The 144,179-nt window shown below is 39.7% G+C and overlaps 3 protein-coding genes across 8 annotated transcripts; 2 read left to right on the plus strand and 1 right to left on the minus strand.

Annotated features, from left to right (window-relative positions):
• Positions 1-1,427: 1,427 nt before the first annotated feature.
• Positions 1,428-59,150, minus strand: IBTK (inhibitor of Bruton tyrosine kinase). Of its 3 annotated transcripts, none has more exons than XM_032104908.1 (29): positions 58,929-59,150; positions 50,779-51,446; positions 47,396-47,492; positions 46,936-47,060; positions 45,970-46,080; positions 44,561-44,731; positions 43,300-43,417; positions 41,381-41,561; positions 40,043-40,166; positions 35,919-36,096; positions 35,047-35,221; positions 33,632-34,225; positions 31,539-31,625; positions 30,547-30,629; positions 30,407-30,444; positions 28,545-28,638; positions 28,056-28,157; positions 27,197-27,314; positions 25,441-25,501; positions 24,613-24,740; positions 23,054-23,166; positions 22,291-22,439; positions 21,928-22,091; positions 20,691-20,783; positions 19,415-19,570; positions 14,282-14,434; positions 6,650-6,718; positions 6,420-6,552; positions 1,428-4,028 (listed from the first exon to the last, which is right to left on the minus strand). In XM_032104908.1, exons 2-29 carry the CDS (start codon positions 51,100-51,102, stop codon positions 3,903-3,905), a joined length of 4,065 nt encoding a protein of 1,354 aa, XP_031960799.1. In that variant the 5' UTR covers positions 51,103-51,446; positions 58,929-59,150; the 3' UTR covers positions 1,428-3,902. The 3 variants fall into 3 exon arrangements, with proteins under 3 accessions (XP_031960799.1, XP_031960797.1, XP_031960798.1); XM_032104906.1 differs by having other exon boundaries at positions 19,415-19,573; XM_032104907.1 differs by lacking the exon at positions 58,929-59,150 and adding an exon at positions 52,534-52,552 and having other exon boundaries at positions 19,415-19,573.
• LOC116441681 (chorion class high-cysteine HCB protein 12-like) lies at positions 58,939-59,391 on the plus strand. Its single transcript, XM_032103871.1, has one exon. It carries the CDS (start codon positions 58,939-58,941, stop codon positions 59,389-59,391), a length of 453 nt encoding a protein of 150 aa, XP_031959762.1.
• Positions 59,392-85,061: 25,670 nt separating this feature from the next.
• On the plus strand, positions 85,062-120,803 carry TPBG (trophoblast glycoprotein). Of its 4 annotated transcripts, XR_004239436.1 has the most exons (4): positions 85,062-85,137; positions 85,337-85,696; positions 91,588-91,648; positions 120,259-120,803. XR_004239436.1 is itself a non-coding variant. In XM_032104909.1 (2 exons), the coding sequence occupies exons 1-2, from the start codon at positions 85,656-85,658 to the stop codon at positions 87,675-87,677; spliced, it is 1,317 nt and encodes a 438-aa protein (XP_031960800.1). In that variant the 5' UTR covers positions 85,407-85,655; the 3' UTR covers positions 87,678-90,740. The 4 variants fall into 4 exon arrangements, 2 of the variants coding, with proteins under 2 accessions (XP_031960800.1, XP_031960801.1); XM_032104909.1 differs by lacking the exons at positions 85,062-85,137; positions 91,588-91,648; positions 120,259-120,803 and adding an exon at positions 86,402-90,740 and having other exon boundaries at positions 85,407-85,696; XR_004239437.1 differs by lacking the exons at positions 85,062-85,137; positions 85,337-85,696; positions 120,259-120,803 and adding an exon at positions 85,703-85,994 and having other exon boundaries at positions 91,588-92,086.
• The last annotated feature ends 23,376 nt before the right edge of the window (positions 120,804-144,179 follow it).

Raw genomic sequence — 144,179 nt, forward strand, 5'->3', positions numbered from 1 at the left:
ATAGGGAAATAGAGAAATGGAGAAAAACAAAAACAGAAGAAGAGAAAAACTGAAGAAAAGAAAAAGAGGAAAAAATAGGAAAACAGAAGAGAACAGAAAGCAGAATTGTTACTAGAACAAAGACAGCTGACCTGAAGAGTATCTTCATCTCCAGCAGATTCTTCAAATCCAACTCTGTTCCTCCAGGCAAAGCCTTAAAGGGCTCCTAGTGCTGAAGGACCAGTGTAATAAGAGTCCATGCAGCTATCTGAAAGCTGCTATAAAAATGGTATTTTTTTTGGTGCCATGATGCACACCATAGTTCAGGAAGAATTTTCTTGGAAAGTCAGAACTTTTTAGGTAGAGTTTGTGTCAGATGCCACTCTCTTGTACAAGAAAAATTTCACACAAGCCGTTTGAAGGACTCCCTGGACTCAGAACTCTTCTGCTGCATCACTGTACAGCATTAAAATCCTTTCATTTCAAACATATATTGTGTGTGTGTGAAGTTGTTGGCCTTCTACAATTAATAAAGTTTTTTCTCAAGGTTAGACACCTGAAACACTACAAAAATAGTCCCTTCCCTCTTGGCATTTCTAAGGTCTGCCACCGCTAGAGCCTTGACAGGATTCACCTTTTGGATGCCTCAGCATTTCACTTGACCAGTGTCCAGCACATCAGGCAATAGAGAGAGAAAACTGTTCCCTTCAGTTTAAGTAGCAGGCTCTTCAGTGGAGTTTGTAAAACTTCTCTCAGAGTAAAATGGATGGAATCCATTCCGAGATTATTCAATATCTTAACTGACCAGTTCCTGTTACTACAAAGTAAAAGAGTCTCTGATGACATCCTGCAAATCAAGGATTAAGGGCTTAAGTTACTTTATTCCAGCGTAAATCTTTTACCTTTATATTTAGAATATGATCTAACAATTCAGTGCTCTGTTCTTTGTCTTTACATTAAAGCTAGCAATTCTTTGGCTAAGGAAGAGAGTCCAGGCTGCCAAGGGGCTGCAGAACATTCCAACTGCAGAACAATCAATGAAAACAATCAAGATGAACACTATCAAAAGAGCTCAGAGTCTCTTTCTGTATCACTGAAAAAAAAAAAAAAGGGGAGGGGCAGCCACGGGGACAAAAATGGGCACATTTAAAGTTCAAAAGTGTTCATTTTAGAATATGCAGCTAAAATATTCTATTGCCACCTATAAATGATGCTAACCACAGGGTAGAGGATGGGGAATTCAGTTAAAAAATATATGGTAGGAAGGTATCATCAAGATTTATAACACAAGTTAAATTACAAAATTTAGAATTTCTTTTTGTCAATGGTGTTCTGTGAAAGGTTGTACAATCAGTCCTTATATGGAAATTCCATTCAACAATACTGTCAGATTAGTCACTAAAAACAACCTCCAACCTTGAGGAACAAAAGTAGCAAAGGTTCTATAATTGACTGAAGTCTCCCACTTTACTTGCATTTTCATTTCAATATACAATGCAAAAAACGTTATACATTCCTCAAATGCCTTGACACAATGACAGCAAGTCCTGAAGGTAGTGCAGTATTATTACAATTTTAAATGTTTCTCTATTTGAATCTGAAAACATACCCAAGTTTTACTTATCCCTCTACTTTTTAAGAAGTTACTGAAGTTGGGGATAATGAATGATGAAGGAGAAAAGACAAAATGTAAAAAGACAAAATGTTCAAGGAAACTGTTTTGGAGGATGGTTCATTTGTCTTTGAGATATAACAAATATTTCACTAGAACCCTTTTGTTAAAGTTGTATTTCTTACACTAAATAGCTACAATACATCTCCTTGAACTTATATCTATATGCTAAATATTGTTTTTTACTGAAAACTCTGATGTGTTACATTATGTTCACTAGAACCTGGGAATTCAAGTCTGTTTTCGTGCAAGTTAAAGGAGTTAACAAGCCCAGAAATGACAAAATGTTATTAGAGCTGAGTGAACAAAGATGGAATTCATGTTTGGCATTAGAAAAAAAAGCCACAAAGTCGGGCATCTGCGCTAGAAAATGCCAGCTTTCTGTGACACATTTCAGCCTTAACAAAGCTGTTCTAACACAGTTCAGTGTTCTCAACTCCAGAAGAGTGGTACTCTGATCATTCCTCATGTTTGTTTACGAATATTACATATAACCAGTGATGATGCCTAAACAAATCGACAATAAAACCACAACTTGAAAGCAGTCAAGGTCCTTGGCATGGTGGAAACATCGATCCTCTTAAAATTTCAGGAGAATGAGATTTTCAACAGCATTATTTTGAAAAAAAAGCAAATTAGCAAATTTACAATAATTTTACATTTGATAACAAATTAGGTTCACACCTGGAAAGGCCTACTGCTTCTATAGCTATTTCTCACATTACATAAGCTTTCTTTTAAACCAGAAGGATTGTTTCAGCAGGCCCTAGGGCCCTTTAGTCCATCAAGTAAAGCCCTTAATGCAAGTATTATCATTGGTTTAGTGAATGAATTATCAGTAGAATTTAAAACAGAATTAAAACCTACCTCCTTCCTTGCCTGTGTAGCTTCAAAATGTCTACAGTTCTTGTTTCAGACACAAAAGGAACACTTACAGGTAACTCTAGTTACCTAAATCACTGATTTTATATATAGACAGCACATAAAAGTATACTAACTTTGTATAAATCAAGATTTTATGGTTTATTGCGGTTTTTTACAGTTTTTGTGGGGGATTTTTTTGGTGTAGCTTGACCTGAAATCATTAAGACATATCTACATCATTTTTTTCAAGATTCTTTTATCACACAGTGATCAATTCTCTATATTCATTTTATGCAGATCTCTCCATTCCAGTTTTCCAGAGTTCGTAAGTACTGACACTACTGAAGAAGTACAAGTTCAAACACACCTATACAAACAAGACAAACTAGACAGAATATTGCAAATAAGGCTACCTTTTTTTTTTCTTTTTTTATATATAAATTTGTTTCAACCAGGCACAGAGAACTTTGGAACACAATATTGAAAGCCATCTATGATAATCTTTGCATCTTAGGTGTTTGCAAATTTCCCAGTCAAGCAGTCACCCCTATAGCTTTAACAACGTATGCAGAGATCTTTTTTCCTCAGCACTTCAAGTGAATCGTCCCTCAAACACAGCGGTTCTAAAACCGTACCATATTTACCAGAGTAAGACTATATATGGGCTAATTAAGTGGCCCCATGTTCTCTTGGGCTGTGTGCTTTACTTCAAGATAGAGCTGGCTGCTCCAAGGCTGGGCTCACTCACAGCAGTGACAAACATGCACAGCTGAGCCGAGCGCAGGTGACGGCCGGGAATGGAGGCACAGCCTGGGGCACAAGAGGGAAACGCGCTGGCCACAGCAACCAGAGAGCGAGGACTTGCACGCATAACTTAAGAACAACTGCATTGTTAAACTGTACTTTTACAGGAAGTTCAAGCACAAACTTTTCCCCAATATTCCCAATTTTCAAGAAAGCCCTGAAGGACACACCACCCCCCAAACTTTAGAGGTGTTTAATTGTGCACATTCAATTCCACATTAAATCACAAAATAAACACTCGCTTTTCACCTGTAAATTTAACAAAAAACCCTTACAATTTAAGATTAGCAAGTACATTCCCAATCTACAGCCTCATGTAACATTACTAGTAATATGTGTCATTAAAGAAACTCTCTCAAAACATACATAACAATAGATACTGTGGGTAAAGGACACAGTGAGCACATTATTTCATTCTCTCTAACATATACCTAGTGATTATGGGCAGTGTTTTAACGCTGATGTTAAAAATTACATGATTCTTATTATTCCAGTCCTATTTTACTTGTAAGAAGAATTACAATTTCAAAAGTGCACATACAACTGTGAAAACTGTGGAAGGGAGGACTGTGAAGAGTAAGAATTAGTGCTTGTTCCACATAGGTGCTGCTATAGGTCCCTGTGGAGCCCTTTCAACGGTCACAAATTCATCAGGGTTGTCAAAAGCTTCATAGTGGACTAGTAAATCTTGAATAGCACACTCCTCAATCTGGAAGGAAAAAAACAGCATGTGTGTCAGTCAGTGCCAGGTCTACATTTACATCATGGGCATGGTTATGAACTGGCTTCACTGGTCCTGAATGCATCAGAACTCCTAATCAGGAAGGAGTAGAACAGATGCATTCTTCAGACAACTTGAAGAAACCTCATGTTTTCAGGTCTTGCTCCTCATGGGAAACTTGAGCCACCCTGGTATCTGCTGGAAAGGCAAGACAGCAGGACACAAGCACTCTAGGAGGTCTCTCCATTGGTGACAAATTCTTAACACAGATGATCAAGGAGCTGATCAAAGGAGACATTCTGATGGATCGCAAACTTACAAAAAAAAAGACTAGTCAAGGATGTGAAGACTGAGGGCAGCCTTGGCTGCAATGACAATGAGATGCTGGAATTCAGGATCCTGAAAGCTGGGAACAAGGGAAATAGCAAACAACTTGGGACTTCAGAAGAGAAGACTATGAAGGAGTCTGCTTGGAAAAACTCCTGAGATTTGGCCCCAGAAAGAAGAAAGGTCCAGGACAGCTGGTTGATTTCAAAGATCACCTTGGCCAAGCTCAAGAACAGACCATGCCAATGAGCTCCTTAGCCAAGTAAGAATGGCAGGACTGCACAGACAAAAAAAAGAGCTCCTGACAAAACTCAAACAAAAAGGAAGCATACAAGATGTGGAATCAGAGAAAAGTGATGAAGGAAAATAGAGACATTGTGTGACCACACAGGAACAGAATTAAGAAAGTCAAAGCCCATCTGCGGTAGAATCTGGCAAAGAATAGGAAGGGCAACAAAACAGGCTTCTACAACAGCAAAAAAAGACAACATGGATCCACTACTGAATGAAAAAGACATGGAAAAGGCTGGGAACCTTAATCTTGGTCTTAAGCATTAAGATCAGTCTCCAGCAATGCCAGGCCCTGGAGACCAGAGCTGGTCAAAATGACTGCAAGACCACTCTCAAAAAAACCCTTGAAAAATTGTTGCAATACGGGTTGATTCCTGAGGACTGGAAGGAATCAAATGTCATTCCTACCTTCAAGAAGGGCAAGAGGATCTGAGCAACTACTAGGTGATCCCCAGGGAAGTGGTACAGCTTAAGTATTGACTAAAAGTTTAAGTGGACAAGCTTAAGAATAGACCTCATAAATGCAATGTGAGACAGACTGAAAACTGGCTGAACTAGTGATCTCAAAGGGTTGTGACCAGTGGCACAAAGTCCATCTAGAGGCCAGTCACTAGCTCCAACACTGAGATTGAGACTAGGGCTAGTACTGTTTAACATCTTTATCAATTACCCACAGGAAGAGACACAGTTCACCCTTAGCAAGGTTACGAACAGTAGAGAACTGGAAGGAGTGGCTGATATACCAGATGCTTGTGCTGCCACTCAGAGAGACCCAGACAACACTAGAAAAATGGGCTGCAAGGAATGTCATGAAGTTCAAGAAAGAGCAGCACAAAGTCCAGCTCCTGAGAAGAATAACCCCAGACACCAGTACATACTGGGAACTGACAAGCTGAAAAGCAGCCTAGCATAAAAGGAGTGGGGGTCCTGGTGGACAATTTAGGCTTTTAGCCAGCAATGTGCTCATATGGCAAAGAAGGGTGGCAGCCTCCTGTGCTCTGTGAGGGACAGCACTGCCAGCAAAATGAGATAGATGACCCTTCCCTTCTACTCAGCACTGGTGAGACACACTTGAAGTTCCAGATCTACTTCTTGACCTCTCAGTACAAGAGAAACATGAATATAATAACGAACAGTCCAGTGACATAGCATAAAAATTATTAAGAGCCAGCGCATCTGACACTGAGGAGATGCTGAGCTCACTGCACTTGTTTAGTGTGGAGAAAAAAAGGCTTATGGAGATCTTATCAAAAAATACTTGATAGGACAGAATAAAGAAAACTGACCACGGTCTTCTCAGTAGTACCCAAAGACAGGAGAAGAGGCAATGGGCACAGATTGAAAAACAGAAAATTGCATTTAAAAATCTTTTTTGGTGTGAGAGGGGTCCCCAGAACAGGTTTTCTAGAGATGCCATTAGTCTTCATCCTTGCAGATAATCAAACACTGCCTGGACATGTCTTTGAGAAACCTGCTCTAAACTGACCCTGCTCTGAGCAGGGGTTTAGACAATTGCCAGAGGTTCCTTCCAAACTCAATCATTCTCTGATGCTCCAAATACATTTATCATGGACTCAGACATTTTGACTTTAATAGAGGCCACCTTATAAAACAGCAGTGTGGAGTTATATTTAAATGATTTTTAATATCATTATGTAAATGAGAAGTATGAATACATAATTAATACCAAAAACTGATCTCTGAAAGAGCCATTGGAAACTCCTTGTGATACTTTAGAGCAGCAGTAACTTAGCACTTTACCTGGATCAACGCCAAAGGTTTTTCTCTGCTTCTAATAAGAGCAGCTTCTTGCTGGAGCTCTTCCTCTACAATAGCTGAAAACATGACAGGTGCTATCACAGGAGAGCTGGTTGGTGATGCTGCTGACCAAGGACTGCAAAAAAAAACCCAAACGACATTAAGAGGCAACATCAAGATCAGCACAACACCCAGTGAAGAAGTTCCAGAATCTAAGCCACTGCCGAACTTACTTATGACTCTCCAGCTGTGAAGAATCCAGAACATGGTCTTCCAGACCTGAGTTACTTCTTGTGGTGCACCTGGAGAGAGGCAGGAAAGGAAAGTAAAAGTCACTGGCAGAGCATTCTTCTAAATCGTATCATGAAATACAAACTTACAGTAGGCACTTACAGCAAATATGTAGGGTTTGTCCAGAGGAAAAGCAAAAGGACGTAATGTTGAATTTGTTTTTAAATGTGATACTGTGACTGAAAAAGACACTGATTCTCATTTCTGACTACCAGACCCTAACAGAATTCCATTTTGGGAATTAATTCTGGCATTTCCTAACATTTGAGGATTTGAAAAAAAGTTTCACTTTTGGTTGTTTATTTTAAAAAAACAGGCTTTTTTGCTTTCTAACATGTAAATTAGCCAACTGAGTTATGCACTAACAGCACTACCTATAAAAGTTTGCAATTAATGTGAAAGAACAAAAAATTCAAGATAACATATCCAACTGTCCTGTATTCAAATTACGTGCTTCATGCGAAAGAGCCAGTGCTACAATAGCACTAAGTAAATTCTTTGAGTGTAAGCCCAGAAATTATGGACTTTCAGCACATAACCTGTAACCACCTCCCACATTCACAAGAATAGCATAAAACTAGAATTAACAGGATAGGAAAAAAAATCTTGAAATATTTATAGAGTTCCCGACGGGAAGACACTTCATTCAGTTGCAAAATGTTAACCTCTCAACAAAAAGAAGTCACATTTGTTATACTGTATTCCTTAAGAGACAAGTATATTTGTCAGAAAAATCCTACACCAGTAGGAAGAGAGGGCCCTATTCTCATGATTTAATACCTATCTTTGACAGGATAGTTTTTCAATTTCCAGAACCCTAAAAAAGTGTTACATCATACTGTGACAAGCTGGGAAAAATTTTTTGAATTATTCTATGGCACTGCAAACAACTCTAAGAGTGTTGCTGTTTCATAAATCACTCTCAATTTTCTTTAAGGTTTTGGTAATCCTTTTTAAGTGACCATAAGTTCTTGGATAAAAAAGAAAAAAGTCTATAGAAAGTTAAGAGAATTCCAGTAACTACCAAGTTCTCTGTTTGAAATATTTTCCCCAGAACACAATTCCAAGGATAACAAAAAACATGATTCCTACCACAAAGTGGTAAGGGCAAGATCTCAAAAAACCTGAAATCCAACATCCATCATCAAAAACTGATTTAAATTAATCATGTTGAGCTTTTTGTCATAAAACATATTTTTTTCCCCACAAAACAAACAATACACATTGCCAGGTCACGTATCCTTGTACTCAGTCTGAAAAATATGGATGGAGTAAATGGACTATGAGATGGGTGGAAAATGGTCTGGAAATGGATTAGGTGTACAAAGTCCAACTGGAAACCAAGTCCTAGTGGGGGTCCTCAGGGACTGATACTGGAACCAATCCTGTTAGCATCTTTGGTAGAACAGAACAGAACAGACCCTCAGCAGGCCACAGCTGGATGTGGAGAGATTGGGAATGGTGCACATTCTGAATGCCAGGCTGCCTTTTAGAAGCCCTCAAGAGGCTGGAGAAATGGGCAGCTGAGAACCAATGAATTTCAAAAGCAAGTGCAAATTTCTGTACTTGGAAGAGAACAGCCCCACAAAGCAGTACAGGCCGGGGCTGACTGGCTAGAAAGCTCTGCAGAGAGAAAGAAGAACCTGAAGAGTCCTGGCTGACAACAAGTGGAAGATGTTACCAGCCAGTGCCTCTGCAGCAGAGACAGCCAACTGCATGCTGGGCTGTGCTAGCAATACTGTAGCAAGGCAGGCAGAGGAAGTAATTCTTCCCATTTATGTTGTATTTCTTCATCTACGCACAGAGTATTATTCTCAATTTTGGGCTCCTCAGTACAAGAAGAATGCTGTCAGGTTGGAACAAGTCCAGGATTAGGACGAATGTGTGTTATTAATCCTAAAGGGAGATCTCATTGCTGTCTTCAACTACCTAACTGCAGGATAGAGAAAAGATGAAGCAAGAATCTTAGAGGTGCATAATGACAGAATAGAGGCAACATAGACAAGAGGCAAAATAGTAAATCCCAGACAGATAAAAGGAAAAATAAAAATCCCATATGGAGATGATTATCCACTGAAACATGTTGCCCAAAACATTTGTGGTATCTTCACACTTGGAAGCAGTCACAACTCAACTAGACCAGGTCCTGAATAACATGATCTAGTTTGACTTACTTTTAGTGGGAGGATAAACTACAGAATCAAAATTATTCTGTGATTTCAAAGCAGGGCACTACTTTTTAGCTGCATCCAGCTCTGGGGTCCTCAGCACAAAAAAAGACATGGACCTTAGAGCAAGTCCAGAGTAGGCCACCAAGCTCATTAGAGGTATGAAACACCACTCCACCCAGGGAAAAGCTGAGAGAATTGGGTTTGGTCAACCTTGAAAAGAGAAGGCTTCAGAGTGACTTAATGGTTGCCTTCCAATACATGAAGGGAACCTGCAAGAAAGATGGAGGGGGACTTTTTACAAGCACATGTAATGACAGGACAAGGTTACAAACGGAAAAAGAGCAGGTTTAGATTAGATATTAGGAGGAACTTCTTCACTGTGAAGGTGGTGAGGCACAGGAACGGGTTGCTCAGGGAAGCTATGGATGCCCCATCCCTGCAAGTGTTCAAGGCTAGGCTGGATGGAGCTCTGAGGGAGGGGTCCCTGCCCCGGCAGGAGGATTGGAACAAGATGATCTTTAAGGTCCCTTCCAACCCAAACCATTCTATGATAAACTAGCTTCCAGCTTTTACTGCACTTATAGATAACAACATTAAAAAGCAGAAAAGAACCAAAGAAAAGGAAGAAGAGGAGATGAAGGCAGACCTCTGTGCTTTTATACTGATATTATCGCTCAATTTTCTCTCTTTTTCCACCTGCTTTAATAATACTCACCTTGTAGTCCATTTGACAATAACTGATTTGACAGCTACACTCTTCTTTCCACTCGCAATCCAAAGAACTTACAGCACTACTATAAATGAACTGAACTGGATTGTTACACTTAACAAGCCCGATGCATTCTATACAAACAAGTCAAGAAGCCCAAACAACAACCAAAAAAATCACCTCAACAGTAATTTCCCAAAACTGGAATTAATAGCTCCAGCATCACACATACTCTAGCGATCAATTAAAAGATAAGTAAATACCTGCATCATCTCCCTCATTTAAAGCCAATGGGGCTTTAAAATGTAGGAAGCAGTCCAGGTATTTTGAAGCTGTTTGTACATATGTACATCTGTGTTTCTTGCTAACAAGACACTCATTCCAGATATTAAATCAACTGCAGATATTTCAACATGCTAAATTAATTCCTCAGCTGGCATCAAAATGACTAGGAGAAATGGAATACACAGGAAATGTGAAGCTAGCATATACAGAAAAATGGGAAAAAAGCCTCAAAAATATAGAACTTGGAAACTTGGAAGTCTTGGAAATTAAGACTGATGGAGAGACATAAATGGTTCTGCATGGAAATAAACCAGCCAAGTATCATCAGTACTGAACCAACCTGATTAACTCAGCTGGCTGAACTTGCCATGACTCTTGTGCAGCCACCAAAATGTCCCAGCCCTCAGCTCACTAGTGTTTCTTGAGTATTTGTTCATGAGAAGTCAGGTCAGGTTTGGTGCCTCCCTGATCTAATAACTGCTCTCAGAAAAAGAACACAAAGCCTGGTCTCCTGCAGAACCTCCTGGGTTTTGCTATACCATTTGAGTCATATGCTAATTATTAGCTCATTATTAGCCATGACAGAACTAGGCCATTCCCACACGAAGCCACAAATATTTGTTTCCACTAAGACTCTTCACTGCTCCCTGGAGTAACACAGTGAAGACAACTCAGGCTGCCACAACTAAGTTAAGTCATGTCAGGCCTATGTTTTTAGCTTGGACTATGAGCTACACATGCATAGTATAACTCCCAAGGCTGAGGTGCCCCTGGAAACAACACAGCCACATCCATGTACCCCAGCTCTTGGGATGATCTGCCTTTGGATTAAATGCAGTTCAAATCACCACAATTCATGACGTGGTTTACCTAAAAAAATATTCTGTACTACAAAAGAAGGTGACAGTACATAGAAGAATGCTTACATCACCATCCAAAATACCCTCATCCAGAGACCTAAGAAAATTGTCAGTTTAATTAGTGCACAGTTTATACAAAGGAGAAAGACAAAGCAGGAACATTAAGCCATGCAACTATCTTCAGTGTCCCATCACCAAGTCTGACATCAACAGGTGAGGATTGCTTATGCTCAAAGCTTGTGTAATTTCCTTCCCTTAAAAGGGAAGGGGTAAGGGTGTGGATAATCAATCTTCACAGAAATAGCCCTTGAATGCCACAGGTAAAAATCAGAGCCCACTGTGACAGAACTGTACAGTCACAAAATTAAATTACATCAAACTAGAAACTCAACTCCTAAGTTTCAGATGGAGGAACTAGTCACCTAGGCTCTTTACACCTAATAGACAGAAATAAGCATCTTCAGACACAATTCAAAAACAACCTGAAATAGCTTTGGAGGGGCCTTCTTTTCAAAGTCATGGTAGTCAATTTAGCCACCCACTAGGCTTCCACTAGCTTAATGTATCATCTTCAGACAGTTAATGTATTAGACTTGGATTCAGCTCAAATAATCCACTTTGAGAGCGTGCAGACTGGCCAGATTGCGCAGACGAGACAGAGCAATGCAAAAGGAAAAGAAATTACTTTATGAAGATTACAGACAAAGCTAAGAATAGCATCCAGTGCAAATTCTCTTATCACCAGCCCTTGGCATCTCCCATATGATGCAAAGTTTTATTATTGTGCTAGCAACAAAATGAACAATACCTGTTCCTCTGCAGATTTGTGTTTCATGTCCCCACACCTCCACTCACTACAGTAACTTCAGCTCTGTCACTCTGGTCCTGAAGAATGCCTCCCCATCACATACACTCCAAATGCCTCCTACCTCTCTCCTCAGACACTATCCCACACATAATGTTCCTACATTTCTACCGTCATTTTGTTTTTTATCTAGCAGCAAAACATGTACTACTTCTGTCCTAGGGAAACACCAGTTTTTATACAAGCTGAACAACCAAAAGCAAGGCCCAGCAGAACCTCCTTCTCCCCACAGAGGAGTCAGTTATTGGAGGAGAAGGGAACAGGAGTTCATAAGAAAAACAGCCAGATAAGGACACAGCTCCCTGTGCACCAACAGCTCTGCAAACTTCTCCCTCAGCACAGCTGTGTAAACTTGAGTCAGGCTGCTCTAAAGTTGAGTTGTAAGAAGAGTAGTGTGAAGGATTACAGAAGCTCCCCCTCTTTACTCAAGAGCTACATTTAAGCTCAGTCTGTCAGGCCTTTCTTGAGCTATGCTGCAGCTATAGCCAAGCCCAGCTTTGCTGTTCCTGAGCCTGACTTGACTTGCAGGTTTGATGTCAACCTTGCCTGATCCCAATGCACCTGTCTGTGCTCAGACTGTGGCTCATCCTGGTTTCTGTCACAGAGCCTGTCCTGCTCACCTCCCTCTGGCACACCCAGCCAGTCCTGCTGTCACACTTGGCTTCCCTAAAACTGTGGGTCAGCTGGCCTGCAGTGCTTCCAGATAGTAGGTGGGAAACTCTGTAAGATTTTCAGGCTCTCTGTTTTGTAAATATATTTGAAATGGCTAATGTTCAAAGTTACTGATGATAGGGGGAAGAGATGCAGGTGGGTGGGCAGCTCAGACATACAGACCTTCAGGAATAAGGCTGAGATTTCTTTCCTCACCTTAGCCAGTTATTTTAACCCAAAACAGCGATTTTATTGGAGGTAGCAAGAGGATGCTAAAACGTTTTGACCAAAGAGTGATATTGTCTAATAACTAGAGATATAATTCACACATGCCTTATTTTTGTCCTTAGAACTGCAGTCCCACAGTAATTATAATACACAGAGATAACCAGCACATCAATGTTTCTATAACCCCTCTTAATCCATTAAAAACTGCACCTAAACAATTAAAGTCATCTTATAAGAAAACTTAGATGAGGAAATGCCAGAACTGTGTTTGAATAAACTGATTTTAATCTACTCTGTGGTTACAAACAAATACTCCTTAGCAAAATGTTTCATGAATGCCATATCTGAATGCTCATGAATACCTAATTTCTACAGAGGTTAGAAAATACCGTTTTATCATTTTATATATACATACATATGCAAACATACAGACATATTTTGTTTGGAGCCTGAAGTTTTATACATATATATATATATACACACACACGCACACATCCATCTATATGGATACAAACGCTTTGAACCTGAAACACAGTCTTTAAGCTCCCTATTCATGTACTGGTTTGGCATAGCCTGGTTTTGGGTAGCAGGGAGCCATTGAGATGGCTCCTGTGAGGAAGCTGCTGGAAGCTTCCCACCATGCCCGGCAGGGTCAGTGGCTGATGGCTCTGAAGATGGACATGCTGCTGGCCAAAACTGGGCCAATGAGAGAGGTTGGTAACGCCTCTGTGATGACATATTTAAGAAGAAAATCAAAACAAAGTCACAAGATTTTGAGTTCTAGCCAGAGAAGAGGAGGAGGTGAGAACATGTGAGGGAAAACAACATGGAGACACCGAGGTCAGTGAAGAAGGAGGGGGAGGAGGTGCTCCAGGTGCCAGAGCTGAGGTTCCTCTGCAGGCCGTGGTGCCGACCATGGTGAAGCCGCTGTGCCCCTGCAGCCCGTGGGGATCCACGGGGGATGCAGAGATCCACCCGCAGCCCGTGGGGGAGGTGCCCGTGCCGGAGCGGGTGGATGCCTGGAGGAGGCTGTGATCCCGTGGGAGACCCGGTGCAGAGAGAGGGCCCTGCTTCCAGGCTGGAGCAGCCTGGCCTTGGAGGGCTGCGCCCCGTGGGAAGAGAGAGCCCCGGCGCAGCAGTTTGGGAGGGCTGCGGGCCCGTGGGAGGGGCTCACGCTGCAGCAGGGGCGGTGGGGCTGCTGCTCCTGAGAGCGGGCCCACGCCGGGGAAGTTCAGGAGAACTGTCTCCCGTGGGAGGGACCCACGGCCTCACAGGGGAAGACTCCTCTCCCGGAGGAGCAGCGGGAGGAAATCTCGGGGATGGACTGACCAAACCCCCAGGCCGTGTCTCCCTGCGCTGTCGGTGGGAAGGAGGGAGGGGCTGGGGGGGGGGAAGGTGTTCTAAGGGCTTATTTTACTTCTCATTATGCTCCTCTGATTCTGTTAGCAATAAATTCACTTTGTAACTTAAGTTGAACCTGTTTCACCCTTGTTGTCTTCCCGGTTCTTGTCTCACTCATGAAACGTTCATGAATTATTTTTTCTTTTTCCCTCCTCTGCCCAGCTGTGGCAGGGGAGGGTCAGTGAGTGGCTCTGGTGGGTACCTGGTGCTGGGCCAGCTTCAAACCACAACACTATTCTTAGAAGTATTTCATTCATAAAATGTTATTAAGAGAATCATCAGAAGAATGCTTACAGGAATCTTTTTTAAATGACAATTTTATTCTTTCTTATTTCAGCAGAATTTAGCAGGTCATTGCACTTCTTGTATAATGGCTGACCAACTAGAAAAAAATGTATTCTTACCTTGTGGTGTTTCGGACTGATGACTCCTCAGATCCTTTATATCCACATCTTTTAATGCCAGTACCAGGTGAATTATTCACACTCATACATTTTTCTTCTTCCATTACAAGATCACGGAATGACTTTGGCAAGGCAGAATGTAATGAAGATGACCTTTTTAAAAACAAAAATGAAACAAAACCAATGCACTTTATACTTGCACTTTTCAAGACTCCGTATTATTCCATGATTCAGATAGCAAAGAGGCCTTTCTACTTACTAAAAATACATCATTGCTTAGGTTTTGTATACCACCATTATCCTGCTAGACCCTATTTGCTAAAATAAGTCATTCTGGGTCATATAGGTAAAGAACAGAAAAAAAATATCTATGAGAACAGAGGAAGCCAGTAGTTTTGAAATTTCATTAGAACTGAAAAAAATCAAACCCAAAACCCCATCCTTCCACCTATTCCCCCCACCTCATCCTCTTAAAAAGAAATTTTTTTCATAGATGTCTTGTCTTAGACAAGCTGTACCTTTTCTAATAGTATTAGTCCTTGAAAAGTATTTTCATAAATCACACAATGCTCCAGGTACTGTCGATCTAATACTGGCAGTTTACCATAATGAAAGTCAAGTATAGCTGATCTTTTCTTCGCAAGATACTGAATGAGTTATTCATACCTGCTGGAGGCTCTAAAATCCCTTAATCCACACTGAAGTTCAATAAAACTGATATCCTTCATTTTCTTTTACTTGTCCAAGCATAAGTTACTGAATTAGAGCCTGCATATTATCTTTCAAAAATAAACCATTATGAAAACATAGCAATTTAGCATCTTAGGTATTATGAACACTTTCCAAACTCAAAGCCTTTTTATTTTCAGAATTCAAGGCAGTTACCACTAGTCCTCCTTTTACCCATCAAGGCTTTGGATTTAATTCTTCATATATTTGCTTACATTTAACCTTACTAAGCATAGCAGACCCATTTATTGCAAAATGCACAAAATACATTCTGAAAGAACAGCTCTGCTTATTATCTACCCAAGGAAACAAGAGACCATCAATAAACACTACTGAAGTAAAACAAGCTCATTATACAATGCCAATTGTGCAGCTGCCATAAGAAGAGCAGGATCTGAAGTCAAAGACTTTCAAACTACATCTAGGTGGGACACAATTTAAGATAACAAATATGAAGGAATTTTTAAAGTGCAACATTGTATCTGAAATGTTACAACAAAAGCATCTGAAACCTATGTATGATGTCTGATGTTAGACCACCCTGGCTTCAGTTTGGATCTTTTTTTTTTATTTAAGTATTGGATAAGCAGCACAGAAGACATAGAAAGTAGAATGAAAACCTCCAGATACAGGGGCTCAGAGTCATTTTGCATATCTTCTATTTCAACCATCAGCTGGCACACAGAAGTTCAGGCAAGTGTTTGACCAGACCTTCCCCAAACCTATTACACCAAGTAGGCAAACAGTCCATGGGATCTGCTGTCACAGAAACTTCTCCTGCTAGTAACATTTTAAGTAGCCTACCCATTTCCATGAAAATTCTGTACTGCAATCAGATCCACTTGCAAGAGAGAATCAAAAATAAACCAAAATCCAACCCACAAACTCCAAAACAACATCGGCAAAAAAATCTGCTTTGTCATTCCCAGTTTGTGAACCTATCCAAATCAATTATTTGTGGCTTAAAATGGTTTGTCTGAAAACTGGTACAAAATCTTCCTAACATGTAACAGCTCTAAATTTCAGCTTGTCCTGTCTGATACACTGTCATTTTTATCTAATTTGCACAATTAGAAAAACTAATTTAAACTTTTTTTCTAAAGTGGAATATAACTAAATTTCTCTAAGCTACAACTGCAAACCATCAAAGCATGAAGTTCCAAAACACCTCCTGATGTTAAATATAAGCTGGAATACCATCAAACTGACAGCCTAGACATTAAGATACACAGTTGTTAATTCTCAACAGACACTTCAAATTTCTTCATGCCTCTGGTCTTGAAAAGCCATAGACTGTCTCCTGAGCGTAAAAAGGGCCCAAAACAGCAACACTCCAACTCCCTTGATCAAAGTAGGTTTGAAGAACTAATGAAGTCAACATGCAGTTAACTTTTGGCATTTTTTCAAAGTATTACCAATGTGATATTTTATTTTTCCCTTCTAATTTTCACTTTTGCTCAAAGGAGGAAACATAGGTTCAGTTTCCCCAAAAACTATGAAACTGGAGGTTTCTCTTGGTGGAAAAGGTAGGGCATTGTGTACGACAGACTCTGTCTTTCAGTCAACCAAAAAAAAGAGCCAGAAGGTCCCACACCCTTCTGGCAAGTGCGCCTACTGCACATCCAAGTTGAATATCTGATTTCACTGGAACACAAGTTCTATGGCTTTGACTATTTTGCATGTGTGGAAAGCTCAATTGACTGCCAAATGCACTTAATAGTCCACTGTGAATTTACAGACTAACTCTGCAAATATAATATTAGAGTAGATGAGTAACACAACTATTCTACCTTACACACAAAAATACTTTGAACAACTAGCAGGGGCAATCAAATAATTGATGGCTTGCCTAAAGCAGCATAAAGTTTATTCAATAAATGCTCTCTTCCAGCAGCTAGGCCTAATTTTAAAAATTCATATAGTTCCCACTGGTTCTTTGCTTGAACTCTTGAGCTACCGGCATTTTCCAGATCGGCAGCCAGAGGAACGCAGGAGAGGAACGTGTGGAATCACGCATGGTGACCACATGAGCATTAGATTGGATTCCATCCTCCTGAAATATACCCTAGCCTTTCCACCTAAGATGGTTTGTGTAACACAGTAGGCCCAGCTCCTTCCAAAAACTGTTTAATCAGAACCTTAAGAGCACAATATATTTTTTGGAGACATTTATCTAGGGATATTCAAAAATCAGTCCTTATTTGCTTTTTAAAAGCAAGGAACAATCCATAGGCAGTCTGTAGTTTAAGTAACACCCAACTGAATTAAAAAGAAAGAATTATCTATCAGATAAAGAATTATCTATCAGAGAGTACATGAATAGTATGAATAAGTCAAACTATTCAGGCAGGACCTGCTTTTCTTAAAGCTACGCTGCCTGGACCTGACCAACTGGTTGTCCTGCACATGCCATGTTACAGCACCAAGGATGATCTGCTCCATGAGCCTCCCTGGAGCTGAGGTGAGGCTGACAGGCCTGTAGTTCCCCACATTCTCCTTCCAGTCCTTTAGATGGGTGTCATATTGGCTCAATTCCACTCACCTGGGCCCTCTCCATTTGACCAGGGCTGCTAGTATGATTTAAAGTGTCTCAGTGATCACCTTCACCAGCTCCCTCAGTACCCTTGGGTCGATCCCATCCAGCTCCATGGACTTGTGTGTGTTTAAGTGGTGTAGCACATCACTGACGATTTCCCCTTGGATGCCCCCCTATGGGGGCTTCATTCCAGCCCATGGGGCTGGGTACCTGGAGAATGACTGATCTTACTGTTAAAGACTGGAGCAAAGAAGCCATCACATGCCTCAGGATTTCCTCCATACTTTGTCACTACACCTGATAAAAGGACGGAGATTCTCCTTCACCCTCATTTTATTTCTGTAACAATTTTGTTTTTATTTTTTAGGATTTTTATATTTCATTGTCTTTATGGACAATTACAACATTAGTAGTAAGATTAAGAACAGTGGGTGGAGTATTATTTTTTTTAATATAATAAAGGATAGAATAACTCAGTGTTTGCTGTGCTCATCAACATGTGATTCAACCATCAGTTTCTCCTAGCAAATTTTAAGCCTCAGAACTGTAGCAGCCCTGTGACACCTCCATTAGCTAAGGCAAATAACTAATGTGCTGCTTGCCCTGCAGAATCGCCTGTGTAAAGCAGGTACCATGTTCTTCAAAGCACTAGAGAGGACCAGTTTTAAGGATACAGATTCATCCACTCACTAGACTTCAGAAGATGAATCTTGCAAACCTTGTTTCTCCCTGTGTCAAGGTCTCAACTATAGTTCAGAGGTCAGGAAGTCTGAATCCTTAAGTGCAAATCAACTCATTGTATTTCCTCTTTAAAATAAAGTTGTGGGCTTTGCCCAATATTACATAAGAATAAATTTAAGGGATTGGGGGAGTAAATGAGACCCTAAATTTTAGTATTAGGTGTATATGAATGAAAATAAATTGAAAAGACAGATTATCTTAAAAGTGACTGTGACAGGTAAAACCTTTGCCCACTGAGGTACAACCAAGTAAGCTACAGAGAGACGAGACTGACAGTTCTTCTAGGGTAACAGTACAAAAGTTATCTGCAATAAAAGTCTAGACCTTCTTGAATAGGGAAAACTGGAGAAATGGCCAACATTTACTTCACACTTAGAGCATGCAAATAGGTATTCATCATGTAATAATTAAACCCATTAAATTTACATAGCTGGAAACTTAACATTTCTGGTTTATGCTTTTATCCAATACCAACAGTAAAAGTGAAGAACAAAGCATGACTTGGGCTAGCATCTTATTACATTTGTTATAAATCTAGTTCACTGAACAGATAATAAACTATTTTTGTATTCAATACCATGATACTAACTCAAACTCTTAAATTGTGTGTAATCAGCATTCAAACTCATTTTAAACCCCTATGCATCCTTCCATCATAAAAATTTTTAGAAGCATACAATGCTTCCTCCATCTCTGAGACACCTAGATAACTTTGTTATCTCTAATTTTGGTCAATTCTGCTCTAGTCCAAACTCATTCCAGACTTTCCCCCAGGAAGGGCTAACATTTTTCTTTATGTTTTTGACAGAGGAAAAAACACTATTCATAATGGTTTCCAATAACTTCTTCCTGACTAAGTTTCAGAGCTTGTTCTCAAGCTGCTTCTTCTATGATTTACGTGGGCCCCATCTGCAAATATGACATTGTACACAGGAAAGCACCAGATGGGATTCAGTCTTCTGACTCAGAGCAAAATTTCAAAGAACTGTTAAACTGCAACCATTGCATTTCCCTACCTGCTTTGAATTTCTAGATTACTTCTAAATGTAGATACAAATAGTTCAGTCTGCCTATTCAATTTAATAACCCTCCAAAGAAAAAGAATTTATATTTGGTTTATAACATACCATGCATTCCCTAGTTTCGCAACTTTTGTAGGTGGAGGTGGTGTCGTTACTAGAGTGGTAGGCTCTGGGCTGCTAGCTACTGATCCATTATCTTTTGCTGCCAGGGCAATCATTTTCCTTTGCTTCTGAGAAAGCTTGATTCCATGAGACACCATTCTGCTGTCAATGGACATTGCAAAAAAAGATGTAAGATCATTGTCCTTTGAGATCATTCATCTTTAATCCTGCAAATTAAACTGAGAAATACTTCTTTCTTAGGCCAAAATACTTTGTTTAGAGTGCCAAAAGGCAAGGAGGGGAGGGCTCAGATGGCTGGGAAGCAAAAAGAAGATCAATTAATATCAAGCGCGACAGAAAGAAAAGCATCATAGAAGTATTCTTCACATTGACATCTGTAAATGAGAACATGCAGAGTAGGAATCAAGTCTCCAAAAGAGGACTACCATCAGAGGAAGACTATTTTCTAACCTTGTGATTTTTTAGACTGTCAAGCTTAGCTCCCTTAAACCCAAAATATTCATACATAAAAAAATGTATACAACAACATACAGCCATTTCTTCTATCTGTAATAATTTTCTTTTCTACACTATTTGGATTCTTCAGTCCTGGCTGTTTTGTTTACAGCTTCTGAATTTATCTAGCAAGCAAGCTTTTACCAGGTTCCATGAGTACTTTCCTAACCATCCTTTTTAAGAATGCCAGACCTCAAAGGTCATGAGAGTCACCTCCAGTTCTCTTCTATATATCGCCACTTAAAAAATACTAGGTTTAATACACTGCCTCATAAGAAAGCATATTTATCTTCCTGAGTCTTTTGGGATGCTTCTACAAGAAGGAACCATCCCTGCTTCTGTCTGAAGAATTGTCAACATCAAGACACAGGTGCTGGGATATGACAGAGAATGTGAGACAAGAAACAAACTTCTCAAATACAGTACTCATTCACAAGTAATTTCCAAAGTCCTAGGAACAAGAATTAATTCTTTCTGGTTGGAAATAGAAAGGCTCAGCAGAGCAGGCCAGTTATTTAAGATACTAGCTCACTTGCTCTTTTGCAGTAGTTGACAAAACAAGGCTAGAGTAAAATAAAGGGATACATTTTGTATGCTCAAAGAAAAACAACATAATGAACTGAAGTAAACAAAGCTGTTCAAAACCAAATAGGACAACTTTTCTCCTGCTTTTTTTAAACTCTGAATGGCCTAAACCACTAAGTAAATTCATAACAACCTAGCCTATCACACTTTTTTTTATAGATTTTGGTTTTTTACCAACCCTGAATTTGCCTTTGGCATGGTTCCACATCTTTGCATATTTTCTTCAATTTCCATGATGGTTCTCAGATCCATAGCAGGAGGGCTGGCAGGGCTAAATGAAAAATAAAAAGTTACCTTGCAAGGCACTGATTTGCACTCGCATTCCACAGTTCCAGCCTTCACTGAAATCCTCTAAATCATACATAAGACTGGTAACTGGTTGTGTAATTTATGTCTGTTCCCTCAATTATGGCAAACCTCAAATAAAATGTTTCTGACAAAACTTTTATAAATATATACATACTTAAGAGCACACTATAAAAATACTTTCAAGACTCATTATACTATGAAACAAAAAGATGTGAACTATGATTACTTTAAAAGAATTAGATACCTAAAACTATGATTACTTCAAAAAAATTAGACAGCTAAATAAGGATACTTATTTAGTAGTCAAATGCTCATGCTAAGTTAAAGAGGCACTCCTCGCAGCTCTCTCCTAAAGGCTGAATTAGATCTCTCTTTGAAGAACAGTATTAAAATTATTTCACATGACAAACAGAACAGTTTTTGCAGTCAGAGCACTACATAGACATCAGTAACATTCTCAAAATGCAGGAATCAGTCTCTTTTCCGTAAATGACCTAATTTTAAACTTCCACAGAAATGAGCATGAATTAAATCTAGACATTCCCAAGCTCTACATAAAACTATAAATTAAACTGTGTGTACTTAAAGGTACCTGTAAACTAAGATGTGTTACAACTTGATTCAAGGACAGGCATTGAAATAAACTATAAGCAGCACTTCTCCATTTCTCCCTACAGATAAAAAATAATACTCCATTTTTTTATTAATGTACTAGTTAAACCTGTGGTGTTGATTTTTACAGCCGTTTAAGTCTAAAGGTCTAAAAAAATCTCAAAGTACAATGGAGCTTCTAATGGCTTCAAGCATGGTCTGATTCTACAAAATCTCTCAAGTATTTTACAAAGTATTAACCAAGCAGGTGTTCTAAAAACAGGTATTAGAACTACAGACTAGTAGCAATAAAAAAAAAAGAATAATATATAAAGCATTGCTTTTCTCAATGAATAATTACAACATGTACCCCTTTTATTAAATTAGCAAAATCTTGAGTTCACACGTCAAGTAATGTACGATCATTTTGAAGAGCAGATGGCTTTTTAGTCTGAATAGAACATTATTAGCTTTCACTACCAAGTGTAGAACAGTGATTTTAAGTATTACTGCACCTGAAACTGGTTGCTACCCAATTGGGAGAGCTTGCAGAGTTGTGTCTGGCACTGGGAATGGACTGTGGAACAGACTGCGTCAATGCTGATGCTCCCTTGTATGACTTCATCTCCTTGTTAGGTTGAGTGGGTTTCATACCCTGACTGCATACTTTGTCCTTCATCTAAAAATCAGGCAGAAAATTGTTGAATAAATGCTACAAACACTAATTTTTATTTCCTTAATCAAATAAACAGTAACTCCCTAAAGTTGTCTACTCCATCGTAAGTACAACAGCTTCACAGAAAGACTCTAAAATACAAACTCTGCTTTTGATGGACTAGATAAACACAAACAAAAAAATTGCTAAGAAGAAATCAAACCTCAGTCCTCTCGGGATGAAATCCTTTTGTGAAGTCAGGGGACTGCAAGTCTCTGGGACTACCCAATCCTGCGTAACTACCTTCAGAGTCAGATGTTAAGAGTTCTGGAAGTGATTCTATTGAGTTAGCTTTATCCAGTTTTACTGAGCCTAGAAATAAGAAAAGAGAGTAGAACTATTAAATCATGAGACCCAGACTAAACAATGCTTAACAAACACAAAAATTATTCATTCCATACGATGAATATAAAACAACCAGAAGTTTACCCAGTCCAGAATATTAGACTGTAATAAGTATAGGCAAATTTTAGACCATCTTAAATCTTTTTTTCAAATAATATTACTCCCAGTTTTCTTCCTGTCTTACAATATACAAATAAAAACACTTTTTCTTTAAAGCCTTCTACCATCTTTTCAATAAAAAGTGGCTAATTTATTCTTTATATTCCAGAAAAAAAAACCAAACCCACAATGCATTAATAGAAATTTTCCACTTACTAAAACCACTCGAGAAAATGTCCATTATCTTTATTTGATAAAATGCATGCTTTCATGTCAACTTTGGGCACAAACTTCCTATGACAAACATCCTTTAAAAAAACTCTTAATCTTAAGAATTCACTATTTACATTCAACTGTAGTGTTCACTAGAAAAGAAATAATCTTTGTAATATTTCCTTCTGGAAATACAGAAATTGCATTGCATTGCATATTACACTTTATGTTCTGATTTTATACCTGAAAGGAATCTCTTTCCCACTGACCTGTAGAGGCTGGACTCTGAATAACATCCGATAGATTATATCCTCCAGAGCTGTCAGACCGTTTTCGTGGCTTCTTTTTTGCCTTAGTTTTTGCTTTTTTGAAAAGGGCTTCCCTAACAGGAAAAAAAAAAAACACAACAAAAAAACCCCCAAATGCATTAAAGCCAAAGAAACTGAGCTTCAGAACTACCCATGTCAATGTCACATTTTTCAGTCAGCAGCAGCAGTTATACTTCAGCAGTAGTAGCTGATCTCACCAGCTGGCACTAGCTGCTTGCTCCTGCTCTGCTTATGCACTGGCACAACCATTTCATAAATGATTTTGGGGGAAAGAAGAATCCAGGAGGAAAAGAAAAAAACTCTTTCCAATCTAGATCTAGTCTCTGGACTATTATATTGCACACAGACTGAGACAGTGGAAGATGCAGCTGCTGCACAGGCTGGCACTGCCACCTAGGTCAGATTAAACCTGCTACACATCCCAGCAACTGACATAAAGCAAATTACAGACAAGTCTCCACTTTTTTTCTCTCTTCACTTCTCCTAAATTACCAAAGTTCAATAAATGCCAGAGTTGGTCTCATTTTTCCCCAACATGAACACTGCCGTTGTGATACTACTAATTTTACAATAAAGCACATATAGGGTGATGTTACCTAAATGTCATGTGATCCTATATATGCTATTAGGAAGAGTAAACTCAGAAAAAAGGCATCTTTCATTTTAACAACACTACTAGAAATTCAGAATTATATGAATTGAAGCTACAGTGTGCTATTTCAAAGCTTTCTAAGCTGCTTTTTGTGAAGTAACTACTATGTAACTACTTAATCATTCCTGCAGCACTACCCTACAGTGCTTGGGGTGGTTATTTTTCAATCCTTGGACTGCCCAATTCCCTAGCAGCTACCACCCAGCCTTGAAAAACACTGAAAAGCTTGTAGTCTAATACAAAATAGCCTCTCAGTTCCCTTGATCTACTAGTTCTTACCTATACCAGTTCACTTAGTCCAACTTTTCCTGACACAAGTGCTCAGAACAATACACAATACTGCAGGTGAAGTTTTTTCTGAATGTTGTATCCCACTATTTGGAAGCCTTTTACCAAGTCATCCTATCATACTTCAAAGCTCTGTATTTCACTTCACAATTCTGTTAATATCAAGAAATGTAGATTATCACAATTTTTTCAAACAGACCTATAGTACATTCAAGTATGTTTTTTCTTTTTTGATTTCTCATAATTCAGTGAAGTTCAGTGAACTCCACAGTTAGTCCCACACATACAAAGATACTCTCATTACATGCACAACTCCCAAATATTGTTGTGAATGCTTATTTTGCAACCTTTCCTCACACGCTACTTATAAATTGAAAGTGCTCTGCTGCAGTTTTTCAACATTTTCAAATATTAAGGAAACTGAGAACAGTCTTTGAAAGCTCCATTTCTTAATATTTCAATTCTGAACTTAAAGGCAGTCAGGCACCAATGCAAATGAGGATTAATACCACACACAGTTCATCTAGTTAAACATATTGATGCAAAAACAGATACTTACTGAGAATTTTGTTCTGTATTCATTTCTTCCCTTAAAAAGACAAAGTTCTCTCCATTTTCAGGCTCAAAACAACTTATGTCAGGTCCATCTGGATATGGAGTAATTACTCTCCTGACCATAGCTGGAATCTGTAGTTGTAAAAGCCATTACATTAAGTTTCTCTTAAGCTGCATGCTAGCAAATTTATGTAAGAGGACCAAAATCAATCATCATTTAAAACACTTTCACAGATCAGGTAATTAATTACTTAACAAGCTTATAAACTTAAGTTGTATCTTTAAGCAAAATAGGAGAAATATTTTAAGTGACAGACTCAAAATGCCTATGTTTCATCCATCTATAACTTATGTCAAAAAATGCTCCAAGATTTTGCAAACATTTATCTTAAAGAATACTGGACTATAATGTATCTTGGCTTTCAGCCTTTAGCATTACAGGTCAATTTTTGCATTATTCTTCTTACTGATTTTAACATCTATACAATCACCCTGAACTTTTCAGCTTTCTTCTCCTTTCTTCTGAGTATGGGATGCTCTTTTCCACAGGTTTTGCTTATGCTGTTCCATGCAACAATTGTTAATTACAGAATATTAATATGTTTAATGTGTATAATTGATTAATTAAAAAGACGCAACACTGTTGCAGCAGTAGCTCGCGAATAACGAAATACGAGCTTCTTGAGAGTGATAATAGCAGCGGCCAACTTCGTCTTTTGAGTCAGATGTTCCACGCTTAGCCTGTCACCTACAGACTCTGCAGGTATGTGTTTATCACTCATCTATTCTCATTTTACACTTAATCAGTTTACACTCAAGTTGTACAACTTACCATTTTCCTGTAATAAACAGAAAGATCCTTCACAACTTCATCACTTAAGACATCCAGAGTCCTAAAAAAAAAAAAATCTTTATTTTTAAAAACCAAATTCATCTTAGCAGCTTATTAAAAAAATTACATTAATGAAAAATTCAAATGAACGTTTTGGATGAATCTCACCTACAGATATTATCACCTATTCATGGTGGTCAGAGTCTAAAGGAAGACACTGAGCACAAAATATGAACTAATCAATGCCTTTGTTGTAAGGCAAGATTAAATACACAAACTTTCCACCTACCTTTACCTAAGGTCACAGCCAATACAGACCTATACAGTTAAGTTACCAGAACTGGTCATTGCTTTACCTATTTCTGCATACTGTCAAGTCTTCCTGACATGTATCTAAATACTCCAAGTCTATATAAATTCTCCATAAAACTCAAACACAACACACAACACAGACATTTATGACAAAAAATAATACTAGAGCAACAAACTTGACTCAACAGAACTCTCTTGTCCACGTGAGCAGTTCTCCTTACACAAAGCTGTCAGGACTAAGTTCTGTCTCAGGTGTCTCAAATTATAAGTCTTTCTACCCAACACTAACAGAAGATAATTCATATTAGCAATTTCTGCTAGATAGACTGTAGATACAGTCTTAATCACAGTAAGAATGTTGCATGTTCTTTCTAGGCTTAAGATGAAACAAATCTAGATTCCAAGTAATATTTAAGGCAATGTTATTAGAATTTTACTCTTCTCTCCAAAATCAAAGGTTATAATGCTTGTATTTTATAAAGATATGAAGAGGGAAATTGCTTGAAATTCACTTGTATCTGTGATGCAAGTGAAGCCACTGAGTGACATAGCAATGAAATTCTGGCATTCTGAACTGTTTCAGATCTCTAAAAACTTCTTTAAGTGAAAAGAAGTCTGACAAAAAGGACAGAGAGGACTAACAATAGAGATTTTTTTTCTTTGGCTGGGTTTTTTGGTGGTTTTTTTTTTTTTTTAAGGTTTTGCTAGAAAAGAACTTCAATCAGTGCTGATAAGGTTTGCTCTGAGAAGGTGACATGTACTTAGGAAGCAACCTGAAGGCCTGTCCAAAAGCATCAAGAGAAGGAAGGCCAGAGCACACCTTCAGCTTCTCAGAACTTTAGAGGAATCACTGTGGAAAGCAAGGATAATAAATGAATTTGTTCAGCTCTCACTGCAGACACTAAAGCAAAAAGACTACCAGATGGCAAGCCCATCCTCTTTAGAAAAGGCAGCAGCTATATAATAAACCTATTTAGAATGAATCAAATATGTATCATAATAATCATGTTTAAAAAACCCCCCACCCAAACAAGCAATCCCAAAACAAACAAAAAACCCACACAATAATCACCATGCCCCCCCAAAAAACCTCCAAATGGAGGTGGGAACCCTTCCCCCCTCCCCAGCAGTTTTATGCATCTTCAAAAACACTTTTAAAACCCTGAAAAAGGCTAGGCCTAATGTTAAAGCCACTGAATTCAAGAGAGGCTCTTCATGCCAGACTGTAACATATGGTTTTGTACTATAGAACTGGTACACTATGTACAGATATTTAACTAGTTTCTCTCGCCCTAACTGGCAAAAATGAGCCTACCTCTAACCTAGCAGCATTCAGTGGCATTTTAACATTAAACTGTCCATATTAGTTCTTCCAATCCTTTTGCTTTTTTGGGATATTTAAGTTTTACAACCAATACATGAACACATTTGCATTCCTGCTTACCTTGCTTCAAGCAAAGCTGCCATATTGAGTCCTATGAACTGCAAGCAGGACAATTTTAGCTGTTCAGCATTATACATTGCTGAGAACTCCAACAGCTCAGCAGCATTCTTTAAGGTAACTGCAGAAACAAAACACAACACACTACATTAGATAATTGGCTGTAGTATCAAGCGGCTGTTTTAAGACATTGTACAGCATGAGCTAGTTATTGAAACATCATATACTAGCCCATTCCTAGAAAAAATGCTAACACAAATGGCCTAAACTATAGGAAACTCCATGTAACTTTGTAGCAGCTTGTATGCAATGGCTGCTTCACAGAACTAAAAAGCTCTATCTACAAACAGATCAGTTTCAAAATATTAAAACCCAGCAGTCCAAAATAAAAGGGAAAAATAAATTTAAAAATAGTGAGTTTCGAGTACAGCATAAACAGTTGTTAAACTTCCAAATGTTCCAGAAAGAAAAAATAAGTGGAGTGAAAGAGGAGAGAGGGAACACTAAATACAAGGACAGAAATAGAAAGAGAATTCATTTAATCCTATTTTAAAGAAAAGAAACTTTAATTCAATGAAATAAAGGTTTCATAGGGGTCTGGGGGTGGTTAGATTTCTTTTTTTTTTTTACTTTTTTTTTATTAAAGAGCATGAGCTGAAGATGATGCATAAGGAATGGAAGATTATACTAACCTAGAATATTGCTCAGACTAAAGAAGTAACTACTAGCAGACATGCAATGAACATCAAAACATAATCAGCTGAAAGGAAGATACACAAATTCTGTGCCACAAAAGGCAAGAACATCTAAAAATACAATTTTTTAATCTCTAACCCTTTAAATTACAAGTGGAAGAACTCACGTTTTTCTGCAATGGCTACTTCACAGATTTCTTTGAGTCTGGATATCAGAAGTTGGTCTGCTACCACAAGAACGTTACATATGAATTCCACATTTTGAGAATCTGGAAAACAAAGCATCATGTAAAACACTGTGGGCAAATCAAAAGCAACTATAACATATACAGCTTCAATGAGCTTTTATCAAAGCGCAATTATAGCGGCTTCACAAATTCGGATGGGGTTTTAACAGCAGAAGGAATAGCTTAGAAGAGCACCAACCGTCAACTTTTTGAAGCAACAGAAGGAAGGAAAAGGAAAACTGCAGTTTGACAAACTAAAGAATAGGTAAAACGAGGCCTGGGGTACTGCTATCACCTCAAACCCTGAAGCAAAAATCAAGAATTTTGATTTTTTACATATAACTTCAACACAAGCATGTTAAGTTTTGAATTTCTATTTTAAAAATACAAAAATTGCAAGAGCTACACTTGAAAATATATTAATGGCACCTTTTATGGCAAGAGCTTCATCTGTATACAGGTAATCCACAATTATCTGTAGTATGTCAGAATGGATGGGCATTTCCAGAGCTGAACAGGTAGCCTAAATAGACAAAGTATATTAAAAAAAAAAGAAAAGAAAAAGAAGAAAGAGTAAAAGAAGCTGACTACTTGGAATAAAATACAAAATTAAGACAGTAATTATATTAAGAAAATGACTCAGATCGAGGGTCATATTTTTGAAGTTAAACAATTACTTAAGCATTTGTACAAAATCTGTCCAAGTTTCTCAATTAAGAATTGATTGCAGCAGAGCAATTAAAATCTGTTCTGAATAAATACCCATGAAACAGTTTCATGTTTGATCACTTTGATCATCTACTCTAACAATCCTCCTTGATTATATTCCTTTACCCACAACTGTCTAAAAGTAGAACTACAGGAACCCTCCATGCAAGTACTGAATTGCTTTCCTTCCAAGGTTGAAAGATCTAAAGAAATCACAAGTTCCCAAATAACAATAATATTGAAGTAGTCCCTATTGTTAATGCCTCTGAAAATAAGGTCCTCATCGAGCCCTCCATTTGAAGAACCACCTTAACCATTAGGGTAAAGCCCTTATAAGAGCAAACATTAGCCATTAAACCACGTAACTGTCACTCACTATTTGTGTTTATGCAATATCACTGCTTAACAACTTTGGTTTACTTCAGGTGGCACTCAAGTAAAGCTTCATACTAAAATATTTATTTTGCTTTAGAACATACTACTGGTATTGACACATTTTACTTCTAAAGTTTAAAAACCTCTTACAGACATTAATATTTTTATATAACATCTATAGCCCTTGCTTCATAAAATATTTACTTATTAGTTTAGGTTGATTTAGATTTACTTACAAATTAATAGGTAACTTAAGAAGTACATACTACTGATACAGAAATCCATTACAGTAATGGACACTCTACACTTAAAAAAACCCCCTTAAATAAATAATTTCTCTCACAGTGTTTCAAATATGTTTTCTCAGGGATGACTTAGGAAAAGGCAGCACAGTTAACCTAGAGGACAGGTAAAGCTCTGTTTTACAGCAGAACAGAACTGCCAGTACTTCACCAGGTTCTTAATGGATTGCCAGAAAGCAAAGAAATTCGAGGAACTCCTGCATACTGCTTTAATTTTCAGTCTCAGAAAAATGCTTCTCCACTTATACCTTCGTCTCTTTCCACAAACACTATCAATAGTACTCAAGTAGTTAAACAGAGTATTTAGTGAAATTACAATGTCCAGGAACAACCAGGACATTGAAACACAGCTAGCAAATAGGAACCAAGACAAATTAAAGATCTACAACTTTTGAAAGAGCAGTTGGTGACTAAATAGAATAGTCCCTGATATCCCGTTTCATTTAACAGCAAAAGTCAGCTGGAATTCTATACATTGACTCTGGATCCTGCTGTCTCTTGCATATGACAAGCTATTCCAAACTGCATACTATTTAAACTGTACGATCTTTTACAGAAAGAAAATGAAAATTCATCCAAAGTAGTTTCCCATAAGAACAGTCCAGTCAGTGTTTTTATAAATCCATTAACTAGTTCAAACTAAACCCCAAAAAGAAAAGCAGTAAGTTCCTCCCATATACAGCATTACATTTATTACTCTTATTTAATATACAATCTCAATAGTACAAATAGAGTAACCAAAAAATGTGGCTTGTGGGTTTTTTTTCTTGCAAACAGAATCCAAGAATCCGGCCCTTCCTTTTCCCTAGTATTTAGGATATGTTATTATAGGAAAAACTGAAAAGCTGTCACTTACTTGATGCAAAAAAAAAACCATACCACCACACATGGTTTTGGCAAACTTACCTCAATCCATGAGCTGCTTAACATGCTGTGAAAATAATCTGTAAAGAAAGGCATTTCAGTTCAAGATGCAATAAAATGACAGTTAAAAAAGACAATATGACTTATGTTATATAAATATATATAAAAATACACACACATACCAAGTCTTGCACAAAGTACACACTTATGACATGGGAATTCCTTTCCATCTAAAGATTTCAGGGTCACATCGCAGAGGTATGAACTAGAAGATATTTAATAGCATCAGAACTGTGACTATTCAGAAGATCTGTAAGTTGTAAACTCTACAAATAAATGTTTCCTTTAGCAAGTTAGGATTTATCCTTTGAAATAAAACACACCTGAACTTTAATAATACCACAGAACATGAACCTAAAAGTACCGGCACAATACTTTCCAGGGAGAATTTTTTTGTCCAAATTTGAGCTTTAAAAATTCCATCTGAAATATTTCCTTCAAAACACAACAAATTACTGTTTCAAAACTGCTAAATAAATTAATTATGGCTAATTTTAGCCAATCTTAAATGGTCTATGTTAAGTTACCTATTTTTTCATTATCAGGAGGTACCATAGGCCTTGATGATGCATTTTAAGAATGAAGCAACCCAAATTCTGTGAAAAAGCTACTTTCATGCAATGTTGCTTTTATTATATAAATAGACTATTCAAGATTTTGGGTATAAGTAACTTGACCACATCAATGGAATTAAAAAAAACCCATCACTTTGCTAAAAGCAGATTAGAAAACACACTATGCATTTGCTTATTTCCAAGCCATAGTCTTATTGTCACAACAAGCAGATTTACAGAAGTGAAATTGCTTTTGACTGGACTACCCATAACATTTCTTCTGGCATTAGCATTCTATTACAGTTAATCCATAGAATACATTAAGGTGCAGTAAAAAGAAACAAAGACATACCACACATAATCTATCTCCAATTACTAATTTACAGATCAAGTCTATAAACATCCATGGAGAACTGCCAAATCTGAGTTACTGTGATAAAGAGAACTGAACACCAAAAGTTAAAATGCAGCTGGATCAACCTTAGTCCACACTTAATAGGCAAAGCGATGACATAAGAGAAAGATGGTGAGGTAGGGGAAACTTGATTAAAAAAAATTACCATTTCTTCTGATTTAACTTTGGTTTATTCCCATTCTTCTTGTTGACAACGTTAATTTTTCCATTTTCTAATCTGACTCCATCCAACCTGCAAATTATTAACATTAGTAATAAGCAATACAATTAGTATACAGTTCAAACCATTAAGAGCAGTTTCACAAAGTAATAGTACTTCAGTGGGCTCATACTGTGAATACAAAAATGCATCATCATACAAAAATAGAAAGGGACAGTTGTTATTTGAAAAGTCTTCAAGGCAGATGCAAAATGTAACTGACATTCTTTCCATATCTTAGATATGTGACACTGAACCATGCCATAAATCAAATCCCTCCTGATGGGAGAGAATTTTCTAAAAGTCCTTGCAAGGAGTTTCAAAGATAAACCAAGACTTTTCCTTGAGTTTCAATGCTGCCGGATAGTTGTTTATTAAGTCTTAACAGAAGAACAGAGCCACTAGCGTGGCCCAGGTACAGCACAGAGCACAGAAAGCAGGAGAGAAGTCTCTAATTATCAAGATTTACACAGCCTTTTAAAGATAATTTAACCAATAGTTACTAAAAAAATACATTATTTTCACTTTCCTACCAATTATTCAGTAACATGGGCAGGACCTGCGGAATTCTCTATCCAATCATTCCAAACTACTTTTACTGCAGAACATGGAGTAGGAGAAGAAGGAGAAGAAGGTTTAGAGAACAACAACAATCCTCCATTTTGATATTTTTTACTCTTATCTATTTACTACAAAGAGAAGCCCAAAACCTCTAAATTTTTCACCCTGTGACAATCTTACACAGTAGTCTATCACCTAATTCACACCACTGTATTTTCTAGTTCTTGTCTGACTGTTGGTAATTTTTTCCAAGGTTGAAAGTTAAAACAGTTTTGTTCAGGGGGGTAAGAACCCTTAAAAACAGGCAGAGAAATATTCTTGGCACTCTGTGTTCCTACAATATGTATTTATTATCTTAGATGAAACCTATACTGTATAGTTAAGGGCAAAGTTCAGTACTACAGGGTCAAAAATCTAGAAGTAAAAATATATAGCGCTACCAGTCAGTAAAGTGAGCAAAGACAGTGGCTGGGAAGAGATGCAAGTTTAAGCACAGGCTTTTTTAGCATCCTAATTCATCAAGAAGGCTTCTGAATGGGATGGTAAAGACACAGGAGTGCTGCTGGTGGATTACAAAGTAATACACCTTTAAAGGCAAAATACTTTACCATGGAAATATTACTTAGGAACTCAGTTTTAGCAGCAGCTTCGCATCTTGGCTGTGCATGCAAGAAGTACAGTGAAGAAAACTGCCCTGAATAAGCTCATTCCCCTCTTTTGAAAGGATAAAAGCACAAAAAAAACCCCCAAACTGATTAATGCAGTTCTACAGAGACATGTGATCTCAATTCCATTTGCTTCACCATGTAATATAAAAATTACATCAGTTGAACAAGAATTTAACTTTGCTGTTTTATACTAAACATGTATGCTGTCTGTGAAAAAACTGCTAGACTACAGACCACAGGACAGAAATTAATCAACCCAAAACTCAGTTTGATCAGCTATCTCCAACTAACAAGTACTGATGTTTTTGACAGCCTTTATGGAAAGTCAGATGATTTGAATCAGATATCAAATCCCACAGACCCTATGCCTTAAAAGATACTGTCATGGTTTAACTCAGCTGACTGAAGACCACTCACTCACTCACTCTCCCCTCACCACCCACCAGTGGGATGGGGGAGAGAATTCAGGAAAAAAATAGTAAAATTTGTGGGTTGAGATAGACAGTTTTAATAGGGCAGAAAAATAATGAAAAATAATAATAATGCTAACAGAATAAGCATACACAAAACAAGTGATGCACAAACAGTGATGGAATAGCTCACCATCCACCAACCTGAAACTCCTATATGCACTGGAATTAAGCCCAGCCAGTTCCCAAGTAGTATGCCCTTACCATCTCCCTCTAGTTTCTATTCTAACATTAGTATCCTAATTTCCATTATTGCCATAACAACTAAAGTTAGATCAGCTTACATAAAAACACTCCATGGAGAGCTTGTCAAAATGTAAGTGGACTTCCCTTCACCTACCTTCCACTTAAACTGCTGAGTCCAAACTTCTTTGCTGCACTTTGCAACATTTTAATGAGGTTAGCTTCTTCACCAGCTTTGCCTTTTTTAGATTTGCTCTTCTGTTTTTCATTTATAACTTGCACTTGATTATTTCTATAAATCTCAAATGCAGACTTTCCATTAACATTTTCATCAAAACTCATTTTTCTCAGATTAGAAATTAAAGTATCTTGACATTCATCTGATTTTTCTTTATATGGGATTTTTGGCTTGTAACCATGAGTCAAAAGATCACAAGTATCAGTGTATATGAACTGCAGAAGGTAGCCAAACAGATCTGGATGGACTTTCTCAATTACATAAAGATCACATCCAACAGCATCTTCATCTTTACGGTAGATGTCTGGAGTGTCTAGCTGGTTGTCACTGGAGACAAAGAGCTTCTTGAAGAAGTCGGAGCGTACAGCCAAGATGTATTTATGCACAGGGTACATTCTTGTGCCAATCTGAAAAGTTACATCATGGACGCTGTCCATTTCATCTGTTTCATCTAAGAGTTTGCCAAAATCCATTCCAAAACTTGATAGTGACACACTTGGAATTTCATACAGACTAGAACAAAATGAAATCCATAATCAAACACCATTTACAAGCTTCATAACATTTTACATAGTATGTTTAATGAAGAGGATGATGCTGTTACAGTTTGGTTTCTTTGTGTTTTTTCTTACATTGCTGCACTGCTCAACATTTCTTGTCCTGTTCTTTACAAAAACAACTAATAATATGATATTAAGGCAACTAAACTACACAAATAAGACCTGTCTAGCTTCAGAATATCAAATATAGTATTTGCCTTTATACTGTACCAGTATTATCAGAACTATCTTATCTTCATCTCATTTTTCCAACATGAAAACACAGAAATGTTTGCTGTATTTCGTGTTACAAACTGAAGCAACAAGGAAAAAAAGCTAGTGTTTAGCTATTTATCACATAAATAGCTGGAAACTATTATGAGAGCATAAGAAACATGGTCCAGTATTCTATTTATTTATTTTACTTTACACATTTCTTTCCAAACAAACAAAAATTCACTTGTCACTTTTATTTAAAAGCTGATTATTGGTGATTACTGAAGAGGTGAATTTCTACAGTATTTAGAACTCAGAGTGTGTTAGGAAATACATGGCAAATGCTTGCCTTAAACACTTCAGATAAAACATCAGTACTGCCTATTATTATGCAAATATATAAGCTGAGGCCTTTGGGTAACTTCAACATAATTACTAAGAAGTGCTATTCTCTAGCAATATGGATAACCATATTTACTGTGACTTCTCTATGAGCCAAAAAACAGTTTAGAAAAGAATGATTCGATCGCAATAACACAGAAAAGGGAAAAATTACAGCTGTTGTTATTTTTAATATACCTGGTTTTAGGATCTGACTGTAATACAGCAAAATTACAGCCGCTAGGATCAGTGGCAATACTGACAGCTCGGTGGACAAATGTCAGCTTCTGAAGTCGAATTCTTTCATACACACTGGTTGTGTCATGTTCACAAGACACATCACATGAAGGATGCTGAAGGCTTGATACAAGTTCTGTAAAAAAAAAAAAAAAGGAAGTGAATACACATCACAGAAAGATCCTGCTAATTAAAATGCAACCAATACACGAAAAAGACAAGACTATGACTTCTGTATGTCCTTTGATGGAGTAATTGAGTAAGACTAAATCATGCTGAAGACTTCAGCTTGCTTATTTACAGAATACATAGGAGGAGAGCTGAGAGTTTCACTTAAAATCTTGTCCTGTATGAGACAGATATGTTCCTTCCAGAAAAACAAACCATCAGGACCTACTTTCAGCAATATGAGCCAAGTTAATAAGGTGGAAGTTGCTTTGGACCCTGTATTGTGCCCAGATAAGGGGAGTGGGAAACAGGTTTCACAGACTTAGCAGTGGAAGCAATTATATGCTCCTACTTTTACTCAATACCAATTCTCTTAGGACTCATCATCTAATATGTGACAAGACCATTGCACTAGACCCTTGTGCTACTATTACTCTTCAGAAGTACTTTTCTTTACAGAAATCTCCACCTAAAGGTTAACTGAAAACTGCAAAGTAAATCTCAGTATTACTGAGGAAGAGTACAGCAGCAGTCAGAGCTAAGAACTGTCAGTCACAGAGGAAAGAACAAACTCACCACATAATACTGATAGAGACTGTAAAGATTCAATTAAACTTTTTTATTGACTTAAAGTATTTAAAAACCACTAAGAAATCACAGCTAACCTTTCTTTTCTGAGCTTTTTTTCCCTTCTTCCAGCCATTTCCCCGTAAAGGCTTCACCATCTTGTGTCACAAACATTATTTCATTCCCATTTAATGCAACATCAGACATGAAGACTTGCCGGCCATACACCCAACGACACTGCTTCATGGAGTTGTTAGATGACTTCCAACAAAACACCTACAACATCAAATTTTTAAAGAAAGAAAAGATCTTCACATCATATAAAAGCAATTACATATTACACACTACTTTTTTAAACACATCTCAAAGTTGCATATAAAAGGAGAAAGACATTCTTCAAAATTTTAGGATAAAGTGTTATGAGCACCTATCAGAGAGAATCTACAAGGAAAAGAGAAAATCTATTGTGATATTAAGATCCATTTGCTCATGAAGGGCATTTGAGAAGCTTCTCCAAACATTCAAATATCTTCACAGCAGTCATCCATAGGACAGGTTTTACTGACATCTCAACAAGGACAGTAAAAGGTGTCAAGTTAAGAAACAAGTTTTATCTAGTTCTTAATTTACAGATTTGTCCAACTGGTTTGCTTATAAATCAGACAAAATTCAAAGCTAGCACACTGGAAATTTAAACCATTTCCTGTTAATTGTTTGACAATAAATCTCAAATTTCTCTGTACCAGTCAAGGTTTGGAAAGGAGATCATGACCAAATGCAAACTTTAAAACCTTCAGGAATATGAAGCACAGCAAGACACCAACAAGGTATACTGTACATGTCTGAAAGACAGCCCCAAGCAAGGTAAAGCCCAAATGTGGCATTAGCAGTGCTAACTAAAGTCAGGCTTTCATTTTCTCTCACTGAAGGACCTGCACAGAGGGAGGCAACAAAAGGAGTTGAGTAACTTATTTCCTTTCTCCTCCCTACAAATCACAGAATGGCTGAAATTGAAAGGGATCTCTGGAGGCTGTCTAGTCCAACTCTCTGCTCAAGCAGGACCACCCAGAGCCAGCTGCCCAGGAGCATGTCCAGACAGCTTTTGAGTATTTCCAAGCACAGTGATTTCACAACCTTAACTGGCAACCTGTGACAGTGCTGGACCACCCTCTGTGCTTCCTGATACTCAGATAGAGCCTCCTTTATTTCAGTTTGTGCCCATTGCCTCTGGTTCTGGTTCTGGCTCTGGGCACCATTGAAAAGAGCCTGGCTCTATCTTCTTTACATCTTCTCTTCGAGTATGTATATACAAGATTCCCCTTGTGACTTTTATTTTCTAGCCTAAACAGTACTCCCTTAAAGAAAATGCAATCAAGCCAGACCAGGAATTACAAGTGTTAAGATCCCATCCTTCTTCTTACTCAATAACTTATAATGCCTGAAAGCACTAAAGATTCCAGTACTTGTCAGTATTCAACATGGAAAGATATGAAATGTACACGGACATAGTTCCTCTGATGCAGGAAGATCAAGTAGTTTTTTACTTCCAAAGCAGTGTCCCAAAGATGTTGAAGGGGCACTACCAATACTACAGATGCTAGAGGCTACATGCCACGTGATCAAATACTGAATTGAAAGCTTATAATCTCTGAGACAACTAACGACATAATGAAAAGATATGATCATCTCAAAATGTAATTCAGCCAAATTCAAGGAAAGAAAAGGAAATAACCACATTTCCCCTTATTTTGATATACAAGCTCAGTTTTTAACATTCTTTAAGAAGGCATTTTAGTAGAAAAAGCTTCTTTGTAAACACCACTAGATGGCAGTGAAGTTGAGATCTCCCAGTGAGCAGATCGAGAAAAAGAATTTTTTAGAGTCCTGTAAACCAGTACTTAAAAAAGAGTAAGGGGAAAAAACCAATAAATTCACCACGGCATTCCAATTCTAAGACAATACAGCATCTACATTTAACAGTAAATACTAAATGATTCACCAGGTTTAGGTGCAACATTTTGACAATAAAAGGGACATTTCATCTACAAACAGCCGTGTTTCAGCAAAGGCTCTAAAACCTCAAGTCCAGAGACTACTTCTGAAAGTTGTAAAGGTGCCTGGGGTAAGTGGGGTGATAGGCGAGATAGGAAGAAAAAAAATATCAACAAAAAGAACCTTAACCACATACACTAATGTGTATGTAAAAACAAAGTTTATACCTTCACTGGAAGGCATTAGAAGTCCATAGATTTAAAAATTAACTACTGCACATTAGTTTTGTAATCTTCCCATGGCCCTAAAAAAAACCAAAATCACCAGCAGCTGTACAGAAAAGAATTGACGGGGGAACAATAAAAAGAACTTTTTCAAATACATGAAGGGCAATAGGCAGTGCAAAAATAACATCAGCCCATCACAGGGCGAGGACAGTCACCCCACAAACAGGGACAGAGACAAGGCACAGGTGTTCAACACATTCTTTGCCTCTGTCCTCAACAAGGGGGTCTCAGTGCCCTGAGCTGGAGGACCATGACTGCGAGAATGATCAACTCCCATTCAACCCTGAGACTGTGAAGGATCTGCTGCTCCAGCTGGATCCCTGCAAATCTATGGGGCCTGATAGGATTCATCCAAAAACCCTCAAAGAGCTGGCTGATGTCATCGCAAAACCACTCTCAATGATTTTTGAGCAGTCTTGGAAATCTGGAGAGGTCCCAGCTACTGATAAATGCTGTTCCAGTTTTCAAGAAGGGCAAGAAGTAGGACCCCACACTCTACAGGCCTGTCAGTCTCACTTCAGTGCCTGGTAAAGTTACGGAGAAGATTATTCTGGAAGGTATTGAAAAACACCTGAAAGACAACGCAGTCACTGGTCACAGCCAGCACGGCTTCATAAGGAGAAAGTCCTGCTTATCAAACCTGATTTCCTTTGATGACAAGGTAACCCACCTAGCTGACCAAGGGAAGCCAGTTGATGTCATCTTTTTGGATTTCAGCACAGCTGTTGATACTGTCTCTCACAGGATCCTTCTGGACAAAATGTCCAGCACACAGCTGGATAAACACAGCATGGGATGAGTGAGCAACTGGCCCATGAGTTGGACACAAAGGGTTATAGTGAATGGAGTGACATCACACTGGTGACCTGTCACTACTGGGGTTCCACAGGGCTCCATCCTCAGTCCTGTGCTCTTCAGCATCTTCATAAATGATTGGAGGCAGGACTGGAAGAGATATTAAGCAAGTTCGCAGATGATATAAAACTGGGAGGAGCTGCTGTCTCCCTCCAGGGTAGGGAGGCCCTGCAGAGAGACCTCCACAAATCAGAGGGCTGGGCAATCACCAACCACATGAAGTTCAACAAGCAAAAGTGCCAGATTCTGCACCTGGGAGGGAGCAACCCTGGATGTACAGACAGAGCAGGGAATGAGATGCTGGAAAGCAGCACCACGTAAAGGAACCTGAGGATCCTGTCAATGGCAAGTTGGATACGAATCTGCAGTGCCCTAGCAGCCAGGAGGGCCAGGTGTGTCCTGGGGGACATCAGGCACAGCATTTCCAGCTGGGCAAGGGAGGGGATTGTCCCGCTCTGCTCTGCACTGGGGTGGCCTCACCTTGAGTGCTGGGGGCAGTTTTGGGTGCCACAATGTTAGAAAGACATTAAACTGTTAGAGAGTGTCCTAAGGGGGGCAGTAAAGATGGTGAAGGGCCTTGAGGGGAAGCTGTGTAAGGAGCAGCTGAGGGCACTCGGCCTGTTCAGCCTGGAGAAGAGGAGACTGAGGGGAGACCTCACTGCAGTTACAACTTCCTCATGAGGGGAAGAGGAGGGATAGGCACTGATCTCTTCTTTGTGGTGACCAGTGACAGGACCTGAGGGAATGGCCTGAAATTGTGCCAGGGGAGGTTTACTGCAAAAAGATTCTTCACCCAGAGGGTGGTTGGGCACTGGAACAGGCCTCAGGAAAATGGTCACAGCACCAAGCCTGAAAGAGTTCAAGAAGAACTTGGACAATGCTCTCAAGCACCTGCTGTGACTCTTGGGGATGGTCCTGTTTAGGGCCAGGAGCTGGACTTCATGATCCTTGTGGGTCCTTCCAACTCAGCATATTCTGTGATTCTGTGAAATTGGTTATTTTCTGTGCATGATTTTGTCCTGTCTTATGTTTAAAGTTTGATTAACCACTATGCTGCCTGCCATATAATTATAATTATGACAACTTACTCTTCCAGCTTCATCCAGTGCCAGAATGCAAGTCTTCTGACCCCCATTTTCTTTAAGATGCTGGGTATCTACTTTATATTCCAAATATCCTCCACTGACAAGAACTTTTTTAAGGTTCAGCTGTCTGAAAGAACACAAAAGGTTAAATTAGTATTTCCCTATTGTGTACTTATGTTAGTTCTATGACAGTTACCTTTTTCATTTAGACAAGCAGTAAAATAATGTAATTGAGACAGTGAAATGGAAAAATTACTTATGTTTAGTTTCACCCTACTGGTACTATTAACATAACTGATAATATTATAGCAGACTATACTTTTTGCTTGTTTTTATCACATTGTATATCTAAGTTCTTCAAAAAATTCCATGAGTGAAAATCGGTAAATGATATATTTGATTTCATCAGTACAAAAATTTAATCAGTTATTTGTATTAAAAGATCTATCCTATCTCAGCAGGTCATTTCTCAGGAGTTTGCTAGGTTTGGTTTTTAACTGATCAAAATTAAACTCATTATCTTTTCTCAGTTGCTTAGTAAAAGAGCACAGGACACTGCATTAAGTTTCTACAAGTGTCAACACTTTCACTTACCACCATGTAGAAATGAAGTATAAAATAATCATTAAGCTATAATATGTCAATAAATACTGTTAGAATTTGAAGTGAAGCTGAAAAACTAGGGAGGAGTTAGCTGGGCAAAATCAAATCTAAAAAAATTTATTCTAATCTGTTATTGCAAACTAAGTAAAAGAGAACAGGATTAAACAATTTCCTAAATTCATGAGTCAAAAATCCAGCTTCTTCAACAGGTTTTATATCCATATATATGGACCAGATGACTTTACAAGGTCCTTCTTGCAACCTAAATTACCCTTTATAACATACTGTATCTACACATTAATTATGAAATTCAGATCCCAAATTACTGATTCAAAATCATAACAACATAAATAAACAAAACAGCAGATCTTCAGTGTCTCTACCAAGATACACTTAAACAAATTAAGGCTAACAGAGGAAGAAAAAATACAAGTTTCAATGTTTTTAAACTTATGGCACAAAATATTTCCTCCTAATGTGTTTTTTTAAATATCTTTGGTAAACAGCAAGTGGCACCTTAGCCTCTTGTAAAAAAAAAAAAAACCAAACAAAATGAAGAAACAAACAAAAGCGATAGCCCTAGTTCATATGAAAGAACTACAAATGAGGAGAACATAGGGCACCACTGCATTTTCTGTAATTTATGCACAAGAATCTTTAAAATATCTTGCAAGTATACAACTACAGTGAAATCTTCACCTATTGTTCTTCATGACAGATTAGAAAAGTAACACATACTTTGAAGCTATCTTTTTGCACTGATAGTCTGCAAGTAAATAAATATCTCCTCTTTCAGAAACACATACTGTAGCGCCATCACTTGCAGAGACCAGGGACACAGAGAGGTCTTTATGGTGTAGAGCAGAGACTTGGCGAGGTGCAGTTACACATTTTTCTCCATTAGGATCCAGCAGATAACCTAGAAAAAACAACATACCACAAAAACATTATTTGCCATTCCATACATTGTGCAATTAAAGGATACTTTGCTACACTACTTTGAAGAACCTCTAAATTCCAAAAGATTTTTGGTAGGATAATTCATCTTCAAAATACTTAAACAGATGAGACCCACCACACATACTCGATAGTTCACTACTAACACCCAAAAACCAAGATCTGATACATAAAAATGAAGTAAGGCATATTTTACAGGGAAGCTATTTAATGTGGTGGCAGTGCTTTGATTCCAAAAAAAGAATATTTATTTCATCATATGACAATTCAAGATAGTAGAAATACTGTAACACTGGCATAAAGTACAGATTATTTCAGACATTGAAAGACAAATATAAGCTTGTCAAAAAAATTACTCTAAGTGCAGGTAAGCATGAAGGCAGCAGTTACATGAAACAGAAAAGGTTGGAGCTGTAATGCAAGATCTCTGAAAACATTTAAAAAATAGAATAAAAACAGGCCATTGCTACTCTGTTGCAACAAGAAACCTGACATCAGGACTCTCACACACAGTATAATCCTGTTTTGTGTGCAGGGCACTTACGCCTGCACCACAAAGCGGAGCAGAACAAGCAGCAGAGCTACCTCTACCTGGAAGCAACCCTGACACAGGACAATGTAGGGTTGTGCTCAAATGTCTTATGTGGGCAAGGTTTAACACCACAGGTCTACCATGGTGCCCAGCTGACACAATATCACTTAGGAGTCAATTACTGTCTCTCTGTGGTACTGCACTGGGCCATGTGCTAGCCAGAATAATCCCAACAACACAAGCAACTACAAAAAAAGCTTATATGATGGGTGCATATAAAAAAAAAAGACAAAAACAAACAACAAGAAGATATTCATTAGTAAGGTATTTCTCTGACAAAGGCAAGTTTTTTCACATACCTTTGACACCTTAAAAAAAAAATACACAAAAAAAGCTGGAACCTGAGGCCAGAGCTGATGCAGATTAAGTACCAAAGGTAGCTAACAGTTTTGTTTGCACATAGACACAAAACTGCAAAAATGCAAATCCAAACCAATATAGCAATACCTGTTTATTAAAAAAGATAAAAGCAATTAAAATGTCCCATTCATACAACAAATCAAGTTCACTATTTGGTAATATTATTAATAAGTTCTTTCTTGACTTCAGAATAATACAGAGTTAATTGAAGAGTCTGGTAATGGTATTGCTGAAAAAAAATCTAGATATAGGCAAGTTATTTCACTTTAAAAAGTTAGTATGGAAAAAGTTATCAGTATCATGTTTGCAGTGCTTGATGAAAGAAGGACATAAGCAGGAGAGCTGAAGGCTAGTTTATAATTTATTAAAGGCAGTGCCAGCCAGATTGCTGGAAGGAGACAAGCATGCCTTGGAGTAACTTCCAACACAAACAGCAACATTATGTTTCCTTAAAGTCTCTAGAAGCAGGACTGTACAAGATACATGGAAGGTAAAAGTTATAAAGAGTTCAAATGAGAGCTAAATCTGACTAGCTCCTATCATCTCAAAATGTGAAAGTAACTGGTAGGAATGAAAAATATTCTTTGAAAGAAGTGTGAAGGGATGATGTCATCAGATTGGTTTAAAAAGAAAAAGACAGGAAAAAAAAGCTTCACCCAGGCTTCTGTTCTAAGAAGCAGATGACAGGTTAAGCATGAACAACATCTTTCAATGGCTGGGTTTTACTTTCGGAACGCTTCTACCTTACCTAGTTGGCCGCCATTCAGCCCCATGGTATACACTGCTTCCTTAGTCCATAGCACTGTATGGAATCTGCCTGCAGCCACTCCAATCACCATTCTACCTTTCAGGTTTTTTGCCTGAACCTAAGCACAAATCCAAAGTACATGTTAATATTAAGTAGCAACAGGTGAATTTCACATGTACAAACTTCTGACAACATTTAACTCCTAATGTCAGTAAGAACAACGCACTAATATCAATCCAAATACAGTCTAATAAATCAGATTATTTCAGAAGTTTGTCAAGTGGGGCACTATTGCAATAATGACAAAAAGAACTAAACTTTTTGTTTCCAATCAGAACTGGAATCAAGTCTCCTTAGGCTGTCTTCATACGTAAGATGCTGAACAAGACTGAACAGGACATGCATAGCACAGCCACAGAAGACTCAGGTGCTGCAAAATGTCAGCTAGAAGTTTAAAAGTTTAAAGTCCTAATGGCCTAAACACAGTGCAGAACACGACACGACTAATCCCACACTTCACATTTAACTTGATTTTTCCAGATTAAGATGATAAAATCAAAGCAAATACTGCGGCTATAGAGCTGTCATTACACTGTTGAAGAACACATGGTACCCCAAAACACTATCCTGTTGCATTTTGGCCAATCATTCTTTTTTACTTTCAAACACTGATAATGCAGTGTTCTTCTACTTCGGATGAAGGTTCCTTTCAACAAAAGGTAATGTAAAACTTCTTTACTTACAAAAAAGATTAAATTTAGAGATTAAGCATAGGAATATAGTTAAGTTGCTGATGCCCATACCCCCTCTTCCCTGTCACTACTCTTCCCAAAGCACTGACTCCAGTGCTTCCAGCAAAGGACATAATGATTAAACCCTGAGAGCCATCATCCACTGATTCAAAAGGAGTTAAGAGCATGAATCTCAAGTGATACATACCTATTAATTCTACATCACTTCAGCTACAGAACAATTTGGGGAAGAGAGAAGAAAAGGGTTTTGGCAATTTTACCTTGTATCATACTTCACACTACAAATTTTGGTATTTTTCAGGTTACAAATGAAGACATTCATCAGAACACAGTTAAGATCTGAGATGTCTGAAAACACAGAATCAAGATTTATCTGAACTCACATTAAACTTTGCTATTCTGAAAAAGTTTAGAAGTTATTTTTATAATCTTCACATTTTACTTTCTGTTAAAAAAAAAACTACAGCAACACCACCAAACCATTAAGCTTTGACTGATGTTTTTTTTACCTGTCTAGGAACACTGCAATTAGAAGGAGGAGGAAGAATACCCAGTTGATGGAAAGTGTTCAAACCAAATGTGTAAACATATCCATCTTCTGTTAAAACAACAGTATGATCCTTAGCTGCAGCTATCTGGGAGCACTGATGACCAGTTAAGCCTTCCACAAGTCTTGGAACCTGAATAAGAAAAAAATAAAATTGATATAAAAGCATACTGGTTTGTTATTAACCAGTGGCCATCTATGAAACTGAAGTTACACCAACAGAAAGTCATGACCAAATATTGAAATAAAGATAAAATGCCTCTGAACACACAACACATTCATTAACATAACAACTACATTCAATGCAGTAAGATGAATTACTTTCATTTGAAATGCTATCAGGGAAATGTCCTTTGCTATCAGGGGAGACGAATTTTAAACTACCTGTTCTGAAATTAGATTGGAAACTACATCTTCAGGACAGCTGAACAAATATTAACTATCACCTCTTGCTTTTCTTTTTAAATACCATGAACACCAAAGCTATCTCCCTCCAACACAGGATAATCTTAATAAAATTTCACGGAATAAGGAAGCAGCTCTGTATCGTTGACTCTTCATGTACTCTAGCGTGAGTTCTCCTTTATTCAACTATGTAACATCACAGTTTCGAAAAGAAATTTGAAAAAAAAATCCTAATTTAACAGAATTATTTTCTTCAAAAAAAAGAAAATTTGAGCTCTAGTCTCCACTAATAGCATTCAGCAACAGAGTATCAAGTTCTGTCAGATACCTGATATTAGAAAATTTTAAAAATTATTGCGCTGAAAGCTAAATGCACACTACCAGCTAGGATAAGATGCTTAAGTCTAAGAATTGTATTGTCATCAAATCTTAGTCTTCTCAAATTTTAGTTTTGTGCATTGCAACAATGTACTATTCAAATGAAAATGATAAGTGAATTTTCACTTAATAGTTGCGTAAGTCTAGTAAAAAGCAACCCTACCATCCTTTTTTCTGCCACCACAGCTTCGCAGTACTGCTGTTTCTCTGTGCTAGCTTTGGCCCTCATCAGAAGGCATCACAAACCTGCTTAAGGAGACAGCCCAGTCAAAAAATATTTGCTTCCACTTATCTAGCATCAGCTGGCCTTTAAATCAGCTCAGCCATAACACAAGTTTGACCACTGCATCTAGCTATCTTAAGTTAAACTATAATTAAATGCACGTTCCTCTACTCTCTGCCACCTCACTATTAGCACTGGAGAAGTTTTTCTATTACTTGGTGAGAAGCAAGGGCTTTGGTTTAAAATCAACAGCAAATTGATTTTGAAAGTACACTGATAGAAACTCTAATTCCCTTTTTAGACTTGCTGTTAGAAAGAAAAGAAACATCATGCTAGACTAAAAGAGATAACATAAAACTGCATACCAGGCATGTTTGTTCATCACCATGACCCAAGCGCCCTCCTTGTCCATGTCCACATGTATACACTTGACCTTTGTGGGAAAGGAACACAGAGTGGAATTTGCAGAGTACCACCTGAAAAAAGAGCAAAAAATGGATTGGGAAGAGGCAACATAGGATAAATTAATTTTCCTGGATAATCTGAAAACACCTAAGTACTTTGTGAAGAAATTCTGCTTTAATAAAGATATGTTCATGAAAATACAAGAAAGATACTGGTATTTAATCATAGGGCACACAAAATACTTGCTCTAAATATATTATGTACTGCCTTAACCTACTTGAAGAGATCAACAGTTTCAGTTTATTACAGTAAGATCAAGCATGGCCCCACAGGCTAACAGAAACTCAAAAGATTGAGTTTTAAGGTCCACAATGCTGCCTCAAAAGTGCCAAAGAAAAACATGTTAAGACTGCAGCACAGATTGCCTGCCCTGAATGTTTGCTCCAGTTGTACTTCAAACTTTCAAGTATTCTCAAACTGAAGTCCCAAGAAGTTATCAGAAACAAAGGTACTGCTACAGGAAATGTGCTTAACAGCACATGCTGCTTTGAACACAAGATGAATTTTAATTCAACATGTACAAAACACATTTATTATTCCACTTCAGTTCAATACCGGAGTTGCACAGGAAGTCAGCAGCTCAAAACAGTTACAGAAGTATCAAGCTTCTGAACATATTTAATGATATAGAAGCCATATATCCAAAGCAAATCATATAAAAACCCCTGTTCTCCCCACTGAAACAGAGAACCACAATTTCATTAAAGGTGATTGGGATTGCAGGGAGGTAAGGAGGTGGGCAGAGAGCAGGCAGCAAAAACTGTTTTTTCCATGCAAATTTTCAACACTTGACAACTTCTTGGATACATTTTCCCCCTCACACACCCCTCACCAAGAAAGGTGCCTGCATAATACTTTAAGAATACCTGTTTGATATACACGCCATTCCGAGGAAAAAGGTCCACCAGTTCAGGATGATGTCTACCCTGTTGACCACCATGACCCAAAGTAAAATTTATATTGTTTCCCCAGGTATAGACTTCTGTGGGATCTGTAATGAAAAAGATCCTCCCTGAAGCTTGTAAATTTACCAGTATTGTGCACATTGACTTCAAAAAACAACAAGATAGTTGTTTCTATCTAAAAACTGAAAAGCTTTTTTTTACCTAAAACTGAACTTTAAAAACATTTAATATTGTAAGATAAGGTGCCATGACAAAATATTCTAATAATATTGTACAGATGATCAACATTAGCATCAGGCATCTCACAATTTATGAAGTCCCAAGTAAAACCAGAAAATATTGCATACACTGGTACATACATTAATACATTGTTGAAAGAGATCTCACTGCAAAATACAAATTAGATTATTTTATTTCTTACCGGTTTTCTTGAACACCACATGGATAGGCCTATCTTTCATCACAAGATCCAGGGCTGATAAGCCTTCTTTATCCTGAACATACAGACTAACGCCATGCTGAAAGAGGAGAGGAGAAGAACTGAAGTTAATTTTAACTGCACGGTTTGAAGTAAACCAGGTAAACCTTTAAGGACCAAAACACATCTTTAACTGAAGTTTAATACTGATAAAAGAAAATCTTCAGATTTAAGTAAACTGTAAGCAAATCTAAAAAAAAAAACCACTGCAAATCTGTTCTGCCATGTATACATCTTGTTGATCTATTAACACGGATTTTATTGTCTCAACACTGACTGTGTAACAAAAATGTAACCAGTGAAACACAAAGGAAACAGATGTGAAGATAAAGCACTGACATCTAGGACTGGCAAGCATTCACCAAAAATGAATTTACCAGCTTCGAAGGACTTATTTTCTTAAACTGGCATTTTACAGAATCACAGCTAGGCAAGTGAGAAAATAAAACTACTATTACTTTGAAAACAACCAAAGAACAGAGTTTCACACTTGCTGAGAAAAGGCAAGAGGACACAAACAGCAAGGAAAGAGAGCACTAGGAAAGATTCAGAGGCACAAAGCATGAATAGGTCATTCTTTTAGAACTTAGAAAGACACAGACAATCTCTGTAAATACCATTTTCTCAATACAAAACAGTGCTGCTACAGCAGCATTGGTTTTAGGGAGGAAGTCAAGCGTCATCAATCATTTCCCTAAAGGGAAGAACTCCAGATGTCCTCAAATAGAACCTAATGGCTAATACAGCTGTACCTGTGTACCTGAGTTCATGGCTAATACAAAGCAAAACCTTACAGAGCCTCACACGTAAGAGGTAAACACATAAAATGCAACAACTTTCTTTGGAAAAACACTCGCCAGAAGAATAACATACATTCCCCAAATTATAAAGACAACCCCAGTGCAACAGGTCTGGGATTAACTCACCACATAACAGAAAAGACTGAGCTATTTTTACGACTTAACAGCTGGATATTCTTCACCTTGGAAGTCATTTAAAATATTCACAAGCAGACAGAGGCTGCAGGGATATTCACGTGGTCTGAATTTGTGAAAACAAACTCCAATTGCTGAGCTGCAAATCTTGTAGTTAGATACAGTCTGAGAATAAGCCAAGACCGCCTCCAGCCCACAGAAGTCCATCATCCATGCTAGTTTAGGACCCCAGGGGCCGATTCTGGGGCTAGTACTGTTTAACATCTTGATTAACAACCTGGATGATAGGCTAGAGTGCTGCTCCCTCAGCAAACGTGATGATACAAGACCAGGAGGAGTGGCTGATAAGTCAGAGGGTTGTGCTGACATTCAAAGGGACTTTGACAGGCTGCAACAACGGGCTGAGAGGAGCCGCATAAAGTTCAACAAAGGGAAATGCAAATCCTGGCCCTGGGGAGGAACAACCTGGTGAACTGGTACAGCTGGAAGCTGAATGACTAGAAAGCACCTTAGTGGAAAAGGACTTAGGGCTTCTTGTAGCCCATCAGATGACCACAAGCCAGCAAGCTCAGAGTTAAGAATGGTGAAAGCATCCAAGGCTGCAGGTGGGAGTGTTGCCAGCAAGCATTACTCAGCACTGGCAAGCCACAGCTGGAGTGCTGGGTTCAGGTCTGGACTCCCAGACAGATATGGACATACAGGAGCAAGTTCAGCAAAAGACCATGAAAATAATGACTGGGGAATCTGACATTCAAAGAGAAGATGAGAGAGCTGGGATGCTTAGCCTAGAGAAGGTTTGGTATGGGGCAGGGGGACAGCATGCCTTATCATGCATAATAAATACCTGACTGGAGGAGGAGAAGCATTGGGATCACAGCGATACCCAGGGACAGAAAACGTGGCAATGGGCACAAACCAACATATAAGAAATTCTGTTTAAATCTAAACCACATTTTTACTGCACTGATAGTAAAACACTGGAACAGAGATGTTTGATGATCTGCTCAAAATCCAACTGGACACAGTCCTGGGCAACCTGCTCTAGCTGACCTTGCCTGAGCATGGGGGCTGGACTAAACAACCTTCAGAGACCTCTTTCCAGCTCAGCTATTTCATAATTATATTCTATAACCAGTTCCTGTTGTTCTTAATACCTTAAGAACATATCCTTTTTAAAACGCAGTACAGCAGACAGACTTCAGTTAAGGAACAGGAAGAGAGAGCACCCTCAATGAGCTGGGTTTTTTCTGCTTCTTGGAAGAGTATCAGCAGAGCTGGCTAGCAAAAACTCTCATTCACTTTATGTAACTGACACTGGGGAAAAGTAAAAGACATCAGGGAAAACCTGTACAGGCCTCCTGTAAGCAAATATCAAAGATACAGACACACACACATGCACTAGAGGACAGAATACTTTTTCATGTATCTTGTACACAGTTTCCAGTTTTCTAGAGAACAGACTCATATGTACAATGCTTATAAAAACATCTACTTTTGTCAAGTTTAATGAAAAAATCCCACTATGTAAGGGCATAGTACATGAAATACATATTTAACAGTTATCAGACCTCCAAGAGTTAAAAAATACTGGATCCACCATCTTTTTGCTTAAAGTCTTGCAGAAAGCAGAGAGTTATGTCTACAACTAGCTAGTCACCGTAATTTTAAAAGACTGGATTCAAAATGGAAAATTCTCTGCCTTAAAAGGTCTGTTTTTAAACAACCCTTAACCACAAATATTTCATTTTCTCACATGGTTAGAGACCCTGAATATCTCAAACAAACATCTCTTCCCTTTGCTGTACTTGAGAAAGGAGGAACAGCAGGAAGATCAATCAAAATTATATACAACTTGCTAAGATGGGAAGAAATAGCAATTTTAAGAAAGGAATAAAGGGAACTGAGAAAAAGCTGTGGTTTAAAATACTAATGAAATGGAAATTCACTTAACAGAATACTCCATATCTTGAATTGCTTATCCCTTAAATGTAAGATTAATTTCTAATTGTAACTCCATTTAATCTTCCTTTATTTTATGTTCTCTAACATCAATTGATATAATCACTGCAGAGTCTATTTTCAGAGTATCTTTAGTCTGATCACTCTCTACTTTTAAGATCCTGAGCCTGATATCATCCACACAAGCAAGTCTTCAAGGAAGCCCACAATTAATCAGGGATCCTTACTCAGTGCTGATCTCTGCATGGGCAAAGGCAGACATCTGTATGAACAGAGACAACCTTCAAGTAAATTAAGGCACTGCAATCTAAACACAGCATTAAGATAACCCTCAAGAGGCTTTCAGTCGAGTTTAAAAACACACTTTTACATAATCAATACAACTCTAAAAATTGTAGATGCCAAGGAAAACTACAGCTGCAAATCACTCACCTTCAGCAATGACAAAACACAATCAATGTATCCATAAAATATACTTCTGTGCAGAGCTGTCCATCCAGACTCTTTGTCTTTCGCCAAGAGATCCACTCCTTTGGTCTCAGCCAACCAGTCTAGCACACCTTTTTTGCCACAAGACGAAGCAAGATGTATAACGTTTCTACCAAAGGCATCTTTGATAGTTGCAGCATTGTAGCAGTAAGAAGAGAGAAAGGCCTTGATCTGGCCTTCACTTCCCCTGGTGACTACAGAAATAACATCCAAAGCATGCTGTAGAGATCGACACTTTGAAGTGCACTCTGGCATGTAAGAACTCATCTTCACTTCTAAAGCTGCTCTTCTCCTTAAGGGGAACAACCCTTAAGTGTATCAAGGCACTCCAATTCAGTACACAGCACAGTGCCTTAGAAAGATTGTAATTCCAAGGATGTAAATCCAAGTTTATTGAGCTGCCATTAGAAATCTTTGTACTGTTATGTTTGGCACTTGATCCAAATAAATACTTATAAATATATATTTTTAGAAGTCTTATTTCACCATCTTATATAACAAATATTCTTGTCCGTAGAAAATTCCAAAAGTGAACTACCTCTAGCGTGCAGAGGGGGATTCCCCCTCCACACCACCTTATTCTTCTAAAACTCCATAATTGCAAGGGAGACCTGAAAGAGAACAAACCAGAACAGATTAGTAAACAAAACCACTTTTCCCCAGCAACTATACCGATTTAACTGCATATCAAACCAGCAAGTACAGGACAAGACAATGTGACAAGGGCTGACTGACCTGCCCATGCCATCTGAGCTTATACTCAGACATTCACTCAGCTTAAAAAAGCTTTACTCTCTTCTCCACCCCAGCCTCCAAAGGCACCTCCTACCTTTCTTTGACATAAATTGCTTAGGCTACAAGGTAACCTAGATCCAAAAAAGTTTCCTTTCCCAAGCTCAGGGTTCTCAGGACCCCAACTGTTTAGTGTCTAGCTGTATCATTACTTTGTGATCAGAAAGCAAGAACTGAACTAAAAGACTGAGCGAGGGGGAAGCCATCCACCAAAAAATGCCCCCAGCTGTTGAGCACACCTTGGCTAACAGAGGCATTGTTAGTAATATCCAGAAGGAAGGAGGGACCACCAGTCTTTACAGCCACTGCAATAGAAGAATTATGTCCTACTTTCTCTTCCCTGGCCCGAATGTCTACCCATGTCCCTACTAATTCTGTTCTGCAGAATCAACAGGAAGGATCCTCTCCACCACTCCCAGAGCTGCTCACAAAGGTGGGAGGGAGGACGGCATCAAAGCAAACAAAAGCAGCTTGTACAAGAGACATGAATTCAGGCTGTTAGCACCCATGCAGGGCTAAGGTCTAAAGCTCCTGAAACAGGCAAAGAGAAATGAAGGTCTAAGTTGAAGAGGTAAAGGAAGAAGAAGGAAAAGGAAGCAAAAAATTAAATTCTTCGTGAAAGTATATTCATAGTCTGGGGTGTACAGCACTTCTGCTTAGCTTGTATACTTATCTTCAGCATATCCTTCTCTGGCATCCCTTTTCTCAGAAGTAAAGGAGGCCTGACAGAAGCACTCACCTAGCCTACGAAATGTGTGCAGTTATAGTCAGAATTGTCACAAGAAGTGCAGACTGCAGTATAAAAATCACACATAAACCCAGAAAACAGAAGAAGTGAACTACATAACTCACTACATACAACACTAATTTAGTGTGAACTGCTAGTAAGTCCCCCAAAAAAATCACACTTCAGTCTCCCAGATGTTTCAAAGTGAGTGAAACAGTATTTAGTTCATGTTTTTGTTCGCTGTGCAAAACGTAAGTTAAAGTTGTTCTACCCATGAGTAAAATACTCCAAGAAAAGCTAAACAATGCCATCCTGAAAGACAAAGAAATAAAACTAAAAATGTTACCAAACCCTCAGAGTGGGAAATGGGGGAGAAGGGGGGGTTAAGACAGGGACACACAACAAAAAAACCCAACAAAACAAAACTCCTCCACCCTACTCAGCTTAGCAGTCATTATAAATGTTCACATCCTACTCCTTGACCCCAGCCTCATGGAAAAAGCCTGTTGAGCTTAGCTTCCATTGCTTTTCAGCCACTGAATGTATAATCATATTTTCTTAATATCTCTATTTGCAAAGACACATCAGAAAAATATGCTTTTATTTGAAAAAAGAAATCCTAGTCCTCCTCCTGTTTCAAGAATTATCATCAAGATTTCCATAAAGCTGCAAGCAATCAGTTTAGAGCAAACATTAGTAATGGAATCTAAACTTTCCAGAAAAAAAAAATTCCAATCCAAGACTATTCATTTAAATATCTCATAACACAGCTTTCAACAATTACTTTTCCACCTCATTCAGAAGGGTTAAAATACTCAGAACGCAAATCTACAGATCAGAAATTGTTCAGTGCATACCTTCAAAGCAACTTTAAAGAGCGGGAAACTGAAGTAGAAAAAAAAAAGCATTTTTATTCACTACAATTTAGTCCCTCATCCCTGACCAGGGCTAACATTCAGAAATCTTTCTGAGACTAGAACTGACCACAACTGTTCAGCCTACATTTGTCACAGCAAGCTTCAGTACACTCCATGGGGCATTTTCCAAACAACATACAAACTTCTGGAGTAAAACAAGAAATTTATCATATATGGGTGTGGACAGGTTTGAAAAAAAGCTCTGATTTCAAGAACAAAGCCTGACTTGTTGCTCCAATACATCAAAGTGTGATAGGTAACTATTAGCGCACTCAGACTGCCAATGCATCAAACACCTTTTTAAAACTAATTTTAAAAAATTTAAATTAAAAATTTTAAAAATCTAATTTTTAAAAAAACCCAAATATTTGGAGATCTACAGGAAAAATTTATCAGATTTCATCAATATGACACTAGGCAATAAAATTATGTTGTGTAAGAAGCAAAAATTGTATGCATGCCTTGTAAAGCACATCTTAAATATAGCACATTGTTTAAACACTACTATTAGTGCTACACGGAAAAAAAAGGTAAAAATAAAAAGAACATTAAGAAAAATCACTCAGGGGAGACATAAAATAAGGTTGACTAATCTGTTAGATAAACTGGTATGAAATGGCACCACCACCCAAGGAAGCAGTCCTGCTGTCCCCTGTGCCATACCTTCCTTTGTGCAGATACACACCTATCTAAGGCACTGAATTGCATCAGAAGATTATCCAGAAGGAAGCAAATCCTGAGACTTGTGTCATTACAGGAAAGGAACAGAGAGGCTAGAGAAAAACTCATTGAAAGCACCTGAGCTCTAGCCCGATCAAACACCAAAACAGCATGATAACAAATCAAACATTAAAAGAATAACAAGTCTGCTACTTGACAGAAATACAAGCCTGCCTGCCTTCCTCACACTAACTCCATCACAGTGACATTTACTGCAGCTATGTGAAACCTGACTCTGCTGAATTATTTCTTTATAAGTCATTCCAACCCAGCCTTTCTTTACTCTAAACATTACAAGACTAGATACTATATTAGTATATTGATATTGAGCTTAAGGCAGAAGGCTGTAGATCAAGTTTTCACCTCTTCACAATTAAGACTGTCAGGCTGGTAACAAACCCTGTCACATTATAACAATATCTGAAGGAGGGCGGTAATCAGATCGGGCTGTTATACAAAGGAAGTCCTCATGAGACACCTTAAAACTTTCAAATTCTGAATTGAAGTTCAGGTCTGTGTGAAAACCTTTCTGCTGCCAAATGCTTACTTCTAGTATATGAAGTCCCAGCTGAAGAGTGAGCACCTAAAACAAGCACAAAACAGGAAGCACCAGCATTTTTTAAACTTTGAATTAAGATGATCTAGAACAGAGTGCCCTTTTGATTATGTGTTTACACTTTTATTTGCAGATATTTCTGTAGCCTTCTCTAGAACAAATCACATTCATGTTATAACATCAGGGTCTTCCTAATGTAATAATTAAGAGACATAAGCTAAATAAGGCTACAATATTTTTAACACTTTTATGATACAGTAGGTATTACCTGGAATCCAATCTATTTTTAAAAATTCATTCCTAATTAACATTTTATTATAGAAAAAAAAAACAAAAAATGAAAGAATTGGAGCAGTGTTCAGAGTATCCCAAAGATATTTTATTTCAGCAGCAAGTGGGTTTCTAACCCTCAGAGACATGAGCTGTCTATTATACATGTTCACAGCCCAGGAAAATTTAAAAGACTGCAACCAATTTGGAAGCAATTCTTTAGTAGCAAGAAAGTGTTTGTGGTATCTTGCCTCCTGCAAATGGGTAGGTAGAGCTGTCTCACTCAGCTCTCCCCCTCAGAGAAGGCAAAGCACCAGAGCTGTCAGACACCCTCCAAGGAGTGTCAGATGTGTCATCTGACCGTAAGGAGGCAGAACTCCTACAGCTGAAAAAGCAGCTCTCTGCCTACTGTGGTTGCCTCAAAAATCTGTTTCTCTTAAGAAGTCACTACAAAAATCAAAGCTGTCACACCTCTCTATGAAGTGAACAAAGATTCTACAAATACTTTGGTGACTAAGGATGATGGTGATAGATTTCATTTCCTGCAAACAGCAGACGGTAGACATGAAATCTCAACATTTGGGAAAAATGAAGCCTCCCACTGTGAAGTTCCAGAAACCTCTCTGTCTATCATATTTGCTACCAATGCATTCCCAATTTCCTCTTTTTCTAGAAAGTATTACCACAGAGATTGTGTGTTCTTGGCTCAGAGGTACAAGGAAACAACAACCAACCCTCACCTCATGGTTGGCAGTGTCAATGTAAGTTTCTGGCATCCAGCCTGATTTGATACTAGAACTCCCATCTGTGGTCCTTCCAATTCTTCCTGATGAACGCCTATACTCGGGTATTAGATCTACCAAAACCTGGCTAACATGGATGTGGATACTGGTACCAAGACAGTGGCTAGCAGCTGCTGTTGTGGCTTTTTTCATTTAATACAGACAATGGTCTTATATGCAAATGAAAGAGAATACAGTAGAGATTCAGCTGCTCAGAATTCAGTGCCACTCAAAGGCAGGTTGCTGGGTTTGCATCTTCAATGTGCACTGCATTAAAGTAACTCAATTGTCAAATTAGTCACATGGCCCTGAAACCCATCCTCAGGCTGCTTTACTAAAAACATAATTCTCAAGACCTTGAAATAGGCATAACTTCATTCCATTCACTGCTTTTCTATTGGGCTTTATTAAATTATTTTTAAGTGTTACTAATTTCCCTAAATACCAGTTGCATCTAAAATGCACATGGTAAAAAATGACCTAGCTCCCCTAATTTGGCTCTCCTAAAACAGAACTAAGTAATGGTTTCTATTTTCCATATCAAAGAAGCCTAGAGCTTTCCTTGTCAATTCTAACAACATTCCTTTTAAAAAAGAATAAGTAAAAACTTTATAGCTTTTCTGAAGGTACTGAATTAATTTCCTTTTCACTTTGATAATAAGTTGCTAAGGGAAGTGAAAGACGACTGGCAACGCCATACATTTCAGGAAGTCCATCCTTATAAGGGTATTGCAATATCTTAAATATTTCCAGTGTGGAATGGAAGGGGGTTGTTTTTTAAACAAGCATGCTGACATTTCTCCACATTGGTCCATTCACATTTGTTTCATAACATCACAAAAGACCTGTAACCATAACAGCACAGAAAATCCTGAAAATATTTGTACCCAAAGCAAACTTCACTACACAGACTACTTGATTAGCAAACTAATAAAAAAAGGCTTACAGAACTAAAGGCATGGGAATTTGCTATCATGTTACCACTTTTCCAAGACTTTCTGCTGACTATAGTCTTACCTAAAAGCAACTTTCACTAATACGTATTAAAGTAACAGTTTAGAATCTGACAAAAGTGACTAGAAAATTGAGGGTAGCAAAAAAACAGGCTTAGCACTGGCATTTAGCAAGATATCCTCAAGGAGACACAGATGAATTCCTAGATAAACAAAGCAAGTACACCGTTCAGGTACAGGTAGCACATTGTCCTAGCCTTTAAAGAACAGTTAGATTACTAATTCCTACTCAAATTACATATCCACAGATAGTTTAACCTGTTCAGAAATTCCTTGTACATTTGTTGAAGAATGGACAAAAATCTAGGTTTTCCAATCCCTTGAACAGCAAATATATTTTATGGGGAGAAAAGTGATTGAATGTACAAGGAAAAACAGGTAAATCTAAGCTATGCAGTAGGTAAGAGTAGTTTAGCAGTCTGAAATTCCCATAGAGAAACCTTTAAAAAAAGCAGCTTCTTGACTATATAACAGGAGCATTGCAACATGAGACACAAAAAACAAGGGTTCTGCTCTTCTCAATGCACAAAACATCAGGTAGAGTCCTGCTTCTAGCTCAGACGGCAAGCTCTAAGAGAAGCAAGTAAGCAAGAGAAAAACTTGGAAAGAGACACTGGGATTCAGAATATTTATGGAACAATCCCTGAATACAAGCAAATTGGATCTCTTTTCTCCTTCAGCTGTGGCTTCAGCAGACCCCCCAGAGCCTTTGAATAAGGCGTCTGTTACAGAAAGAAGAAAAATCAAAATTCCAGCCCATTTTACTCCTGACAGTGGGCAAAGTAGTCATTCGTTCAAATTTCATAAAAGATTCAGATTATAGGTCAGGAAGGATTTTCAAATGACAAATTGAATGCACATGAGGCTCTCAAAACAGGCTAGAGAGCAAGCAAAATGCTCAAGTTATAAATAAATGTCACCTACCCAGAAGCAAAGCTACGAAGGAAAACCAACTTGCTTTGAAAGACACCACATTCCACCATGCCCACTATGTCCCTTGGGCCATGGTAGATCCAAGCTGCTTCATTTACTGGGCTGGGGCCTCCATGCCACCACTTGGCACAGGTACACCCCAGCACAAGTGACCTTTAGAGGCTCTCTCTAGATTTCCTATAACTTCCTCCTCTGCAGTGACAACAGCATAATCCTTATCAGAATGAGACATTCAGCAATTGAACAACTCTAATTCAGCTGCTCCTAGCTGAGCTAAGCAGCACTGCCAATTAAAGGCTGACACGTCTGTCAAAAAAAAGACCAAAGTACCATTGGTAGCTAAATTCAGCTACAAACGTCAGAGCGCATCTATTAGTTGGGAATCATAGTACATAAACAGTAAAGTGCAAAATACTGTGCTCAGCTCATCTAGAAATACTGAGGACTACTTCTGTTTAATAACTTAATACTGTTTAAAAAAATTAAAACATAAAGCAGTATAGACAGAAGTACAGTGAGTGCAGCTACAGTCACTTCCACAACCCATTAGGATCTTGCTATAGGCTTTATTGAAACAGAAAATGCTGAAGGGAAGTCAAACACAACAAACCACAAGTGTGCTCTAGAATTTCACCACACTTCAAATTTTATCCGATAAATCCATCAAGGACTTTTCCATCTTGGGAAAAACTGACATTTTTGAATTAACTGTGAACTTCCGGTACAGTTTTATTATAGACTACCCACACCAGATGTTGGTGGGCGATTACTCTTTTTTGTAAACCACAAGCTGTGATCTGTTTCCACGAAGACAAACAACTACACTGACCACATAACCAAAAAAAGAGTTGTATTTCGCCTAGGAAGACTGCATGGAAGTATCCTTTTAAGATAGCTGCGAGACCTCGGCTCTCCAGTGCTTACGCTGCTGGTCTAATCCAGCAGCACTGTGAGCTGCTACCAAAACCAAGCAAGTATCACCAAGAAGGAGAGAAACACGACAAGCTTTCCCTGAATCCACATCTAAGGAAACCTGTCAAGAGGCTGCGGCCAGTGTCAAGGCGGGGGAAGGTCTGAAGTGCTTCAGGGAGCCAGACAGACGCCAGGGGGAGGCAGAGGGGCAAGGGGCTACTCTGACTCCCACCACACCAGTCCACGTAGCCAGGGAGCGACGAGCGACACAAGAGACTTATTGACACAGGCGGCCGAGACACGAAGCCGCTCCCCTCCCATCCTACGTGGCCGGCTGCCCTTTACCCTCCGTGGCTGTCTTGCCCGGAGCTCTCCCCATTCCTTCAAGCCCCGCCGCCGCCGTCCCGACCCCTCCGACAGGACCCGTCCCCCGAGCGGCTCCCCCGCCGGACGCACCGGCCCGCCCCTCACCAGTCGCTAGATGAATGGGCTCGGGCGGGCAGGGCGGGACGCGCGCTGGGCAGCGCGGGGGCTCATCGTCAGTGACTCCGGGGCAGGGGCTGGGCCAGGCTGCGGCTGCTACGGCTGCGGCTGCTACGGCTGCGGCTGCGGCTGCTACCGCGACGGCTGCTACCGCGACGGCTGCGCCGGCGACAGCGACAGGCGGCAGGCGGGGCCCGCGGCTCTCAGCGGGGCGCACCGACAGCGGCCGCCGCACCCACGAAGAAGCGAGACACCGATTGGCCGGGGCGCCGCGCACCTCGCGCGCCGATTGGCTGCGGCTGGCGCCTCGGCCCCGCCCCCCACGGCTGGGCCCCGATTGACTGACAGGCGGGGTCAGGGGGCGAGGGGGCGGGGCCGGGGCGGGTGTTGGTGGAGGTGCAGGGGTGGAACGAAGGCGGCCGGCGGGGCGCGGGGCTGTGGGCGGGGGTAGGGGTCGTCGTGTCGGGCAAGGGAAGGGGCTGGAGTTAAGGGGAGAGCAGGGAAGCGGGGAGAGCTGAGGGCCTCCTTCTGGCGCTGTGTCTTGCAGCGAAGAATGGGGATGGGTTTCTGGCAAGTTAACGCCTCCCTCCGGGAGGACTCGAAAGCAAGTAGTTAAATAACCGGCCTATAGGTCCGCTCAAAATAATGGAGAGAAAGGATGGAAAAGGCTGTGCCGATTCAGACTCTGTTAAGCCACTGCAGTATCTCTGACAGAGCAAGTGGTCTAATTTACCAGATACAGCTTGGTTTTTTGTGGGGCTTTTGGCACCGTCCCAGGGCAGTCTTGTAAGCAAACCTGCTGTGTGCACAAGGATTTGCACACTTGCTCTTGTAACTACCTGCGGTTCACTTCATGGGGGCTCGGTTCTTCTTGGTGGATGTCTTAGATGATGCAATAGGTGGCACAGATTACAAATTTGGAACAGGATTAGGGTGTACTGTTTTAGGGCAGGAAACTGCAACCAAGACAAGCAGTATCCAACGTAAAATATAGAGTAAAACAAACACACATCACCTTTTTAAAAAAAGAAAAACATTGATATATTTTTTCCAAGAAATATGTAATTGATCTATTAATGTAATGGCTAGAGTTCCTATATGTTTTTTAAAGACACAGTTTTATCCCATGTAGTGTGAGCATTATGACCTCAAAACAGCCTAGCTATTTTTAAAATCATAAAACAGTTGAAAAAACAGTTATGCATGTTCTTCAGCAGCAGTTCCGTTTGGGAAAGATTCGGTATAAATTGTATGTAGGGGAATCTCAAGCATTTTTACCTATGCCATCTGACTGTTAGTGTGAACTATGCAATCTGCTGTCTGATTTTCTCTGTATAAACATTTAGTTTGCCAGCAGTCATTCACCATTGTAACTAAACCTGCAAGCTACTTGAAATTTATTTATGTGTTATTTTCGTAGTGATAGTTTCTTAGTGCTTCAGTCACAAGTCGAGGTTGGAGGTGGCCTTGCTCCAAGTATGCTGCCAGCTGGCCTAAGAACAGAGATGACCATCTGGGGAGATAAGAAGGTCCAAACACAGCTGAAGTCAGTCGTAAGCAATGCTTTGTTGCACAATAACAAATCCAAGTGAATACCCTGGGCAGGCATCCTTTGGAGCAGTAAAGAGCATGGTAGAAAGATGAAGAGGCTTAAAGTAGAATAAGGTCTAAGATCCTATATGAGAAGGATAATTTCTGGAAACTGGACTGCCCCTCAGGTCTTTCATAATAAATACTGCTGTAAAGAATAGAAAACTACAGCAAGGGACACAGAAAAGTGGGAAAATAACAGCGTCATGAATAGGACCCGATAGAGTCCAAGTCAGACAAAACCTTGACAGAATAACCTAACACTTTTAGCAATGGTTCTCTATGCAAGAATTTTGTCCTCTTTGCAAGACTTTTAATATTATATTCACGGAAAAATAAGTTATTAGTTACTTTGGCTATTGTTTAGGTTCCTCTAATTGACCCCCGCTTACAGGTCAGTAATAAAAATTCCTGCTATCTTGTACTGCCTCTGCAAAAGCAGCAGCAAGTTAGTGAACACCATTCACAGAATCAGGATGATACAGCTTGATTTGCAGAGCAATGTTGAGGTGATAAAGTAATACTGTAAAACAAAAGTAGCTCAAACAGGTTAACTTGAGCCTCTGTTTAAACTACTTGTTTTGGTTTGGGTTTTTCTGCTGTGGAAAATTACAACACTGTTGCAGAAAAATGTACTATTTTAAGCCTTTCGGAAGAAATTACAGGATGTGGAGATGAAAAGCCAGCAACAAGTCCCTGAAGAGTATTTTTAATTGGGTAGCCCAACAGCCAGATTTGTAAGTTCCTGACACACGTAGTATGTGTCTGTCAATAAAGAACTGTTTATCTCACTTTTTTCAGTCTGTGATGAAAAGATCTGAATTATCACAAATAAACATGTAATTATAGGAAAAAAAAGTCTCTAACTGCTGTTGTTACTTTTTATAGAAGCTCTAGACTTCAAGCCCAAAATCCATGAAAAAGAAAGAAAGAGCAACACTTAAAAAGGAAAGCCAGTATACTTAGCCATCTTCAGATTTTGAGGAGGAGCATCAATTTTGAGCAACTTAAGTAGCCTACAAGAGTGTATTTTTGTCATAGTATGCTTCTCAGTTCATTGACTATTAAAGAATTATAGATTGATTGTGCTCCAAATGTGTGTACTCATTTAAGGTTAGGGAAGATAAATGTAGGCTGTAGGGAGGACATTACCCCATTAGGCAGCTTTCTGGTGACCTATTAATCTTATCCATCCATCCAGTGTAGTTTGCACCAGACTTAGGCTACTGGAGGAATTAGAGGAGAAGATGTAAGGGACAGTAAGGATAAAACAGAACTTTGTGCTTTATTCTATCTGAAATTGATACTGAATATTGAAAAAAAAAAACGGTGATTATTTTTATAAGTCAGTAATCGAAAAGTTCAGTCTATATATCAAAAATGAAAATAATTAATTTTTTCCTTTTCAGCCATACCAAATGTCAAGTGACAGATTTCTGCCTTCACATATCTATTTATGTGCCTTAGCTGGCCTAATTATTACCAGTGTCCTCTGGAGCCTTGAGTAATAATTGTTATTGGCAGCAGTAATAAGAAAAAATTAATCAGCTCCAGGTTTAACTTCTGCTACTAAAAAGTTCCTCATGATCTTTCTCTTTAATGAACTTGAAAAAAAAAAAAAAGGTTAAAAAATGCTAGAAAACTTGTATTACAGAACTAATAGAGCAAAATTCAACGTAATACCTCTTAGAATGGGAAGCTTGCAAAAAAAGTGTCTCCAAATTTATTAAAGCTATGTGCAACTTGCTTTAACAAAGCTTATCCTCTTACTCAGAGTCATTAAATTCCTAATATATAACAATCTAAGAAAAGTGTGGAGAAGTCCAAGGATCAAACAGCGTGGAAATGAGGATGGTGATGGGTACGAGCTCCCCAAACTGATCAATCTACTTGAGAGTAGGAAATGGAGATGTGGTGAGCATGCAGGAGCTTTCTCTCAGCAAACCGTGGCTCCAGCAGAGCAGGTTCTTCATCTTGCATGACTAGGAACACTTCCATGTAGCTGTGCCATGTTAGAAACTCCAACATCTCCTCTTTAACTCGCAAGATTTCCAGCCTGTCTAATTAGACCTTGGGAGCCTCTCTGATGCCCAAGGTAGACTTTCTGTTATTGTAGTAGTCCAGCTACACAAAAAGGATAGTTTGCTATCAGTGATATGAGGTGTGTGTGGTGAGAATGCACATTTGTTCAGAATTCCCATATTTAAAAATAAAGGTTTGTAAAATCCTGTGGTAAGGGCCTAACATACATGAAACAAAAATTATATTGGCATACCACAGATACTAAAAGAACTCTTGTGGGACCTGGCACAGTTACTAGAATGTAATCTTCAATAAAATCAGAGACTGCAGTACATGTGAAGTTATTGTAGTATTATCTGTTATGATGTGAAATATTCTGCAGAAGAGCATGATTTTAAGCAAAGTGGTTGTTGGACTTTCTTTATTCTGGGGGAAGTTTATTGTATAAGTGCAGCAAAAGAATTCAAAATTCAATTTGTGGCCTGTCTTTCCTGCACGTCTTTCACCCTGATCTTCCTGAATAGAGGGAGCAAGGCTGCAGATTATTTCAGAGCATCAACCTTCTGTGAAGAGGAAAGATGGATGAAAAGACGAGAATCAAGGACATTTTCTTGGGCTTCATATGTACTTTCCAACGCAAATCTCAGACTCTACAGCCATGGCAAATAACACTGCTGGTCTTGTGACAGTCTCACAGAGAGGGGAGAAGCAAAATCATGGTGGTTAGTGATGCCTGAAGAGGCCACCTAAAACAGAGACTAGACAAGAAAAAAGGGAATAAAGGTAGGTATTTAGTTGAAGGGCCTTCAAAGGTACCCCCTGGGGAGCCAGAGGCTACTGCCAAGATGGACCCCCAAGATGAAGGACAGGTCACGAGTTCTTCACACTTTTATAGGTTTGGTTCATTTGCATATCAGGGTTAATTCTCCAATTAAAGCTTCAGTTAATGATGTAGTTTCCCCAAGCTTGCCCCCCCCTTTAGAGGGTTTGGTTAACATTTTGGGCCCAGGACAGTCTGAGTGTCCTTGGAGAGCAGGCCTGGAGAGGCTTTGTTTTGTCTACCTAGCAGGAGAGAGCAGAAGTTAACAGGCTACAAGAAACTTCAGTGTTACACACTAGGCAGTACCGGCTATGAAAAATATGAAAGTTAAAACCTAAGGCATCATTAGGAGAAAAAGAGGATCTGTTTCTAGCTTCTGAACCTGTGGGAACAGAAGGAAACTGCCTTTCTTGCCTTGTTCTGATGACAGGAAAAAAAGAGGTTTTGTTTTTTTAAACACTTTTTGTAAAGACTAGGTAAACATCCTGTTTACGGTGCAGTATTAAAAAAATGCCCTAGGGTATATTTTATATAATTTATAATAATTTATATATTTTATATAATATTACCGTGTCCCGCAGCCGTAGGGAGGAGGAGAGAAGATCCAGCAGGCAGGAATTGTGCAGCAAGATTGATTCATTTAATTATTTTACAAACTCTTTTATAGACTTTTTTCTTCATAGTCTAATTGGACCAAGGATCAGCCACCCCTTGGGGGTGATTGGCTAAAATCCTGAAACATCCATTGTCAAAATATCTTTCTACTGTACCATAAACAAGACTTTTCAAGGTTGCAGGTGTTTCATTGTTTACAGAACTCTGCTACTATCTCTGTGAGAGAGAAAAGTCTCTCACGGACTTAGAAAATAGCAAGGAAATCCTTGCTAGCAGCATTTTTGTATCCACAGTGCAGCTCATTTTTTTTCCTGTCCATTTCATGTGCAGATGCAGCTATGTTGGTGCTATCCTTGATCAAGGCATCTGACACCCTCTCTGGCGCTGAGCCCCAGGTATAGTGGCCATGCTATCAGTATGCTTCTGCTGTGCTCAGTCTGGGGGCAGAGAGAGACTGGAATTGTCTTGCTCCAGCTGCATGACCAAGGATGCCATGAGCAGCTGGAAGCACCACTCCTGTCCATCCCTGTAGCAACTCACTGCTGTTGTGGAAGGTGTTGGTTCCCAGTAGCACTGCATTAAATAGTATGTTGGCAAAGATAGCATGGAATTCCTTTTCCATCACCTCCAGACAGGTCTCCTCTGGCTTTCCCTTACTTCTTTTTGGGTCTTTAGCCTTAAAATGCTCTCTTGATATCAGAGTGTTTGATAGATAAAAAAATCTCAAGAGGATAAAATCTCCACAGCGAGTAGACACACGTTTGCACTTACTTTGCAGTGCCATCTACAGTCGAAAAAGTCTTTCGACACTCGGATGACACCACAGTGTTTTTCAGTTAACAGGCAATTCTGCAGCAAAAACTGTGGCACCGTAGTTTTCTTTGCAAGCTGAGTTTGTGGAGTGCAGGCTCGGGACTCAAGGCATTTCTCCTGACCTAGTTTCAGCTGTGCCAGTGGCTCACTAAATATTGCATCAGGCAGTGGGAAGAATATTCATTCTTCCTCACTCCCACCATGATCTGTCTCCATGTACAATCTAAATAAGCACCTCTACTGGGACTGCTGAAAACAGGAACTAAAATTTTCTGTTTTAAATTGTCCCTTTTATGAGGCTGTTTGTGATCACTGACTCCTCAGAAAAATAGAATTGGAGGGGCCTGGGTTAGAAGGAACCATAAAGGTCATGTCATTCCAACCTCCTGTCATTGGCAGGAATACCTTCCACTACATAGATTGCTCAGAGCTCCATCCAGACTGGCCTTGAGCACTTCCAGGGATAGGACATGCACAGCTTCTCTGGGCAACCTGTTCCAGGGCCTCACCACACTCCAGTAAATAATTTCTTCCTGTTGTCTAATCTACTTCCAGGTTGAAGCCTTATTGTGTCACTACATGCCCTTGCAAAAAGTCTCTCTCCTTCTTTCTTGCAGTAAGAAGTTTCTCCCTTTAAGTACTGGAGGGAGGTAGAAGGTGGGATGCAAATAGGGCTATCTAAAGTGCGTTGGAACCTATGAATGAAAGGCTGTATAAGAAATAGTAACAATTTCAATACCAAAATTTGAGATTCAGTTTTGTTTTAGTGTGTGATGAAAGTGCAAATGAAGATACAAGTAAAACTATGGAAGAGGTGAATAGAGCCTCCTTTTTCTACAATTTTTAAAATGTATAGAATCATAGAATAGTTTGGGTTGGAAGAGATCTTAAACATCATCTCATTACAGCCCCCTGGCATATGCAGGGACACTTCCACCAGACCAGGTGAAGGCCTTATCCAGCCCGGCCTTGGCCAAACACTTCTAGGGATGGGGCATTCACAGTGTCTCTGAGTGACCTGTTCCAGTGCCTCACCACCCTCACAGTGAAGCATTTCTTCCTAATGCCTAATCTAAACCTAGTCTTTTTTAGATTGAAACCATTAGCCTTTGTTCTATCACTCCCTGGTAAAGAATCACTTTCCATCTTTCTTGTAGGCCTCTTTAGGTTCAGAAGGTGCTATAAGGTCTCATTGGAGCCTTCCCTTCTCCAGGCTGAACAGCCCCAACTCTCTCAGCTTGTGTTCATAGGAGAGGTGCCCCAGGCCTCTGATCGTCTTCATGGCCCTCCTCTGGACTCACTCCATTAGGCCCAACGTATGGAAATTATAAGGGAAAAAGAACACAAATCCTTAAAAATAGAAAAGGTTTGTTTTTCTTCTCACAGATAACTCCCACCTACCCAGCTATCATTTAGGCCCACTGTAAATAGATCATGCATACATACAGTTTTTTTTTCCAATTAACACCTTTAAGGAATTTTTTGATTAATAGTTTTCAACATTTCGTCTAGCAACTTTGATATATCTATTTGAGTTTCTGCTAAGGATTCTGATAGCAAAAGTTAAGCAGCAGCATTTCTGTGAATTGCCATTGTAATGAGCATAAATGGAAATAATAATTTCTCTTATTTGTTCCAGTTTCTCAAAGAGGAAGCACAATACTTGATGGATTTCATACACTATGCTGATTTCTAGGTATTAATAAAGTAATCCCAAGTTTGATGTAATTGTTTCAGATTAGTTTTTAATTTTGTTTATTTCCAGGTATGAAATAAGTTTCTGTCTCCTCTTCTAGCACTGATTATGCCGTGTGAACATCCAGTACAACACTGCAGGTACAGAGGAGTGTTCTATGAGCACTGTAGCCCAGAAGATCATAAATGTCTGTGAGACAGCATGGATTGAACCACAATACTACAAAACCACTTAACTCTCTCCTGCTTTCCTTCCCAAGTGGACAGTAAATTCAACTACCTGGCTCCATGCCCTGGGACTAAAACTTACAAAGATGGGAGTCCAAGTAATACAGTTGTAATCTGACTCACTGCACTCAAAATTGTATCTCATTTTTGTAAAAGTTTGCTCTCAAGAATCAAGCCACCTCCTATCCTTACATCCATTCTAAACTCTTCAGTGCTGGGCACCCATGGATTACATATCGATGACATCCCTGTAGATAACCTTGGCAGTCTGTAGGATATGCTCCTCTCTCCTCTTCTGACTGGGAAGATACATCTCATGCTGCCAGATTGTGAATCAAGGTGGTGATCCACATCCTCATGACAGTAGGCTGGATTTTGGCAGTGTAGTGGACATACTCAAGTACAGTAGCACAACCATAAGCAAAGTGAAGCTATTTGGAAACAGGGGGCAAAAAAAGTGATTTTTTTTCCTTCTTTTTTTTTAAACCAGGTGGTTAAATAGTTCCTGTTAGCTCTGCTGAGGCATTCTTCTGCAGTTCCCCAGCACAAAGTCATAGACCTTGTGCTTGTGTAGTTTGACTTGCTGTGTCAGACTAGCTTAAATACTTTCTCAGAAGATACCAATCTCCCTTTATGGTTTCATTACACAGGAAATATTTTCAGATGTGCAAAAGGCCAGTCTTTCTTAGCAACTGAAGGCATGGACCTCTTCCTCTAGAACAACCTTATCTCATGGGGAAACTGCTAGATGTACTCTCTCATCTGTTCTGGGTGGAAGAAGCCTTTAAGTCGCCCGCAGGGAGGCCTCCCAAAGTCCAGCTCTGTGGACCAAACATTGATCAGTGTGAAGAAGAGGTTGCGGCTCTTTCAAGGGCATCGCACGTCTTGCGCCACTAGATGCCACTGTCGAGACACGTTCGTTCTTCGATCCCGCTTACGCAAAAACAAAAGAACGGCAAGATATATTTCTAAGTAGCGTTTTGGATAGCCTTATTCTTAAAACGTGAGGGGGAAATACAGACTGGGAAGCTAAAATTTCTAGCGAATATGGTATAGTTTCCTGAAGCAGAACCAGGGAAATATCTTTTCAGGCTACTGCAAGTAAATGAGTTCATTTTGTATTTAGCTGTTTAAATAGTTATGGTATTATTTAGAGACAGAATGAAATTCTGTCAGATAATTGCAAGCCTACTCAAACATTACAGAATCAAAACTAGGGAGAGAAGTTGGCATGTGAGATTTCAATTTAATTTGGCCAAGGAAAATTGTTAGTTCTTCCCTAGTTTTGCCCGTCCTCTTATCTGGGAATATATATACTTTCCTCACTGAGCTGAGAAACTTCTATTCTCTCTTATATGAAAGACAGCAAATAACCAACAGCCAGGAGAGAAAGAAAGGAACTAATAAGATGGACCATTCTTCCATCGTCTTCTTCCAATAATGAAGAAAATAAGAAGCTTTCCATTACTCTGAAGGTATAGTGTGGAGTATGAGGACTCCATCCAGCTATTTGATTGGGACTAAAGCAAACCTGCCATCCTATTTCTGGATCTTGGAAACAGAAGTTATCCCTTAATCATGTGCAGTTCTCCTGACCCGGAATGTGTTCGCATGGTCCCACATTTATTTGGTTTGGTAGTTATCTGAAAAGCTGTCCTTGTGCTAAATATTGTTCAGCTCCTGCCCAAGGTACCTGCAGGCAGCAGGACCATTTCCAGGCTTGGATAGGCTAGCAGAACAGGGATCTGAAGCATCAACTGAGAAAGAGTAACACTCTGCAGTAGTTCTGATGCTGTTTTGAGCAAACACGGGACTGTTCTAATTTGACATCATTTGGAAGTGAAATAAAAAGGCTTGTGCTCAGAATCTATAAGTGGCAATTCAGTGAATGTTCAGTACTTTGAAAAATGAATTAAAACCTGTAGTATTTGAAATTCAAAGTGATGTTAAGAATGCAAAAACATTCATTCGTTCATTCTTCATTTTTAGAAGTCATTTTTACCATGCATACGTCTTCCCTAGCTGTTGCTGCTTAAGGGTTTGGTCAGCAGTAAATTGCCTGCAGAACATGTGGCTGCTACTTCTTGAAAAACAGCCTTATCAGCTTGCTGCTTGCTGCTTTTAAGTTTATTTTTTTTTAACAGAATAAACTTGTCAGGGCAGATTACATAGAGGATTGGTTTGTACTAAGCCAGTAAGTATCTTCTCAGATCAGTGAAGGTATTGTCGACCCACATCACTAGATCTACACTGAAGTGATGTGGATTTCAAAAGTACTCCTTTTTTTAATCCAAATCAGACCAGATCTTGTTTTCAGCAGAGCCTCACAAACCTGCTGGAGCATGACAGAACAACTGCAGCACAGACAGGGGAATGAATGTGTAGGACAGGATGGAGAGGCAGGAATCTTGTGGGTCAGCTATGCAAAAAGAAAGAAAACATGGAATACATCATAGTCTGTTACACAGCTCATAGCACTATTCTAACATCTTTCTTATCAGCATTAACACTGGAATAATAGCATAATACTGCCTAGACTGCAAATGGACATTTTAGCAGAGGTATGTAACATTTCCAAGATAAGTGGGAAAATACTTCAAAATCACTGTGAATCACTGAGATAACAGGAAGCTCCGGGTTGACTCACCATACTAGTTCTGTTTCAGCCCTTCACATAATGAGAGTGCAAATAGAATAGGGACCGACAAGAGCACAGCCTCCTTGTCCTGCGAAATAGTACAGGAAAATATTATCTTAAAAAAAAATCGCAGATTAAAATGGTTTTTAAAAGGAAGAAGGACTGGAAGAAACTCTCAGCTGTAAGTGCTGGGTATCAGTTCACCCACCAATGACATGGCTAAGAAAACCCCAGGGGCTTGCCCTGCTGGCTGGCTGTGGTGATGGGATCCCTGGCTATGAGACCTTGTGGGGCCCAGGGGGAGACCCTGCCACTCAAGCCCCCAGCCCCACTGTGCCCTGACATTTGCTTTATCTTGAGGAAACTGGTCGTTTCTCTCTGAACATACCCATTTGTTTTTCAGGTATTCTTCCTTGCTCTCTCAGCTTTATTTTTATAGAAAATAATAGAAAGAAAGAAAGAAAGATCATTTTTCATGCCAAAGCTCATTAAGCAAACTTGGTTCAGCTCCCAAGCAAAAAGAAAAGGCGGAAAAGCAATGAGAGAGCCTCTTTTTTCCTGTAATTCCATAGCATCCTTAAAGAGCCAACCTGTGAAAAATTATTTTTGTCTGTCTTTTAGTTGCCTTAGTAAAGAGTTCACAGCAATGTCTCAGCATTGTCTTATGTCTTGGCTCAGCTATATGGCAGCACAACAAAACCTTTATGATGTTCTTACCAACGCAGGCACGTGGCATTACGCTATCCCTTCACCAAAGCACAGAAAAACAATGCTGGGGAAAAGATACTCAGAGGTGGTATTCTGAGGTAAGAGACCCATTAAGAAATTTTTAAGTGACTGGTGTTGCACAACTGTAAAGGGGATGAGAAACAAAACACAATTTCTGTAATAAACAGGTCCAAATAGATGGGATTTAATGATATCATGTAGTCAGTGTGATGATTCACTGGTTACTCTGTAGGACATTGCTGTTAAAAGCCCTCCTCAGGGTCCTTTTCTTTCTGCAGCCTTCTTTTATATGACTTAAGCTTGTATTCAGTCTTTTTCCACCTGACAGATTACAGTCAGATTTTTCTCAACTCAGGCCAACAAATAGCTCTGTATTTCCAGTACAGGCAATACCCTTGCACAGCAGCATTTTTCATGACTCACACATAGTCAAACACCAAAACCAGCACAGCTTTATACAAAGGACAAGCTGAAGGGGAAGAAAATGCAGAAAACTTCTTCTATAAAACCAGCTTCTGAAAACTAAGAAGCTTAATTTGCCTGCTCCAGTCTTTTAAGGAGTATCTCCCTTTAACAGCTAGTAAATCTCTGATCTGGGACTCAGCTGTTCATCGCATAAAAATGGCATATGTCGCTGAACCTTCAGATGCCTCAGCACCTACAGATATTTTAAACTCATAAGCACTCACAAAAAGTTGTGTCCAGATGGCAAAAGACTTAAACATAGTTTCTCTGTCTCCTTGGGACTTGATTATCTCCTGCTTTGCTCTTTGAATTGCTTTCACTGCTTATATCTTCTAATTTATGTCTCCGTAAAGCATTGTCGTTTTGGTAAGGTGAGCTATATAGACACCTGTAAGTGGCTGCATAGGATATAAAGTAGCTGAAGGTTAGGTCTGTGGTTCCAATCTGTCCTGCAGAAGGAAAAAACAATCTAGAGATGAAAGGACAATAGGAATTACCAGCTGCTAGGACAAAAGATAAACAAAACCATTATTCTCCCATCAGTAAAGAAAGGAGAAAAAAAATTCCGCAGTGACCTCATACACTTCATCTAGGATTGCTTCTCTCAGATCCTAAAATGTAGCTAGCTACATAATGAAAGAAAGTCCATTAGAATGTTTTAAGGAGTTTTTCCTGAAAACATATGAACAAATGCCATCCTGTTACCTTCAACAGAGTGCTCAGTCACTCTAGCAAACAGCAGTAATTCATTCTGTAGCACACTTACCTGGCACAGCAAGCACAGCAATGCCTATAACAATAGAGCTGAAGTGCTAGGCATTTGCCTCATGCACCTGAAAAACTGGTAGGGAAGTAATTTCTTCTCTTAGTGCAAGAGAAAATGCTACCAGTGCATGTCTCATGCTGTGAGAGGAGTACTGAAAATGTTAATGCCTCTCAATGAGGAAACCAGGCTATCAACAGCTGCCCGTTGAGCCCCTTGCACAAGGAGAGAGGAAAGCATTCCTTTGCCTCCTGGGGGACATGGCAGCCTACCCATAAAACTGCAGCCGCTGGAAAAAGTTCAGGTTTGTGAGTCTGTAATGTATCTAATTGGTCTTTTTTACTGCATCTGTACTGCTATACCTGCAGCAGTAGGCATTTATAGTGTTTGTGCAGAGTTCAGACTTACATATATGCAGCTTATAAAATAATCATGTATACCAGTGCTAGTCAGACTTTCTACATGCTGCTAAGTGGAGCTGACTCAAAGCACTACAGCTATGACCGCTTTCACAAGCCATTTTACTTCAGAGTACTTTTTTTCCCCATTAGATCTATCACCCCTGCAAAATTATATCAACATTTTAATTCTCTAAAGGAAAATAAACATATAAATCCCAATACTCCTTATGAAGGATTTAGCTAAAAATGAAAGAAGGGGGGAAAAAAAAAGCCTGCACAAGTTTATAACAGTCAACTTGTTCAAAATGTAAGTTTTGAAGCTATCCTGTGAGAAATTATGATACTAAAAAAAACCTGATTCAGCTGAGTTCATAAATCTGATGATTAGTGTGAAACGTTAACACTAAATACATCTGCTACACTGTCTAGAGGCTGCTCTTTATGGTGAGTTAAAGAAAAGCATTGGACGTATCCGAGGTGCTCTACACATTATCACAGAAGCTTTTTAACAGCTGTAGGGCTACTTTGTCCAGAAGGGGAGTATCAGAGAACCATGGAAGTTGTAGATCCATTTCAGATACCAAAGTACTGAAAAGGAACATCATCATTAATAAAATGGTTTGACCTAAGTGATGCAATCTAGTGAATACCTTTAACCAGGATCCCAGAGAAGTCCAGAAATGGAAGTGAGAAACTAGTAAGGAAGACGAATGGGTTAAAAGAGTTCAGCACTAAGTCTGCTTGAATGCAATCAGTGACTTCCAGAGGAAAAACACGATAGTTTCTTTAAAAAAACAGTACCTGTAATCCTTTTTTTTCATTACCTGTTTTCATAAATTAAAATCATCTCAAAGTGTTGAGAAATAAGCACTGCATTATCCCAAGGATCTAGATTTTTGTTACTCTTACACTTAATAACAGGCAAGTTGAAATATTTCAGTTGATACAAATGCTAGTACAGGGCTGATTTTCTTTCTGTCTCTGTATAGACAGTGCCCAGTTTGGAGTGCAGCTCCCTTCCTGGGACTCAGCTAGGAACAGAAATGTAGCATATGGAGCTGTTTGTAGAATCAGCATTGAAATTTAGTCAAGCAACTTCTGTAATTTTAAATCCATTCTGACCCAGCAGAATTATTCCCTTTCTATAATTAAGTTTATCATTGCTGTAATAGGAATCGTATCTGAGGATGGAGAAATGTTACTTTAGCAAAAATGGACGTGAAAAAAACTGCCTCATCAAAAATGGAAAATGGTCAAAGATGTTAATTTTTCAAAAAGAAACTGTAAACAAGTCATCTAAGCTGTTGAAAAATAATGCTTTCACCTGTTTTCACATTATTGTGATTTTACAAAACTATCCTGTAAGCAAAATAGTATATTCTATAATTTACACTTAGCATTGCACCCAAAATAATTTCTGCCCATTGCAACAAAGGCAGACTTTTTACTGCAGCTCCACGTAATGCATCTCTGGGATTCTTAGGCTGCCAGGTGTTTTATATAACATTCTTATGGAAAAAAAAAAAGAAAAAAAAATATACTCCATTCCTATAAAAATAGCAGGTCTCGTCATATTAACACAGTCAAAGCAATCTCGTATGCAAAAGAAATGAAAATAGCTACAGCAGCTCGATAAGGAACAACCAGTATAGGAAACAAAAGAAGCCAACATAAGGGATAAATTTTGAATTCTGAATAAAATGAGAAGTTCTGATTAACTTAAAATTTACAGAGTGTGAATGCCTCACTGATTGCCAGTGCTATCTGACAGCGTGTGCAACAGCCAACATAACTTATGGACAGGAAAAAACATTTCCATATTACACATCACGACCAGTTTCAGGTAGGCAACTGTCACTGCCAGAGAGGGAATGGTTAGTACAAAAAAAAGGAATCTGTGTAATGGCTGAGGTTGCAGCCTAAGAAAGCTATATGCAAAGGCTTTCTCGAATGAATCTCCTCTCTTCCCCACAGCATGGAGTTATATACATGGACCCATGCTCATTTATAGGGAGGCAGCATAGATCCATGAGAAAGTGGTTTTGTACTAATCCAAAAATATAAATGAGCCTGAGTGTATAAATATCAGACAGGTTAGATTTCCAGACCCAGAAATGTTTTATTATAGCAGGTAAACAAGACAACCACCAAGATACAGAAAGTCAGTTGTAGGCTTAACAAACTAAAAACACTCCTATCAAAATTCGCTTGACATCTCAGCTTTAAAAAGTCCCAGCCTTTAGCAAATATAATTTAAATGAAAAAAATATGATTTGTTCAAATCTACTTCAAGATTCGACATAAGGTTATTTTTTAAATTAATTGAATTAAAAACTAGTTCTATTTCCCATCCAACTAAAGACCTCTGTTATATACAATTAACACATGCCTTGACAAATTTAGCTCTCTTTTGTTTTGAAGCTCAACATTTGACCTTTTTCCATGCTCAGTATTGCTTTCTACAAATTAACTTTATTTTTAGATTAAATAATTACAGCACTTCTTTTTCTTTTCTTCCAAAAAGCAGCTGCCATCAAAAAGTAATTATGGGATATTCTCCCCATTCATGTTTCACTATTAAAAGTATTGCTGGAACAATTAATAAACCTTGTTTAAGATTACATTTGGCAAGGTAAGACTTGAGATTTAATAAGCATAACTGAACTTATATGTCATTTTTACCATATAGACTGAGTAGAAAAATTTAGTCAACAAGAAGAAATGCTAATTGTATTTTTTCCCTATTTCCAAGGGAGATATTTTGATATTATATCTAGAACATTCATTTTTGAGTAGTGGCGTTCTACTTATCAAGAGTCTGCAAACAGTATATATTTACCTTGTAGAGACACCGTGAATATTGAGGACAATAATATCTCTGTAACAAGGAAATAGTTAGAAGCCCTACAAAGTGCCCTGACCTGAGAATTTAGTTACTTGCAATGAATGAAATGCCTGGAACCACAACAAGGTTAGCATTTGCTAAAGTGTTGGGTTTTTTCTGAACGAAACAATTCATCTTCGCACAGAATCTGAATTCACATGCTGATGGATTATCCATTAGCCTATTATCAATTAACCTGAAGAAATCAAAGGACTTAAACTGAGGAAGAAATGAATTAAAATTCTTTTGAGGAACCTGGAAAAGATTTGAGATAACAAAATGATTGTTCTAGCTTTCACACTTAGTAGTGCCAGTGTAAATGACAACAATAAAACCTAAGAATTACTTCATCCTATCTGAACTGGGAAATAATTTAATTCTGAGCCTGAAACATAACTAATTCTGTAATCAGGTGAAAACGTTTCTACAGAGCTTCTACTCCCATTAAAAACATGTGCAAAATGTCACATTACCTGTGGCTTTCAAGACCTTACAGCATCATCTGTCTCATGCACATCTTGGTTAAAATGCTGGTCCTAGTGTCTTTTGTGACAGCTTTTCAAATATATTTTCCCTCTCTACTTACACAGGCTCATTTTCTACACTGGCCAACAGATTTTAAAAATAATCGCACCCCATCCAGGGCAAATATATAAATAAGCAATGTCCCATCAGCAGGCACCATGCAGCTGGAGTTTATTTGGGTTTTTCACAGAGGTATAGGAAATCCATAATGAAGTGCTGAGAATTAAGGCACAGCACAAGCTTCAGTGATCCACGGGATTTTGGGGAACTGTTGTTGCCTACCAAGTCAGTAAATTCTTTAGCTCATGAAACTGTGGCCAATAGCCCTGGCACTCATCCTGTGCTCCTGGAAGGCAGTAACATTCTGTCACTGAAAAGAAGCACGATTTTAAGAGCATTCTTGAAAATAACAAACCCTTTATTCTGCCTGAAACGTATTAAAGATACCTCTATGTGAACATAAAATACAGGTCAAGATGTGATCTCAGAAATGTTCATGGGGCAGATGGCACATACACAAGGCAAGGAGTCAGTTGTGGCCATGCAGGTCTCTGTATGTGAAGAAGAAGAAGAAAAAAGTTGAACACCCTGGTACAGAGCTGAGAGGCACTCAGAGCTTTCAGAAGATGGAAGTGATGGTGCCACATCATGGTTGTCAAATTGCCCAAGGAGCTGCATACTTCTCAGGCAATCTGTGAAACCTCAGTTACTAAACAGGACTGACAAAGCATTGCAAGCTCTATTTGATCACTGTCACAAATTCACTAAAGCAGACAAAACTTGTCCAGAAAGGTCCATGATGGCATGGTCAACATTTTTTTCTCTTTGAAGAAGAAAGGTAATTTAGTTCTGTTGATCATGAGTGATGTTAGTAACATTTTAAGTTCTTCATTGATTCCAGAAGACCCAAGTTTGATTGCCTCTGAAGTCTGCCTCTGAAGCCCTTTGTTAACTTCAGGCAGAAGAATGAATTTTTTTTAATGATACTAAGTATCTGCAAAATCATAGAGATACATGCATGAAGAAGAGTCTTAGAACAACATATCCCATGGGAGTGATGGATGTCACATCAACTTTCAAAAATGTTTGCCCTCAAGAAGTAAGGGGCAGAGAGAGGGGACAGATCATTCAAGAATGTTTGTTAATGCAACATGCACATAATAGTCCCAAGTCTCAATACCCTCTGTACAGATCATACATGAACTAAAGGGAATGCTTTTTGGTAGGTTTGCTAGATAGCAGGTGCAGCTTTCAAAAACATCAAAAAGGTTTAGAAACCTTGGGAAACTTGGGCTGCATAATAGCAGTCATTTCTGAAGATAAAAGTTAGAAGAGCTTTTATCTTTACTGCAGATTTCAGTCTGAGGCTAGACATAGAGAGAGAGATACTTGTAGCTCTAGCCACAGCTACAAAGAACAGTATCTGGCAGTGTATGCATTGTAGAGTTAGTTTTCCATTGGGTGGCTCCACTGGATTCAAGGTATGCTAAAATACTATTCTCTGAAGGAAGAGGATTCTGTATTCTAAGAATACAGGATTCTGAAACAGATCTAGCCAGCAGTAGATCTCCTAGCAGCGTTAAATGAAATCTTGTCCAAGGCCAGTCTTTTTTCTCTTGTATTTTTCCAGCAGTTGAGTTTGCCTTTGTTCTTATGCAGCTCTGAACTGTGTCTTGGCAACACGAGATTGACAAAGTGAAGGCATTTTTCAAACTGATACTAAATGATGGACAAAATGCCAACTGACTAGATTTAGCTGTCATGGCATATACAAAATCTACCTCCGCTATATGTAAGCAATAAATTATGATCCTTTTAGTACTTTTTGAGTTTCAGTTGAAAACACAGTGAAGAACAAATGAATTTATCCTGCCCTTTTTTAGCTCCCCTATTATCTTGCCTGGATTGCAGCGGTTCTGTAGAGGTACATGAGTTAGCAGTTTGTCTAAGCATGTCGGAAAGAATGTGTTGACTGAAAGGAATAAATAAAATACTGAATACAAAAAAGAGAGAAAACTTCTTTTCTGTCACTGTAGAATGGTAAATTTAAAAAAATAAAGTTTTACTTGCAGCCTCAAAAATGCCAAGGTATTATGCAGCTCCCATTCATTTGAATAGGAATATATAAATATAACAAGTCATACCCCTGTGTTGGGGTCCCTCCCCCGCCGTGTAGCCCTGGGAGAGGGGCCCTGAGGGCACAGACACGGGGCTTCCCTGCCCCTGCTCAGCCTCGTTCCCATTGGTTGGTTTGTGTTCCCTGCGCGGGCAGAAGGACCCTTGGTCCCGTGACTGGAACAGTTCCTCGGCAGAGCTCCGGCCATGCGGCTGGAGAAATAAACATCTCTGAAACATCTAGCAAGAATCTGTCTGTCCATATATATTTCCTTTCCACGGGACTCCTGGTTTGATATATGCGTGTTGCAGGATCCCCACTGCAACACCCCTGTATTTGTGCAACTACTAAAAACTTTCTTTTCCACATTAAAATTACTATTAAATACTGAGACTGATTTCCATTCAAGAAAGCACTCATGGCTTAGTATCATTTAGTCCAGCTTAAATGCAGCCAAGACCTTCATGCCCAGTGTGATCAGTTGTCAGTTATGGTAAACAACTACTATCAGCAACATCTATATGAGAAACAATAAAGCATATACAGCACTGAAAACGTCAGTACAATTTTTTTTTTCAGTGTGACCTAAAGATGATTTAACTATCTTAACAACTGCTTCCCCGCCATTTTCCCCAGCAGCACATTAATTTTCAAGTTTATTTACTTGGTATTCGCATCCCAAACTTCAGAATATTTTAACCTAGTCATAAAAGAAACAACTCTTTCCAGCCTGGATCTAATTTCATGTCATAAATCTCTTCAAGCAGGAAATCCTCTGGAAGAACACCTTTGATATGTTATCTTGCATCGCCTCCATTGTAGGCTGTGATGCTGCCATCTTTTCCCCACTCTTCTGTGTTTCCAGCGATATATTTCTTCCACTTAGGAGAACCTCTGTATCTCTGTGTCCATAATGCCTTGAGGTTATACACAACTGGAAGCTGTTTTTTCCAATTATTTCTTTTACCTTGCTCTACCTTTTGCCCTTTTGTGGGTATGAATTGTCGGAAAAAGGGTATGGGGACTGAGAGTCTTAGTCTGAGCTGTAGGCTGTGACTGTTCTGCCCCAAATGTGAGTCAGAGCAGTCTCAGTTAGTTTCTGCTGCCCTCAATATCCATGAAATAAATTGCAGGTATATAGGGTTCATTCTCAAACTAGTATTCCCTTCAAAATGTTCCATGTTCATGCCCCATTTTCTGTAGAGGCCATCTGCACCCAGAGAAGGGAAAGAGCTTCATAAAGCCATTTTACACCCTATAGGGCATTTTTGCTCTGAATATGGCACAGGGAGGCCCTAGTGAAACAAAGAAACCATCGAAGGAATTTTTCTGTAGGACTTTGCAAGATGTATATTGTGCAACTGCATTTCTAACAGTTTATTCAATAACATCAAGCATACACAATGGTTCTGAAGTGTATTACAAATATATGGGAATCTAAAATTAATGTGTTTAGCATTAGATCATCTACTGAACTTTAAAGGCAGAAAATTTTTAATTTCTTAATAAGTATTTTAATAATTATACTCAGATGGCCAGAGAAAGTCACAACTACAATTGGTTAAAATCAGAATTTCTCCTGGAAAAATGTTCAAGTACTTTTTCTTGTCACTTGTTAGTATATTGTAGGGAAAATAGACCAAAAATCTATCTAAAAAAAATCAAATATTTTCTGTTTCTCCTTATGTTCAATACCTACAAATTTAGGCATTTCAGAAATTTGTCCCATTTATTCATATCTGTCCCTCTGTTTGGCCACAGAATATAAATGGACCAATTAAGACCACTACTTCACTTCCATTTTTTCCCATTCTTTTGACATCCTATGATTGAAATCTTTCAGAGCTAGAAAATGAAAAGGGGTGGTGTGAACTTGTAACTATTTTACTTTGTTTTTAAAACCTTCAAAATACTAAGGATGCATGATTTTGTTTTCAAACTTCAGGTTGAAAGAGAAGCATATTTCAACAGAGAATCTTTTCACTGTAAAATCTTTCAAGTGAAAAAAATTGGCTAACAGTTCTCACGTTCATAGTACTGAAGGTTTTTAAGCTCTGATTCAGAAGTACCTCAGCCACAAATCAATGGAGTTTGGGAAAAAATATTAAAGAGCTCGTGTTTGAACAGAATGTAATGTCTTTCTTCATCAAGCTGTGTTGGATACAATAAGGAACAATATGCTGGACTAGGCAGACTTTTGCTCCGATGCCGTAGCAAGAGTTTGGCTCTTTTTCTGGCACTGAAGTTCTTTCCAGTTTACATTCAGAAATAATGAACTTAATGGGGCAGACCTCAAGCCTTATACAACACTGAGCTGATAATTATATCAGACTTTACCATATAAAATACATTGTACTACCCATAAAAGATACTAAGATAGTTCAGCCCAGTGACATTAACTTTCCATGGTTAGCTGGTGATGACACATATGCTTCGCTATTGCACTAAATCATTAAAGCTAGCATACTTTTAAGCATGCAAATTTGGACAGAGAAATCTGAGGCCTTTTGATCCTGACTTTAATTAGTGTAGGCAAGTTTATTGTTTATCCTAAGTATGCACTTTTGTTTTCTGAATGTCATCCAATCATCACTACCCACCTTGAAGTACTACAGCTAGCTCCCCTCTTCACTCAATTTTACCCTTTTTTGAAACAGAAGTGTCTTCTGTAGCCGTTTTGCTTGGGCAAGTCTTTGCCTAAACTTTGTAAAGTTATTTTAGTCTTTCCATATAAGTCAGCATACAGCTAGCCTCCAAATCACTTTTATTGTTCCTTCCTTTCTTTCTTCTCTCTTTCTTGTAATTTTTTCCAGTCATAGGATGCCAGAATGGAATGCAGTATTTCAGGTGTAGTCATCGATGCTAAAGGGGAAGGAAGGTATCGTCTTCCTCCTTTGCTGACAGAATATGCCACCTCCACAAGAAAATCACTGTATCCCTTGTTCCTCCCACTCTCTTCAAATCTCTACAAATGCATTCCTTTCAAAATGCTTCAGACATAGTAACCCAGAAAGATGCAAAGAGTTGAGCTAAAACTGGAGAAGGATGGGAAGGCAAAGCAAAACAGGAAGAGTTCAGTACAACAGGACTGTATAAACCTACATGTGTCATGGCGGTCAAATGCAGGTAACAAAAGATCAACAATCATGGAGGAAAAGAAGCAGGGGACTGATTCACCAAGCTTTTTAATGTTGTGTATTCAATTATACTTGTGGAGGAGAATCCTACCCAGGCAGTGAGGTTGCATTTTACGTCTGCTTTGTCACATCGTAAACAACGACACAATGTGTAAGACAGGGGAGAATCAAACCCCATATGTTCTCAAATCTGCTGAGCCTTTTATATGCCTTTTTTTTTTTTTAATGGGGAATTCATAAAATACAACTCTTTCCTACAAAGACTTCCAGTTTCAACAGATGAAAATGTTTTCATGAGAAAGGCTTTCCATGGAAATACTCCCGACTTTCAGTCCTCTGTGGCTAGAGCTCCCGCAGCCCTGAGTGCTGGAGTCAGCCACCCTCACTTGCCAGGGAAGCAAGGGCAAACCGGGAAACAACCTTGGCACAACAAGCAGCTACAAAACCTTGGCACAGCACTGCCTGCAGAGTGAGGAACGAGTGGGACTGTCGAGAGAAGTGTGAGGAACACATTGGCCCAAATTCCCTGCAGATCTGGGTTTCTACTTTTCAGACAAAGAAGAAAGCAGTATATTTCAGCTCTCCCTTCCTTTTCCCACTACAGCTCAGTGACTGCCCCAACCTATGCCATCTTTTAAGAGTCCCCTAGAAAGCATGCGTAGATGTGAACTGGACACCAGCACCTCAATCCAATGTGGTGCCTTCCTTACACACTGTAACAAAGACAACATTGCCAGTTGGCCAAAAAAACAGGATTTTGAGTTCAGCATCAGCTGGGAGTGACTGTATGCAGCAAGCCAGGTCACCATGGCACAGAGCAATGCTAATCCAACAAATAATCTGCTCAGCCAATTTCCCATGTTTGCCTTCAGGCATCAAGATTGACATCCCAAGTGGACAGGAACAATATACAATCTTTCCAGCTGAAGCCTACTTATATTATCCACCCTGCACTGCAAATCAGAGTAATAAGGAGCTACCAGAAAGCAGGTCATTTTGGCTCTTCAAGAAGTACTAAAATCAGAAGGCTTATTTTGTAAAAGGAAGAGTTTTACTGGCTCTTAGTAGTGATTTACTCTAAGTTGAATTTACACAGAAATTAGAACTAAACTTGCATACTTAAAATTAGAATAATGAAAAAGAAATTACCATTTTGAAATCTGTATAGTAGTCTATCAAAGACAGCTTAAGACATGCATTGTTCCTGAGAAAAGAAAGAATAAAAGCATGATTGAAAGTTTAGCCTGACCTGTTTAAGCATGTTAAATTCTCAGTTATATTGTGGTGAACTTATAAGCAGTTATTCAGCTTGGCTCCTGTTACAGATACTCTACATGTCAGAACAAGCAGACCTGGAGTATGCGCAGAGGGCTAAGCAGACAGTGGCAGCATCTGGAATACAGTAAGTCCTCTTCCCAAATCTTTTTTCCTAGTATATTTCTGACTCCAGCTCTGGTAGCTGGTTTTGCTGGAGGAAATCACCATTGCTTCTTTCTCATTTGAGTAAAGGGTTTTAACAATAAAACACTACTGGGAAACCTGGGGAGAAGGTAAAGAGTCTGTCTTCGCAGTTGCACCAGTTTTCAGCATTGCTTACGTTCAGATGGGGGCACTTTGTCTCCTCTGGTCCCTTCCAATCCCAGCTAAGCATGCAGAAGTCTCCAGAAGTCAAAACAGTGCACTATGACAGAAACCAAATTAACATATTTTAAAGACCCCCCCAAAAAAAGTTACTTTTGGCTAAAATCTTTTTTTCTGTTAGTTCTGGCAAAGTTTACTGTGCTTTCACAGTATTAAAAATCAACATTCTCTGTATTAAATTAACTTTCATTATTTCAATATAAAATTGGAAAGCATACAAGAAAATGCAAACATAGATTCCTTGAAGCTTGTCTTCTGCAAAGCTTCAGTCAAAAATTACCACATAAATTAAAGTGCACCTAAAAAGAAAACTGGAACCAGAATGTTTATGGATGTTTATGGAATGTTTATGAATGTTTATGTGACATGTGGATGCGGATAAAATTCAAACAAGAATTCGAGGCAACATTTGGTTGCTGAAGTAGTTTTATGACACCATCTTAAGGATTCTGATGGTGTTTGTTCAAAAGAAGCCAAGCCTCAAGGGAAACAGGTGTCCCTGGGAGGACCTGCTGGATCTCTCTTTGTAAGGAAGCAGACGGAACTTGCAGTTTCTTCTTCCACTTTTGTGGGAAGATATTTTTGGTAGAAGAAAAGAATTCTGGTCTCTGTGCAACTGCTCACTTGGTTTATTATCTTTAGCACATCATAAATACCCTTCCAAGGTCACTTCCTATGAAGTGCTGAGTATCTTTATGCAGTGTTGAGGCAATGTAGAAACACTGCACAGAAAAAACAAAAATCTCCTTGTTGATAAAGAAAATTTAAAAAAAAAATTACCACTATTTCATGGAGTCCTACCCCAAGTTATTCCAACTCCTTGGACATCAGCTGCAGGCAGGCCACTCAAAAGGGGTATCCAGCACTGTTTACTATCTGTCCAGGGGGCATTGAGAAGATTATTTAGGCTGGGATCCATCTCAGTGAACTTAATTAAATTTCAGTATCTAAAATAATCTTTCAGATTTTCCTAAGGACAGTGGAGTGATCATGACAAATGATACTTTATTCCTTTCTAGGCTGAGAGCCTTTAAAGGGGAATAGCAACGCCAAAATGGTAAAGCAATACAGTTATGACAGGCTGTCCCCATGACTCTCTGCAGCCCCTTAGGCAGGTGTCACATTTTCACTTTGTGGGAGCTGAATTACTAGAGTACTGATTTTCAAAAGCAAACAGATCTCATCACTGTCACATGAAGCAAGATTTAACCTTCTGGAGAAGGATGGTCAGAGGTTTCCTTCATGATTCCAGATGGCCAGCATGTCATCCAGCCTCAGCCTGGAGCAGCAGAGAGACTGGAGCATTGTCTCAACCCCTGCACCCTTTAACATGAGCTTCTCAGTCAAGCCCTGGGAGTATCAGCCACAGGAACAGTTTCCTAATAGTAAATTAACTTCCAGTTTGAGTCCTTTAGCCAAGACAATATATTTTTAAATCCTATACTTTAACTCAGGCAGAAGTTTTGCATAACCTTTATGCAAAAACCTATGAGATTCTATGAGCTGTGCAATGCAAATTCATAAATCAGTCAACCGTAATAGACAAAACTGACCTGGAAACACATCAAGATTCATTTTTTTTTCATTTTCCTAGTATAGATTACAAACATCCAGGAAATCCACTCAGTATAGGTGAATTCAACAGAAAATACTTTTTTTTTCAGAGTATGCCTCTAAGAAAAGTTGTTTTATTTAAACAAGAAGAAATCAGATTACAATTTTCTTCCTCTTGCAAGCTTAAGCACGCTTAGCAGGTACAATTTACTACTGGAATAACAGGAAAGAATAGGAAAATACTTGTTATCTGTTATTTGCATTACTGCAGCACAATCAAGTACCTGTCAGTGAGCACTCCACAGAGATGGAATAAAACCACGTACCCTGCCCAAAGAGCTAACCTGCTCTGGAGGACAAGAGGCACAGTCCCATCTAGACAGTCATGAAAAGCTGGGAACTACTAGGAAAACTGTGGTCAGCACAATGAGCAGATCAGTGTAATTGCTCTTAATTGGACTATTTAATTCAAAATTACATTGTATCCAAACATTTTATAAGAGGTGGTTATGGTTATGCTGATTTAGTATTTTTTTCTTTTATTTTTGTTAATGTATTTAGTTACCTGTTTTTAAAAGCCATCTCCTTTTGGAAACTATTTATTGGTCTCTGAATTTTACTGTTGTCTTGTAGGACAATTTGGGCAGGGGGTGTTTCTTTGACTTTTTCAAAGAATTTTCATAGACTAGGAAAACAAGTTTTTCTCTTACAAAATGCAGGACTTCTTTACCTATCTACTTTTCTAAGCATTATACTAAGAGGCATGTCAACAACCTTTCAACTAACTAAAATGTCCTGCAGTGTAGTGCCACTGTTTTTCTAACTCAACATCAAAGCAATAACTTCCTAAACTTCTGGAACTGCTTGTGAGTCCAAGATCTTATTTGTATCACTATTGCTTCAGGCACTCCATATTTTCTTTTCTCTGTAATCTTCGTGTAAAGAGCATGCTGCTTTATCAGCTGGACAGCCCTTGCCTCTCATCTCAACCCCAGACTTTCCTGCACCGTAGCACATCAGGCTAGAGAGAGAACAATCCTTCAGAAACTGGCGGTTTAGTTCACTATTCTCCAGATTCTGGGGCTGATTTTATCAAGACTTCATACTGGATTCGTCTGTTCATTTCCCCTATGACTTTTGGCAGCTCCGAAATTCCTGCTGACTTTACCAAAAAAAGGAACATAGTTTATCGAGAAAGCAGGAGTGTAACTCTGACATACGGGGAGAAGAAAAGCTTGTGTAGGCAGTCAACAGAAGGATAAGGAAAGCCCAAAGGAGTCATCGCCTCAAAACGTTCTGTTTCACATTGCTGAAACTGCTTATTTGTATACGCTCGTAGATATTTTGTGTTAATTAGGTGTTATTTAATGATCTCAATCACTTTCTAGGGACCAGTGGCCAAATACAGCCCACACGACAGCTTACACTATTCACGACTTCCTCAAATACCCCTCTGTGGGGTAACGTAAGGGAGTTACTCAGTTGCAAACCCGCATTTGTTACACCCAGATTGTTCAGCCCTGCCAGGACGGTTCTGGGACAGCCATCGCGGCTGAAGCGGGTAAATATTTTATATACAGACTGGTACTTACACGCTTTTCCTCATCATAATAAAGTTTAAATCTCAGTCTTGAGCTGTCAATTTGCAGGTCCTTTTCTTTTCTTGCTCATCATTATTATTTATTTTAGGATCTCTAAAGTTCCTGGCGGGTTTAAGTGTAGTTTTGGTGTTATTTTGGTTTGGGGTTTTTTTGCTTCAGCTATGGAGCTCACTCGGGTGTATTTCGTGGCTGCTGTTGTTCCCTCCTCTCCGGAACCGCGATCCCTGGGTAGACGGGCGGGGGCAGTGGCCGCCAGCAGCCGGCACGGCACCCCCCGCGCTCCAAACCCCCCGGAATTCCCCATCCTGCCCCCGGCCTGAGCGCGCCCATCGCGGAAACCGCGGCGAACGGCGCCCAGCAGCCGCGGCGGGGCAGGCACAAGTACGGCGCTGCGAGGCGGGGAGCGGAGCGCGGGGCTCTCCCTTCGAGAGGCGGGCGGGAGCGGCTCCGCGCCGAGCGAGCCGCACTGAAGCCCCGCATGGCGCGGCTCCACATGGCGCGGCCCCGCTCGGCGGCAAGGTGAGTCTGCGGCAGCACCACCTGGGCTGGGGAAGAGGGGAACGGGACGCCGAGCGGAGCCTCCCGCGGGCTCCCGGGCGAGGCAGCCCGGCAGCAGCGGCTGAGCTGGAGCGCGGGGGCGGCGGGCGGGAGCCGGGCGGGGCGCGGGCGGCGGCTCCCCCTGGCCGGGCGGCGCTTGGTTTCTCCTGCCAGTGGAGGCAGGGCCAGGCGCGGCGAGGGTGGGCGCGGAGTTGGCGGCAGGGCTGGGGGCAGTCGGCGGCGAGCTCCGGAGGAGTTTGTTCTGCACGCGGGGCGGGAGGTGAGGGACGGGGTCCGGGACCGGGCTCGCCTCCGCTGCGCTCCGCGGTGGGTTTTGGGGCCGGGAGTTTGTAGCGGCCGTGGCGGAGGGGAAGAGCCCCGGGGCAGGGACAGCGGGTGAGGAGCCGCGGGACACGGTGGGCGGTGGCGGGTTAGATCCTCCTCTTTCCCTCCGTGCTACGCCGGTGAAGTCGACGGCCGGGTGGGAAGGTGGCGGCGTGAGCTGGAAGTGGGCGAAAACTTGTTCCTCCGCGTGTTCTCCCGCTCTCCCGCGGGGCCGGGGCCACCCGGGCGAGCCGCTTATCGGGGGCGGGGGACGAGACGCGGGCCGGGGGAGGGTGGGTGGGCGCGGGCAAGAGGAGCCGCGCCGCCCCGCCGCTGCCGTGTCCCTTTTCTCCCCTGCCGCAGGTCTCGCCGCGGGAAGCGGAGCGGAGCCAGCCCCCGAGGGCGAACTCCTGCCCCCGAAGAAAGGGCTGCCCGGAGCCGGCCCCCGCCTCGCCGCGCCGCCCGGAGCCGGAGGTGCCCGGAGGGAAAAGTTGCGTGCGGGGCCGGGCCGGGCGAGATGCCGGGGCGCGGCGCGCTCTGCCTGGGGCTGCTGCTGCCCGTCCTGCTGGGCTGCGGCTCGGCGCAGCCCGGCGGCTGCCCGGCCCTCTGCGAGTGCTCGGAGCCGGCCAAGACGGTGAAGTGCGTGAACAGGAACCTGACGGCGGTGCCCCCCGACCTGCCGCCCTACGTGCGCAGCCTCTTCATCACCGGCAACCCCCTGACCCACCTGCCGGCCGGCGCCTTCCCCGCCCAGCGCCTGCCCGACCTCGCTTCCCTCAACCTCAGTGGCAACCACCTGCGGACCGTGGAGGCCGGCGCCCTCGCCCTGCCCGCCCTGCGGCAGCTGGACCTCAGCGGCAACGCGCTGGCCTCCTTCAGCCCGCAGGCCTTCGGGGAGGGCGGCAGCCCGCTGGAGGAGCTGGCCCTCCGCGGGGCCCTGCGCGACCACGGCGTCCTGCTCAGCCTGGCCGCTCTGCTGCAGTCCGGGACCCTGCGCAACCTCAGCCGCCTGGAGCTGGCCGACAACGGGCTGCTGCTGCTGCCCTCTGGCATGTTCACTGCCCTGCCGGCCCTGCAGCAGCTGGACCTCAGCAACAACTCCCTGGTGGGCCTGCGAAATGTCTCTTTCCAGGGGCTGGGCCAGCTGCAGAGCCTCAACCTCAGCGACAACTCTCTGAGTGTGCTGTGGAACAGCACCCTGGCCCAGTTCCGCAGCCTGCCCGCGCTCCAGCACATCGTTCTGGGCCACAACACCTGGGTCTGTGACTGCGCCATCGAGGACCTGGTGGCCTGGCTCAAAGAGAGCGACCAGGTGGAGGGCAAAGAAGCCCTGACGTGTGCCTCCCCTGACAAGATGTTGGGCAAAGCACTGCTGAAGATCAACAGCTCAGACCTGAACTGCTCTGTGCCCATAGATCTGCCTTCCCAGCTACAGACTTCGTATGTCTTCCTGGGGATAGTCTTGGCTCTCATTGGGGCCATATTCCTTCTAGTTTTGTACTTGAACCGAAAAGGAATCAAAAAGTGGATGCACAACATCAGAGATGCCTGTAGGGATCACATGGAGGGCTACCACTACAGATACGAGATCAACGCAGACCCCAGGCTAACAAACCTCAGCTCCAACTCGGATGTCTGACAAAATGCCCCAGGTGCAGGGCAGTGCAAAGTACCTATGCATGAAAAGTAGACTTATGCTTTACCCTCGTGCTTGCTTCCATCTCCCCTGAAAAGTCTCAGACGTGCTTGTAATTTGAGGGGGATATGCCTCCCTGTGACGTCAAGTTAATTTTTGTTTTGAGACACTGGACAGCTGAGCATGGCGTTCAGCTGTATGTAGGAAACAAGCTGCTACTTATTTTCCTCCTTACCTGTCTGCACTTGTGGGAAATTTTTTTTCAAGACGTCAAAAGAAAAAAAGGATTCTGATGATCCAAAGCCACCAGAGTTTATAAAATGTTTACTAATGCAGACGCCATTCAACAAAAGCTGCCTCAACTTTTTGGGAAAATAATGTTATGTTCCCCTGTGCCAGTTTTGATCTTGTATATCTGAATTGAGATGCAATGATTACATTTCATAGACTACCTTGAGATTTTAAAAACCAAACAAAATCCTTTTAACAGCTCTTCAGAAGGAAATCAAATAGCAAGCATGCACAAATACTGTATAGTTTTACACGTTAGGAAATTTATGATCTCAGTAAGTCTCTTACTGTTTTGTAGTTATTTTTGACTGTAGTTTACGTAACTTGACAGAATTTTTTATACAAACTGCATCTAAACTCCATCTAAACTCAGTCTGAACTGTTAAATTAAATAAACAGTCTTACAAGAACTGTTGTGTTTGCTGTTCAATGAGAAAAGTATGGACATCTAAGAATGTGAATAGCGCTACAGTCTCTGAAGTAATAGCCCTGCAGTAGTAATATGAATAAAATTTTATACAAATGTGTAGCTTAGAGGCATAAATGTTTGACAATTTTCTGATATATGCTAAGAGAATTACACTGAGCTTAATTACACTGGGAATTAAATGACAAGAGCAGTTTCACTTGGCACAAACCCCTCAGACTGCTCTCTGCGAGCACCTGCATAATGTCAAGACAGATGCTAGGGTCCACTTTCCTGGAAAGGTACAAGCTAATAGAATTTTCATAAGGTCTTCTCTACCAAATAAAAAAAAAAATCAAATTAAATTGTGGAGTTGGTAAGCTAAAGAAAATTTTACCTAAACAGAATTGCTTATTATAAAAAACCATACTTGTGTGTCCTGAACTAAATTAAATGCAGCTCAGTTGTGCGGCCGGCAAGCTCTAGGCTTGTACATCACTACAGCATTTGTTAGATTGCTGTTTCCTTTTTAAGGTCTCAGTACTTGTGAAGTTCTGTAGCGGTCTACATCCAGTAACTTGATGGAACTTTACATTTATCTCAATGCATTTAACAGGTGCACTTCAGTATGGTATGTTGCTTACTGCTTGCTTGGGAATGCATTTTCTTGTAAATAGGTAAAGCATGCAAGAAACCCCGTCAGAATGCCTACTTTAAGATGCAGCTCTGACCACATATAGAAAGGTTAGCAAGAACCTTCCAGTGGTTGCCAATAATTAGTGCACTTTTTCTAATCTATTTATGGTTTCTTAACAAAAAAAAAATACACCAGCTGTAAAAGTGTGATGTGACTTGATATATATCAGTTTATTTGTGGAGCTTTTTCCATGGTCACTATTACTTGAAGCTCTTGAGCATCTCTCAAATTTTATGAATTGCTGGCTAATTCCTTTTGCTTTCAAAAGTGGCAGTTCTCTCATAGATGTATACATTTGGTAAAGAGCTCATAAATATAAAATAGTCTTTAAAGTATCAGAAGAAATATAATTATTTTGGGCATCAGTATTATTCAAAAGCATTTTTCATCTCCTTGCGACTTCAGACAAAGCAAGTAGCACAACTTGCTTTAGGCTAATTTTCTATTTCTTTAAATTGGATTTGTTTAATAGCAGTGATTTTTTTATGTACTTATGTGCATTTACCCTTAAAAGTAAAAAAAGAATGGCTATTAATTACAATTAATGTTTTGTAAATCAGTATATTTTGCAATTAATGTGAATTAAGTGATAGCATATTTCTCCTGCTGTAATTTAAATGTTTGAGCAATATCTGGTTAACGGCATATGAATTAAGTTTGCGGATTCTTATAAAGCAGACTGCCCGTCTGAATATTAGCTGCCCATATTTTAAGGATAGTGTGAAAACCCCCGTGTGAAGAACTATTACTGTTGCCACTATGCAAACCGTTCATACTTGGTATACATCAGATAGTTTATGTAAGAAGCTAGAACTTACAGCAGCTATGCAGTGTGCTTTGTTGTATCGGTTATTCTGGAGATTATCAACTTACACTTACCTGTACAGTGCCAAGAGGAGTAGAGCATCATCCTTGCTTTAGATGCTTCTGTAATATAACAGATAAAATGTGTGCAAACCAAGCCATTTCTTGGGCAATTTCCTGAGTTTTGTTAACAGATACTTTAAAGTAACTACAGTAAAAGCAATTATCCGTGATGTGTTAATGTAACTGCCGTGCATTTGTAGAGCTGTGTAAGGACAGGCAACGACTTTTAATTGCAGTCTCTCACCAATGGAGCGAGTATTTGTATAGTGGGCAAGTGTAACTGTTGTTGCTGTTACTACACGTATTATTCTAAAGATTATTATTACTATTATTTTTGTATCTTAGTCAATGTAATAGAAATTTATTAGAGACCTGGTGACAGCTACTTTAAAATAATTTTTGTCATTTCCTTACGTGTGTATTTATTAGGATGTAAATTTAGCATGTGTCAGTGTTGTGTTGGATGATGTTCTCCTGCAGTGTTTGACCAAACAGTGAATGCTTTGGTGTTTTGTACAATGCATTATTTGATCTTAAATTCCCTTCCATAAACAGTGCTTGAAATTTGTTCTGCTTTTCTTTCTCAAAATAATTAACAGTGGTACTCAGAAGACACATAAAAGTATCTCCCACACTACTTTGGAACATGGTTAAAAACTAAACATTTAAAATATCATTAGTTTCAAGGTTCTTCTGAAGCACATTTTATAATCCTACTCTGCTTTGACACCTGAGATTCCATTTGACTACTATTTCCAGAGAAGCTTATTCATTCATTCTTCAATAAAACACGTGCAGTACTAAATGCCTCTAAAATGTGTTTTGTATACATAAATCCCCAAAGTTCTGCATGACATAGTTGTTACTGAAAAACATCCAGACTAAAGTAGTGGGCAAATCTTCATGAAAGGCTGCAGAGCTCAGAAGCAGAAAGGATCATTTCTCCAAGGTTTAGTTGCTTTCCTAAAGCTAGTTAGTTGTAACAATCTTAAAATTTACTTGGAAAAATAGCACAAGGAATTGACATAGTTTTAATATATTTTCTTAAAACACTTTGGTTAAGTGCTCTTGCCATGTAAAAAAATTCCCCAAATCCTCCTTTAACCAAGGTAGCTTTATATTAGATCATTTTTATTTCATTAGATAATTTTTATTTCACCAAGCCATAATATTACCAATAATTTTGACATCCAAAAAGTGGTTTGCAAGTTTTGCAACAACTGCTTTAAATCTTTTCATTTGGGATAATTTACCTTTTAAGCACTGGTGACAGTCCCCAGTGACATGGTAGCAAGTGGAGCAGTCTGTTCAGACCCGTATTCTGTTGTTGACTGAGACGTCACTGAAAACAGGCATGGCAAATTATTCAAAATATGACTGCGCTAGAATCCCAACTCTCATTATTCTTCTAGCATTTTCCCTGTGGTATACTCCAGTCTCTCTGCATCTGCATAATTTCTTTTTTGCCTCATTTTCTCAAGAAATCCATTAAAAAGAGTGTCATGAATCTGCACAGGTAGAGAAATCAGTCTGACTGCACCAATATTTTGAGGTTTAGCATCTCTACCTCACTTTAAGCCTTAATGTGGAAAAGAGCCTTTGTCAAAGTGGACGGAATGAAAATTTGATGTGCACTTTTTCTTTCTCTTTAGCAGCTGAATGTTCAAGAAGAACCATTCATTCTCAGCATATGATGAAGGAAAATAGCATTTGGTAAGAAAAATGTTTTTGTTTCAAGCTTCCAAATGACATTTATATTCTATGAGAGAAAGTGGAAGGCAGAAGCTTGTAAAGGAAACAGAGGTATCTCTTTGTGATGGGTCAGCACTGGAAGTCACAGTGCTATGGGTAGGAACAATTCCTGATTGAATCTGTTGATTACGTTCTGGTCATTTTTATAGGTACAGCTCTAATTTCTTCCTGTTGATATAAATAGAAACATTTTGTTAACATTTTGTTAAGTGGCATCCCATCTTACAATATTTGCAATGCAGGTGTTTCCACTGTGAGTTTCTTGTGGAATATAATAGAAGATTGAATTTAATTCAGTGCCTGCTGATTTAATAATGACCAGATCAGGCCCATAACTTAATAATCCTTTTTTTTTGCAAATACGCGGCTTACAAAGGGCAAAGACCTTGGCTTGAAATCAAAGAATAAAAGCCCAATACAAAACCAGGGAAGATAGAAAGCGGAACATTTGGAGAGTGCAGCATTTATCAGATATTTCACTCAGAAAAGAGACAAACCACACGGGAGCAGAGGGTCCTTTGGTGATACAGAAGTAAGTGTACTCTGTTAGCTTCCTAAGTCAATACAGAAGTAGCAGAAAAGTGATGCTTTGTACCAACACAGTAAACCTAACAGCACTTCTCTCCCACACTGAAAAAACCCCCACCAAGCCTTTAGAAGGAAGAATATGGGTTTGCAGTATAAGTATGTCCTTAAAAAGGACTTTAACTTTCTCAACTGTGTTACAATTTATGTGTTGTCACATCCATGGAAAACCTTGCTATGCCAGAAGTCATCTGTTGCGTAGGCAAAGCTTGAAATCAGGCTTTGCATTCCCAATGTTAGCCTAAATAGAAAAAAACAACTATTAAGGAAATTAAACCGGTACTTTAGACAGCGTATTTTTGGTACAGTTAATAGTTTAATATTTGCAGTTACTTATATTTTTCAAAGTATTCACTAGATAGCTTTTCCTATCTGATGATAGACTAGCAGAATAACAGATTTGTGTTTCCAGTAATTATGCATAAAAGCATCTGAATAAATTAGCAATATTTCAGTGCATACAGTGATGAAAATGGTAGAAATCTTGTGTTCTAGAATGTTTCACTGTTACAGAAGTGTTAGATGTGCAAGAAACAGCTGTAACTTTTTCTGATTGAAGTTTGGTTTCCTAATTAAAAATATTTTTGAGGAAAACCCCCAAAAAATTTACCAGATTGCTTATAAATGTTATATGTTCACTATGTTGATTTTATTACTATAAATCCTTACAGATATAGAGTTCTTTACTAAAGTATAATTGTATTCTTTTTAGCCCAAATTGATGGTTGGGCTATGAATTTGCAGGACAGAATAGTGAAAAATCAAAGTCCATATAGTTAGCCTGATTGATTTATTTAGAAAGAAATTTGGCCAGTGAATATAAGGGATTGTGTGTTTTAATTGTTATTTTGGACAAAATTTGGTAGCTTTTTTGGTTATATGTGGTGTTAATTTTCAAGTTAGGTGCCAATTCTAAATTTAACAGTAATGTATTTTCAGCTTTTTAATTACCAGTTCAGACTGTGTTTTAAAGTCTTGAAATACATAGTTACATAGTGAAATATAGAGGCACTGTTATTACTGATGGAACTATTCAGGAAATATGCTGCTGAAACAGAGAATGAAGGGTGAAAACCAGAGGGGTGCAAAAAAGCGTTCAGTTGACAAACTTTTATTCCTGCCACTTCTCTTAATGAAATTATATGTATGTAACCTCATGGAAATCAAAGGGAAGTATGACAGTTTATCTTCTCATAGATAGCTAATACAGATGTCCAAAATTTTATTAGGTAGGAACAATTTTTTGGGGTTGTCCCAGGAGCATAGCTGATAATTTAGTTTTGTATCTAAATTGTTTGCTATTATTATTTTTTTTCTCATTCTTAGGAGAGCTAACACAGAAGGATGTTTGGCTTTACACATGGTAGATTGATCTGTCCTAAGTTTTATCACAGAACTGAACTGTCTTAGTCTCTGTCCACAGTCCACTTCAGGTATTCCATTTGTTCTAGTAGAAATTCTCTTCTGTTCCATAGCCCAGGGTAGCCTTGTGTAATGTCATGGGCATGTATACAATAAAAAACTCATTTGTCAAATTGACATTATCAAAAGTCAAACAGACATTTCAACAGAATTCAGTATATATTTCATCAAGTAATGGTAGTAAAATAGCAAAATAAGAAAAAATAACATTTATTGCAAGAATGTTGTAAGCAGTCATGAACTGACACCACTTTGGGGCATTTGAGTAATTTAAGCTTCTTCTGAAGATGGAAAATAAAAAGAAGAAGCTATTTCAGTGACAGTTTTCTTCTTCAGGTGGGTGTCTTCATTCATTCTCCTTAATAGCTCATGAACAAGCAGTAACCGAATCCTACAGATAGTTATATGTTTAAATCTGTTTAAATCAGGGGTTTTACCCCACTGATTTTCTAGTTCCATCATTTCAGAGGTGGGTGCTTTAGCCTGGAGGGGATTAAGAACGCTTAAACATCAGCAAACAAGAATTTTTATTTTATATGTACATATAAGGATTTTGCAAACACACACATACATGAATAAATATATTTCTATGATGTACAACAGTAGGAGACAGAAGAGGAGTAGAACCCAAGGCACACCGTCTCTCCTAGCTTAGGGGCCTATTATTTCCACACATTGGAAAGGGTACCTAAGTGCCTAATGGAAGTGGGTATTCCTCTGAGAAGCATAGAAGACATGGTTCATGTTGCTGCACACCTAGTGTGACCATTAGCAGCAAGTTAACAAAAACTGGTGCTGAGTAGTCAAGATTTTCCAAAGTGGCCATGGTCTGGGGTTCTGCTCTCAAAGTAGCTTAAAGTAGCTTCTTTTTCAAAAGTTCTTAAACACTTTTTGGAAAATTACACTTGTTTTAAGGTAAATTTAACAAAATGTGGAAAAAACAATTTTCAATGTGAAAAGGTGTATGTCTGGTATACACTTGAGAGAAAATATAAATACTTGTAAGAACTTCTGAAATTCCTCAGTCTTTGCTCTCTCTGTAATTTCTCAAAATGAGGTCTCTGTAACACCATCTATCCAGAATATCCTTCCTTTACTCCAGCTTATTTAATCATCCCTAATCCAGATCACTTTTATCCATTACCTTTGTATTGTGATCAAGCTTGATTGCTTCACAGTGGTGAAAATGTAGAATTCCTCAGAAACAAGTCTTGAATAAAATCAAATACTCAACATTTATCACCAAGCAGATTAATTATTATGTTTGTTGCCAGTCTTTCATTCAGGTTTTCCCTTTTGCTGTTTGTCTCTTTATGTTTAGCTTTTCAACACACTAAAATGGTTCTGTGGTAGCCCAGAGGAACTCTCTGATTCTGATTCCCAGTAATGAACGAGGAGATCTTATTTTGAGATGATCGTCTTGAAAAAACTTGCAGAAACAGTGCTTGAACTTTTCTGACAGGATAGTAAAATGTCACTGAAAATAGCTCTGCTAACATACTCTTCATTTGTCAGCAACGCTGCATGTGCAGAAAGAGCCAGAATGCTGAATTTGTGATTCTGCTATAGATGCTGTTTAACGAGCCCAGGAGGTTTCTATTACAATAGCGTGTGGTACCTCTGCTCCGATTTCTCCTCCCTACAGCTCCCCACACACTCCAGTGTGCTGAACAGGACTTGGATGAGTTTAGGACATGCATTCAGCAGATTGTGGTCATTTGTTTATATTATTAATCATATGTGAAGTCCCTTATTTTCAAGCATAGAAAGAAATATATTCTAGTACTTGTAATATTTAACACAGAAAAAACTAACTGGCATACGCCTGGTTTCGTAACTTATCTGTAAATACAAAAAAAAAAATGCTCTGAATTTGAGTTTGCAAGGAACAGATGTCTTTCAGCAAGCTTGAGTGTAAATTCAGCAGGATTTCAAATTTAATCCAGGAAATGATGACAGGGAAATTTATTGCAAGCAGAGAAATAACTCGTTCTTCATCACAGTTATGTGGACTATGCCTTTTCCATGAAGCAGTGCAAGGTGTTTTTTATCTCCTAGGTTTCCAGGGAGACAATCACAATCCAGTAGGGGTTACTGTTGTTCTTAATAAAGCTCTCTAGATTTTGTAGTTCTGGCAATTTTTCTGATCAAAATCACAGAGATAGCAGATAGGATTTGATAAATGACACTGAGTAACGTGAATTGAAGTGACCTATTTCAAACACAGGGATGATGCAGTGGTGCACCAGCTTAGAGTAGATGGTACTAGTGCTTTCACCAGCTAGAATCATTTTAGCTGGCAGGAAAAGACTCAAAACTGAGTATAAGTCACTGCAGAGAGCTATAAAAATTATGCTTAGCATTTAGCCATTGATACAGAATATAGTCTATCCAAAAGGTTTCGGATATAGGTGTGAAGCACCAATTCTAGGAGTTTTTGTATACAAGTTATGTGCTAATTCATGGAAACCTGTATGTCTGCCCTGTGGTTTAGAAGGAAAATTGAAGTAAATAAGAGCTGGTTAATGTAAGTCAAATTAATAGACAAAAATCTCGTCTCTGAGAATAATAATAGTGATATTATTATTGACGAGAATTCAAGAAATTTTGGTCACAAATATATTTTCCTCATGTATTTATTTATTGTTTTACATTTGACAGTGAAAACACATAAATTTGCAGAGGGGATATTCAGTACAAGGAGATCAATGGATAGTACATCAGTGCTACTGAGGATCCTCTCTATTTTATTTTCCATTATTCTGCCATGTGAAAGGGAGAAGTAGAAAAGGGAAAACCTTTGAAAGAATAAACTGTTTAAGAAAGGAAGGTGATAGAGCCAAAAATCTCCTGTAATGACCATTTTTTTTGCACTTACTGTAGAAGGATGTGGCAGCAATAGTGATGAAGAAGTAGATAGTATGGTTTCTTTCAGAAGTTTAAGGTTATTTAGGTTTATTCAGGGTTTTGTGTTGTTGGAGCCAGAGCTAATTCATGCATTAACATTTAATCTAGGTCACCAGAAAGTACCAATGCCAGAATGTGCTATACATTTTCTTCCCGTAGTTTTTACACAGCACTCTGTGCCTTCCAGTAATGCATGAAGCGCTTGTTGTTCTCTCCTTCCCTCCTGAGGGAAGTGTGTACACTGGCTGAGGGGTGCTGTATGCACTGTCTCGCCATTTGTTTCGAGAGAAGGCATAAGCAAAGTAAAGCATCTTGCACTTAAAGGTGGATTTGCTTTATGATATTCCCTAATTCCCAGACAAGTAAGTTTCTTTGGAAAGCCTGCTGCTTGGAGAAAGTTTTGTCTCCCATGCAATAAGCTGTTTGTCTGCTTTAGAAGAAAATGTTAGGTACCTTCTTCCCCTCTTTAATTTAGTCCTAGATGTTCATCTTTCCAAAGGAATAAGATAAATACTCTTAAAATTCTCTTCTGCATCAGGAAATAGAAGGTCAGCTGTGCATAAATTTGATACCATGATGGAACCCACAGGAAAATTATTGCCTAGAAACAGTGAAAAAGTGAGTAAAGATCCTACCAATTAAATAAGTTTTTAAAGTACACCACAGTAAATAAACTCCCTCCCTAAGGATCCTGCAAAACTCTCAAATGTGGGTATCATAATACCTTGTGATCCTCCCTTCCTCTCTCCTCTCTTCTTTCTCTTTTTTCTCCTCTCTTTTCTTCTCTCCTGTAGCCTGTGTTGTTCTGACTGAGCAGTGTTCCACCATCCAGCTAAAAAGACATGAATGTCATCCTCTTACCTTCCTGATAAACAATATTTGCATCTCAGGGTTGGTTTTAATGTCTTGTCTACATCAGCCAAAATTTAGCATGGTCTGAGCTTTGCAGTGAAGTGCATGAAGACTACAAGGTAATCTGGAGATGCACATGCAACTTGGTCACCTTGTGAATTGCTCTCCCTAGCTTTAAAAGATGAGGGGAAACATGTCCATACCCTTTGGCTCTTCATATCTTCACCTCATAAAGGCACAAATAATGAAATACCTTTTATGCATTTTCAGTATTTATATGTACATATATATATACATGCACATTTATATAGTACATTTTAAAATTCTTGTATATTTGATATGTATGAAAACACAGGTTTCCTATATGCAGGTCATGCTGTTCTCACTGGAAACTAATATTTCAGTTTTATCTGATGTGCAGGCTTTTACAAATAATGCTAATGGAAAGCTATTTATATTTTGTTCTCTTTCTCAGATAAAAGAAATAGAGTCTACTAGTTTAGAACTAATTATTGCAGTAAGCTTTGCAATAAACACTTTTGATAACAGGAATGATAGTTCAGGTTAGCATGGCAATTTTTAGCATCTATTAAGTCTTCTGAGTAGCCTTAGAATACTGTAACTTGTTAAACAGTCAGACAGAAGCCTATCCTGGGTGAATAGTTTAGCACAAAATACTCCCTTCACTTTGTTTTTATTGCTCCTTCAGCATGAGGATGCTGCCAATATTTTGACACTTTTTTCCTTCTTAAAATCTTCATATCTCTGTCTCTGACGGTATGCCTTCAGAGAAAAAGAGCAAGGGACTGGGATATTCTTGAATTTTCTTGTCAAAACACCGACAGGATAATTACCAAGAGATGATACAATTTGTCAACGGGAGAGTGGGTGTTCATGCATTGTGAGAGAGTGTCAGTATGGAAAGTACATTGTGCAGGTGTCACATCCTGCTTCTCTAATGTGAAAGGGTCTCCATCTTCAAATGTAATAGGGGAGTGAGGGCACTTCTGTGAAAGGTGGTGGGAGATCCAGTGTTGCTTTTGTCCTGGATTGCCCATTTGCTGGGCTCTGAGGGAGAGAGGCCACCACATTACACCAACACCTCACAGGTCTGAAGAGCCATTGCAGTGAAGGAGGTCATGTGGAATATCATGCAATGGCTCTGTGACCTTCCTGCATCTGGTCTGTTTACACTGCCAGTAATCCTTTTGTAGCCAGTTATCCTGGCTTGGTGGCTGTTTTGTGCTGGCAAAGAGACATAAACCAGGCTGATTACAGGGGAGGACTAGACCTCCATCCTTATTCCAAAATCACAAAAATGTGTGATCTGCAGTGTGACCTGGGACACTCCAACGAGGAGAAAAGGAGCTTCAGAGGTATTTCCTCAAGCTCTGGGGATAAATTGTTCTTGGCAGAGATAATTTAGATTTGTCTGGGGAGGCAGAGCTCTAGCAATGACAGGAAAAGTGTTCTAGGGTGTAATTTGTGCTAGGTACTCAGGGAGATCTTTCACCCATCAGCTGCCAGTTTCCTGTTAGCCCAAAGTAGTAAGAGAGAGGGTTGCCTTTGAAAAAGGGAGGGAAAAGGCAGGGTACTTACCCTATTTTCATTTGAAACTTTATTTTTACTGGTGGATAATACAAAGCAGAATTTGTGAATAGTGCAAAAGTGAGGAGTTTGTGGAGGTCAAATCATGACTTTATGAATCAACAATAAAGTATTGTAAAGGAGGAATAGATAAGTGTTCTGCCTACATTAGGAACAATGTTTTTAGAAACATACCATCAGAAAATCATAGAATCATTAAGGTTGGAAAAGACCTCCAAGGCTATCGAGTCCAGCTTTTGACCAAACACCACCATGCCAACTGAACCATGGCAGTGAGTGCCATGTCCAGTTATATCTTGAATACTTCAGGGATGGTGACTACCACTTCCCTGGGCAGTCCATTCCAATGCTTGACAACCCTTGCAGTGAAGAAATTCTTCCTCATGTCCAATCTGATGCTGGCTTAGTGCAGCTTGAGGCCATTTCCTCTTATCCTGTTGGTGGTTGCCTGGGAGAAGAGGCCGACCCCCACCTGTATGCACCCTCCTTTCAGATGGTTACCTTTTCAGATGGAATGGTAAGATCACCCATGAGCCTTCTTTTCCCCAGGCTGAACACACCTGACTCCCTCAGCCACACCTCATAGGATATGCACTCCAAACCCTTCACCAGCTCTGTTGCCCTTCTCTGGACTCACTCCAGCACTTCAATGGCGTTCTTGTAACAAAGGGGCCCAGAATTGGACACAGCACTCGACGTGTCGCGTCACCAGAGCCACGTACAGAGGGACAATCACTGCCCTGGTCCTGCTGGCCACACTATTGCTGATACTGGCCATGAATGCCACTGGCCTTCGGCCACCTGGGCGCATCTTTTTTTGTGAACTTTTTGGAGTAGGGAGTAGCTCTGTTCTGTATTTCCACATTGCCTGGCACACTGGGTCACTGTTCTCTGTCAGGAGCATCCAAATGATATTACATTTAAATAATGGTAATGCTGTGTAGACTAATACACTGCACTTTCTTTCTTAGCTCTCCAATAACACTTACTGCTTTAACACCACCAGTTCTTTTGGAATAGTGTAAGAAATCCCTCAGATGACTGAGCCTCCTCCTTCAATACTTACCATGGACTAAATATTACCTTCTAGGTAAGAAGTACTTAGCATTACGAGAAGGCTTTCTCAGGAAAGAGATTTTTATATGAGGAAAGTTGAGATGGGCCTAAGAATTCTTCTTAAAACAGCTAAACTGCATGCTAAACTGGGGGAAAGCCTCCAATTTAGTGCAGAGATTCCCACGTTGGCTTTAAATGCACCATTTTGTGTATGAGAATTCTAGCTGTGGCAACACAGAACTCTTTGCAAGAGAAATTATTCTGCCAGAGAGACTGCCTCTTTCAAGGCTACCGCAACAACAGCAGAAAGATACCTTATTCTTTGCCATAATAATTCTTTGAAAAAATATTAAAAAACTAACACTGGAAGGATCTCTTATACAAAAATAATTCAAAAAGGACATCCTATTTAGTGAACAAGAATTAGGTTGTGATAGGCCTGCAGTGAAAGAGGATGAAATCATCACAGATGATTTAGATTTTACCAGAAGCAGGTTTTCTGCTGTAATCCATGCTGCTGTGAATATCATCAGTGCCTGCCCAGGGCTCCTTGTCAAAGCTCAGCCCGGCCATGCTGTCTTTTCTGGGGACAGCCAGGTGTGCCCCATCCCTCAGCACAGCACCTGTGCTCGTAGCAAATTCCCTGTGGAGGAGGACTGCAGTGAACCCTATCATGAGCTTTCTTTTAATAAATAAATTGATAGAAAGGTCTGTGCAAGAGACTTTGCAGAAACCTCTGAGGGATGCTCTGGCCCAGTCGGTCATAAGGACTGTGGCTAGTTTGCTTTGAAGTGTTTGTATCAAAGTAACGTAAACACTGCACTGCTTCTCTTTCATTTATTTTCTTTCACATGCTTCCAAATGTGCTAATCTTATGCAAAGATGTCTGTTAGCTGTAACAAATATTTATCCTCTGCTGGAACTGAGCTCTTTTGAGTACACAGCAGCACTTGTAAGCAGGCATTTGAGGAAGGCAGGTGCGCAGCTGCTCCGTTCTTCCCTTTTTTTTCCAGCTGGCCACCTTACATTACCCTTCTCAAAAGAGCTGAACTTCCCAAGGTCTGAGTCCGTGTATAGAGTTGTAATTAATCAGCTTCAGTGGGAGCTGCATATGTAGTGTCTGAAAGTAGCTGAGAGCTCAGAAGTGTGTATCCAATACTTCAAGCAGGTGATTTCTCTGAGGTAACTATTTATATTCCTGGCCAGCAAAATAAGCATGTCCTGAACTTCTGAGCAACTCATTCACAAAGTAATGCATTGTTTTTACAAGTAAAAGAGCCTTAACACACTGCAGCAGGAGGTAGAGAATAGTTTTCCCAAGCATTTGTGTCTTGTAAATTTTGACTCCCCTCCGAAGAAAAACAAGCAGATGTGCTTTCTTTGGAAACTGTGCCTCTGGTTCCTTGAAATAACTCAGCTACATTCTGCTTCTGATCATGTTGCATCAATGATACTTTTTAATTCATGAGTGGGGAGAAAGGCTTGGAGAGACAGGTGATTGACTTACATCTGTTCTGTGAGAGCAGCTCGTGATTTGTCTCATAATTTTTCTAACTCATCACTAGAAAAGATGTTTAATACAATGAGCTGCTAAGCCCAACTGTTAGTACTTTATTAGTAAAATGAGACTAGTACACTCTTCTTATGGTGTGATTTATATCAGGTTTTTAGATTTTTATATCATCCAAAGGCCCCAGTAAGTCCTAAGGCTCATCTTGTACTGCAGGTAAATATCCTTAAAAATTCCATCACCAGAGTGAATATGATTTGCTCATCAAATTATGACACAAATTTGCTTTCCATATATATTTCAAATTTATATGCCAGATACATGTAATTATACATACACACACACTCCCTTTAGGAAAGACTGAAATAATTCTAGGACATTGTGACTTAGGGAATGTCTAATGCAGTTTGCAGTTATTTTACCTGTTGGCTCAGGAAATAGGCAAGCTATTTCAAGCAACTACAAGCCTCTGCTTGCCAAGCTGTTCTCTTGGACAATTCCTTCCTGTGACTTGAGTCTTCCCCCAGATTTTCTCCTACAGACACATCTTTTTGCTGTCTTTTGAAGGAAGTGGCTGAACACTTAAGCAGGAGGTCTATGGCACAGGATCTTGTAGAGCAGGGGCAAAAAGAGGAAAGTTGGAGAATGCTCACAGGTTTTTAAGGTCATGAAGGCATCAGCTTCCTAAATGTCTGAAGCCAAGTGACTTTGCCTGGTCCATGTACAGATCTGCTGCTTAAAACCATGAAGTGAGATAGTGATTGCATTGTGATGGTATGTAATCACAGAGTGGCTTCATGTGCCCTCTGTGGCTTGGAAAGACAAGACTTGTCCCTTCTGGAAAGTATCTTCAGGTAAGAACTGCTCTCCTTCCTCATGCAGAGAGGGATGCATTTGGCTCAGTCCAATAGCTCCAGTGAGCTGCTAGATCATACACTTAACAGTATGTGGATTTTGGTAACAGGAAGTCTCACTGAGGACTGTCCCAATATACTCCTGTAGCCCATATTTGTATTTAATTGCTCTGCACTGTCAGAGCATCCTCTCATGGCATTTCCAGAGCAGAAGTCTAGAACAAATAGTAATTTCAGTTCCCAAATACCATACAAAAGCCTTTCTTAAGTGGTGAAACAGATGATGGAGAGAAGTCATCAGTTCACTTTCTTCTGGTCATACTAGCCGGTGGAAAAATTTGACCTTATGAGTAGTGGTACAGATGCTGCTGAACCAGTGACCACCTAGGTATCACGAATCACAGAATATGCTGAGTTGGAAGGGACCCACAAGGATCATCAAGTCCAAATCCTGGCCCTGCACAGGACCATCTCCAAGAGTCACATCATGTACCTGAAAGCATTGTCCAAATGCTTCTTGAACTCTGTCAGGCTGCTGCTGTGACCCCTTCCCTGGGAAGCCTGTTCAATACCCAACCACCCTCTGGGTGAAGAATCTTTCTCTAATATCCAGCTTAAACCTCCCCTGACACAACTTCAGTCCATTCCCTTGCTCCTGTCACTGGTCACCACAGAGAAGAGATCAGCGTTTGCCTCTCCTCTTCCCCTCATGAGGAAGTTGTAACTGCAGTGAGGTCTCCCCTCAGTCTCCTCCAGGCTGAACAGGCCAAGTGCCCTCAGCTGCTCCTCACACGGCTTCCCCTCAAGGCCCTTCACCATCTTTGTTGCCCCCCTTAGGACACTCTCTAACAGTTTAATGTCTTTCTAACATTGTGGCACCCAAAACTGCCCCCAGCACTCAAGGTGAGGCCACCCCAGTGCAGAGCAGAGCGGGACAATCCCCTCCCTTGCCCAGCTGGAAATGCTGTGCCTGATGCCCCCCAGGACACACTTGGCCCTCCTGGCTGCCAGGGCACTGCAGATTCGTATCCAACTTGCCATTGACCTGGACCCCCAGGTTCCTTTACGTGGTGCTGCTTTCCAGCATCTCATTCCCTGCTCTGTCTGTACATCCAGGGTTGCCCCATCCCAGGTGCAGAATCTGGCACTTTCGCTCGTTGAACTTCATGTGGTTGGTGATTGCCCAGCCCTCTGATTTGTGGAGGTCTCTCTGCAGGGCCTCCCTACCCTGGAGGGAGACAGCAGCTCCTCCCAGTTTTATTTCATCTGTGAACTTGCTTAATATCTCTTCCAGTCCTTCCTCCAAGTCATTTATGAAGATGCTGAAGAGCACAGGACTGAGGATGGAGCCCTGTGGAACCCCAGTAGTGACAGGTCACCAGTATGATGTCACTCCATTCACTATAACCCTTTGTGTCCAACTCATGGGCCAGTTGCTCACTCATCCCATGCTGTGTTTATCCAGCTGTGTGCTGGACATTTTGTCCAGAAGGATCCTGTGAGAGACAGTATCAACAGCTGTGCTGAAATCCAAAAAGATGACATCAACTGGCTTCCCTTGGTCAGCTAGGTGGGTTACCTTGTCATCAAAGGAAATCAGGTTTGATAAGCAGGACTTTCTCCTTATGAAGCCGTGCTGGCTGTGACCAGTGACTGCGTTGTCTTTCAGGTGTTTTTCAATACCTCCCAGAATAATCTTCTCCATAACTTTACCAGGCACTGAAGTGAGACTGACAGGCCTGTAGAGTGTGGGGTCCTACTTCTTGCCCTTCTTGAAAACTGGAACAGCATTTATCAGTAGCTGGGACCTCTCCAGATTTCCAAGACTGCTCAAAAATCATTGAGAGTGGTTTTGCGATGACATCAGCCAGCTCTTTGAGGATTCTCAGGTAAATCCTATCAGGCCCTGTAGACTTGTAGGCATCCAGCTGGAGCAGCAGATCCCACACAATTTCAGGGTCAACAGTAAGTTGATCATTCTCGCAGTAATGATTCTCCAGCTCAGGACACTGAGAGCCTCTTGGTCCATCCATGCTGAGGACAGAGGCAAAGAATGTGTTAAACACCTGTGCCTTGTCTGTGTCCCTGTTTGTGAGATGACCATCCCTACCCTGTAATGAGCTGATGTTATTTTTGTACTGCCTATTGCCATTAATATATTTAAAAATCTCTTTTATTTTCCCCTACAGTTCTGGCCAGCTTCAACTCCAGTTGAGCCTGGCAATCAGCACGATTTTCAGTATAGTTATTTAGTAACACTAAAGTTGTCCTTTATTAAAATGATCACACCAGTTCTACATTGTTTATTATCCAACGAAAAGATGCTTTTACAAAGCCACATGAAACAGTATTTCATGCTGTAAAATACAGTTCATTAAATTGTATTCTCATAGAGTTTTTCACTGGTAGTACTTGTAAAGTAATTATTAAAGGAAAGTGAAATTATATTTCATATAATATGAAACTGTTATTAATCTTCTATATGTTTTGTTTTAGACAAGATTAGTTCATTAAACCCAACCTTATTAAAAAAATTATACTGGGATGGAGAAATTTATCACATTTCACTTTTCATCAACAAGAGGTGCCTATAGTCTAGTGACCTAAGCTTGTTTATACAAGTCACAGCTCAATGTTTAATGCAGTAATACAACCACACTATGTAGTTCCACAACTCCTTTTAATAAAGCTCTGGCATAATTAGCTTCCATTAATTCGTTAATGAATTAGCTTTCATTAATATCTCACCTCTACAGTTACAGAGGTCACCTTCAGATTCAGACAGAGGAGTTCCTGGTGGTAATTCTAAGAGATGGGAACTGTCCTCTTTAATAGCTGTAAATGTTAATTCTGAAGTTTAGCAAATACTATTAAAATTTGAACAGTAATATCAAATTACTTTTTACCTGTCACTTTCCAAGCAGTGAATGTTCTCCTTACCATGATTGCAGCTGTGTCCATGATGCATTTAAAGCCATTCAGTTCCTTTTGGACTGCCGTGGTTTGCAAATATCATGGCCAAAATCTGTGCTAACCCTCTACAATGTAATTGTTTGTAGGTTTCTTGACAATAAAAATATCAGCACAGAGCCTAATGTGGCAAAAGTGAGAGGGAGTTGGATGTGGAGGTTGTGCTGCACAATTAGGTCTCGCATGAGGTGGAGCTGCCTATTGGAATCACATGGAGACACAGCAGTACTGGGTTTTCCAGACAGAATTTTTAGGCAGACATGGGACTTGACTCCTCTGTTTCACATGCTTTCAGTTGCATGGTAGGCATCACTCATAAAATTTGTAGGCTCACTCAAAATTCTCTTTTTGCTCAAGGAAGAGCTGTGGAGTCACTCTCAGTGTAACAAGAGGTAAAGTGTTAAAAAAACCAAAAAAAATTAAGAAGGTTTTTAAAAATAATTTTTTTCTAATGCCTGACCAATGCCTAATGTGCTTGGGCATTTTGATGAAAATCTACTAGGATTTTTGTGGCTGTAAAGAAGGAGGCTGAATGATGGACCTTCAAGGAGAAGAGGAGGCTCACAAGTTTATAAAATTGTTTCTTTTTAAAATACAATAACCATGGAAAAAAACCCCTTAAGATGGAAATGTGAGTTCTCTGTAAAGACTCTTCATGCTGATCAGCAGCGACGAGATGTAGAAAAATACCAGTGACAGAAAGATCGCTTCATTTGCTAATATAATAGTCTCCAAGAGAGGTGTTCATATAGCCAAAGAGATTACTCTCCTTGCCACTCATTACTGGTGGTTAGTGCAAGGGATGTCATGATCATGCAGGTAAATGAGGAAGCAGGTAACTAACCTACAGCACTTTGATGGCTGCCTATTGAATACTTGGCCTCCTGGGGAAGCAGCATAATACCCTGAGATGCAATGTAAAACATTTATAGCCTCCCTTTTAAAGGCTTCCAGAGGGGAAGTTTCATCTTTTCCATTTTGTTGCAGAGTGTTTTGCTGGGAGAAATACCCTGTGAAGAAAGGGGCAAGCAGAGAAAGTTAGCAGTAATTATCATGCTTTAGGGCTTTTTGTTAGCAACTTCCTTGGTCATTTCTACAAAATAAAATATTTCAAAGCAATAACATACGTAGAAACAGTCATTCCCATTTAAAACAGGAATAGATGAGTTTCAAACTGAGAAGTGCAACTATGAGACAGACAAAGCCTTGTGTTTCAAGTGTAGAGCCTAATGACATATTCTAACAAGCAGTTAGGATATCTGATATACCTTAGTAGTAATGAAAACATGACTTCATTTATTTGCCAGTAAACTCTGTACTTAAACAGTTAAATAACGTATACACTGCATGGTTTTCCTCACTTGGTATGATATGGTCTGTGACATGTGACAGGATACACACTTTATTTAATTTTGTTGGGAAAAGTTAATCAAAACTAGTAACATAGTGTAAAAGTAAAAAGCAGCCTAATAGAAAATTGAATTATTTACATTTAGTTCCACATCATAATCCAACCTCCTGAGGAAAGGATTTTATAACCTGTCCAAATTTGTGCTGAATTTTACCATCTGAAGACATATATTTAAAAGGAACAGTTTTAAAAGAGAAATCCCATTTTAATTGCATTTTAATCCACCCACAGAGATGCTGCATTTTATTGATTTGATTAGCTGAAGGCTATTCCTCTTGTGTACTCAGAAATGCAAATTTTTGAGTATCATCAGGCAATTTCACTTATGCAAGTCAAGTATGTAGAAACCTACACTGAATAGAGCAAAATCCAGAAAATCCTTTCCCTGCCTCCAGCCTGTGCTCATTCTTTCTAACAAGTTATCATTACTCTGAGCCATGTTTGCACATCCTACCTCCTCAGGGAGAAGAAGGGTCACAACAAGGAGATGTTCTAAGTGCCACTTGTCTCCATTTCATACCTGAAATCATTTTTAATGAGCACATTCCCTCGATTCAGGGCAATGCCCACCAGTTCGCATCCCTCTGAGCTAGAACACATGGGAGTCTTTAGTAAGGGTGTGTGCCTTCTGAGCAGACCAAAACAGGCCACCAAAAAGAGGCCTGCAAAAAGAGGCTTGCAAAAGATCCCATGATAAATTGCTAGCTGAAGTGAGTTGCATTTGAAACACGAGCTGCTGTGCTTCATTATTCTGCTTGCCGCATTTGTATGGCAAAGTTCAGTAAACTAAGCTATAAAAATTTATGACCAGTTTGAATGTGGACAAAAATAGTGAGTTCATGTGTTTCCTGATGCAGATGGTGATGGACAGTAAGAGCATATAGTAGTACTCCCAAGTACAGAAACCCACAGAGCTTTATTTAGTGTGACCTGTCACTGTGCCCCTACACATTTCTAACAAGGCAGCAACATTGGCTGGTACACTGCACAGTGAACTGCTTCAGCTTAAAAAATAGCATAGAGGGCATTTCTTATATGCATGAACATAAACTATGGTACTAGGTGCTGCAGGGAATTGAAGTTAGAAAAGAAGTTAGGAAAATTCAAGTTATTTTTGTTGAGAAAACTCAACAAAGATTTAACTCTGTTCTCCCTGTAACGTAGGCTGGAGTTCCCCACAGTTCCCCATCCACTCTTTACTTCTATGTCCTTTTATACCCAGAAACCCACCTTTAATTTTCTCCACAAGTGAGACAGCACAACAGTGGGAAGCCTTGATCCCAGTCCAGGGGAGCCCTGCTGCCAGTGACGCAGTGGAGCCGGAGCGGTGCTGGTGCAACGGCGGGAGATTTCCTGTGCAATATTAGGCTCACTCTTTTGAAACCACATGGAGCCAATTAGCCCTGTAGCATGGATTTTCCCTTTATGTCCTCTAACTCTCCTCTACTCATCCCAGGAGTGAGGTGAGTCTGCTGCTGCAGCATAAAGCCCATACTTTGTGTTTCTCAGAAAAAAAAAAACAAAACAAAACCTAATTTTATCTTTCATGAAGTCATGTAAGTTTTACTATCACTACTTACATTAGGCCAATGCAGTAGTCTTCAAAATAAAGTATAAACCTCCCTTCCTGATGACATTGCTCATTTCCCCCCAGTGACAGAAATGTTCAAGGAAAGATTTGCTGTGGTGACAGAGCAGGACATGGTACAGGAAAGCCATCTATTAGGTAGTGCTTCTGTTCTATCTCAGACTAAATAAATCTAGCAGAGATGCAAACAAACATGGTTTTATCCTACCCATGCTTCTAACTGAAGAAATGGACTTTGGAGACCTTACGTGTCTCTGAACTCAGTCATTTTCAATAAAAAGTGTCATGGCAGTAGAGGAAATTGAGAGCATCTCAGGGTAGCCCTGGGCCTTGCTTACTGCACTATTCTTCTGCTGGGTGATGAGTTCCCTTCCACCGGTTATTTTGACCATATTTTGATATGAATCCATTTTACATAAGGTAAAGTACTATATTCCCCAAAAAAACCCGTAAGAGTAGCAAAGCTAGTTTTGTTTGATACTGGTGTGAGAGGAATCACAAACTCAGATTCATAATGAGAAATTTATTGTTGCCTGATAATTGTTCACTCTCTCCTCAGTCTGAGGACAATCTAGTTATCCTGTTCCTTTGGATATCATTTTGATATCAGCCTATCATTTTGAAGACTAACTAAATAAAATATCAAAGCAAACATAAAGCAACCATAGGGTAAAACTTACAATATAACTAACAAAAGTCTGAAAAAATCTTAGTAAAAAAAAAAAAGCCATTGCTGGGAATTCAATAATATGGATTTAAAAAATCGATCCTTCTAAATTTGAAGATATTAGTGCATATGCAATAATTTTCCTACAATCTTTAAATCATTAATGTATTAAGTTTTAGGGTGGAGATGTTAAAGGAGAGTAGACCTGAGAGAGTTCTTTGGATTGCTCTGGGAATTTGAGAGAGAGCTTCTGAACTCCTCTGGGAGCCTAATGCTCTGTAATAAATGTAATTCCTGAATTATTAATCAAAAGACCATATACTCTCATAAATTATAAGCAACAGCTGAGGAAGTGACTGGAAGACTATTTCCTAGGACACCAGGAAAGTGATGCCCAGAATTTCATTGTTTGAACAGAGATAGATATAGCTGCTCTGATTCAGTAGCCTTAGGACAATTTATTCAACTCCAAGTGCTTTCCTGCACTCAGATAGGCTGTATCCTCTATATGCATGCTCAGAGATGGACGAAGGGTAGCAAACACCACCCTGTCTGATTTTTTTAGCCAAAGAGTGACATTTGGAACAAGAAGCCTGCTCCACAATGCCGGGAGGCATTGCACTGAAGCAAGGCACAGCTAACAGGCCATGCCAAGCAGGGCAGTGCTTCCCAGCAGGTTCCTCCAGTGCTGCTGCAGATGGCTGGGGTGTGAGCCATCAGCCCAGCAAGGCAAGGTCCTGTGGGGCCTTGCCAGAGCACCTGCAGGAAGTCAGCAAAATCCAGGAACAACTGCTTTGCCCAAATCTGTTGATGGGTAGGATGTTATCCAAAGGGAAGCAACAGCTTCCAGCCTTGACTTTGGTTCTTCACTTACTTTTTCTCTCCTTTGAGCACTCTCCAGCTGTAACTGAGAAATCGCTATCAAGAAATTGCTACCTAGAGAGACAGGGGCCTGGCTGCCATGTTAAGGAAAAACGTCAAATCCTGAATGTAGTGCCTCTTTCTGCAGATATTGAGAAATACCTAAAGTCATTACTGTGGTCCTGATAAACATTTCAACACTCTACTTGTGTTTCAAAGATAGGAATAGAAGAACTGGGGCTTGTACTGATACACAAAAAAAATGAAGAAATGTGGGATAATAGAAACTAGATCAGTCTCCAGAAGGCAAGGAAGCAGTGATTTTTACTTGACTTGTGATTGTGCAGCGGTATAAGGTGTTGTTTCTGACATCTAAAAAAGCAGAGCAGAGAGATCAGAACAGACATGCCAAGTTACAGTATCCTTATGAGGAGCTGCACACATTGTTGGAGATGTGTATAACCAATTTCTTACAGCAACTAAGTGGTGGGAAAGAGGTGACCAAAGGCAGCAAAGCCTTGATTATTCTCTCTAGAAAATAATTGGCTATGATACTAGAAGAAATGTATCACAGAAAGGAATGGTGAAGAGCTGTTAGTTGCCTGAATAATTATTTTAATAATAAACAAATTCAGGTAGATTATTCTGAAAATCCAGCATAGCTGCCTAGAAGTATCCCATTGCCAGTCAAAAAATGAAAAGGCAATTTCTACTCTGTTTCTATCACTCTTTTTGAAATTATTTTCCATGCCTTTCTATGCAGACAGAGATGGGAGGTGAGACCTAATATTTCCTCAACCACTTGTGTTGTCTTTGTTATCCTCTGGCTATTCTATTATTTCCCATCATATCAGCAGGGTTGCACAGCTTCTGAGGACTTCTCTGAGCATCTGAACTATTTCTCTCTGTGGCTACACGTTCACTGCTAAAGATTTTTGTCCAGGAGAGCAGTGCTTGTTCTCAGGCCAGACCAGGTTACGGGGTGGCTGGTGTCCTGACTGTTAGGGACTGGCTGCAGCTAGAACAGTGACCGTGCCCACTCTGCACACCCATTTCACCTAGTCTTCCCTGGGTGGCCCACTAGGACTGAGTCCTAACAGCTGCTTTTCAATGGAAAACACCTGAAATATGGCAACACCAAGTTTTGTGATCACTGGTCCAAGCACAAGCAGTAGGTTCAAGTCCTGACCATCTGTTTATTAATCAGGGAAGTGGACAGATGGAGCGACCAGCAATTGCTCTCTGGATATAATGCAGTAGCAGGAGAAGAGCTGAGGAGGAAGCAGCTGCTGACCATGTCTCATTCCCCTGTTTTGGAACAGCACCACAGTGCCCGGCTTTTTTAATACAGCCTTTCTGCAAACATGGGTCTCTTCATCACATAAATGGAAAATAGTGCTTGACGTACAGCCAGCCCCCTCATAAAAACAAGCTGCTTGTGCCCATGGCTATATATATACACACGCAGAGAATCTCTATATCTCTGTATCTATAGATATACATCTCTGGAATTAAATTTTCCATGCTTCTGTCCTGTCTGGGTGTCCTTTGGTACCATACTATGATGATTTCCACATCAGCAGCAACTGCTGCAGTGCATGGGAAAGGTAAGTGTAAACATGGTGCCAATGGTATGTGTTACACTTCCCAGATGTGGAAAGGGCGTTGACCAGCCTTCCCAGTGCTGGCTGGGATGATGTTACAAAACTATCATACATGAATGGAGCCAAACTTGGTGTGATTTACACCCAAATGCTCTGGCCTGGAGTAGACTGTGGAATGAAATGGTCTATTCATGGGTTTTCTTTAAGTGAGAACTAACTTTTTTGATTCAGAAATTAGCTCAAAATTAAAAGAAGATGCAAACCCTGAAATCCTAGTTTATATGTAGTGTTGCTGCAGGCACCCAGAAATGAACTGAGGAGCTAAGTGATTTGACAGCTCAGCATTCTTCACATGCCTCTCCATCTTCAGCCCACTTTGAAGCAGAGAGGTGGTCACTCAGAGTGACTGAGGAGGGCAGGTTTTGGGTGCAGAAACCCCAGCTACATCAGCTTCCGAATCTGAATGCCAGAGTTCGTTTCAGTGCTTCACAAATGACACACATGTGACATACACTAAAAATTACTGATGGTCTCAGTGAGGCAGGGAAGCCTGAAAGGCAAGCCTTGACTCCTTCAATGCATAAAATCAACACAGGTTTGGTCTGCTTCTGGCAGGGGAGGAAGGGGAAGTTTCTCCATCTAATGGTGCTCCTGCTGTTCCTGGTAGGACAATTCCTCCTGAGTCGGTATCCAAAATACAGAAGCATAATTCTCAATTCTCTATGCTGTGCTAAGGAGCAGTACTTCTGGTACAAAAATCATGAAATGCACTGTCCCAGAGCAGAAGACATCCATACCATGTCTCAGGACATACTGGCTCTGAATCCCAGTGTACAGTAGAGAGCACAAGTGCTCAAGAGGTTCAGAGAGACTTGGAAAGGGATACAAAATCCCTGGGACCATGAAAGCATAGACATGAGCTGGCCTGGTGCCATGGCTGATAGAGATCTGGGTACTCTCCCTAGGCTTTCCCACTAATTGTGTGCAAACCTCATCATGCTGGGTATTCACCACTTCCATACAGAGCTCAGAGCCTCACCCATGCTCCAGCCTCTGCCTCTGCAGAAGAGGTGGGAGCTAACCAGGGCTGGGGCTGAGTACCGTGCCTGCAGCCACCTGCTAGGAAGGAAGGTCTGTGGTTTGAAGCTACATTTTTCTCCACAGGCTTTTTTCTGAGACAGGCATGTGAGCTCCAAAAAGTGGAGGTGCTCTCCTTCCCTGTTTTCTTATTGGGAAGGTTTGGTGCTCAGTAGGTAAGCTGTTTTCGAAAATAACTGTGAAGCACTTCACTTTCCTCCTGCAGTCAAGCAAGGAGGCAGTTATTTAGTTCTGCTTCTAGGACCAGGAGTTTTGGATCCTTCTCTGTGTTCCTCAGTTAGGTAGAGATTTTGACCACTTCAAACCAATTTCTTCTTTCTTAGCCAGTAAGAAAGAGATTTTTTTTCCTTCCCTAGTGCTCCTCTGTGTTTGTGGCGGCTTAAGTCCCAGGTTACACTCTTCAAAACACATAAGGGGAAAAAAATCACCCTCTTAAAAAAAATTTCCACTTTGCACCAGAAAGACAATATTTTAACATTAAGCTATGCAGCATCTTCTTAAGTTTAGTTCATCAAATGATTCAAAAAATGAAAAAGTGTATGGTCTTTTTTTTTCCTTTTTTTTATGAACAAAAAATAGATTGATTTAATTGCAAAATGAAATACAAGAATAAAACAATGATAGCATTCTAATTCAGACTAGCATTCACATTTAAATATATGCAATATTTAATTACCTTTTTTTTATTTGACAAAAAAAGATGGTATCCATCTGCTATTTTGTTTACTTTTTAATGTAGTAGAAGTAACAGCTACCTTCAAAGAAATGAAGTCATGTCCATCAATAATTCACTTTCAATGGCTATAGTATTTAAAGATAATCATCCACTGGGCCATTTTTTAGCCCTGACAGAGTGAATACAGTGTCAGATATCATTGAAAGGCCTGGAGGATTAAGGCACCAACCCTGCAAACTCTGACACGCTTGCCAGTCAAACTGGTCTCCAGGACATAATTAAACCAGGTCATAGCCCCTTGCTTGAAGTAAATGCATTTAAGTCTGTTCATCCTTTGGATCATTGCCACTCTGGCTGCAGGGAAAGTGTAAGGGTTAGCTCAGCACTGTAAGAAGAAGTTTATGTAAATATTATATACCTTTTTCTTTGATACATCATATAACAGATACAGTCTGTATCATTTGTCTATAAAACTGTAATTATATACTCCGTTAAATACTGTAAAAACTAGAAGTAAAAAAAAAAATCAGACTGACTGAATCTTTCAATGAGGTTAGGAATTCAGTAAGCAGACACCTCTCAGCAATTATTTTGAATCCTTTAGTTATGTACAAGAAAGAAAAAACTTCCTTCAGATCCTTGAATCATATTTGCTTATATAAAAACTCTCCACTTCTTTTCTGGTTTAGAGAATGCCATAAAATCAGATCATGCTGCTATAGCATCAGGATGCATTTTATTCATATAATAGCTATGATGTCCCTGATTTTCTGTGCATCCAAGGATATAAAAAAACCCAACTCACCAACACTGTTTTTTCCCTAACTTAGCACCTTGTCATACTGGGCTAACTGGTAATATATTATGATTAGAAGCACTGATGTTAAAGGAGGAGAAAAGTGAAAGACTGAATATTAAATCTGATCCACATGTCCAGGTCAATGTTGCTGCCTCATGTAGCAAATGCTCTTTTATTGGCATTACCCACCCCTTTCTCTGGTCTGCCATATTGAACCACTCCCTGGTTGACAAGTGTACATTAGTCTCATTTAACATTTCTTGTCCTGCAGCAGCAAACAGGACAATAATTGGGTCAGACTGTGTTTAGAGTGAAGCCCCTTTATGGCCCAGGCTTGGCCAATGACTCCTTCAAGCTGCCCATGCTCCTGAGGGGAGCAAACAGCTTGGCAGCAGCAGCGTCATTCCTGACCCAGTGCCCAAGCTCTCCATGCCCAACACACCAGCCAGGAGGAGGAGACTGTCACACATCTCCTGCCCAGGTGGTGCTGCCCCGCTGTGCCCTGTGGAGCCATCTCCCAGCCCCCCCTGGCCACAGCATGGCTTTATCTTCCCTTGCAGCCACCGGCTCCCTGCTCCCTGGAGGGCAGGAAGTTCCTGCCAGCAGCACAACAGCCATTCTATTGCCACATCAATGTCATGAGCTGCTGGAACAGAGCCATGGAAACTTCTTCTAAATGGAAAATTAAACTTCTCTTTTGAGCAAACTGGGGAAAACTATTTATGTACTTTGCTGCAGTGGTGTGTATAGAGCAAACTGTAGCCCTCAGTGATGCACTGTGCAAGTAGAGCAAGCCTGAATGCCTCTAGCCGAGGCTCAAAGAGGCTGGGCTTTTCTTGCTCAGGTTATACATAACTTAAACTCATCCATTTAATTATCAAAAGGTTCATACTTAGTCCTAGAAAATCCCTTCTACCCTGGAAGTAAGATCTTAGTAAGTTTTTCCTCTTGCTGATTTTCACACTCTTCCCAGAGTAAAGAATCTGGTTTCTCTTTTTCCAATAGATCTAATCTGCATTTATCTTACAGCTACAACTTCTCTTATACTATAAGCATTTGTTTCTTCCTTACAAAGTACAGAATCTGGGAGCTTTGCTGGAGCTGAAAAAAAGTATGGGTAGTATCTAATATTCAAGAAGAACTGAAAAGAGAGAGAGGGAACATTTGTTCTCATTAATTTTTTGTAGAAAGTCCATAATGGCAGATTATGACAGAATGTCCAGTATTATGATCTAATAAAACCCAGCCTGTTACTACATGACTGTTGTTGAAGGCAATTAATGTGCTGGATACCTTCTTATATTTTAAATAAGTGAGCTTATTAATTAAATATAAAGAAATTTGTGTGCACTATAACTGGCTTGAGTGTCATTGTTTTGCCATAAAACCCAAAAATACCTTAAAATTCAGTGAAAAAAATGCTGAGAATTAATATAAATCCTAAGTTTTTACCAGGAAAGTAGAAGCAGCAGTTAGTTCTATCTGGTTCTAGAAAGTGGCATATCCATGTGTTGCAGCACTTCAGAGGTCCTGTTTCCAGAGGCTGTCTCCCAGGTGGACTCTCTGCTGTCTAACAGTGCAGCTGAGCATTGCAGCCTTTTTATCATCGGGGGAACTAATCTGGGTATTTCATTGGGGGAAATGGAGCCAGGGAGAATTAGTTTATAGGCATGTAATACCTTTGAGATCTCTACCCTTTTGGTCAAATATAGCTGAAATTAGCTGACAAATGAGCAATTGTAAAGCAAGACCTGAAAAACAGATCATGTAAGCCCAACTTCTTTTGGACAGTAGGCTATGGAGGCAGAATGGACCAATGCAGTTCTTCTCCTCTCTTTCACACTTAGAAAGCAAACCCACACTAACAAGTAAGTTCACAAAAAACAGCTGGTATATCTTACAGAGGGCGTCAAGGAAAAAAAGCATACTCAAATGATATAAAATTTGCAAAATACTATCCCTTACTGTCACTTTTTAACCACATGGCATTTTAGCCAAATGGCATTATTTTTAATGACAGAAACACAGATTTCAGGACAGAAGAGGAAATCCTTCAATAAAGGAAAAGTTTGAAAGGCCAAGATGCTGCTACTCTGCTTCTATGTCAGAAGGAAAAACTTCAGTAGAAAAACAGTAAGTTAAATTTATCTTTGGTGCAGCTCTCAGGTAATTTCATCAGCCTCGATTGAATGGTATCTATCACCCAGGAATGTTTTCTATTTTTGGTGAAAGTGCAGAATACAGAGGGATTTGCTGTCTCTGCCTCTGGGTTCTCACTCTGGAGCTCAATTTATTCACCAGTTTAAATCCATGCCTAATTGCGCCCAATGTCAGTTGTGCTTTCAAGTCTTTTGCTGAGAGTGGACCACTGTCTGATTCAATTTTTGGTTAGGTGGCCATTTGTATATAGAGATTTGGCCAGTAGTAGATAGAGAATGAATATGTAGACTTAACAGCTGTTTTCGAACGTGTTTCCAAATTTGTAGCTTGGTTTACATGTCAAGCCATTGTCATATTGCTGTGCTGAGCAGAATCAGTACAGCGTGCTTTAAATATCTAGACTGAGACAACTACAGAAAGTGATCAGCAAATGGCACAGAGCAGATGTACAGTAGCTATAGAAACCACAGCTCACACAAAACAAATAAGCACGGGCTATTACCTACAATTTGGTTCACGTTCCTTCAACTGCACCATAACATCTATTGTAAGGAATCTTGTAGGGTGGGCTGAGAAAATAAGTTAAACGCAAATATTGCTGAACAAAGAATAAAGCCATTTCAAACTTAATGGTGCTACAAGGGTATTTAAACGTGCTAATAAAGAAAATAATGAGGGATGCTGTCAGTGCCAAAGAAAAACACTAGAGAAATTTAGCTACAGTGACCTGCCTGTGAAGCAGTACACATTACACCACACTGCTATAGAAAGACAGTGTCATAGTAGTTCCAGCATCAATTTTAAAAAAACTCGAACTATTAAGAAGTTTGTCACTATTTTTATTACTTGATGGTGTACAATATCATCCTTGAAGATTTTGGGTTTTCCCCAAAAAATGGGACTCTTGCTTCAAAAGTAGGTTTGAAATGAACATGGGATTGTAGCTGACAGCAGTGACCACAAGCTTCTTTGCCTCTTTCAGGGTCTCCAAGGGTATAGCAAGAAAATATCTGTCTTTTTTAAAGCAAGAAAAGTTTTTTAAAAAAGAAAAAATAAAAGAGAGAGAAGGAAATGTAGAAACAGACATCAGAAATAGTGAGGTATGTTTCTATCCTAAGGCACAAAGTAAGTTCTTACACCTCACCTCTTTGGGTTCTTTTGCTTTAATTGTAGATCCTGTGTGCTGATGCCCTGGAGAGCACTCTGATGTCAGAAAGGCACGTTCAGGCTCTAAGTCAGGATGCTGAGTTTGAAAAGAAGCATGAGAAAGCAAAGAGAATATTGGGGGATTAACTAGTTTCATAGCATCTGTCAAACATTTAGTTTGGAAAAGACCTTAGGGTCATCAAGTCCGACTGTTAACCCAGAACTGCCAAGTCCAGCACTAAACGATGTCCCTAAGTGCCATAAGGGTGCCTAAGAGCAGGGCACACCCAGCAGCTGACATTTGAGTAGCAGCAAGTTCACCCCAGAGCTCTGTCTGTGCAGCTGTGTCAGTCATGGTGGGTGTGGAACTTAGACAAGCCGTGACTTTCTGCTGGGGGAATGCCGTTGCCCCCTGGTCAAACTGGCAGGGCTTCAGCACCCTTACTGCATGCTCTTCCGCACAAACTGCTGCCCAAACTGGCACGTCTTTCCCTGTTTGCCTACTCTGCTTGTGGTATTCCTGGTTGCTAGGGCTCCATTGCACTAGGTGACACACAAATGTATCAAAAAGGTACAATCCTTGGCCTTGAATTGTTGCAGTTTGAATAGACAAAAGGACTGCAGAAAGGAAGGGCTGCTGAGCATGTTTTACAAGTAAAAAACTGACATATGGGGAGATAAGACTTCAAGATACAGAACCTGCAAGCGCACTTAAAGGAGTATTCCTGCCCTTTCCAGCTCCAGAAAATATGTCCTCAGTCTGCCAATAGCCCGTATACTGAATTAAAAAGAATCAGTATTTTCCAGGTTTTGAGACCAAGGTCATTTCACAAGTATCCTGGGAACAGAGGTAGGAGTGACCATTCAGTATAATGCGCTGTCAGTATGCAAAGTGCAAAGAAAAGAAATAATCTCCTTCAAGAAGAATGGGCCATTTTTTAATAAAATAATTTCCTGTAATAGCTGTTACCAACCTATCTTTTTGTTCTTTGGGGTATTCTGCAATAACAATCGCAAATGCTGTCTAAAGATTTGATTGGTATGTGGGAAACCGGTGTATGTCAAGTTAGAAGCAAGACGTAGGACATTTAGTTTCCCAAAGGATTATTGAATAATATTTCTCAAATACCTCATTCAATGCATGTAATGATATTTTTTCCATACATTATTCATTTTTCATTACTTTCACGTCTTATAGAAGGAGAATTTTCCCCAAAAGTTTAAATAAAATATTTGCAATTTAGTTCATTTCATTATTCATTAAACTCTTTCTTTAGTTTTATTTTTCATAAGCACAGTTCATCAAAAACAAGTGTTTAAGCAGTAGATAGAGGGTGGTGATATAACTGACATAATATGGAACTAGAGAAAAAAATCCCACAATTTTATGTTTTACTATCTGGAAGGGGAATGACATGAGTTTCTCTGTGAACAAATATCAAGTTTGCTGTGGAAGGGAATGACAGAGAGTGCTCCCAGGGCTGCCACTAGAAAGTAACCTTTTTCCATGAAAGGGAGTTTTATGTGCCTCTCCGACAGAGCAGGACATGCTGAACTATGCAGGCTTGCTAATCCTTTTAAAATTATTTGGTATTGGTTTTGTACCAGTCTGTATACATTTCCACTTAGTGGCTGGAAAAAGTCATTTGTGCGTTGTGAAGAAGCAGGAGACATCTGAGCACAGCCTGTCATCAGAATTTAATGAGATGATCCAGTCTGTGCATGTGCTTGTAACGTCACAGCCATGATAATGAAAAGCATATGTCTAATGCTGTTTCTTTTTCTTCTTTCCTTGATAGATATAGGAGTTAAAAATGGGATAGATAAGCTAAGAAGAGGAAGGGAAAGAAAAGCTAGTAGCTTATCCCATGTTTCCTATTCTGTAATAAGGTGTCATTTTTAGGATATCTTGTCTCTGGTTAACTGAATGCATACTCTGAATAACTGACCTGCTGGGAATTTAACTAGCAAATTCCAAGCTTAAACTGCAGCTCTAAGCCCAATTTCCATATTTTCCCAAGGGTGATCTGTCAGCTCCTACTCATTGGCACCTTTTACATTAAAAGTGTTCCATTAAGCCTAATGCATCTTCTCTCCCTGAAACATGTGTAATTGGTGTTGACTAGAACGTTCCACATAAAAACCTGTGGTGAAAAAATTAGAGGGAAATTATGTTAAAAAACAGACAGGAAATTTCTTAACCTATATTTCACATTATTTATTATGGAATATTGAAAATGTGCCAAGAGGCAAAACAATGATCCTTGTTGCCAGTCTGTACAGAAGCCTCCAGAGTAGGAATCAGAGGGTCATCCAGCCCCCCCGCTCAAGCAGGGTCACCTAGAACAGGTTTGCACAGGGCCGTGTGCTGTCAGGTTTTGGGTACGTCCAAGGAGAGAGGCTCCATAATCCATCTAAAAAAATCATTTCAGTGTCTGACCATCCTCACAGTAAAAAACCCCTTTTTTCTTACACTTAAATAGAATTGCCCATATTTGAGTTTATGCTCATTGTCTGTCCTGTCCTGGGCACTGCTGAAAAAACCCATCATTCTTAATGCCTCCTATGAGGTATTTATGCACAGTGTCAAGATCCCCTTGAGCCTTTTCTTCTCCAGGCTGAACAGGCTCAGCTCTCTTATCCTCTCTTTGCATGTCAGATGCTCCAGGCCCTTCCCCATCTTCATGGCCCTTCTTTGTCTTATCTCCAGTACATCCCTGAATTGTGCTGAGGAGCCCAGAACCCGACCCAGCTCTCCAGATGTGTCTCACTATTGAAAATGCTTCTTCCCAAACAGGCTGATGAACAGGGAAAACCATTCCAGTCATTTGAAGATGCTCTTGGGACGTGAGCCAAGAACTTTCAGGCCCAAGAACTTCCTCTGCCTCACTCGTAAGGAATGGCTTTAAGCTGCTATTGGAGCTGTTTGTGTTCATGCAGGCTATTTTCACAGGTCTCCTGTCTCCCAAATGAACAAATCCATCATTCTCCTTTCACTAATTCTTCTACAGTTGTATCAAGATCCTTTAAACTCCCATTATTCTTCTCAGAAGAGCCATGAGCATGTCCATTTACACCCTTTAGATTCTGACTTTGTAGAAGGTTGTTGGCAGGTGATTGTTCCAACATTTGTGTTTTGTGTCTATTTAGAAATGAGAGAGAACTAATGAGTTTCTATTCACTTAGGAGTAAAGTATCTCAGAGTTCAGCTGTACCTGCTTTTTACTCCTTATTTTAGCCCCAAACTCAGTTGCAATCAAGGTAACTTTTTGTCATGGGTTAGCAAGCATAGTCCCGGAAGTGATGTTCGTACAAAGGGGTGCTTACAGCTTCCTCTGTGATCTGACAGAACCTATCAGCTGGCCAGTTTGAATATGGACAATTCTTTGAGCCACTTAAAGTTGTGACCGCCTCTGTGATCCACACTTAAGAATAAACAAACTCCCCCACACAGCTCTGTCTCATTTCGGGTGCTGGGACAGGTGGCTGCGGGCCCCGTGCAGGGGCCAGCGGGCCCGGCCCAGCCCCTGCTCGGGCCAGGCTAGGCCAGGCCACGGCCATCCTGGAGCCGATGGGCCCTTTTCCACCCATGGAACTCCCCCCACAGCCCTGCTGTGGGCAGACGGCCGGCTCCCCCTCCCCACCGCGGCCAAGATTCAGCTGAAGCTGCACCGCTGTCCGGCAGAGATCATGTGAGCAACAGTGATAAGTGAAATTCCAGCTGCAAGGCCGAGGTGAGATTAACCCTTTTAGTGCTGTGAAGAGCTGAAAACCTGAGGGAGAAGAAGAGATGCTTAAAGCTGAAATTCTGTTGTAAAGCTATGATGTATCAGAGTACCCATTGTAATTTCATGAAGGCATGGGGGGTGGAGCGTTCAACTTGTACTCGTGAGCAAAAGCACCTGCGCTGAGATAAGAAGATGCTGAAGCAGCTGTAATTTCGTGAGAAGTTTGAACAGGGAGAGATGGAAGTGATGAGGACTTTTGCTCCAAATGGAAAAGGAGAAAACCTCAGTTCCTAGAGATGCTCCCAGAGATAGTCCTAGAGATGAAGATGAGGAAGACCCTTTGCTCCCAGGGAAGGAGAAGGGCATCTGTTCTTAGAGATGAAATGCTCCCAGAGATAGGTGAAGAGAACTTTTATTTCTGAACGGCTCAACCTTAAAATTGTACCCCAGTAATTCAAGAGTGGACCCTCGAAAGCAGTTGTGGGAAAAGCTGCAAGTCGGGGGAAGGGACTCACATGCGAGCAGAGGGACTCCTCTTCCTAAATGGACTGAACAATATTTGGAAGTGGGCGGCTGTCTCGTTGTGATAATGTGTTCATAGCACGAGCAAGAAGAGATTCCTCTTCCTAAATGGACTGAACAAGGTTATTATGGAAGTGGTAAACAGACTGAACATCTTAAGAGTTGTCTTTCCACATTGTCAGTGGGAGAAGGGAGAAAGGTGGGGGGGGGGGGGGAGGAGAAGTGTTCTGAAGGTGTGGTATGATTTTTTTTTTTTCCTCCTTTTAGGTCTGTTAATAAACTTCTTTATATTCTTTCAAGTTTGGTGCCTGCTTTGCATTTCTCCTAATTCTTATCTCACAGAAGGTAAACAGTAATGAGTATTTTTGACCAAACCACTACACTTTTTTTCCTTTAAATGCTTTAAATAAAGAGTATCAGATAAGCACTGAAAAAGCCACAACCCCTCAGTGTGTGCAAGATAGAAGGCATCTATCCAATTAAAAAAAAAATCTGATTTTGTCCTCAGAGGATGTCATTTTCTCAGGAAAACATCATCTAACATGCCAGCTTGCTCAGGCATATTACCTATCATCACTATTATGCAATACTTTTGTTGTCCTACCTGACATTGAGTCTGGCAGAGAAAAGAAGTGGTTAATGAGCAGAGAGAAACCAATTCTAGTTTAAAATATTGCCTGTGAAAAAAATCAAATTAAAAAGGGGAATAAATTTTTATTTCCATGTTAATAATTCTTTAAAAAATACAACCACGTAAAAATGTGGAAGTGAATATAAAATAGCAAAAATAAATTCATTGACCCCATGTAGTTTTGTATGCCCATTAGTCCTGTATAGGAAACTGGAAAGCTGGGATATTTATACACAGTGATAATTATTTCTTATCAGTTCAAACCCAAGTTATGTTTAAATATGGATTTTCTAGGATCTACTTTATAATACCTTCCGCCAAGAGCCTCAGGGAATAGGGGGCTTAATTAAGAGTGTTTTAGAAGTAGACTTCATAGTGATGTTCATTATGTTTACTTTAAGACCTTTAGCAATCATTTTACATGGAAATCTGCAAACGCTGGCCTACCAGAAAGGATGTCCACCATGTAAAGTTGTTCTTCATGTAACCTCAGACCTTTCTGTCTTTGACTTCTTTGGCATTGTTTGCATTCTTAATACTTTAAATAATATAGAAGCAATTATTAACTCTGTGCAATTGTAGGAATTAATTTAGGGTTGATTTAAATGAGTTTATAAAGAGAATCATAGATTCCTGTTGCCTCCACTTTTTTTTTTTTTAAGTAGAAGCTAGCAGCACTGCATATTTAACACTTAGTCTTATAAATTGTTCCATGGTGTTACCTTGGGACCTACTGATGGCAATAACATAGACATGGATATACAGGAAAAATGCATGTAAAGAAAAAATAGATTTCATGTACCTCTACACTTAGCTTAGATTTTCAGCCTTTTAAAGGAGAACTTGTTAATATTTTCCGGTTTATAAATGGTAGAAGAATGAAGTTCTGAAATCCATCTGAATATTTCTAGAAAATTCTAATGGTAATCTATTACTTAAAGAAAATATCAAGAAAGTACTTGTCCGTGGAAAGAAATAGAATTTTTTTCCCAGAAATACAAATACTCAGTGTATCATCCTCATCTGCAGTTCACTTTGTTCTGTTTCTCACTAACTTGCATATCTTTGATCAAAAATGTATTGTTTAAACATATTTGCAGGCCAGAAAAATCTTCAATCCAGTGCGCTCTGTAATACATACCTTTCAGTCTGGTTTCCCAAGGGAATGCAGCTCACATGACCTTGTTCTCTGTCCATCCATCTATCATGTGACGACTACAAGACCATCTGACAGAAAGGCAAAATATCAATGACAAATCATTTCCTGCAAATTTCGTGACAGTCTGTGGCCAGGCAGATGAGAGAGATCTAAATAATGTCCTGTGCTGAGAGAAAGGTTGCAGAGGGAGCCTAACCTGGTCAGAACAATTTCCTCATGTGCACTGACTGGCTCAGGGGTCAGCACATGGGCTACTGTGACCCACACACTGCCCCTGGCCCAGCCATGAAGAGGGACACAACCAAGACGTAGGCATATCATGGGTATGGAATGATGGGCCATTCAAACCCAAAGGAAGAGGTAAAATGGAGATAATACAGGGGAAGTTGGACAATAATACGAGGGGACAGCTGGTGGTTTATCGTGGCAAGGGGTATGGAAGGTGCTGGGTTACTGTTGGGAGGAAGTGAGGCAATGGAGAAAGAATATCTCTGTCATGGCGTTTGTGCTAGTTTCATTTGTTCCAAAGAATTTTTTTGCAATTTGTTTGCTTGGAAAAATAATGGAAATTACTTTTATGTTTGCTGTTTTAATGTGACATTCTTGAGCATTTCACTGCAATAGAGGCAGAATGAAAAACTCAATATTGGATCTATTAGCATGAATTTTGCTGAAGTACTTGAAGGACTTGAAATGCTCAGATTGGAGTCAATATTAGATTCAAGCCTCTTGAGGGGAAGTACAGCCATGTTTAAAAATGTATTTAATATTTTCTATTTATTTATTTATTATATTGTAGTTTCTCAGTATTTTCTCCCACAGTTACTGTTAAAAAAACCCAACAAAACAAAAGCAAAACAAACAAAAAACCCTCCAAACAATAAAATTACATTTAGTATTATTTAGAAAAAGAAATGGGAATAAGATCTGTAGATAGTGTATCATTCTGGAACCTCAGTGAACAAAAAGATTTAATACTCCTATTAAAAACAGCAAATAAAGAGTGATTGAGTATATGAAGCCAAATAGCTTGTGTTCTGCTAAAGTATATCTTCCATCCAGGCATAATGTGAACTTATCTAAAAATTAAGAATCTTCTACCAACACTGGTAATTTGTTTCTCATTGATTACAAATAATGAATGTTCTTCATTTTTCATTTGTATTTAACAAGCTTGAGCTTACAGCCATTAGTTCTTCTTAGAATCATAGAATCACAGAATCATTTAGACTGGAAAAGACCTTCAAGATCATCAGGTCCAACTGTTAACCCAAAATTGACAAGGCCACCACTACACCCTGTCCTTAAGTGTCATATCTACACATCTCTTGTATGGGTCATGGTGACACCACTTCCCTGGTCAGTCTCTTCCAAAGCTTGACCACCTTTTCAGAGAAGAAATTTTTCTTAATGTCTAATTTAAACCTTTCCTGGCATAATTTGAGTAATTTCTTCTTGTTCTATCACTTGTTACTTGGCAGAAGAGACCAGTCTTCACCTGGCCTCACCCTCCTTTCAGGCATTTCTTAAGAGCATTAAGGTCTTCCCTGAGCCTCCTTTTCTCCAGGCTGAACAACCCCCAGCTACCTCAGCCACTCCTTGCAGGACTTGTGCTCCAGACCCTTAGCAGCTTTTTTGCCCTTCTCTGGACTCACTCCAGCCCCTCAGTATCTTTTTTGTAGTGAGGGGCCCAGAACTGGACACAGGACTCAAGCTGCAGCCTCACCAGTGCTGAGTACAGGGGAACAATCACGGCCCTGGTTCTGCTGGCCACACTATTGCTGATACAGGCCAGGGTGCCATTTGCCTTCTGGGCCACCTGGGCACACGACTGGGTCATGTTCAGCCGCTGTCACAAGCTCCTCCAGGTCCTTTTGCACTGGGCAGCTTTCTAGCCACTCTTCCCCCAGCCAGTAGTGCTGCAGGGAGTTGTTGTGACTCAGGGGAAGGACCCAGCACCTGACTTTGTTCAACCTCATGTAATTGGCCCCATCTCTCCAGCCAGTCCAGATCCCTGTGTAGAGACTTCCTGCCCTCCAGCAGATCAATACTCGTGCCCACCTTGGTTTCAATGGCAAACTGATTGAGGGTGCCCTCAATCAACTCATCCAGATCATTGGCAAAGATATTAAACAGGGCTTGGCCTGGTACTGAGCCGTGGAAAACACCACTTGTGACTGGATACCAGGTGGGTGTAACTCCATTCACGTCCACTCTGGGCTCAGCCAAACACAGGTGGTAAACACAGGCAGGCACCTGCTCATACCAGGCACACTTATATGAATTATCTCACTGACTTCAGCATACATAAGTAAATGTACTCTGCTTCAGAGGAACCTTCAGTGAGAGTAAAGGTGAACATGAGATCTGGGAAGGTGAAATTCCATCCTTGCTGATATTTGAAAAAGCTACAAATTCATCAGGCTTGAAATAAGATTGTGTTTTGAAGTATTTTTAAGCACCTGGTAGCACTTGTGTTACAGAAAGCCTGTCAGCCTTTTCAACATGAAACTATAAACACTTGATAAGATCTAGGAACTCACACAGTGTACACAGTGTCAAGATGACAAAGCTGGCTAGTTGTTTTTTGGTTAGTTTTGGTTTTTTTCCTTTCTGAGCTGCTCCACAAGCAGTTGTCTTTCTATAAAAGAAGAATGGGGACATATAATTTCTTTCATTATGACAGGCAAACTAATCCTCAAAATGTCTAATTATGTTAAAAACTGTATTTAATAACCATTGTGCTGTAGCTTAAATGAGTCCTGTGCTACGTACTGGTTTTGACTGTGCAGTTCTCCTCTTTAATTTAATGTTCTTAAATGCTTTAAAACAACGTGGGTTTTTTTCTCTCTCTCCTTGAGATATAATTTGGTATCTGAAAAACTTGAACACTAGGTGATTTCTAAGTGGCATCTCCTTGCCCGCTGGCAGCTCTCCTGGCAGGTCTCCTCTAGGTGCTCATCTCCACTCTTGCTCCATCCCCTGTTGCTGCCCAGTGCCCAAAGTGCCCTTGAGCCTTAGCCCTAGCAATGCTGAGGCCCTGGCAGAGGCAACAGCAAATGTGCAGAAGCTTTACAACTTAACCAGTGTGCAACATTTGCATCTGACAAACACGCTCCAGTCAGCACTTATCACTCACAGGAACAACCAGTAGGGATCTTGGGCAGGTTATGATGAAAGCCGTAGCTCTAGGGAAATAGCATGGCAAAAGGTCTTCTCCTTCTCCTTGTCATCCTCAGCCTTGATACTGGCTGCATTAGAGACAGTCCCCACAGGGGACAATCAGCTAAAACCTTACCACTGCTCTTCATGGTTGGGTCTTGGGAACATTTTTTTCTGTTCCTTTCTTTTCTCTCTTTGGTTTTGTTTCTTTTTTCTTTCATTTTTCCCACAACTTGATTTGTACCTTTAAAATCAATATATCACATAAGCTTCAGATACTCCTAATCAATCATTGTGCATGTGGACCAGTCTCAGCATCCTCTGTGGAGCTATTTCTCCCACTATCTGTCTTCAATAGCAGACATAAATGAATGCCAAGAGTGTTACAACAGATAAGTCCGTAGCAATCCAGAATACCTTCCTTGACCAAGTAACTTGTGATTTAGGAACTTTCCTGACCCAGAAATTCTCAAGTAAAATGTTTGCAATTAGGAGTCCTTGTTGGAATTTTCTAACACAAATGTCTTCTGTGCTTTATAGACCCATGCAACATTTTAGCACCTCCAACACACACTGGCAGGGACTTCCATGTCCTTCTGCACTGTGTGTGTGACTCCTTTCTAATCCATTTCAACCTGCAATTTTCTGGTTCTAACTAGTACCTCTCATTCTTTTATTAGAAGGAACTATAAACAGTTTCCAGCCTTCTCCTCACCACTGCATGCTTCACCATGAACTCCTGGCTGGTTTATTTTTCAGGCTGTAAAGTCCCACTCATGTAAGGTTCATGGCTCATGAAAGAAGGAGAGGAGTGAAAGAGTTCTGCTCAAGTCACACCATTAATGAGCACGTTTTTGAAAGGCTGGGAAATTCCATGAACAGAACAATGTTCAGTCTATCCCAGAACAGTGCAGGACCATAAAAACCAGCATGATGAATGTCATACCACTATGCACAGAACAGTGAGTAGATGTACATGAGCTTTCAAGGGAATGCACGTGGTGGGATTTAAACGTTCATCATCTGCTTTCCCAACTTATTGAGAAAACCAGTTTCATTTCCAAGAATAAGGAATAAGGTACTAGAAATTATATTTGATTAACAAAGACTTCTATAAGCAGCCTCTTCTGGCTAAAAATTCAGTGACTACAAACATTATTCTTCCAAATATGTAAATTGCTCATGTTTGGGTTACGAGACAGGCACAAGATTGAGACCACTGGTGTGAGCATCTGCACATTCAAATTCTTGATATGCATCTGTAAAAGAGACAACGTACACAGAATTCTCATCATGATGAAGAGACCTTGCCTAGACAGGAACAGAAGATTGCCCATGTCAGAAGACTCTTACTTGCACACAGTTCCAAACTGAAAAATGTTTTATATTTTCATGTGTAGTCACACAAAGAACTCTAAACAACCCAAAATCTCCAACAAGAGAGACAGATCTTCCCCTTGAAAAAGAAAAGAGACATAGGAAAAAAATTAATTATAAAGAGATTGTAAAGTGTAATTTTTGTTATGGCATAGGGGTTGAACAATAAAAGGTGATTATCTTACATCTTAACATCTCATAATTGCATCTCAGATGTTGCAGGTGTGGGACTTAAACAACAGATGAGTTAAAATGCAAGTTTTGCTTCTAATTTGCCTTCTTTTAATTTTTTAAACCTGCTTTGTAGCAGCTCTTAAATCTATATTTCTGGTTTAATTAGGAAAAGGCATACTGTATCACCTTCTATGTGATGGCATGGAAATTAATTTTACAAACTCTAGTTATAAGTAGTTATGTTAAGTTTGTACCAATTTAATGAATAAAAATAGCATATGCTGCATAGTGAACTCTGCATACTGGCAAAAGAATTGAAATAGGCAAAGAAATATTTACTGTCATTTAGTCTTGTCAAAGCAGAATGGATTAAAATCCTGTTCGAAGAAGGTCAACCCAGCCACCAGTGCCTCTCAGAATCTGGCCCTTACACTTCTGCCAAGTCGATAGATATTTCAGTCAAGGGGATTTACACACTGAGGAGCAGTTGAATAAAAATATTCCCTCTTGGTCTAAGTTGTGCGGTAAACAGATCCCAGGAGTACTCATGCACTTAAAAATTAGTGTTCTAGGCAGATCCCACAAGCAACAAGAAAATGGAAATTGTTTAGTTATGATAATGCAGCACAAACTTTTGCTACATGATGGACTAATGCTTCCATATCCACTCACCTCCTACACTGTCACAGATCCTCGGCTGGCTCTGATTTTCATTCTGAGTTATGTATCCAGACCATCAAAAAAACAGCTCATCCTACATGTCTTAACTGACATGCAAACCAACTATCACCAAGCTACAAATTAACCTCTTTCTTGGTTTGTCCTCTGTGGGCTTCCCAAATGCAGTCAGACAGCTGGAGGACAAATGGCAAACCTGGAAGTATATTCCACTGTGAGTCATTGCTCAGGTAACAGGTTTCTACCTGGAATGAGCACCCAACAGTCACAAGCACCCTGTCTTTTCTGTTCTGAGAGGGCTGCATGCAGTGCTGTTCACAGGCTTGAGGTTCTGTCCTTTCAACAAATGGAGGCTACGGCTGTTCAAGAACAGTGGAGAAAACAAAACAGCCATTGTAAAAACCTGAGAGCCAACAGTTTATATGAGCAATGGCTTAAGTCACTCAGATGCTTTTGTATGCATTTCTAATGCAGTCATTACCATAATAGCAACAAAACAATTCATTTTCTTCCTTTCATTTTACTGTTATGGTAATCATTTGTATAAAATAGGAGTTACATCAGCTGGTTTCATGTAGGATATTACCCCTCTTTACAAATGTTACCTATATTGGGCAAACAAGATCTGTAATTCAGAAATGATTGATCTCCAGAGGGTCTCTTCTCCAACCACAACATTACTACACACAGAGAAACACAACCCAGCTATTTTTTGCAATAAGAAGCTGTACGCTATGGCAGATCAGCTCAACATGCATTAACTGAAACCCCTAAGAACACATTTTCTAGGGTTTCCCCAGGATAAACTTTTTGAACCAGTACTGCATGCCCAGGTCAACTCTTTCTGATTCTTCTATAGGAAAACTATTTACCTACCAAGACTGGATACATGCCTAGTGAGAAAGGAAGGACATACTTTGTCTTGAAAATATATCTGAGCTCAGTGGAGGATCTCAGCAATGTCTCACACACCATTCCCACAGTTACCTAAGGACATCAGGCCTAGCTAAAAATATCAAGAAAGCAGTCCACAAATGATTGTTAAAATACCCCAAGAGAAACAGAATGGGAAGGTATTTCAAGTTAGTTGCCTTACAAATCTCTCCTCTGCTCATTCTACTCAATATTTTCATTTATACAGGGCTAAATGGTTAATGAGAAGTTATAGAGGTGACAAAAGTTGTGGAAGAGCAGGACAAATTTTGAAATGAACTGGTGATGTAGCTGTCCAGAATCAACAAGATTAATTTAGCCTGTCTTTGCCTCAAATGGATTGCGAAGGGTTTATTCCTGGCAAGCTATTACAGAACAAATCAATGGGGATAACAATCAGCTAGACAGCTGTGTGTTGGTGAAAGAGCCGGGTTTATAGGGGTCACAAAACTGGTATGGATGAAGCAATCTAGCTCTGCAGAAGGAAGACAATATTCATTTTGGAAAGCATTACAGAAATGGGGTGTGCAATAAGACAAAGACATTTCTTCTGTCATGCAGAGTGCCAGTGAGAGGTTTCCTCCAGCATTGCATCCTGGCCTGGATTCTTGAACATAAGGCAGAGAAAATGCAAGGAAATATGAGCAGTAAGAGCAGAAAGAGGTCTGAAAGAGAAAATCTGCAGAGGAAAAACAAAAGATTATGGTAGTTCAGTTTGGAGAGTGAGGACAGAGAAAAAAATTGAAATCTTGCATCATTATAAAGACCGCTACAAGTTCTTCTTGCTAACTTTACTGTATTCAGGGCAGATACTAGGGAAGAGCTCATAGTAGGGTAGCATGGTGACCACAGAAGTTTACTAACTCTGCATCAGTGCAGGAGTCACAGGTTATGTCAATATTAGCAATTAGCAATACTAGAACATAGACCTGGGCCCTCAGTCGTCCTTCCTGTGAAACCATCAGTTGTGCTGGGCCCGTAAGCACTCCCTGTACAGGCCTGGCATTCACATGGGCCAGGGACTATTCCCAACAGACAGGCTTAATGGGAGCATTCTTGACAGCAAGATAGGAGAGCTTCAAAGTATATTTCCCCGGGCCATTTGGCCTCAGGGCCAGAGAACAGTGTCAGGCACATTTAATATTTCAGTACTGCAGTCAACCAGTAGAAGTCCATAGGAAGGCAAACCCACCTCCATAGAGGAGGGGTTAGGATATATTGTAATATCTTATCTAGTCCTATATGCATGCAGTTCTGTTTACTACTGACCTCTATTTACTACTGACCTTTGTTGAGAAATACAGAAAACGTTGTGCTACAGTACAATCCCTATAAGATCCATTCTCCAGAATCCTTATAAAGAGGTAATGAGGCTGACCTTCATACAAAAGAAAAATCAGTCTAATACAAATCAAGTCCACTATCTCAGCTGGAGATAAACAACTTTTATCAACCAGAAGATGCAGATGCTAGATTTATTGTTATATGCCATTACAGGAACAAGCAATACCAAATGATGCAAGGATATTGCCCTTCCATCATTTTGGAATTCAGTGGGGGATAGAGGCTCCACACTGCATCACAGCTCTCAAACAGCCTCTCAGCACCAGCTGTGGGCCCAACTTTATCACGCTTTACAAACAAAGACAATGCCTATAACACAGTCACTGCTCCAACTGTGCTGTGATTGATGGCAGCTTAGCTGCCATAGCAAGGAGCTCAGTGTGGGCTCCGTCTGCATAAGCACATAGTTGCCCTAGATGGATTCCTGCTGTTGAGGGGGCATTTAACCTAATCCTCACTCAGATAGGTCTTTGCTGCAACTCCAGTGTAGATACGGCAAAAGAGGCATCTCCGTTGGCCAGCTGAGCTACTGGAGAGAGTCCCTGTGATTCCTACAGGGCTCAGCATCAAGAAGCATCTTTTATACATACACTGGGAAATATTTCAGCATGAAGTCAAGGTTTTATTGGGGTATACTCCTCGCTGTCACCACTCTTCCCTCACACACTGAAGTCCCACTTCATTTCTTTCCATCACATCTTGGCATCCTATTTTTTTGGGAGGCAGTTAAAAGAATGAGAATATGTAGTCACTCCAGTATCTGGTAGGTGGCACTGGGTGGCCTAGAAAGTGGAAGATAATGTTATGAATTTGTCCACTAATAATGAGCAAAAAATCTTCACTTTGCTGTGAGAAAAGGAGGGCTAAGTGGCATGGGCCAGCCCATCAAAACGGGGAAATCTTGTGGAAAGCGCATATTTCCCTGTTCTTATTTTCTTGCCCCTACTCCTTTCCATATTCATAGACAGACTCAGTTTAGGCACTTTCAGTTATCTAGTTTTACTGATGCAAAAAAGTACAGATGAAAGCACTGGCTTTAGTGGTTAGTAAATTTTTAGTAAAAAATTATGATTAAGAGCTCCAAATTCTTGAAATCTATCAGTAACAGGAGAGTAATAAAGGCAGATCAGTAAAATGTGCTTTCTGAACCCAAAATACAGTTTAAAAATAAGGAGGAGGGAATTTGAGATACTTGAAGTGAAGTAGCTTCAAAATAAATCAAGGTATTCAAACCTGCTTCCGAGGTGGAAGGTGACTTTGAGGAATGCTTGCAGGACCTTACCCACTGTAAAGCCTCAGTCTATTCCCTTGTAATCCCACACCATTTGGTCTAAGTCACCTGAGAGAAAAAAAAATGGTGAGTGTATAATTTTTTTTCCTATTCCTCCTGGGTGGTCCACTGCATAGCTTGAAATCTGTATTTTTGTAGCAAATAATGAAATAAATTGACCCCTTGAGCCCAGCATATAGGTGGAACATTCAGTACACTGCACCTCTGAGTCATCAGACCCAGACCCCTGCTACCTCCAGCAATCACGATAGATAAACCAATTCATAAATCTATCTTGTTCCATATCAAAAATTCTGTGGATGGTTGCCCAATTTTAAGACTTTTTAAGCTCTTTTTAAGAATGGAAACTTTCTTCAAACTTGCATTTAATGTTCATTCACAGAGAGATGTACCCTTTGGTTTCATGGCAGGGAACCATTTTCTTCACTCTGTACAGCACTAACCCACAACTCCAGTCAGCAGGAAAACAGCCTTTCCAGCCCCATACAAATTTTTCTTTGCCAAAGGGAGCACCTCAAGCTCTTTCCAACCTCCCCCAGCATGACAGAAAGTCTCTACCCCTCTGAGTGACTCTCCTCTGCACATATGGCATCTGGAATCCACTTTTTTGTTGTTTTGTCTGGGTTTTTTGTTTGTTTTGGATTATTTTTAAAACCGTGTGTGCAAGGTTGCAATCAGTTTTCCAGAGAGGCTGTAACAGCAGTTTGTACAATGGCTTCATACTTGCTAATCTGCAGCAGAAATATTTAATCCAGTAGGTTTCAGTCTTGTTTTTCCTTTCTCCATTAGAGCATCTTATTGACTATGATTGACCATCTCATGCATGTTTTTGCTTCTTACCTCACTACTGGCAAATCTCAGGTTTGTAATAGTAGTTAGTGCTGTAAGTTCCTATTAAATTTTCTCCCATTTCTGCAATTCCAATTCAAAGGTTCAGCCAAGTTCTTCATTTGATATTCAAATCCTCGTTTGCAATGCTGGCACTGCTAACTTTTTCATTAGCAGCATGTTTTCATTGCCACACAATTTTCTTTTCCTGTTTAATTCATTGATAAAACCAGTAAATACTCAAACTTCATCATATATGATATACTCTCAAATTCAAGATACAATATTGCTTTATTTTTTGTTTAAAAATTTTATTCTATACAGCTGCAGTACAACCCATCATACCTTAACTGTCTCTTTCTATTTTTCACTTGCCCCCATATCTGATTATTTTAATAAATATTTGGCTTTCTGAGTATCTGGGTTTCTGAATGACAACAGCATGTAAACCTTTGGAAAAAAAAATAGAAAGTTCAGTATCTTCATAAACCTTTCTACCCTAGATTGATTTGGGAATATTTTTAGCCTGCTGTATTGAACTTTTCAGCAGCATCAGAGTTACTGTTTTACTGAGGTTTTATTTATAAATGTAGAACCAAGCATAGCCTTTATCATAAGCCTGCTACCTTAATAAAATAAATGAGTTGATGCTTGCTTGTGATCTGAGCTTTGCCTTGATGCCTGAGGTTAGGTACCTAGATTCACATGGAAATCCCTAAATAAGTGTAGCCTGGAGCACTGTATAACACCATTCACTGTAGATTTGACTATAGGTCCAAGTTATTAAGTTTGCTGTCCTTTTACAGGACAGGAAGATTTCATTTTGGTGAGAGCTGAAGATCACTAATGTTTCCATGCTCAGTGTCTGCCTGCAAAACATTTTATCGCTTTTTACTTTTCATTCTCTTTTGGAGATAGATTAGGCAAGAGAGAGACAGCATTTTGCTGCCCAGTGCTGTGAGACTGGCAGACAGATACGGGCTGTTCTGAGGTTGGATGATTCATGCACACTGAAGAGAAAAAGGCTAGAGAGAGTGCACTGTCCTCAAAATTAACCCCCTAACAGCAGACCCCAAAATGGAGCAGAATGAGAAGCACAAAGTTCTTGTTCATGCCTCTGCCTTCTCTAAGGTCATAAGTGTTTGCCTGTTTAGTTTGAACTTGTTACAATTTTGTGTTTAACAAGAGAGATGTGCTAGAATTTGGAAGCTCTGTATTTTGGAATATTTCCTGGCTCCGTCCCCAAAAAAACCTCTGAGAGAAACTTTTTCTAGCAGGACTGTAAACATGGAGACATCTCACCCCATAAGATTAGCTTCCAGCCAAACCAGAAGCTAGCCTGGGGCTTCCTGGCTAATGTGAAGCCTCCATGAGTTTCCTGTGTTAACTTATTCCTTCTGTTTTGAGCAGCATTTTAATATTGAGCTCAGCCAGAACCAGGTGGGTGGTAGGAACAGCAACATGTTTTTTTCCCTCTCTTCTCCAAGGTTCCCTAAATCTGCTGACTGAAAATTTTACTGTGAAGTACTTTGGGTTTCACTCTAAAGTAGAAGCAGCAAAGTTTAGGAGCTTGTAGAAAGCACAAGATAAGTAGAAAATTAACAGGCTGAATTTGGAAGAAAATTTTGTATCACCTATTGCGTGCATCATCTGAAGGGGTGTACAGAACCAGGTGAAGTCAAAAGGGAAATCAGTTTAATGACAGGAAAGGGAAAAGAGAGGCTGGAAGAGGTACCCAGTGAAACCCTGGAAGATTAGTGCTTTAAATTATGAAGAGACAAGTGACTCTCAAACAAGGAGTCTCCCCAGGCCTAATCCAAGTCCACTTTTAGCCCCTCTCTTGTCCTTGCTAGATTAAGCAAGGGCTTGGGAGCAACTGGACAGCAATCGAGTAGGAATCCCCCTGCAATGCACTAGAATAAAATCAGTCAAACAGTTTTGGAGCTAAGTACCACAGACAAACAGAGTACCGCTGCACTGGGGTGGCACTGCATAATGGAGTGCACATTGTGAGAGCTGAAACAAGGAGCAGGGACTGCTCCCCCAGGCACATTAATTCAGCAGAGCCCTGAGAACTGGAAGAGCCTGAAGACCTCTGGGCCCTGTGTGTTGCAGCCATATGAAGGACAGAAGGAAAAGAAAGACAAGAGAACCTTACATGCCATTTCACATTATGATTGTCCTGCACAGGCTGCACGGAGCACACCTAAGCCTCAGCATTAAAACAGCACTAGGGTAAGAAGAGTAAAGGGAAAGTTCTGTTTACCAGTAAAAAGAAAAAAAAGTCTCCAAAATTATAAACTGACAAGATGGCTCTCTGCAGTGTGGTTTGAAGTATATTTTGCAGTATCTAACATGTCCAAACGTTGACAATCTATTATCAGCCATGGGCAACGTTCACAAGTTGTGCTGCTCAGAGCTTGTTTTTCAGCAGCAAATCTCACCTCTGCTAGCTGCTTTCAGTGCACTGGGTGGAATAAAAAGCTCTGCAGAGAAGCATTATTCTAGCTTTCTACTATTCTCACCAGAATATCCTTTTTCAACTACAAAATAAACAGCTTTAAGATTCTTTTAACTAAAACTAACTTAGAAAAGAGGAATATGTATACACACATGGACAGAGACAAGTATGTATATACATACATGTATTTGTTTTGGGGTTTTTAATTTTGCATATTAGGATATATTATGGCTGTCTAATAGAGTAAAACTCAGAACATGTAACAGAAATAATTCCGTCTGTCTGTCAAAGGTATGAGCCTGTAAGCTTAATTACAGAAATAGTGTAGGTTTCTGAAAGCAGTAAAAAACTAACAAAACAAACAAAAACATGCTGAAAAGCTCAAAGTTTCTCCAGCAAAATCATGACGTCAGATTTTCTCAGTGTGCATATCTGTGTGCCACATCTTGTTCGCCTTTATTCTGGCTGAATTCATGACTGCTTGCTTACAAAGTCGTGCAAACACCAAGGGAATTAAAGCATCAGGATTCCATGGCCTTATGAGAGATTTAAAACTAAAAGCATCCTACCTGGTCCTTTTAATTTTTTTCCTTCTTGCTCCTGGTCTGCCAAACTGCGAAGAGCAATGCCATGTATTCAGTGTCTCTACAATGCCTTCTTGGATGGCCTCCCAGTGCCTTGGCCCTGACACATATTGCTCTTCCTTGGCTCTGACCTGTAAGGATGCATCTCAGCTAAGAACCATGGCACTGCTCCCTTGGCACGGGCGACAAAGCCCCTTTGCTTTCCAATCAGAGCTGATGTGACAACACCATCTCTAAAAAGCAAAGTATGTGCATCTCACGTGATCTCCCTTCTCTTCCCACCTCTCCACAGCCTCTGGGGATGGGCAAAGACTAGGGTTTGCTTGAGCACCAGTGAAACACCACACTGGAGGCCTCAGTCTTGGCTGAGCAGTTGTGTGCTGCTGTAGAACAAATACTTGGCAAGCGATAGGTGTACTCAAAAGCTGTGCTGACAGCTCTGGTTGCTTCACTGGGTAGCTGGGCTTGATGCCTTACTGTAAAAAAAGCACATGCCATTTATGTGTGCTATATAGTACATTGAACTATAAAAATCATACAACTTACTGGATAGTCTCTGGGGATTCATTGTTTCAGCAGGTGAATAGAATCTAATCCAGAATGAAAATTCAGGAAAAAGTGTGAAATCGAAGCCACATAGACATGTGTCTCCTTAAGAAGAGATTTGGGCATCAGAGCAGCTAGGACCTGTCAAGAGCTATCATAAATATTTATATAGTGTTGCAGAAATAACAGGTGTCTTATAATAAGCAAAGTGTGTCAAACAGATGGAACCTCTGAAGAGCAAACCTCCAAACAGTGTAAAACAGAACAACAATATCTCTGTAGATGGGTGGGATATGGCACCTGTCCCCCTGAAGTGGAAGTCAGTGCATTGGGCAGGGTAAGTCAATGTAGTAGAATTTCAAGCGTGTGTTAGAAACTGACTGGATTTACCACATATATACCTCAGACAGAGCCTGCTGGAAAGACAAGCTTTGGAACCAGAGCACCAAGCCAGGAGCAAGATCATCTTCATACGTACAGAGTTGTACCCATTTTTTGTTTGGCATTTTCCAGGCGAAGATTTAATGTAGATTCAGAGACACGGATAAACAAAACATTCCTGAACCATGCTGGGAATCTCTCTCTCCTTAAATCCTCTTGTCTGTCCTTAGCTAAACTGAATTTAATGCTTTCTTTCAATGAGACAATTTGCTTTGAAGATGTTAAGAGTTTAAATAAACTTTTTTTTTTTTTTTAAGAAGGAAAATTATGAAAAATATTTCATCAGAACCATCAGAAATGCTATCAAATCTAGAAATTCATCAGCATGCTGACCTGTTGAAGGGAACTCAACCCAAGAAGTAGATACTTTGGAAACACATGGGTAATGGCACACAGGACCGTTTTTTCCCTTATGGTTTCATGGCAAGCCATAGCAGGCATCTCTCAAGTTAAATTAGAAGCCTATAGGGAATTTGTTGATGGAAGTTTTGATAGGGCTTAAAGCTGACTGGAGCTCACCCACACACAAGTCTAGGAGCATTAATCTTTTGGTTTTTTAAAATACAAAATTTAGTTCAAACTCTTTTATTCTTTGATTTTTACCTATTTCATCTGCAGAGTGATTAAAACCAGCTTGTTTTGCACGTGCCATCAGTACTGTGCAAGTGTGATACACTGCTGTGCAACTGCCCTGAGATAATGTGCTGCTAACTGGGTACCTCTGTGTTACTGTCATACCTTGCTACTTAGCAGCAGCAGAGTCACCTGAGCTGAAGCAACCCTGCCTGATAGTAGATTTGTCTCTATTCCTGTATAATTTCAATTACATACAACCAGTTTATCATAACCTCCTTACACTAGTACAAAGTGATATTTACTGGTCATAAATTCTAGAGCTTCAGAGGAAATAACACTAACTACTTTAAATAGCAGTTGGGTCTTAACCCCCAGAGAAGATCATAGAATCATAAAATGTTTTAGGTTGGAAGGGATCTTTATAGGTCATCTAGTCCAAACCCTCTACAGGTCATCTGGTCCAACTCCCCTTCAGGGATATATTCAACTAGATCAGGTTTCTCAGGTTTCCCATCCAACCTGGCCTTGAATATTTCCAGAGATTGGCCATCCACCACCTCTCTGGGTAATCTATTCCAGTGTTTTACCACCTAGATTGTGAAAAAATTCTTCCTTATATCTAATTTGAATCTACTCTCTTTTAATATAAAACCATAATCCTTTGTCATATGGCAACAGGCCCTGCTAAAAAATCTGTCCCCATCTTTCTCATAGGACCCTTTAAATATTGAAAGACCTCAATAAGGTCACCCTTTTGATGTATTTGCACAACAGACATTCAACTTTTTCAGTAAAATCGGTTCAGCTATTTTACTTTCCCTGCACTGGGTACATATTTCCTATCACTTTGTCACCAGGGTGAGTAAACAGGATGCTATCCAGCTTTTTCACTTCAGCTATCTCAAGGTTCCACCATGAAGTAAACAATGAGAATATCTAAGTGGAAAAGCTGGATAGTTTATCTATTCACTCACCAGGAAGAGTCTGGTGCACTGCAGACATAACCCATATCAACTCAGTCAGTGGTAATTTCATTACCAACACCCATAAGAAGCTCAGGAGAACACACTCCTTTTTTTACAAAATTTAGCTCAGGTATTTGTAATTCATGGAGGAACTCTTCTTAGACCACACATGGGACCTATCTCACCAAGGTCTCAGATAGTTTCCAAACTCTCAGCTATTTACACTGGTTCCCATTATAGGCAGCTGAGAGAAGCAGGCACATCCAGGGAGAAATTCATCTCATCTGGAGGTAGTTACTTAAAGTAGGTCAGAGAGATCGCATGTGTGGGTTGCTCTCCAGTGAATGTAGTGGAAGCCCAGAGCAATCAGTAGAGAGTTAGACAAGTAAACCTTAAATATGTGTAGTAAGACGGTAATAAATTTGCCCAATATTTTTCTGTCAACAATAAACAGCTGCTACAAAAAAATGTTGTGCTCTTGGTCATAGTTTCATGACTTGGCTTGTAAAACATTCCCTCCACCAGGGTCTCCAGTCTCCCCAGAGGCTCCTCAGAGTGTTATGGTGTGTAAGTAGGTCAGCTCTCCTGTTAACGTGATACCACTCCAGTGATAAACCTTTTGTTTCTGCAAAAACAATGTCTAAATGCTACTTCTGTAGCATCTGTTCGGCCATGATAGCATGGGTATGGCTTGCAGTATAATATTTGTCCTTTTAAAATAGATTCATTAATTTATTCCCTGTGCAGGAAACCTTTGTACAGATTCACTGCTGGAAGAAAATAATAGTTGTGTAGAGAACAAATGCCTCTGAAAGGGCAGCTTGTTTTAATCCACATGCTGTCCACAATACCTGTGTTTCTTTTCTGTTTTATAGCATAAGCATTTTATGAAGTAAATCTAAACTGTGAGGATTGATGAGACTTGTTGGTGTTGTTTCTATAATATTTTCCCAAATGAGACTGTGATTTTATGTTTGGTAAATTAAATTAAGTAGAAAGGTGAGATAGAAACAATTTGGAGTCTTGAAAGATCAAAAAATAATTTTACACCACTTTTTCTACCTAACTGCTCCATATATTTAGATATAGCAATCCTAATTACAGCTTTGTCTTTATGTATCATCCCTATTTGAAGGTAATGGTAAATGACATTATTGTAGCCAAGTATGAGAATTTGGTTAGTAAAATAATGGAGCTCTAGTCAACAGATATGAAGCAAGAATGTATAGCTTATCCTCTAAAAAAAGCTTGATATTATAATTATTAAACTTCTGTATTATTTTCACCTTACAGTACATTAGAAGATCAGTCACATTTTCTTCTTTGCAAAATAAATTCTGTGGTTTATTGACAACAGCTTGAAACAACTTATTTCAAATGTCTCAGTCAGAGTTAGAAAACCCAATCATTTATGGAAATATCTGTGGAAAAGTGAAGAATAATTCAAGTTATTTTGAAAAGTTACATTTTCAAGAGTGTTTTTCCTGAGTTTAATGGCAAGGGAGCACAGCTTGCTGCCTTCAGTTCAACAGGACCAGCTGGCCATTTTCTCTCATATTAAGTGAATTGTGGGCATATTGCAGGCATGAAGACTGCACACAGCAGTTATCACCAATTCCTCGCTGTGTGTCAGCATACATTTCTAGATTTCACTTCATCAACAGCATTCTTCCCTCAGGTTGTTTTTTTTTAAGCCCAGATTTGAAAAGGCTGTGTTGATCTAGCAAAATTTGGCAGCATTACCTAACTTGGAAACCTGAGCATCTTTAACTGTAACTTTGAAGTTAAATGGCACTTCATGTTTTTTAAAGTACGTAATATTTAAGTTCTTAGTTTAAAAAGACAATGTTAGTGTTTTTTTTCTTATGATAGTGTCAGTAAAATAGATTTTAAAATGTATTTGAAGAAATTCTCTAACTGTATCCGAGAATATGGATAACAGTCCAAACCTAGTAAATGACATGTTCTAGTATGTTGGAGACCAGCTAAGTAGCACATTCCAAGACTGGATAAGATTTTGTTTGCAGTGGTACCTTTATCACGAAGGACATTTTACAGCAGTACAGATATGAAGGAGACCAGATGATCACCTGATCTTATAGACCAAGCAAGTACTGCTTACAAAAATAGAATTGGTAAATATTATTTTATAATAAAGGTTAATTTGGGCCAAAGTGTTTTTTCCATATATCACTCTTTTTAAAATGGGAGAATCTGAAATTGCTGACATTATTTATCGTGCAAAAAACAATATGGCTTTTGTGTTGTTTTATTTATTGTGCTTCTTGGACATAAAAAAAAGTTATATTTGAAAGATCATCTTGATATAGATATATATGATATGTATATCTAGGTATAGATATATCAAAACCTGTTTTGCAATTAATGTGTGCATTATTTTTCATGGCCATGAACTTCATACTACATACCAAAGTGTCCAAACTTCCCTGGAAAGTGACAATCATTGCTCACTTTCCTTAATCAACTTTTGTATGTTCATATCTTGTAATGGTACCTCCATGGGGCAGAACTGGGATTGTATGACAACAGCCAGAGCAGGAGGATTGCAAATATACCCTGGACAGGCATATAATTACAGACAAACTGTACCTTTGATCTCTCTGCTTCACTCCATGTCCACATCTCCAGCTCCTGGTTGTCAGAGCAGAAGCCTTGGACCCCTGGCCAGACAGAAACTCTATTAACCCATTTGTCTCTACCTGGTCCAACCCATGTCCAAGCTGTCTCTTGTGGCATTTCCCTGTGGCTCTCCTCCCCTCTCCCTGTGCTAAGCCATATTTTTAATTCTACATCACCAAAGGCATCTTTCCAGGAGGTCTTTGGTTGAATATTTCACTTAACAACACTTGTAGCCATTGAATTTTTACATGAACACCAATGCTAACACTAATATAAGATTGTCTTGGCAATACAGTACTCAAATCCATCAAAAGATACCTCCAAAGTTCTCCACACAAAACCCCATGTGAACTGTTGTTCTAACAACACCACATTTTACAGTATCCAACTTCTAGAGAAACCCTAATTCCAGTAAAGCCTTATTACTATTGGCTACTTAAAATCTTTCTCAAAAGCAGAAAATTTTTCAGATGTCTTCTGCACCGCATTAAATCATCCAGACCTTTCTCCACCTTCCCTGTCTGATCTTAAGCTCAAAATGATTTATGGTGTTATTCTGATGACAAATACTACAGCAATGAGCCAGGGCATTGATATTTTTCAAGCTGAAAACCAGAAAAGAATCATTAGATACATGATAAATCAATTATTTGAGAAAACAAAATTATGAATGAAAAGAAAGAAACAGAAGAGAGTCTATCAATTTTAGTGACTGACAGAAGAAGTAGGATATAGGTACAAACAATATTTTTCTATTTTGTTTTCTTATGAGAATGCAATATGCTTCAGAAATGTGTCATTATATTTCAGTGATAATCCATAGCAAGCCATCATGCAGAAGAGGAGTCCATCAGCGAACAGGAGATTGGAAATAACAGCTAGGGAATATATTCTCAGTGTTTCAGATCAAGTGTGATAGAAACTCATGTGAGTAACAGAACTGACCTAATGTGGTATTTGTTCATATTTGAGGCAGCTGTTTTTCAGTTTGACCAGCATTCTTACTTACAACCATTCATAAAAGCCAATGTCTGTCTGAACAGATATTTGGAGTGTGACTGGTCTTCATACAAATACTCTTCTTCACCCATGAACAACAGTAATGTTTATTTGCTACTCAGCATCTGTACTTCTGTTGAGACTGCTCTGATTCTCTGATTGGGGGGCAAAAGCAGATTCTGGATGATACAGGTGATCAGAGATGATGGGGAGGACAAAGGGATTGTGTCACTAATCACTCATCTCCTTTAGGGAAATTGGCACAAGAAACTTTTTCTGCACCTGGAAATAGAATCATATTTTTCTATCAGTCATAAAACCTGTGATATAAAGTTATGTGAATAAAACGAGGACAGAAGTTGAAGGATAAATCAATAACTCACACACATCACTCACTCACACACTGCTGTCTCTATAACACCAAGAGAGGGTTATACTGAATTTTCAAAGGCAACTGCTTGTTTTCTGCAGCCAAGGCTAACGTTCCCTCTGGCAGGGTTTTTGGCCAGGATTGGTTACTGAGGTCTCAGTCCCATAAAGGACACGTCTATCACTTGAGCTGAAGGACTAACTTCTTCACTTATCAATGATGATGACAGCAGGCACATTAAAGGCTCTATCAGAAATTCAGTGCTGATTCTGGCTGGGGTAATTGAAGCTGACACTGCACCCAGCTGTTCTCCCCTCTCTCCAGCACACCTTCCTGCTCCACTGCAACTGGGTGACAGGGTAGACATCCTTAGTTCAGTTCCTAGAGCTTACAGCCTCGTAGTTTAGAATGGACTATTTAGATGTTTCAGCTGAGGTACCTGGATGAAGCAGGACACCTGAGGCTCTGAGTGCATGTACCCTTCTAGCCCTGCTTGAAGAGGATAACCTACTGTAATAGATGATCTCCATCATGGCTTACTTTATCAGGACATGTGACATCCTCTGGTCTTATCTCACTTCTTGCTCATTTTGATTCCCCAGTGAGCCCCGAGGGGTCATGGAATTATGTGGAGTAATCAACATTGCTTCAACCTTAAACCAAAGTACACAAAAGGCGAGAGGACTTAACAGTTGAGCAAAGAATGGCTGAAAGCTCCCAGTTTGGTACAGTCCGTCTCACAATACATCTGCAATATAGAACAGATATATTGATGCATCAAGCACAACATGAAATATTAATGCACCTGAAAAGAACAAGCGATGACTGACAGGGAATATAGCAAGCAGTGCTGGTAATTTCTGCCCCAGAAAGAGAATCTCAACCTGTAAAAGGTACATAGCAGCTACTGCAGGGTAAAGAATTGTGGAAAGTCTTCATAGCAGGAGACCCTAAAACTGCTTGCCTTGCTTACACAAGAAGAATGAAGGCTGAGAGAACAGGCATCAGGTGTATATAAATACCTGGTTGTAAACATCAAGGAGGCAGGAGGGCTGTCTAGGTGAAAGAACAAGTACAATTGGATCTCAAAGAAATGTAGCCTGAAAATGAAAAGATTGTTGCAAACAGCAAGCACTTTAGACATCAGCAGTGTACTCAGTCTCCATACCTCATCCATCAGATGCCATGTTGTCACTTGTGCTACAGATATCCATGTGCGCTGGGAACTGGAGGGTATTCTACAGTCCAAATCAACATGGCTATCTTTAGGTTTCTGGAAAGACTCCAAAGTTCATAATGAGTATGAGCA

The sequence above is a fragment of the Corvus moneduloides genome, chromosome 3 (assembly GCF_009650955.1).
Source record: "Corvus moneduloides isolate bCorMon1 chromosome 3, bCorMon1.pri, whole genome shotgun sequence".
NCBI classification, from domain to species: Eukaryota; Metazoa; Chordata; class Aves; order Passeriformes; family Corvidae; genus Corvus; species Corvus moneduloides.

What these genes read in the sequence shown, in the direction of transcription:
- IBTK (XM_032104906.1), bottom strand. Translation starts at nt 51,102, where the DNA reads ATGAGTTCTTACATGCCAGAGTGCACTTCAAAGTGTCGATCTCTACAG. An exon ending in ATGGCGTGTATATCAAACAG is followed by an intron (nt 46,081 to 46,935) that starts GTATTCTTAAAG and finishes CTCTTTTTTCAG; the next exon opens with GTGGTACTCTGCAAATTCCA. An exon ending in AAAAAGCTCAGAAAAGAAAG is followed by an intron (nt 35,222 to 35,918) that starts GTTAGCTGTGAT and finishes TTTTTTTTACAG; the next exon opens with AACTTGTATCAAGCCTTCAG.
- LOC116441681 (XM_032103871.1), top strand. Translation starts at nt 58,939, where the DNA reads ATGAATGGGCTCGGGCGGGCAGGGCGGGACGCGCGCTGGGCAGCGCGG.
- TPBG (XM_032104909.1), top strand. Translation starts at nt 85,656, where the DNA reads ATGGCGCGGCTCCACATGGCGCGGCCCCGCTCGGCGGCAAG. An exon ending in CGGCCCCGCTCGGCGGCAAG is followed by an intron (nt 85,697 to 86,401) that starts GTGAGTCTGCGG and finishes CCCCTGCCGCAG; the next exon opens with GTCTCGCCGCGGGAAGCGGA.